This window comes from Crocuta crocuta, unplaced genomic scaffold (genome assembly GCF_008692635.1).
Source record: "Crocuta crocuta isolate KB4526 unplaced genomic scaffold, BGI_CrCroc_1.0 scaffold4, whole genome shotgun sequence".
Taxonomy (NCBI): domain Eukaryota; kingdom Metazoa; phylum Chordata; class Mammalia; order Carnivora; family Hyaenidae; genus Crocuta; species Crocuta crocuta.
The window spans coordinates 916,441-1,038,336 of NW_027529996.1; the positions used below are offsets into that span (position 1 = coordinate 916,441).

Consider the following 121,896-nt stretch of genomic DNA (forward strand, 5'->3'; position numbering starts at 1 on the left):
TTGCATTTTCTCCAAAGTCTCTCTTTCCACTGAGTGGTTAATCCAAATGGGTATTCATTTCTCTCTTTTCTAATGCATGCTTGTGTTACAGAAAATGGTTTTTTCTTTTACCGTATATATCTGTGGACTTTTTTTGAAATAGCATTTCCTTCTGTTTTTATTTTTTAATTAAATTTAAAAAATTGAATCCCTATTTGAACATCATGTGGTGAAATAAACTTCCAGAGGTCATCAGTCAACCATGATTATTTATTGAACACCCGGTTGTGTCTCACCGTGAGCTATGAAAATGTGAATAAAATAGAACAAATTGGTGTAGTTCCTACTCCCAAGGGACTTGGTCTTATTCTCCAGGCAGGAATATATCTAAACCATCAGTGGCAAAGAATTAAGTAAGAATACAGCTTATTTATATGTTTACAGTGAAATTTGGAAGAAGCCAGGTGTACATAATCTTTGCTAAGTTGAATAAATTTAAACTCAATATTATGAACTGGCATTATACCAGAATTAAATCATATACTGTTGGGATTTCAGTGGACTGAGAAAACAAATTGTTGGCTTATCTCCTACACCTAAATCATGTAGTCTTGTGTTACCTGTAGATCACCTTGGCAGGATGATCTGCTCCAGCCCGCAGGGGCTTAAAATGTTGATGAGACTGAGAGAGAGCAGAATGAAAAATGGTGGTTTAGTAGATATTTTTCATTACAAAAATAGACGGGCAAAGTCAGTCTACATAAAACTTCATCTTTTTCTTTTTTCACATAAGTCAGAGTCCACAATGAGGATATAAATGATATTAAGAGCTCAAAATTGGTCAGTATGCCAAAGAAAATGATCAGATGTTTAGTTTATAAAATCAAGGTGTCCAGCTTCCTTTTAAAGGAAATGCTATAAAGCATCTATTGGAAATGATCTGTTTTCCAAAAAATAGAGAGTTTCATTTCATCAAATTATTTCTACAGATGCTCTGTTGTTTAAAAAAAGAAAATGGGTTGTTTGTGAGACACACTTTCTAAATACTCAGAGCCCATATGTCTTTTATTATTTTCCATAGAGTTGAAGATCTATGCACATGTGGGCTGTGATTTTTGACTATTATATGTCTATTGTTTTGTCTATTATTATATATCTGCTCTTGGAACTGGCAGGTCTGAGTGAGCTGTCATTTATTTTAAGCTATATACCAAGCCATACCGATCCTTTTTATTCTGATCATGTCATCCTTTTAGTAGAAAAATGGAAAAGGGGGCATTAGCTCTTGACATTGTGAAGAGCTAATACAGAAACAATTTATAAATAAACTAAAAATATTTAACCTCATCAAAGCCAAATAATTGCCTACTCCTATTTTTAAAACTGCCTTAACCTCTATTAAAACCTTTCTTCTAGTTCTTTGAAACTTATTTAATCCATTTATTCATTCATCTGTTCATTAATTTAACAAAATATTAACTGTTTATTCTTGAAGGCAAAGTGTCAGCTAGGCCCATTTCAATCGCTTCATTCTTGAAGAGCTCAAAAAATCATCTAGATTTCAGTATGCCCCTACTGTGCTTTCCGTGAGGACTGTTACTTAAGAGGGCTCCATGGATATTTGCCAGACTGAATGAAGACATCTGTACCTGGCATTGCCTTGAAAGATCAGTCACAATTAAGCCAAATCACTTACATTTAGCTTTCTTCTTCCACCAGCTCTACCATTTAATATAGACCTGTCCTCATTTTTCTGTGCTTCAAGTCTTCAAGGAATGCTTGTATTGCTCTGTACATTGAACTTGCACCTAGTCAACGTTAAATATTTTAACACTATTACCTCCTTTTTAAAAATAACTTGGAATCTTTTTACTGCCCTTATATCATTTCCATTCTGATTATGAAATTTCTTATAAAATTTGTCATTGGTCATACATCTCTTCATTAATATGTGTCCAGTTAATCCAAAGATGACATTATGTCAACGAAATTGGGAATTGACTAGACTTATCTTGAGCATTTCGAGACTTGTCTGTACTCTGAGTCTCCATTTCGGGTACTCTCAAAGGCATCAGTCTCAGAGCTCAGTGATCCATTCCGAGAGCTTGGTTTTCTGGACCCTTTATCATTTCTCTCTGCTCCTCCTCCACCCCCTTGCTGCTGCCAGTCTTCATGATGCTTAATTTAGGAGCTGTAATGTGCAAGAAGGTTGAGAACTACTGTATGCCCACAATGTAAACAGGAGAGCATTTTCTGTCTCATCGGTTTAGAATGGAGAATAATGAGGAAGCCCTAGGTGAGCTCTATGGCAAGGCTGTTTGTTGCCGACATCATTCAGGTCTGAAAATTCAAAAGAGAAATGTTTATGTCTTGAGGTTTTGTATAATTTGGTCATTTTATTTCTTTCTTTTACCAGGTTTCACCAAAACTCATGCCAATGCAGCAGATCACAACTTGAAATGTGGAATAGAAATTTGTCCCAGGTTGTGTGTTTCTCATTTTAACCACATAGGATTTCATTGAAAGGATATCAGTAATCACAATTGTATATCTAATTAGCAGTTTTGACTAGTTTTCTTCCAGCATCTTATACTGTATGCAGCCATATAGACTCTGTTCTCTCAAGAGTACTATAAGATTTTAATATATAAGTGATTGTCTTATTTGTTTTATAATTGCTTAGAAGGCGTATCTTTACAATTGGTGCTCACATTGGATTTATATTTACCTCCTGTGATATGTACACAAAATTGTACCAAGATGGGCCCTTAGGGAGACTTTCATTGATGTTCTGTCCCTCGTATAAATCATGACAGCTAGAAAAAAAGAATGAGGGAGAAAAAGAACTCCACCCAGAGTACACCCAAGGCAGCATTGCACTAGTCCTGAACAATATTCTGTGTGAATTTTGAGTAGGAGAAATGCTGTCTTACTGATTATGTTTTTCTTTTGGCCTCCTCTGACTTTTCTTTTAGAGCCTCTGATTTTGTGATTGCATCTTGTTTCCCTAAAGCATCCCTTCTCCTCCCATACTTTCCATGACTAAATAGACATTCAGTAAGCAAGCAAGAACATCTCTTTTTGGGATAAGTAATTGGTTCATGGGAGAGACCAAAGGGTGTAAGTTCTGCTGGTGCTGATATCTCACCAAGAAGTTGCCTTTATGAACCTGCCAACCATCTGTGCTTTACCAAAGGCTGAGGTTTATTATGAGAAGAGGGCTATAAGCCTAACTGATCGGGTCAAGTTTCTGATTTTAAAACAGTGCAGTATTTCTGTATTAAGGATCCAGAGGAGTCCTTAAGAGGCTTTCTCTATGTGGTTGAGGTACAGTAGGCTACTCTTACAAGACCTCCTTTTAAGCCATGAAGTGCTATGGGATAATTTATCATGAATCCAGTCACAGTGACAACAGAGTTTAAAATATTTTTTTCTAGTGCTCGCTTCGGCAGCACATATACTAAAATATTTTTTTCTTTCTTTTCAGGCTCTCTTATTTCTGTCCAGAAAAATTCCTTTTTTTAAAAAAATTTTTTTTAATGTTTATTTTTCAGAGAGACAGAGAGACTGAGAGCACAGCAGGGGAGGGGCAGAGAGAGGGAGACACAGAACCCAAAGCAGCTCCAGGCTCTGAGCTGTCAGCACAGAACCCGACACAGGGCTCAAACTCACAAGCCGTGAGATCATGACATGAGCTGAATTCGGATGCCCAATCGACTCAGCTGCCCAGGCGCCCCTGTTCAGAAAAGTTTCTAAATATTGAATGCCTTTTTCTATAATCCACTATTCTTTTTTCTGCTCAGGATACTTCCTTGAACAAACCACTTTTAATTCACCTTTATCCAAATAGAGGAAATACTGATGAGTAAGTCCAGGATTTGAAGGGCAAGGAACTTTTATTTTTAGAAAATAAACATGGTAGGGGTGCCTGGGTGGTTCAGTCAGTTAAGTGTCCGACTCCAGATTTCAGCTCAAGTCTCCATCTCACAGTTCGTAAGATCAAGCCCCGCATTGGGCTTTGCGCTGACAGCATGGAGTCTGCTTAGGAATCTCTCTCTCCTTTTCTCTCTGCCCCTCTCCTGCTCACGTGTGTGTGTGTGTGTGTGTGTGTGTGTGTGTGTCTGTGTGCCCACGCACGCACGTTCTCTCTCTCTCTCAAAATAAATAAATAAACTTAAAGAAGAAGAGAAACATGATAGAGTGAGTTTGTAAGGAACCTGTCCTCAGAAGTATCCTTTCTACCAAATAGTTGCCCTGTGGGCATCCTAAGCATTGTAGGTACAAGTGGGAGAAAAGTCTTGGTACCCTGAAGACAGGTCAGACAGCTGTTCTCCAGACAGAGGTAGGCATAGTACAGTGCACTATATCATTCATCTGGCACCAGGTATATATAGGCATTTATGCATATTTTTAGGTGATAGTTAGCACTGAAACTCTCCATTCTGTTCAGGTACAACTACAGTTGTGTCATGTATGGTATTAGAGGAGAGAGGCATTTTTTGTATCACACTTTCTATCTAAAATAGGCTTGCTGGGTGCAGGATTGAAAGCATACTGTCCCAATACTGGTAAAAAGGACTCTTCTTGGAATTTATGAGTTCCAGAGAATAATACATGTCTGTTGAATTATAATTTGCTAAAATGTATGTTATTGATGGTTGCTATATTTGCATACTTAGTTGCTTATCATTCTAGTTCATTACTTTAAGATAATGTGATTCTAAGAGTGTTCCCAACTTTGACTGGTAAAACCTAAGTAGATGACTTTATATTCTTGATTAAAGGATGCCATGGATAAAAACACATTAAAAAATACAATAAATATTCTGAATTGATATAGATCGGTGTGATTTCCTCTTTCTTGTTTGGGAATGGTGTGACCAATCATGGTAATAATACACTAGAGATTAGTGGAAAGACCAACAATAAATAGTTTATACACTTTATGGCTTCTAATCAAGTGGTTGCTTTTCTTTTTATCTTACCAAAGAACAAACACTTTTTCATGAAAGAACAAATGAAATGCTTACCTAAGTGAATTCTGATTTTACTCCTTGTCAGAGCCAATCACTTATCTATAAATATTATCCCAGGCTTCATGTATTAATATGTATTTTTTTGCTTTTGTCTTATATTCTTTTAGGATACACGTACATTAATTAGCTTTCCAGTGGTGTGTTGAGTCTGCTTGCATTTTGAAGTGGCTCTAGTATAGTCTGCTTAGCATCTGTGTTGTTCCTCTGGTAGCAGACTCATCCCTTGGCCAAGGGGTTGGGTGTGTGCCCAGAATATGCCTCTTTTGATAGCTCTCCTTTGTCCACAGTGTTTATACACAGGGAGGGTTTATGACCCAGGATATACCAGGAAGGTCATTTCCCACATGTTTAAAAACTAGAGATGAAAGGGAAGCTAATTTTCTTAGTCCTTTCTGGTCACTAAACCATAAGGATGTGAGTCTGGCACCAACACCCTTTTTCCCCCTTTATTCGCGTGCGCGCAAACACACACACACACACACACACACACACCCTGCCACCTGAGGTCCAGTTAGACAAAACAAGCTGAAACACAAGCACATTGAGTTGTAAGTAAGGAGCTCTAGTGGTATTTGGGTTCTTGGTTCTCTATGTGCCTAAGGCCACCTTCCCTCCAGCCATGCTTGTATGTGAGCCCATAAGTCTCCCATTTTGCTTGGGCTGGGTCTTTGTGGGTCTTTTCATCCTGAAACCAAAGCGTGAACTCAAACAGCTTTTGTAATTCATGAGTCTTGGGAGGGATCTGGTCTCCTATGTGTGAGTAAAACTGCTACAGCTGTCCCAGGGAACGCATATAAGAGCATTTATAGGTATTACCAGTGGGTAGGAAGGTTGTGGGTAGAGGTTCTTTTTCTTACAATGTCAGTATATTCAAGACAGCTTTGAAAATTATTCCAGTGGAAATAAAAGCAGGGATTTATTCAGTGGATGGGTTCCTTAGCACTAATCTCCTTTTCCAACCAGAGTATGATCTTCATACTTACTTAAACTTACTTTCAAATTTTCCCATCTTTAAAATAGGCAGAATGTACTGCTTTTCAGCATGGCTCTATAAGGCATAGTTAATATATCTGTAAAATGAACACAACAGTGTATAAATCAATACATTGAAAACTGTTGCAAAAATACTGACAGATCATTTTTAAATACCATGTCATAATATTACCTTGGGACAGAATTGTTCCTGTCCTTTTATTTTTTTAATGTCTATACTGCTTTCCCACCTGAGGCCATACTAAATATCAAAGTAGGTTTAAGCATAAATATCACTAAATGTCACATGATCTGAACCCATGTCTATATGGCATACACTTGAATTCTCTTGCTTCCCTTATGTTAGACATGTCTGTGTAAAATCATCCAAAGACACCCCTTATGGACTCTGCAGCAAGTCCTGTGAGAGTGATGCCTGTACTAATCCAAGCAACTGATTGATAAGACAAATCCTTCCCTCAAAACCATAACCAAAAAATATATTTGGCTTTAGAGACCAAATGTGCTTGATTATCATTGTCATTGTTACATTTAATGGGGTGCCACTCTGGATAACCACTTGGAAATGACCTCAGACAACTATCCTGGCCCTTCTGTAGCATGACCCACACTAGGTCCCTAGGAAGCACTCCTTTTTCCCCAAACTGCAGGACCCAACACAGTCATTTTATTCCTTTGGCTCATTCCTAGGCATTCTGTCTCTTACCCTTTAAAATTTCCAAGAAGAAATCAGACACCAGTATGATATATATATATATACTCTGATGGTCCATTTGAAGCCCTTCACTCTTGATCTGGAGACAGGAGGTAGCATCTCCCACCTAGCCGTCTTGGAGTTAGAGTGCCCCAATAGCTCCTTCCAAATTTTCTCCATAAATCCTCCTCTAATCTCCAGTTTCCAACCCTTGTAGGCTCTCAGTGTGGGTAAGAGTATAAGAGTTGTCTAACTGGGTATAAGCCAGATACTGATTCATAATGTGTGTATAGTGGCCTCACTGGAATGTAGTACGTAACCGTGTATGTGTTCAACGTCTTATATATTTGTATAACAACTCGTCCATGGTAGGCTTCCAAATATGATATTGAGTCAGTTTACTGGTTGAAAACATGAGGTGTTAGCAGACCAGGCTTGAGGATTTCCCTCAGCTAAATAATTAGGCAAGTCCTCTAAGGAAGAGTTAAGAAAAGAAAGGGAAAGAAACAAGAGGTAGAATCTAAAAACTGCAACAAAGGAAAACAGATCTGTGATAATCACCTACATTTGTTTAGCATTTCATAATTTATAAAACACCTAGAATATGCTAGCTGGCTTATTTTATTCTCACAGTAATCTTCCAGGGAGACATTATTACCTCCATTAAAATTAACTTCATTAGTCTGAGAGAAGTAATGTCCATCAATTCTTTAATCAAATTAGCCTTTCAAAGCTAATGTTGGGTTTTGCCAAGGTAGTTAATGAGATGTGAATTAAATCCTCTGAATAGAACTAGATTTGTTGCTCTCTGGTAAGCTATAAAACAGAGTCCAAAACCTTTAAACCTAATGGGACAGATCTTGAAGCTTTGTTCTCCCTGTCCACACGGCTCTTGTATACAAACCAGTTTAAAAGGAAATGCGTAGTTGTCAAAATAAAAAGAGTAATGGCACCACCAGGCAAAATGTCCCTGTAGAAGACTTGAAATTACTGAGTTTGCTCATATGATAGGCTTTGTGTAGGCAACCACAGGTAAGAATGCTCAACTGACATCATAAGGAGCGCCTGATGGGCATTGCTTCATTTCTGTGACTAAATACCTTTCTGAAATTTGGTTTCCTTTGTATTAACCTTACTTATGTTCAAAGCCAGAGTTGTGGCTCAGACCTGTACAGTTGAACTTCAAGAATAAGGTTATTATTGGCAACCTGAAAATAAATGTTATTGGTGACATGGAGAGAGCATCACTCAGTGATATCTAGTGCCATTCACTGGGGAAGAAAGGGTCCATGGAAAGAAGAAAGTCACAGTACTGGAGGCTGTGGAGTTTTGGGGGTGTAGGGATGAGAAAGCATTAGGGCCATCAAGACACATACAACATGAGAACATTTGTTGCTATCTTTTTTCTTAGAATATAAGATGCCATCAATTTTTTTTATTATAGTAGGAACATTTAACATGAGACCTACCCTCTTAACAAATTACTGGTAACTATAGATGCAGCATAATACAGCAGATCTCTAGAACTTACTCATCTTACATAATTAACACTTTATACCCATTAAACCCAACTCATTTCCCCCTTACCCCAGTCCCTGGCAGCCACCATTCTACTTCTGTTGCTCTGAGTTTGACTGTTTTAGATACCTCATGTAAATGTAATCGTGCAATATTTGTTCTTCTGTGACTAGCTTATTTCACTTACTATAATGTTCTCTGGATTTATCTATTTTGTTGCATACGGTAGGATTTCCTTCTTTTTAGGGCTGAATAGTATTTCATTGTATGTGTATACTATATTTCTTTTATCAGTTTATCTGACAGTGGACATTTAAGTGGGGTTGCTGGATCATAGGTTATTTTTAATTATTTGAGTAACCTCCATGCCGGGAGCCACACCGGCCTCTCTGGATGGCAGTCACAGCAAGGAAATGGCAATGTTTGCACAGCTTCTGCCATGAGAAATGAAGACTAGTATCTTCTTCTGCTACTACTGGCTCATGCTGGAAATGAGCCTGCTGGTATTGACCAGGCCTCACAATATGCCATATCAGACCCATATTCTGAATACAGATACCTCATAAGGAAAAGCATATTCCTGCCTTTACAAAAGAGACTTTAGATGAAAGCTCTATAGGCGATTGTCAAAAGGCTCTTCCTATGGGCCTTGCAGAGCCAAGACTTAAGGGGTTAAGAACACAAGAGTTACAATTGAGCCTGGCCCCGAGACAAAGAGCTTATTTTGAGGTTAAGACCAGAACATAGCTACTACATATATCTTTGCTAATTGGTAAAGCATAGCAGTCCCTTCCTCAAGGCCTACATTCCACAAACACCCTCCCTTACACTGGCAACAGGGATGAGGATAGATAAGAGTAGCTAAAACATAAACCCAGGTGCAAAGACTGACAATTTAGGGCCCCCATGTTAGTTTCCACAAATAAAACAATTCAGAAACACTTATCTTCTTGAGGGCCAGACAGAATAATTCCTAGCTTATCTATATACAATTTAACTTGTATGTTATGCTGTTTTTCACTATGAACATTCTGTTAATTGATATCACAAAAGGCATCCCATTGTAAGAAATTCCTTTCTATGACTTCATCTTGTTGCTGAACCTTAAAATAAAGATACCAAAACCGACAGGACAGAGATGCCTGCCTGGTATCAGAAAGAATCTTAGGGCTCTCTCATTCTCTTTCGCCAACACCGTACATCCTTCAGGGACCCCTGGACCTGTCGGAGCCGGCGCGGCCTCCGACACCTCCATACTGCTTTTCATAGCAGCTGCGCCACTCTACATTCCCTCCAGCAGTCTACAAGGGTTGTAATATTAACATCCTCATCAACACTTGTTCTTTCTTTTAAACAATAACTATCCTAATAGGTATGAGGTGATGCTCTATTATGACTTTGATTTCCATTTCCTTGAGTAGTGATGATGAGCATCTTTTCATATACCTGTTGGCAATTTGCATGTTTTCTTTGGAAAAATGTCTATTCAAGTCCCTTGCCCATTTTTTAATTGGGTTATTTAAATTTTTATTGTTGAGTTGTGGAATTCCTTATATATATATATATATGCAGCCCCCACTAGTCCATTTTGGCTTTTGTTACTTGTGCTCTTGGTGTCATATCTAAAAAGTCATTGCCAATACCAGTGTTCAGAAGATCTTCTCCTATGTTTTCTTCTAGGAGTTTTATAGATTCATGAAACTAGTTTTATTGATTAATGGATTTAAATCTTTAATGGAGTTGATCTTTGTGTATGGTGTGAGATAAGGGTTCAATTTTTCTTTTGCATATGGATATTGAGTTTTCCCTACACCATTTGTTTAGGACTGTCCTTTCCCCATTGTGTATTCTTGGCATCTTTGTTGAAGATCAGTTGACTATATTTGCATAGATTTATTTCTGGGCTATTATATTCTGTTAGTCTAAATATGTGAAGGCACCATCTATTTTATTTCATTTTATTTTTTTAAATGTTTATGTATTTATTTTTGAGCGAGACAGAGCACGTGCAGGGGAGGGGCAGAGAATCCCAAGCAAGCTCTGCACTGTCCGTGCAGAGCTCAATGCAGGGCTTGAACCCACAAACCTTGAGATCATGACCTGAGCTGAGATGGAGTCAGACGCTTAACCAACTGAGCCACTCAGGCACCCCAGAGAGAGCACGAACATCAATTCTAAAATGCACTATGATGGCATTTGCTTTTTATCATTTATAAATTTTACTGTATACATATTAAGAATTTTAGACTTTCAGTCTCAGATAAGTTTGCCTAGTGTTCCCTTTTTGTATTTAAAACAAAGAAGGGTTGTTAACAGAGGCTTTATTCAGCTGATAGACATGACGAGCAGTTAACGGCCCAAGGAAATCCACCTGTCTTGAAGTTTGTGCATTTAGAGTCTAGGTGTTTCTCACTGATAAGGGTTCAGATTGTTCAGGGGACAAGTTGGGGGTGTTGAATCAGGTCAGGAGAAGGATAAGAGAGAGCTGAGATGCCTGCCTCAGCTTCTTCCAGAGCAATTGTACTACCAAAAGCTGAAGGAGCCAAAGCAATGGTAGGATCCTGTCATTTGTGAAATGCATTCCAATTTCAAAGATGCTAAAGTGTGGGAAATTCTTCATCTTAGAATCAGTGAATTGGAAGGGGTGATCTAAGGCCTTTCTCAATTAGTACAACATCTGAATTAAAAATATTTTAAAGAAACATTTTGTTATAACTTCAAGTATACACAGAACTGATTACATAGGAAAAGATTCTTCGGGACCTGCTTTATGGATAGGAAGGAAGGAGTTGATGATTATATTAGTGCATATGTAAATGATGCTTTAAAACAGTTCTTCCAAGTAGTCTATGTGCTTTCTATCATGATTTGCCTTCCAGGTAACTCTCTCTGTCTTTCTGTCCTTCTCCCCCAACTCTTTCCTTTCCATAAACATAATTTCTATCTTAGGTAATGTTTACTGTAAATGTGAAATGTTTTTGTTATTTTAATTAAAAGCATTTAATATATAATCGGTACCCAGACACACACATAATAGAAGACCAAAATATTTGAGGAGTCACTTATGTTAAGTCCATAGTATCAAACTCTATATGAGATTGTCAAAGAGAGAACAGTGGCATTTCAGATGAAATTGCTATAGAGTAGATGTTTCTTCCTGCCTTGCCCCCAGCCAAAATGCATATGTTGAAACCCCAAATCACATTATAGGGCCTTTTGGAAGTAATTAGGTTTAGAGGAAGTTAAGCACGTGGATCCTTCATGGTGGGAAGGGAGAATCACCAGAGCCCATTCTCCCTCTGCAGTGTGATGATGCAAGAAGTCAGACGTCTTCAAATGATAAGAAGGGCCCTCACCAGACACCAGATCTGCCAGCAACTTGATCTTGGACTTCCCAGCCTCTAGAACTGTGAAAAATAAATGTTTCATGTTTAAGCCACTCAGTCTATGGTATATGTTACAGCAGCCTGAACTAAGACACATGTGATCAACTTGGAGAATGCTCAGAAAGACAGTTTAAAAAGACTCAAACTATGGGGAAAGAAGAAAGTACATGGAATATTTAACTTGAACTAGAGAAGCTGAAGGAGTTACTTAACAACTTAAAGAAGTTAAACTGGTGAAGAATGCCCTAGGTCAAGGAAAGGAGAAGAAAAGGAGTGGCGAGGAATTTCATTTAGACATGAAGCAACGTTTCCTGATGGTGAGATTTTAAAGAACAGAAATTAAATTACGTATTTATTTACCCATTTCTTTATTTATTCATTTATTTATCGATAGGAGTTGGAGGGAGAGGACAGGAGAAATATTATATAGTCTGATTTAAAGGCCGTCCTAAATCTAGTTTCCTGAAATCTTGATTTTCAAGGAAATTTCTATGGGTTTTATAGTCTGGATTCTCTTTGCAGACTTAACAACTCTCTCGTTATCCCAAGAAATGTATTGGCATGTGATCAACAAACTAGTTGCTCAATAAATTTTTAGTGATGGAATCCATAGAGTGGATGAATTATTAGAAAATAATTTTTCTGATGGCATAGGATCTTACGTTTCTAACTCCAAATAATAGCAAATAAATATACAACTGGTTTGATAATAATTGGGGTCTTTTTAATTTCTTCTGATCTCCCTCCCCTTCCTTGTTTTCCTTCTGTTCTTACTTTCTTTCAAAAGGTGTTTTTTGAGCACTTTTTCAGGTAGGGTCCAGTCAGTAGACATGTTACATGGTAAGTAGAATAGAGAAATTTTAATGTGAAGAATTATTAACTGTAACAGGGAATTTGAGAATTAAGAAATTAGCTAGTTAGAAGAAAAGAGAAATCTTAACAACATGTGAATAGTGGATTTAAGGATCAGCCATAACCCTGGGTTTGAGATGAAACATCTAAGGAAGAGGCTTACAGAACTGAAGTCCAGACCTTGTGGGAAAGTGTGTAGCTGTGGCTCACAGAAGGCAGAGAAGTCCTGCCAGCAGAACTTGCTAGAAATCTGCCTCTGAGGAGCCAGAGGAAGCTGTCCCCAAGGGGAATGCCACTCTTCAGAAGTTGCCACAAAGCCACCTGAAGAGATGACAGAGATGTTGTTTACAGGGAACCCCCTGAAGGAGTTCCGGGGAAAACTGCAGACACTGGCCCCAGTGGCCACCCCACGCTGCAGGAGTCAGGAACTAGGTAAGCCAACTGTATTACGGTTTTTGGATTCTGGAGAAACTGTGTTTGCTGCAGGGGCCTGGACAGTGGGAAAAGAGTGAGCTGCAGGACGCTGACAAGACAAGTACATCATACCAAGAGGAAAAACCTCTTCCTCTCCAAGTGTCCCTTCAGAACTTTCTATTGACAAAGCTTAATGTCATGCTAGTTGGCAAAGGAATACTATTTGTAGGGCCCACTCCAGTTGTCTTGGAGAAGACAATGATGGGTGAATTTGGAGCTGAAAGGCAGTAAATTCATAGCTGACATAAGTACCCACTGTGAGTCAGCAGCGGTACTGGCTAGAACCTGTTCTAGGGATATAGCAATGAATGTAGAGGAATAGCTCTTAATCAAATAATCACACTTAAGAGTAAATTATAGTTGTGCTGAATTTCCCCTTTCTGTGAAGGAAAAGTATGTGGACCATGAGAAACTATTTAGAGGGATCTTGAAATTAGATTTCATACTTGCCTGCCTCTGTTCAGCACATCCTTATATATACCACTGATTGCTCAATAAAATGTGTAACCATGCTTAGAAAAAAGAAGCTAAAGTGACTCTTAACAATCAAACAACCCCCCCCAACACACACACACAAAACCCAGAGAGATAAAATAACTCATGAATTGGTATGATCTGTACAACATCAGAAGGAATTCTGCCACAAATATGCAGTACTCCTATTCCTGGTAAGGAACAGCAGGAAGACAAAATCAATCATCACTTATGCGTGGTTTAAGAAAATTTGAGTTGAAAATTTCAGTGGGATAATATTTATATTCTGGTCCAGAGTAAGGGGCATACCACTCAGTGGCTATGGTAGACATTTGGTTATAGATGTTTTACTGTGGAAAGATACGACATAGATACAGCCGGCTCTGGGGAGGGGTCAGTTAAAATACTGTGGTGACTCAGGAAATGCAGCAGTGAGAATGTTGCTGACCAAACTGAGCCAGCTGTGTTTTCCAGAAAAAAAGCAATTGTGAAATGACCTCACTGTCATCTATAGTATGGTAGAGAAGCAGAAATGTTCCAAGAACAGCTGAGCTTGTGGTAGAAGTGAACATCTTTATAAAAGTTAACTCAGGCATAAACTTAAAAGTCATTTCTTTTGGGAGGAAAAAAAATTAGGGATTAAAGTCAGAGTAGATGCATATATTTATCTCATATGACTTTCCATTTAATAAGGAAACATCTTTTTCATTTTATCAAGATCATAGCAAAAAGATTAATCTACCTATATGTATAGAACACGGTTGTATAGTCCAGAAAAAGAGTAACTATATTAAAAATCACTCAATAAAACTTTCCAAGAAATATACCTACCTAATTGATCATGTTCTAAAAGCACAAATTTTTTTTTTCATCAGTATAAGAAGAAAGCATGTGAACCTTTGCCGAATATTCCACTTAGGTTCTCTAGCTTCAACAGTCTTATCACTTGACCTCATCAGGAAAGGTATTAATTCATGGGTGGAGTTACATAGCAAGGATTTGGTATAAAATACTCTGGTAAGGGCACCTCAGTGGCTCAGACAGTTGAGTGTCCAACTCTTTTTTTTTTTAATTTTTATTTATTTTTAAATTTTAAATTTATTTTTATTTACTTTTAAATAATTATTTTGAGAGGGATAGAGACAGGAGAGAGAGAGAGAAAACACTTGCAAGCAGGGGTAGGGACAGTGAGAAAGGGAGAGGGAGAATCCCAAGCAGGGTCTGGGCTCTGAGTACAACATGGGACTCCACGCAGGCCTCAATCTCATGACCGTGAGAGCATAACCCAATCTGAAATCAAGAGACAGACACTCACCTGACTGAGCCACCTAGGCACCCTGCGTTCGACTTTTATTTTGTTTTGGGGCATGATCCAGGGGTCGTGGGGTCAGCTCCACACTGAGCACAGATCCCGCTTGAGAGTCTCTCTCTCCCTCTGCCCCTCCCCTGCTCACATATGCTCACTCTCTCAAATAACAAAAAATTAAAATAAAAAAAATAAAATACTTTGGCAAAAATAATAAAAATTGGAAAAGAGAATAGATGGCAAATTTTTGGTAGTTATTAAAACTGGGGGTGATGGGTACATGAGAATTCATTATACTATTCACTTTATTGTATGAAATTTTTCATATTAAAAAGGTTTTCAAGGGAAGTATATAAGTGAATATCCACTTCAGTATCTTTATAATAACTGCCAGTCTGAATAAGGAGATTTAGTGATGGTCTCTTGGACTTTGGATGAGAAATTCAATCAAACAGAGCTAGAGTTTCAATGGAGGAGAGAATATGAGGATGGATTTTAAAAAATTGTTTTCTTTTATTCTTTCAATCACCAATAATGCAAGTCTCCGTGCTTAATTGAATTAAAACGAGTGCAAGTACCATGAAAAGACAATCAGCATCCTTAGCCATCAGGGGAATGCAAATTGAAACCACAGTGAGACACCACTACACAAGTATCAGAATAACTATAATAAAAACCAGCAACAACACCAAGTGCTGAGGACGTGGACCTACTTAAACAAGTCCTATGTCGTTGCTGGGAATGTAAAATAAGATAGCCACTCTGGAAAACAGTTGGGCAGTTTCTTTTAAAACTAAACGTGCAATTACCATACAGCCTAGCAAATACTAATGGGCATTCATCCCAGAAAATTAAAAACTTACGTTCATATAAAAACCCATACATGAATGTCTATGTTTTATTCATAAGAGCCAAAAACAGGAACCAGCTCGGATGTCCTTCAATGGGTGAATGGTAAAACTGGTAAATCCCAAACATGGAACACTATTTAGCACTAAAAAGGAATGAACACATAACATCTAGGGTGTATCTGCAGGAAATTATGCTGAATGAAAAAAGTCAATACCAAAAAATTATATACTGTATCATTTCCCTTCCATAACATATTTGAAATGATAAAATTTTAGGAATGTAGAATAAAATAGTAGTTACCAAGGGTTAGGGACCTGGGAGGAAGAGTGGAAGGGAAGTGGGTGTCATCACAACAGGATCACTTGAGGGGTCCAGGTGGTGATGGAACTGTATTTTACCGGTGGTGGTGGCTATATGAACTGACATGTATGATAAAATGGCATAGAGCCAAATATACGCAAACACATACACAAATGAGCACAAGTAAAACTGGAGAAAAATGAATAAGATTGGTTGTATTAATGTCATTAGCCTGGATGCGATATTCTAATATAATTTTGCAAAATGATGTTATTGGAGGAAAACATGTAATGGGGATTTGGATGTCTCAATATTATTTCTTCCAACTGAATGAGAAATTAAAATCATCTCAGTAAAAATTTCAATGAAAAAATAAGTGCAAAGATAACTAAAAGTTCAAAAACTGCCTTTTTAATTTTCTCAAAACCTTGTTGAATGTTCTCTATTTTTTCCATTCAGAATAAAGAAAATGTTATCATGCTACTAATTCATAATAGGAAGTGGCCATTTACTTTGTTTTATCTAGGAATGTCACCCATTAGTTGGATGTCTGAACAAGTTTCTTAATTTCATTGGGTCTTGTTTTCTAATACGTAAATGGATATATCTTCCTCACAGGGCTGTTGTTGGTGTTAAAAATATATCTCAAGTGCCTAGTGCATAGTAGCCACTCAAAAATTTTCTTTCACATTGGAAATAATTTTTTAATTTTTTGATTTTTTTTTTATGACCCCTGCTTTTCTCCTTGTGTTCTCTTTTGTCATTGTGTAAGGCCACAAGTAGAAACATATAAACCAAACTGACTCCATGACAGGCTTTAAGTTTCCCCTCTGAACTAGAAGGCCTGAGTTTCGGCTTCCNTGGAAATTTTCTTATGTGTTTGCGTGGCTTCTGGAACATTAAAAACATTTAGGTACAATGAACGCTTTGTTTAAAAAAATTGAGTTTGGAAAGAAAGTTAAAAAAACAGTGGCCAAAAAGAGATATTGGATTATCTGTGGTCTTCAATTATCTATTTTCTTTCGGGCCAAGTGTAGCATGTGAAATCAAGACTTAGTGGCATTGAAATTAAATGGCAATTGAAAATGTTGAACAATTAAGCCATTAAAGTTGGATGTAAATTCTCATCAGTTTGCATTTATCACCAAGGACACCTGTTGATTTAAAAATGTAAAAGTAGTCACTGAGAGAGCTTGTTCTGGCCTTGCAATGAGAAGTTATCAAAAACCAGCATTGCACCATCAGTAATTATGTGCATTCTGAGTTCAGATGCTTTTGTGAAGCAAACAATGAAAAAGCAAATATGAGACCTTTTTTTGAAGGTAAAGTGAAAAAAAATCTCTTGAAAAGCAAGCAAGGAACATTCTTCTTCTAGTAATGATGGTATAGATTGTCATAAATAAAACTGGCCACGGGAAGCACCAGAAAGGCTGAATAAAATACCTTCCATGCCCTCCTACCCCTCCCCCCTACAAAAATGCTGAGGTTATCAAAGTGTATACAATGCACCATAATTTTCTGGAGCAAAAAGCACAGCGCAGTTAGTCTTGACATTCCATGACATTTCCCCCTTGAGGTATTTGCTAATTTATAAGATTTGTGGATCCAAAGCACTGAGAAAGTAAATTTAAAGTGACAGCCCTACAGTCCAAAAAGCTTTGAAGCGCTAATAGTGCCTCATAAAGTTGGGGAACCAAAAATTAGAAATCAAGGCCAGCTGAAGAGAAAAGTCTTCGTGATGTGGTTTTTGAGTGGTAGGGTCCGGAGACAATGGGACAGGCAAGAAAGAATTTTTGAGACACCATTGGTGCAAAAAAGTGATTTTATTAAAGCACAGGGACAGGACCTGTGGGCAGAAAGAGCTGCACTGAGGTTATCTACATATTCTTTTTGCTTTTGTTTCCCACATCATTATGGAGGGGAGGGTGATGTCAGGGCTCCAGAAAATTGGTCCATGGGTTTCCGAAGATTAGGCTATGGATAAGATTGCCTTTTTCTTATAATTTACTAAGACATTTGTAAACTGATGGAGACTTATGTCCTGCTTGACTGTGATTTCGATCAGTTAACCATTGGTTTTTCCATTTCTTTTGCTCTCGGACAGCTGGGGAGTGTCTGAGGAATGTCACACATACCCCACCTGGGGGAAGCATGTTGTTAGTTTGTGCTTGGCCCTCATCTTGCCTTTGCCTCCCTCAGCACCAGTAAATACCTTAAAATTCCAATGAGTTCCCCAGAAGGGTTATAGCTAGGAAGTAAGGATGGATCAGAAATAAACAAGCCTTTGTAAGGACAAAAACCCATCTTCAAAACATTTCAGTCCCTGAGTGAAATAAGGTGATCTATCCATAATATGACTGACTACTCAACAGAAATAAAAAACTCAAGAGGACCTCAGGAAGAGCCTCAAATTATTGTCACAAGTTTTAACAGACAGATGATCCAGATGTTGGGATCACTGGACACAGGCTTAAAAGATTAAAAGTAGATGATGAGACTGAGAATTTAACCAGAGAAATTCTAACATTTATAAATTAATATTAAGAATTCAGTAGATAAGTGTAAGAATGGATGCAAATGATAAGGTTTTTTTTGGGGGGGGCGGTGATAGTGTGGAGGTTTGTGGGGTCTGGAGCCAATGGCCAAGAAAGAATTCTTGAGGATGTCTTTGGTGATTTAATAAAATCACCATTTATGTCCCCATGGGGACAGGACCCATGGGCAGGAAGAGCTGCCCTGGAACCATAAGGAGAGACTGTTTTAAACTATGGAGTTGGGGGGAGGTAAAGTCCAGAGGAAGTTTCCAGTGAGATTTTTCATATGCTAAAGAAGCATTTTCATATGCTAAAGAAGACTCACAGGGTACTGGAGGCGTGGCTATTGTCAAGCTAGGGTTGTTTTTCCCTCTAGCACATCATTAGCATGAAGATAGTAAGGAATTTCAGGAGAAACATTTTACTCTGCCAGCCTCAAGTATTTGTCAATGGGCAGCAGGTTATATGGAAATTTAGTTCTATCTGCCATTTCCTGCTGCCTTTGTTTCCCACATCACAATGGAGGGATGATGGAAATTTAGGTCCTCCAGGACTAAGATCTCTATCACTTAACCATTTGTTTTTCCCCTTTTCATTGTTCTTGGGCAGCCAGGAGTGCCAAAAAATATCACACATATCCCACCTGGTTGTGGGAGGGGGCAGTGTTTGTGGCTTGTCAGCTTGCCTTATGCTCCCTCATCAAGAAGTTGAAAGAGATCAGTAAACTGGAAGATAGAACAAGATAAACCATCCAGAAGCAGAGAAGGAATAAAAGGATCCAAAAAATACTGCAAAGTGTGTAAGAGACCAATGGATCTAATATCTGAAAAATATTGGAGAAGAGAGAGAATGAGGCTAAAATTTAATGGGCAAGATATTGGCCAAGACTATCCTGAGAAGGTCAGAAGTACTTAAACCACAGACTTAAAGAAGCTCCACCAAACCTAAGCAGGATTAAAAATAAAAACAAAAATCCAGGTATATGAGCGGCCAGTCACTAAATGTCAAATACAGAAATTTTACAAGCAACCAGAGGAACAAACAACAAATTACTTTTATTTTTTTAATCATTTATTTAACATTTATTTTCGAGAGACTAAGAGCACAAGTGGGGAAGAAGCAGGGAGAGAGGGAGACACAGAACCCAAAATAGGCTCCATTCTCTGAGCTGTCAGCACAGAGCCTGACGTGGTACTTAAATTCATGGTTGTGAGATCATGACCTGAGCCAGTCATATGCCTAACTGAGCCACCCAGGTGCCCCAAGGACAAATTACTTTTAAAAGAGGAAGAATAAAAGGGGAGTGAATTCTTTAAAAAAAAAAATTAAATTAGATTCCAAGACCCAGTTCCACCATCTGTAATGCATGGGGGGTGGGAGGGGGCAGGGAAAGGATTTAGACAGACTACAAAGAATTCAACTCAATTCTGACACTATCTACCTGGATATAACATCAGACTGTACAGGTTAAGGGTTCCTTCAAAACTGCTCCCTCCACCCTCCTTCATCAGATGCCAGTCACAAACCCAAACTTCTACCAGTACTTCTGACTGGCTGTAAATCAGAGATTCCCAAGAACCCCCTCTTTGGGTTCAATTAATTTGCTAGAGCAGCTCACAGAACTCAGAGAAACTATTTACTAGATTACCAGTTTATTATAAAAGGATATATCTCAAGAGCAGCCAGAAGGAAAAGATGCATGGAATAAGGTTAAAGAGCTTCTATGCCCTTTTTAGGCACACCACTCTCCCAGCATCTCCCAAGTGTTCACCAACCAGAGGCTCTACAAACCCTGTTCTTTTGGGGGTTTTATTGAGGCTTCATTACATAGTCACGATTGATTAACTCATTGACCGTTGGCAATTAATTCAACCACCAGCCTCTTCCCCTCCCCCATGGTCTGCAGAACCAAAAGTTCCAACCCTTTTAATCACATGGTTGGTTCTTCTGGTCCCTATGTAGGATAAAAAAAAAATTGCCTTACTAATATAACAAAAGACACCTTTTATCACTCTCAACACTTGGTAATTCCAAGGGTTTTGGGATCTGTGAGCCAAGAGCTGTGGATGAAGACCAAATACATATGAAAACCCTTGTTTGCATTTCCTCCTCCAACTTTAAGCACAAGTATGGACTGGAAAAGAAGCCAACAGCCTTCACCTTGGAATGACATGCACACCTGGCTCAGGACTTGGAGAAGCTGAAGGAAGACATGGAACAGACACTGCAAAAGCTTCAGTCCTGGCCGTTGATCCATACCAACAACTGAGTCAACAGATGAGTAGCAATGTCTGTAACTTTTGCTTCATTTCTACTTCCAAATTGCATGGAAATTTCTTTTACTGATAATCCTAACCCAGAGTCAGTTTTGACAAACATTGATCAAGTCCCTTGGTAACTTGGTGCTCACGGTCAAGTACTTAGCCTCTACTACTGGGGCCTGTAGAAAACTAGAAACATTTTTCCAAAAGTTTTCTCCTCCTGTGGGATTGTACAGAGATGGGATAGCTTGCTTCAAAATCCTAAAGGTTTCTACTGTTATTGGCTTACAGAAAAGGGGCCTGCAAAAGATAAGTGCAGTATGTTTATCTGTTACCATTACATCAAATGCCATTGAATCTTTGTCATGTGAATCAAGCAGCACAACACTTTGCATAGCTCCCAGGGCACGCTACAAAGCATTTTTATTCTGGCCCCCACTGAAAACTGGCACACTTTTAGGTTACTTGGTAAGCAGGTATGAGGAGCATGCCCAAATGAGTTATATGTTGCTTCAGAAATCCAAAGAGACTTAGTATGTGTGGTGCCCCTTTTCTAGTGGTAGGATGGACCAGATACCACCTTCGCTATCACTTTGGAAGAAATATCTTGACAAATCCCAGATAACTGGAGCTCTATAAATTTCTCCAAGGTGACAGGTGGCTGAATGTTTTGGGGATTTATTCTCTACCCTCTGGCACATATATTTCTTACCAACATACCTGAACTAGTTGCTGCTTCCTGCTCACCAGATTCAATCAGGACATTATCATCAATGCAACGGACCAGTGTGATGTCCTATTCAATGGGAGGTAGTCAAGGTCACTACAGACTATATTATAATATAAGACTGGAGAATTGATAGTTTCTCTGAGGTAAGAAAGTGAAGATCTATTGTGAGCTCTGTGAACTAAAAGCAAAAAACAAAACAACAACAACAAACCCTGCTCTGATGATCTTTATATCCAGAGATACAGAGGAAAAATCATTTGCCAGATCAGTATACCCCACGTGCCAGTGGTTGTATTGATTTCCACATCTGGAACAACAGCTACAATTGGAGTCACCATCTGATTAAGATAATCTGTTGTCTTTTTCCAAGATCTGTCTGTTTGCATACGCCAAATAGATAAGTTGAATGGGAATGTAATGCAAATCACAATCGCTGTATCATTTGGTCACCCCATGCTTTACTTTCTATAAGCGCTCAATTACAGGTGTCTACAAGTGATCATTTGAATGACTGTTGTGCTGTTGCATGCCATGTACCATCAGTGTTCCCTTTTCCTCTGGAAAACACAACCATTAATGTCTTTAAGCCTAATCAAATCAGAAAACCATTTCCAGATAAGCCAGAACTAGGTTAGAAAACCCATCCTTATAGTTCTGTTCTCCTAGAACTACTTCTGGTACCAATTTCTGTGTCAATTAGTGGAGCAGAGCCATATTGAGTGATAAGGAATAAAGAATTTATTACAGAAATTAGAAAGGACACAGTGTGGGAGCTGGTGAGTCCTATGGAAGACTGTTACCTCTGCATCTGGTAATGAGTGTGGAGTCACTGTAGATCAGCAGGGTCAGTAATCAAGACCATCTGGACATTAAACAGCAAAGAGGAAAGACAAACTGGGATCTATAAGGACAAAGTGGAATCTGCACCTGTCTCTTACCATTTCCAATCTGATAATGTCACTGGCCTGTAGAAGAAGCTTGTGCCTGTCACTGTGGAGCCACAAATACACCTGGTCCAGGACTCAAAACCTAAGGGAGGAAACCCAGCAGCCCCTGGAGGCCTGGCTACTTCTCCCCATTGTAACGTGACCCAGCAGACCAGTGACGACTTCACAGGCTACATAGCACATCATCTTCTACACCAGCTTTCACAATGTAGTGTCAGCCGCCTCACTTCCCTTTTCCCAACCTCACACAAATTTCTCCTGTTGCTAACCCAGAAGCATGCAGGCAAGGAAATTATTGAAAACACGCTTCCAGTTTAGCTCAATAGAAACTTGATGCGATGGTCTGGAACCAGAGATAGTTGTTGAAGAAGGGAGACCCAAGGTGGTGAGACTAGTTAACATATTTTAACAATTGAGAATAAAAGTAATGGGAACCTATAATTATTAGTAAATAAAAATATTAAAGTTAGTGCACTCATACAGAATATATTGTAAAGGAAATACCCAAAGGCTTGCTTGAAGAATGTGCATAAAAAGAAGGAGGATCTGTTAATTAGACTGGAAGAATGATATGATGATATGACCAGAGACCAAGATATGGAAGGAAGGAAGAGAGGAGAGCTTCTGAGCTCTTCATTTCACTCACGCCTCATATTCACCTGTTGTTCTCTTCTGTTGGTACATTCTTGGAATAGAGCTTGCTTTCTTTAATTTCCCCATATCTCCACCCACACAAGTAATTTTTGTGTGTAGAGACTAAGCTGAAGTTTGGCATGGGAGAGAAGAGGTGTTTAGCAATATTTCACGGTCATCTGGCTACCCCTGCCCCAGAAGTGTCTCTGTATGTGGTATTGCTCTGGAGATCCCTCCTACCATTATGATGGTCAGCTCCTTCTTCCCTTCATTCCCCTCCCACCCCCATTTTTTGCTCTGTCTTCAAATTCCTTTTTATTTTGTGTTTGTGAAACAGTTTGGTTCTCTCTTTATCTGTATCCTCCCAGACTGTTATCTGGGGACCTCATGTTTTATTCCCAAACTAGTTGATGTGACTAAGCAAAAAGCCATCTTCTCTCTTAAGGGTCAATAAAGTCAGTGTAATCAATTATGATTTAAATAGCAAATATAAGGTAATTCATAGGTAGGTAGGTAGAAGGAAAGAAGGAAGGAAAAAAGACAGAAAGAAAGAGAGGAAGGGAAACAGGGAAAAAGAGCTGGGTATCTACTTATTCCTCTCACCCTTACTCTCCTTCTTAAATATAGAATTTGTTTTTTCTTCCTTCCTGAAAATGTCAGTACTGATAAACATTAAATCATATGCCTTTAAAAATAAACCAAATAAGGAAACTTGACCTAGAAACAAGTCTGCAAGTTGCAGCTGACTTACTTGAAACGGGGTAAAGGTCCATTTCACTGTTGCCCAGTATATAGAGACACACAAAATGTCATGAAAGAATTTAAGAGTGAAATTCAGTTCTCAGGTGAAATCCCTGGATCTTGTACTTCAAAGCCTGGAAAGTAAACAAATTTCTGTAGGAAACAGTTTCTTTTAGGTGAGCACTGCTGAGTCTTTGTAATGACAAATACAACATGTAGCTGGTGGTGGGACGGAGGGAGGGGTTATCCTAGAATGGAATAAGTGTCATTAATAGGGAATGCCATCATTAGACAAGATGAACAAATACTAATTGTTTTAGGTTTTGACTATTTTGTTATTTTATATTTTTAGTTATATGTTAAATGTTTTATTTTATTTATTTTATTTTTGTAATTAAAACTTTTTAAGACTTATTTAAATTGAAATTAGTTAACATACAGTATAGTATTGGTCCCTGGAATAGAACCCAGTGATTCATCACTTACATATAACACCCAGTGCTCATTCCAATGAGTGCCCTTCTTAGTGCCCATCACCCATTTAGCCCATCCCCTATCCACCTCCCCTCCAGCAACCCTTAGTTTGTTCTGTCTTTAAAAGAGTCTCTTCTCATTTGCCTCCCTCTCTGTTTTTTAACTGATTTTTCCTTCCTTTCCCCTGTGTTCATCTGCTGTGTTCCTTAAATTCCATATATGAGTGAAAATCATATATTTGTCTTTCTCTGACTTATTTTGCTTAGCATAATACACTCTAATTCCATCCATGTTGTTGCAAATTGCTAGATTTCATTTCTTTTTGATTGCTGAGAATTATTTCATTGTATATATTTATATACCACGTCTTTTTTATACATTCAGCAGTCAATGGACATTTAGGCTCTTTCCATAATTTATTGTTGATAGCGCTGCTATAAACATTGGGGTACATGTGCCACCATAGACCAGGCTTTTTGTATCCTTTGGATAGATATCTAGTGGTGCAGTTGCTGGGTTGTAGGGTAGTTATATTTTTAATTTTTTGAGGAACCTCCATGCTATTTTCTAGAGTGTACTAGTTTACATTCCCACCAACAGTGCAAGAGGGATCCTCTTTTTCCATATCCCCACCAGCATCTATTGTTTCCTGAGTTGTTAAGTTTAGCCATTCTGACACATGTGAGGTGGTATCTCATTGTGGTTTTGATTTGTATTTCCCTGATGATGAGTGATGTTGGGCATTTTTTCTTGTGTCTGTTAGCCATCTGGATGTCTTCTTTGGAAAAATGTCTGCTCATGTCTTCTGCCTCTTTCTTCACTGGATTATTTTTTTTCTTGGGTGTTGGGTTTGTTACATTCTTTATAGATCTTGGATACCAACTCTTTATCTGATATGTCATTTGCAAATATCTTCTCCTATATTACTTTATTTTTATTTTTGATTTGGTTATTTGTAGATTTAGATACTCAGACACATCCTGGAAAGTCATTCAGTCCTAAACACTGTGTCATGTCCCAACCTACCTACGACTTCTTTCTCTACTACTTTCCCACACATACGCCTATAGTAATTAAGGAGCCACTGTGCAGCCTATAGACATTCTATGCTTGCTCCTGTTTTAGTATAAATTCTCATGCATTTTCACTGCCTCTCTTCCTTTTCACTTACCTGTAATCTACTTCTACTCTAAGACCCAGAGAAAGTCCCATCTCTTCCAAGCAGCCTGCTCAGTTTAATACAGAGCACTCTATTAGTTTCCTTACTGAATTCCTACAGTATTTTCAGTTAGTCTCACATAGATTGGAAAAAATTTTTTCCCTAGTCCTTGTTTTTCTTTTAGAGACCCTATAATGCTCACACACACACACACACACACACACACACACACACACACAATGAGGGTCCATAATTTAGTGATCAATCTTAATTTGTTGGTTAATAGACTGGTAACAGCATGATTAGCTTCTGAGATGATTTGACCATTCTCCAATATAGACTAAAGTTTAGCTTTGGCCAACATTAAAGTGGTGGAATTTTCCAGTGAAATTCCATTTTTAACCAGCGTTTTTTCAAGGAGTGACAGTTCAATTTTTAGATAGGAAGGATTCTAGAGAAATAAACAGAGAGCTATGCAAACTGTGGAATTCCACAAGTGTGTTGACATCTCTGTGCTTGGTAGAATGGGCCCTGATTAAACTTGTTACCACCATTGTTCTGGAAAGTAACAGTTACCGCTGCAGCACTGAAAAGGGAAGAGTGGAGGGGCAGGAAGCATGGTATAATGAAGAAAGAGTTCAAATGGAGGCTAAGGGATATAAGTTCCCCTTCTGGTTTTGTCCCTTACCTGCTCTGTGACCATGAGCATGTGCCCAAATCTTGGAAGGCTGTTTTCCTCTTTTCTTAATAAAAACACAGACATTCACTTCCTCTAAAAGCAGGCTTCCTGTAGGCAATAGAAGATGCCTTTATCAATGGACTAGAAAGCCTCTCAGACTCTTAACAGTGGTCATTCCAAACAAAACAAAAAACAATCTAGGGTCAAGGAGAGGGAAATTATCATTTAATTATTTGTTGCAGAAGGAGCTTCCTTTTGCTTCTCTGTGCTTTTATATCATTATTCCATCTTTTCTTTCTCTTGAAAAAATTTGCAGAACTAAGTTTGTATTAGGCCCTATTCTAGGTAAGCAGAATATTTGGGGAAAGAGAGAAACTATTGCCCTATCCATACCTACTCATATCACAACATGTCCCTCCTTCATAAGAGCAGAGCAAGTATTGCATGAAGAAAGGACAGAACACAGAGCATGGAGGGTGGGGAAGTAAAGTTTTGGAAAGAAGCTGTCAGAATAACACAAAAGAATCATAGGACATATACTCTATTTCTCCTAGGAAAATGTAAAAAATCATATTTTTCAAAAATAGGTGGAAACTAAGATCAAAGAATAATTATGAGCACAATCTTGCAGAGAAACCTAGATTGGTTCCGAGATTAAATTAATACTAGGGAGGAGATGGCCAATATCAATATGTAACTTCACAGGTATATGACAGAATAAAGGACTAATATAAGATCCAAAAAATGAACTTCTAGCACTGGAGAGAACTATGGCATCAGGAACTTCATTTGAAGGGATATCTGGGGTTCCCTGGGAAACTTTAACCATGATGTGCTGTTAGAATCAGACAGAGAACTAGGTTTAAAGACAGAGCCAGTGGAGAGGCCTGGGGTCTGGCACCTAAACACAGCTGCAGACATAGCTGCAGGTTTGGACTGAGATAAAACACAATACACTTCTTCAGGAGAGCTCTAGAACACAGCTAGAATTTCGAGAGGCACTGAGTCTCATTTGAGAGATTGTTGGCCTGATGATCCCTCAGGAACCTTGCATTCTTATCTTAGCTCCTGTTTGCCTGTGATCACAGATGAATCTCTGTTCCCTATGTAAACTCGCTAATGACCTAAATCCAACCTATGTTTTGAAGAAAGTATTTGTAGAAAGAAATGGATTCTATTTTCCCTTCTATAATCTTCCTCTATCCCCCATTCTCATATTCTTCACCTCTGGAGCAACCAAATGTACTCTGGTGTAATAATTATTTCCATTTAGTATTTATTATGCATCAGATAGCTGTGAGATATCTTACCTGTCTTATTTCATATTTTTTCATCAACCCTACAAAGTTGAAAGAGGAGAGGCTCAGAAAAGGTAATGGAATTGCTCAAGACTGGTTAGTAAATGGCAAAGAGAATTTGACCCTAGACATGTTTAGTTCCGAAACCTGCCATAAGCTTGAAAAAGTTAATATAGCAGGAGGTAATATACCCTAAATAATTAAAACTATCACCTTAGTTGGCCAATCCTCAGCTGTACCAATAACAATGTCACAAATAGTGGCCAGGCAGCTGGTTTCTAACCACTGCATGGAAGTTTTAAATGACACACTGTTGTTATGCAGATTGCCTGATTTAGGAACAGAAAGCAAACAAAATCCAAAGCTTTAGCAAGGACTTTGAAGATAAAAAGCTTTTAAAAAGGAGCACATGATTGTTTAAAAATGCTATCGAATGAGTTTCTAGGATAGATACTGTTATTTTTTAAAAGAAAAACTTTGTGTTCTTTTAAGAAGCATGGGACTGATAGCAATTTCAAGAGAGATGATAGGAGTCTGGCTCAACTAACTTTCCCAAAATGTGAGCAGCAATGTCATATGAAGCCCAGGTTAAGAGCTCTCCTAGAAAAGTCAATTACCAATCAACAGCCATTGTTTATTTGTTTGTTCATTTACTCATTCAATGTTCCTTTACAATTTTTAAATTATTTTTTAAATGTTTATTTATTTACTTTGAGAGAGAGGGACGTTGAAATGCACAGAGTAGTGTATAAAACACATGTAATGACTTTTAAGAATGATTATAAATCAAACACCCAAGTAATATAAGGAATATAACATTACCAATTCATACCCTCTGAGTACCTTTTCCCATCAGGTCTCACTGAAAAGGTACCTTTTGAGTAATGACCCATAGCAGGTAAAGGAGAGAGCTGTGTATTTCTGAGGGAAGAGCATTCTAGGCAGGAGAGAACTTTTAAAGGTTCTGAGGCAAGAGTAACTCTGGTGTGTTCAAGGACAGTGGAAATCCAGTTTCACTGGAATAAAGATAATGAGGAAGAGCATTATGAAATAAAGCCAGACACAAAATGGGGGGCCTGTTATCCGAGCCTTGTAGATCTATTAAGACTTTGTGTTATATTCTGACTGACACAGGAGCTATTGGAGACTTTTGAGCAGAGAAGTGTCATGAACTGATTTACATTTTTAAACCAATCAATCTGACTGACGGAAGAAGCAGAAAGACGTTTTAGAAAGATCATTGCAACAATCCGAGCAAAAGATGATGTTGGTTTAGCTTAGGATGGTGGCAACGGAAGTAGTGAGAAGAGGTCAAAATATCTATGTAATCTGGACAGGACATGCTTACGTTTCTGTTATCACTTACGTATGCTTAAATATGTTCACTTTCAGATGCTTATACTTCTCAGTTTCTAAGCCTTCTGTTCCTTGTTGCATCATAGATATGTGATCACTTTCCTTCTTCCTTTAGAATTTCCTTCTGTGAAAGTCGCTGTTGGCAAACATTTTTTTCTGAAAATGAATTTATTTCTCCCTTATCTTGGTTGGTAAGCATTTTCTCTGCATGTTGAAAACATCATTACACTCTCCTATAGCTTCCATGGAATCTGTTCGTCAAAATGTTCCTCCTTTGATGGCATTCATCTTTTTCTCTCTGACTGCCCTAAATCTCTCAGCAGTCTTTGTTGCCAGGCAGTGTCTCTATGGTATGACTAGATATGAATTTCTTTCTATTTATCCTGCTTGGGATTCCTTAAGATCCCTATATCCATGAATCAATGTCATTTTTCAGTTGTAGAAAACACCAGTCATGATCTCTTCAAATATTGCCCCAGTCCCTTCCTTCTTGTCCTCCTTCTGGAACTCCATTTATACATATGTTGCACCTTCTTATTTCATCTTCTCTGCTTCATAGCTGCTCGTGCATACTCTGCCTCTCTTTTGTCTGTGCTGCATATTGAAATGTTTTGTTTAACCTCTTTTTCAGTTTACAGTGACTTTGTTCAGATGTATCTAATCTGCTGATAAATCCATTTATTGTTTATTGCAATTGTTATATTTATCATATCTGAAGGTGCTCTCTCATTGTTCAAATCCCTCACATCATATTATATGTTTCATATTTCCTGAGAATATTTTCAAGCTTGGATTTGATTTATTTGATTATATTTTATTTTTTATTATTTTAGAGAAATAGAGAGCACATGAGCAGGGGAGAGGGGCAGAGGGAGAGGGAAAGAGAGAATCCCAAGCAGGCTTCACACTCTCAGCATGGAACCTGACACAGGGCCCAGTCCCCCCACCCTAGGATCATGACCTGAGCTGAAATCAAGAGTCAGACACTCAACCGACTGAGCTACCCAGATGCCTCTGATTTATTTTAAATCATGAAGTCTTCTTATTTAAACGTTTGAAATTTTAAGAGCTCCATTTCTATTGAATTTTATTAGGAAGAACTATTTCCTTGGGCATGTTTTGGGTTTTGACTGTGTGCATGGCCCTTACAAAAGTATTTGTGGGAATTCTCAGAGAACATTCTTTCAGAGAGGACTTGAAGAGAAGAACATGAAGCATTGAGTCTGGAACCTTTTTCAAATAAAGCCCCAGTTTCAGATTTTTGAAGACTCCCCTAGATAATGTTTTTAGTTAATAGACTTTATTTTTTACAGCATTTTTAAGTTCACAGCAAAACTGAACAAGAACAGAGTTCCCAACATATCCCCTCTCCCACCACACACAGACTCCCTTACCATCCTGCACCTGTGTGGGGTACATTTGTTACCCCTCCTTAGTGAATTTAAATGTAGCCATTGTCATAATGGCCAGCTATTGTTTATAACTTTTTAGGGACATTTTCCTCATCTTTGTTCAGCACCGAAGCAACTTTCCTTGAAGTGCCGTCATGTTGGGGGAAGAGGTGCTTTGCATCTGGTTCATACTGAAACTGTGAATGGAGTTTTATGAGAGGAAGGTCTCCTATTAAAATCCCCATTTGGCAGGCCCTCCATCACCCATCCAGTCCATCCCCCACCTCCTTGTCTCCAGCAACCCATAGTTTTTCTCCATCGTTAAGAATCTTGTAGTTTGTTTCCTAGTAGGAAAAACTCCTACGTTTTCTCCTATAGATAGAATGTGGTCTGAAAAATCCCCACAATCTTGCAAGGTCTTCAGTGCAATTAATAAAGCTTAACAAATATTTTCTTCAGTCTTCTTCAGTTTGGATACCTGACCAAACATTTGATCAGAAACAGAAGTCCGTTGATTTTTTCCTCTCAATCAACAAACAATATTTGAACATCTACTACCATGCTGGATATTTGAGGGAGGCAGTTATGCATTGTATGCTATTCCTGTCCTTGATGAGCTTGCAGTCAAGTACAGGAGGACATGCATAAAGACTACGTTATGTAAAACCTTGCTGAATTGTTGGAGAGTTTGGTATTATTTATAATGCAGTATGCCTGTGTTTTCCTCAAATGCGGTTGGAGTAATTAAGAACTCAGCACTGTAGCAAGAGATCTCTGAATCATTACTCTCTATACCAACCCCTCATTTTTTCCCCTGGAGACAACAGAACTCCAGTAGAAGGGGACTCAGGATCAGAACTGGGATGGACTGAGGAACAGAACTGGGGTAGATGTGGGGGTTCTAAGGATATTACCACTGGCTTACGTTCTATTCTGTTGGGGCCGTTAAAATGCTGATATGTTGTTTTCTCCTGTCACCTGAACCTGCTTCTCTGTTGTGAGCCAGGAGTATAACCTTCTGGGGGAGTCTGCTATCACCAAATTGTCGAGGAGATCTTATAAGTGTCACTTCTAGTACTAATCATAACAATGGGTGTCTATCATTCATGGGGTCATTATTTTACAGATCATGTGATCATAAAATACTTCTGTGGACAGTGAGAAACCTGCGTGGTACCTGAACCTGCATTAAGATTGAGTTCACTTGATACTTTTAGGTATGCTTTTGTCTTCTTTCTTTCTTTCTTTCTTGAGAGCATGCACACATGCATGTGCATGGGGAAGGAGGGCAGAGACAGAGAGAGAGTCTTAAGTCTTACTCAGGCTTCACACCCAGTGTGGAGCACGCTGCTGGGCCCATCTCACGACTGTGAGATCATGACCTGAGCCAAAACTAAGAGTTGGACACTTAACCGACTGAGCTACCCAGGCACCCCTATTTTTTTAATTCCAGGAAAATACTTAATGCATTTTTCATGATTAGGGCACTAGATTTTATTTATATAGCATAGAAAAAATCCAACAAACCAACTTTAAACAGTGACATATTTGATACCATATCTCTATTTACATAGCATTCTGGGAACAGCAGATCTGAAAGGCAAATCAAGGTTAATGTTCTGGCAATCAACTAAAGTTAATTGATGGAGACATTTCAGAGTAAAATAAAATTATCTTGACAGCTTTTCATTAGGATAACAACCTGACAGTCAAGGACTACCTAATTTTTTCTCTAATCACGACAAATTATTATTAATAGCAGCTTACACATGTATTACACCCTGAGAGACAGATCCCTGCAGACTTTAGAGCATCAAGTGGGGAAATATCCTCCTCCCCCTTAGCTAGATCCTGGACATTCCTAAGATAATGATATAAGAGTAGTTTATTCCAAATAAAGTTCAAAAAGTGTAGAACTTCTTAAATTTAGACCACAAGGCAAAGGTCTAAAAATATGAGGAGTGTTAAAAAGTAATGTTCCAGAAACTTTCACCAAATAATTGTAGCCCACATGAGTAATTTTTCTTTTTGAGAGAATGACTCGCTGATCAGAAAATTTTGCTTTATCCACAGAATGTACATTACATACTTGATGGCAATAAATCTTTTATGACTTTGGAGTGGGTCACAAAGTCATAAGATGATAGTGAGGAAGGAAACTCATTTCATTTGGACACATTTCCTGGGATAGATTTGGGAGTAGTTCCCCAAATTTCTGTTGAGAATGTGACGGATTTCATTCCCCTAAGCCTTTGTGTATTGATGAGTGCTGAAAGAAAGAAGAGAACATAGAAGATAAAATCCTGGGGGGCATCTGGAGAGGTGTCATCTGTAGGTTCACCTGAGAATGCAAGAAAACTCCAGAGAGTAGTAGGCAGAGAAGAGCCTGGTGATAGGCCATCCAGGTAAAGTGAAACTGAACACAAAGTTGGGAATTCTTGAGAAAAGGCAAACACTCCTGCCCCCAATACGTGGCCTGGGAACTTGTAAGTTATAAATCAGTTGACAAACTGTTAAACATGTTTTATCTTCACATCTTGAAATTGTACCATGTTCGGGTCAGGTCAGGGCACCTCAAAATAGGCCATTTTGGAAGGCTGATTAATTTGAATGAAAGTTACTTAAGAAATGGCCAGTGCAATAAGTATACTCTGACCCTCCTCTGTCACCCTAAAAGCAGAAAATCAATTTCCCACGTGAAGTCTTCCCTCCCTGTACCTGGAGAGCAAAAGGCATCAGAGGTGGGAATTCAGGGTCAAGAAAGCTGCATAAACAACCCTTGTTACTGCTTCATTAATCTGCTACCCCAAGCCCAAACTTCTTTGTCTTGTCGGTTCTTCACAAGTTTATTGTTTCTTTGTCAAAAAGGTATAAAAGCTGCCTGCTTTGGTCACTTCTTTGAGTCTTATATTTTTATGAGCTCCCATATGTATGAAATTAAATTTCTTTTTCTCCTCTTAATCTCCCTTATATCAATTTAATTCTTAGATCAGCCAAAGAGCCTAGAAGGGAAATTTATATCCATTAAATTTAAAGGCAAAAATATATACTATAGCTAATAAATATCACATTTAAAATTTTTTTTTAATGTTTTTTATTTATTTCTAGGAGAGAGAGAGAGAGAGAGACAGTGTGAGCAGGAGAGGGTCAGAGAGAGAAGGAGTCACAGACTCTGAAACAGGCTCCAGGCTCTGAGCTGGCAGTCAGCACAGAGCCCGACGCGGGGCTCGAACCCACGAACCGCGAGATCATGACCTAAGCGAAAGTCGGACGCTTAACCGACTAAGCCACCCAGGCGCCCCTAAATATCACATTTTAAATAAAGAGAAATGAAGCCAAAATTTTAAAATACTTTAAAATACTCTATTTTACTAAATACTCTTATAAAACTATTTGCAATTATATTGTTCATCCTCCAGCTATTTGCCAATGTAAAGAAACAGCATCCTGCTTCTTGATGTTATGCCTAGATGTACATATCTGAGGGAAAAATGAATTGTTTAATATTACAAAGGATTCCCCAGCCAAGTACGACTGTTGTGAATATTGCTCCAATCTGTGAATATTTCCAGCATCATGAATTGGAAGACAAAGAAGAGGAAAAAAAAATGTTCAGCGCTACTGGGAAATGATGCTTTATTCTGCAGGAATGTATTGCTATCTGAATCTCAGGATACCTGAGTGGAAGGATTTGACAAATTAATTAATTCGTCTTAAAAATTTTTTGACAAAAGAGGTTTAAGGAATTGCAGAATCAGTGAATCTGTTTTTTGAAAAGCCCCTGGGAAAAAGACACACATGCATAAGTAACTTTCACAGATGACCTGTGGAGTACAGGACAAGGGAAATACTAGGCCACCCAGGAAGAAAGCCTTAGGAGGGCTTGTTCCCTAATGGTTTGAGTGGGGAGGGGACTGTAGATGAGAGCAGGGATGGGGGAAAAGAGTTATTTGGAGGTGCAACTCTCTTGTGAGGTTTCCACACCAATAAACTTTGAAATAGAATAGTAATTGTTCCCGTGGCCCTCTACAGATTGGAAGCATATGGTATATTTCATGCAATGTTTTTTTTGTCAATATCTGTCAAGGATTCTTCAAATAACCTGAAACTCTCTTAAAATCTATTAGGAAGGAAAGCTCTCCAGAGCCCATTTCAGCTGCTACAATTAGGTAGGGTAAAAGGAATGGAAACTAACTACCAGGATGATAGGGTCAGCTTTTAAAGTAATTGCTACCTCTGGCTTCTGTTTCCTTGTTGGTTTCTGTTGTTGTCTGTCTGTTTTTGGCAAGAAACAAAGGTTAAAGCTGTGATAAAGAACAGCACAAATCTACATGGCAAGGGCAAACTGAGCTTTTATTGAATATTTTTTCATTTCTAAAGACGTCAGACCACAATGTTATGCCCATTTTTAATGACTTCAATTTTAGGGGAACTGTGATTTTTACATCCAAATTAGCAGATAATTTATACTTAAAAAATGACAATACTAAAAATTTGAAGAATAGGAGAGTTTCTATGGAAATCATTCTGTGTACATATGACAGGTGCATTTCTCTGAAACATGAAGCGGTCTCAGAAGAAATACAAGTTTACACTGCAATAATAGTGTAAAACAATCCAATAAGCTATGTGAGAAGGACATTATTTGTGTTGAAGAAATTTTCTTATTTTATTTATCCAACAATGAAAATATAATCCTTTATATTAGAAGTATAGTCAGAAACTGAATTAAAAAGCTGAAAATTCCCATCCTGTTATTTGCATTTTATCAGCTGACACATAAGCATCAAGTGTGAGAGACAATGAGCACAGGCTCCCTCTCAGGACAGGAATGGGGGCTGGTTCACTGATAAGTATGCAACAGTGTAGTGATGGTGTATATGCCGAAATATCGGGGTCTACTGGACAAGTCCATAGTCTCTGATGGGTTTTTTTTTTTAAATGTTTTTATTTATTTCTAGGACAGAGAGAGACAGCGTGAGCAGGGGAGGGTCAGAGAGAGAGGGAGTCACAGACTGAAACAGGCTCCAGGCTCTGAGCTGGCAGTCAGCACAGAGCCCGACGCGGGGCTTGAACCCACGAACCGCGAGATCATGACCCAAGCGAAAGTCGGAAGCTTAACCGACTAAGCCACCCAGGAGCCCCTCTGACGGGGTTTTCTAGACAAATTGGAATGTCATCTGCTATGTTGAAAGGATTGGACACAATAAAAAATATTTTGTACACAAATGTTCCATGATACAAACTGGGTTTATGTAGATACTGGAATTCCCACAGCACCGAGAAAGAAGTCAGAGGAGGTAAAANNNACAAGGCCAGGTGATCCTGTTGGAAGGACAGGGTGTTGTTTTGATTCTTTGTTTAATAATTTTTCACTGAAACTGATTCCTAGACCCATGGCAGACTTCTTGAAGGCCTTGGACTTCTTTAAAATGTGTTTGCTGGAGGACCGCCTGGGTGGCTCAGTCGGTTAAGTGTCTGGCCTTGGCTCAGGTCATGATCTCGCGGTTTGTGAGTTTGAGCCCAGAATCGAGCCCTGTGCTGACAACTCAGGGCCTGGAGCCTGTGGATTCTGTGTCTCCTTTTATCACTGCCCCTCCCTCACTGTGTGTGTGTGTATGTGTGTGTGTGTGTGTGTGTGTGTCTCAAAAACAATAAAAAACTTTTTTTCAATGTGTTTGCTGGAGTTATCAATTCAAGAGACTCTGACTTATAAGGCCCATGCCTTTATTATTTAGCAACAGTCTGGAATTAAGTATAAAAGAATCAAAGTTCCAGCATGACTATGACTGAACTGTGAAAACTCTTTAGGGGAAATTAAAATCTTAGCTGTACCGAAGAGATGCCCACAAATAACGAGACTATTTTTTTAATTAAAAATTTTTAAGTAACCTCTATACCCAGTGTGGAGCTTGAACTCATAACCCTGAGATCCAGAGTTGCGTGCTCTATCGACTGTGCCAGCTAGGTGTCCCAAGATTATTTTTCACTGTAACTCAATGCACAGATTAGGATCACTATTTATGTTACTGTTTTATGTTGTCATCTGCACCGAGCTTATGGTTTCCTGCCAAACACTGAAAGAGGTAGATTAATTTTTTACTGGGACAATAGGTGTCATTTAGCATGCTATTGTTGCTGTGCCTTTCATGACGCCCTAAAGACTCCAAAAGAGTTAATGTTCCTCCCTTCATATCAGAAAGTAACTTAAGGCTCCACAAAAATTTAGATCATCATTATTATAATTAGAAATAATGAGGATAAATGTGCAGAGATAATTGGTGCACAACGACTGCTAACGGACAACAAGCATGGACAACGCGCTGTTTGGCAGGACCACGCGTTAATACGTGGGGAGCAGCTGACAAGCTCTGAATGCTTTAATTCCTAAATCTATTCTGTTTCAGGTTTCTCCAGTGCCCATCACCTGGGCCCTATCTTTTATGACTATGTGCTTAACATTGGTTGAGTCAAAATTGTTCTGTTAGGAGCTATTCATATCACCTAAGAGAGGCTGGCTCCTATGATGACCCTCAATTTTCCTATAAGCCACTGAACATGAAAACATAGCTTAGACTAAATTAGTTACTAAGAAGAGAGTATGACACCATGAAACTCTCGTTGCTTATTCTTCCCTAAGCGCTTAACTAGGAAGCAGTTTTTTTAGATTTTTTACTCCCTCTGTCAGTACTATCTCAAGGTAAGTGCACTAGCCATACATCAGTAGTTGGGAGGAGGGTAGGGTGATGTGTGGAGGCTGGCGTGGGCTTTCAGCTGAAAAGACCATGACTTAAAAAGGCAGTTGGCTTGAGAGAAAAGAGAAGGTAGCACTAAAAAGGACCTCGAGGTGACAGGGTATCAATTGCCCACACACCCTCTTATCTCCAAGATACAATAATGGAGACTGCTTCCTTCTTTGGTCACATAACATATCTTCCCTTGTCTTTCTATGGTTTTCCTTTAACTGTAGGGCTACCTTTGGTGTTCATGTTACTGTGATTTAACTGGAGTAAATTCATGGAGGAAGAAGAGCACGTATGTGTGATATGCCTATAGCCTGTATCTCCTTGCGATTGTACCTGCCCACTGGTACTGCTTTACTTAAAGACTATGACCCACCAAGCATTTTGCCTTCTCAAAGAGCCAGTCCAGAATGCCATATTACCATTTCTTCTTTAAATATTTTGTCATTCACCATTCAGAGGCCAACATCTAAATTTATGGCATTTCAACAGTTGGTGTGTCCCTTTTACATTCCAACAAATGCAAGTGGTTAAAGCTGTCTTTGATGAAAACCAGAGGAGCAGTATTTAATCCTCCACACTCTATCTTTCTCCAGATGATCTTGAAGAAAATTTCAGTTTCAGTTTTCCCAATTGTCAGCTGAGGACAGTTATATTTGTAATGATTACTTGAGATGATATGGAAAAGTGCTAAGTGCTATGTGAACAGTATTATAAAAATTTAGCTCCAATAGGCATGGGAGAAGGGGATCCCTCTGCACTGGAGAAATATGGTTTGAACTTCATAAAGAGTGAAGTAGAATGTTAGAAATTATTTTATGTATGTATGTATGTATGTATGTATTTTAGTCTTTAAAATGTCTTTAATCAATTTTATGAATAATAGTAAAAGGATAGCTTCTAGATAATGAACATCAGTGATTTAGGGCCCAGGGTCATATTCATTATTGAGTAAAGTAACCCAAACCTTAAGTTAAAATATGCCATGAACAACTCTGTGTGTGTGTGTGTGTGTGTGTGTGTGTGTGTGAGAGAGAGAGAGAGAGAGAGACAGAGAGATTGTCCAAAAAGTGTCAATTTCTTTACACTTTATGTTTTGATTTAAAGCATAAAGCATTTTCCACATGTCAGTTTACAATATCATCTGGCCATGTGAACTTCTTCCTATCCTGAGTGTCATAGTATTTACAGCCCACATCCTTTATGGGCTTGTGGGAAGTCCATCTTGCTGCTTCCTGATACACGCGTACAGGAGGCATAATTGAAGTCTAAACTGTTATTGCTTCTTGTCCTGCTGAACAGCACTTTGCTTTTGTTGTGGTTAACTAGACAATGAGAAATGAAGGTGATGAGTTCTTGAGCTGCCCTTCCTTGGTTTCCATGGAAGAACCACAAGATACTTCATGGCCTTAGACAATTTCACTCCAGATCATGAAAATGGCATCTTTATCATGACTGCTAGGGAACAGAATTTTAATAGTGTTTATCCATAAATCACTTGTGTCCAAAAATTTGGTCTCATTGTCGGTCCTATTACTAGCATGAGGAAACAGTGGGCGCTCCTTGGTAGCAGAGACAGCTACCACGTTGATCACACCAACCATCTGCAATTGGTTGAATATTGTCATGTGATTTGCCATGGGGAGCTCTGGCATCTGTTCTCCCCCAAACCATTAAAGGAGTGGTCCTTAACCAGGGATGATTTTCCCCTCTCACGCCAGGGGATACTTAGAAATATCTGGAGACATTTTTGATTGTTGTGACTGGGGAGGTATTGCAGACACTTGGTAGGTAGAGGCCAGAGATGTGGCTAAACATCCTACAGTACACAAGACACCTCATCCCTCCACATACATACACACATAACAAAGAATTATCGGTACAAAATATGAATAGTGTTGAGATTGAGAAATGCTGTGTTTAAAGGTTTCCACGTAAAGAGTTTAAGAGACAGCTGATAGGGAGCAGGGAGAAAGAATCACAAAACTGGATCTGATCTGCTCCACGTTATTTATGAAAAATAAATACGGGTGGTGATAAAGTTGGGTGGTGATAAAGTATGTTTCGGAGCATTCCTGTTATGAGGAATACATAAGCTCCCAGTTCTCCTCTTGGGACCATATTAATACTGCTTACGGTTCACTGCTGATTCTCTAAAGTAAGGCACTCCATATTTATATTCCCATTTCTTGATAATCTTTCAGGCAGGAAAGAAATCCAGAGAAATTATTGATATACCATATTCCCGTCATTTTCCTATTCACCCCCAATCCATATACACAAGGGATTGTAAATTGTACATAAGTGGCGATTTGTATGTCAGCCTTTAATGAGGAGGCTTTTAGGAGCTGCATATCATCTGCACACAAAAGTATGCAGGTGGTGTGGCAAAACAGCTGCAAATACCTGATCAGCTTCCAAGGATTATGTCAAGATTCATTCCTATTAGGTCAACCTGGGATCTGCAATCTACTATAAACTAAACTAATTTAATAAGAGCATCTGTTATGTTCCCTTCCACTGTGTCTCCAGCAGGCATTTCTTTTTTATAATGAGTGAGGTTTTTGTTTTTGTGTCTCGTGACAGCACCTCTTCCCTCCACGAAGCACTGAGCCTTTGCCAACCTCCCAGCTACCTTCTGAATAAATCAACTGTCTTCCATCAGGTGGCAGAGAGGGCATTTTGAATTTCTATGGCAGATGGTTTGACACACCTAATTGAAGTAATATATCTTCCAGATAGTCTTGATGTGCTATAAGGAAATGTACAGCGTGTCACAACGTGACAAATCTCTGCTGGCTGAAAAAGGAAATTTGGAGTAAATGTGTTGCACTCAGCATAGACATGGCATTTTTCAAGGGAAAAATAACCCACCTCTAGGTATTCAGCTTTATTAAGGCAGCCATTTGTGCCAGTTACATCTAAGAAGGGCATCAAGGGCTCTATTAGCCAATTTGGGAATAGTGTTATAATGAACTGAGTAAAGAAGGCCACCTGTTCAAGGCATAATCCAGGAAAGGAATGGCTTTCAAGAAGCCAAATAGTGGTACATAATTTAAAAAACCAAATTCTCTTACTGGCTTTCAAGAGCCACAAAATGGGACTACATTTTCTTATAATAGAAAAATCACTGGGGCATAATAGGACAGAACCCACTGACTTAGAGTTCTAGCTTCTGAAAGAGTTTTCAGGTATGCTAAAATTAATGGTGGAAAAGCCATTCCATGAAGAAAATTTCAGCTTCCACTAAGCAGAGGCTTTTATGTAGTTAGGTCTGGAAGAATTTTTGCAATGGAGCAAACAGATGTAAAAAGACTGCCCTTTTAACAGAAGCTGGCTCATGCTTTCTTCAACCCTGTAGGTTTTTTGCAGGGTTGGTGGTGCAATGAGGAAGCCATTGCTGAGAGAATTGCTACCACAGTACCGGAGTGGCACTGTGGTTCTGAGAGCCAGCCAGGAGAAAATGGTATAATGATGCATTGTAGGAGAAGAAGAAAGAGAAAGTTTATGAGACCTGGAGCCTGCAGTGTTCCCAAACCCCACAACTGAGCACTGTCTAGACTGAAATGATAGATAGCTTGGCCCCTTCATTCTGCCTGAGCCTCACAGATTTCTCTGGTCTCACCTTGCCTCAGACTTGAATAGAAAGAGCTTCAAGCCACTGTCCTGGGGGCTTGCTACACTTTCTTAAAGGTTTGGTCCTTATTAATTATAAGTAATTATCAATTTGGAAGATACTTCCCCATCTAAGGGCTTGCTGAATAATTTTGAGAATTCCCAGCATTTCCAGAACAATCTGTATAGATCCTATATATAGTGCTTTAAAATAGATCTGGTTGCTATTTATCTGATTTCTCTCTTCAAATGCTCAAATGTCACCATAAAAATTAATTATTTTATCCAAAACACCAGGCCCTATTATTCCTTTCTATATCCTTAACCTGGTCTACTTTGATTTATGGTACTGTTATTATTTGACTTCAATTTGTATATCCATTTGCATACTTTTCTGTTACCCTTCCCTGGACTTCTTTATTTCCTCTCTCTACCCTCATCGTAAGACCACAAAGACAGGAATTAGATAAGTCTCTCTTGTTCACTATTGTATCCTCGGTATCTAGACCAATGCCCAGAAGGTAGTATCTTAATAAATAAATTCTCTCGATCATTCCCAAGTTGATTGTGAGTTTTTGACCTGGACTCTGAGGAATGGGTATGTGTTTCCTGTGTGTTTGACATTGCCATGTATGTTACATGGATTAAGAGAGGTAGATATAGCAACAGGTGTTTAAGACTCTCAAATGATCTTTTCATGGATAGGGATTAGCTCCTCTGACCTCTTCTCTTCCAAATCTTGACCCTGACATGATGGGATTCTCTCTTTCCACCTTAAACCTCTGCTCTTTCTGACCTTAATACATCTTTTTGGCTCAAGCCTTATGCATCTCTGACTTTGATTTCCAGAGGCCTGTTCTGCTTTGTCCAAGATTACAGTCAAATTTATGATTTCATCACTACCATCCATTGGACCTATTCTTTCTCGGTCACAAGGACCTTCTTATTGCCAAATCCACTTGATCCTTGTCTAGCTTATTTGCCATCTCAGCAGCACTGATGCAACTCACAATACTTTTCCTCTTGAAATATTTTCCTCTCTTGGTTTCTGTGCCCCTGCCTGTTCTCAATTTTTCTTTCCTTAATGGCCACACCACCAGTCTCATTTACAGGCTTCTCCACTCTTCAACCATTACAAAGTGTAATCTTTAAGCCAGTGCTTCTCAAATTAATGTGCATACACTCACACAGGGAACTTGCTAAAAGGAAGATTGTGTTTCAGTGTGCCTGGGTTGGAGCCTATGGTTCTGCATCTCTAATGAGCTCCCGGGTGATGGTCATACTGCTAATCCAAGGTCATCTATACCCAGTGATCAGAGGGGGGATGGTTTAGAAAGTAAATTGTGCAATGTCACTCTCCTACTTAGAGCTCTTCAGCACTTCCCACTACACATTTAATTAAATCAAGTTATTTATAATAGTCCTTTCATGAACTGCCCCCCACCTACCCCTCCAAGTTCACCTCATGCCATTCTTCTGGCTCCCTCTACTCCACCATGCTACCATCTTGCAGTTCCATAAATACACGAAGCATTGTGGTTAGGAGTGTGGCTATTACTCTAAGTGTTGTGGTTAGGAGTGTGGGCATGAAAGCCAGACTTTTAGGGAGCCAACCCCACCTCCACCACCACTGTCTTTATGATCATGGGTGAAGAACTTCGTTTCTCTGCCTCTGTTTCTTCTGTAAAATGAGAATAGTAATAACACCTACCTTATAGGAAAATTGTGAGGGGTAGAAGAGCTAATACATGCAAACAATTAGAACAGAACATGTGGAGAGTGTCTAGTAAATATAAACCATTATTAACTCTTCCTCCTCATTTGTCTTCCATTTTGCTAGCATGTTTTCCTTTTAACCTTTAAGATGATATTCTTGGGGCACCTGGGTGGCTCAGTCAGTTAAGCATCTGACTTCAGCTCAAGTTGTGATCTCACAATTCGTGGGTTTGAGTCCCACATCAGGCTCTGTGCTGACAGCTAGCTCAGAGCCTGGAGCCTGTTTCAGATTCTGTATCTCCCTCTCTCTCTGACCCTCCCCTGCTCACGCTCTCTCTCTCTCTCTCTCTCAGAAATAAGTAAAACAATAAAAAAATTTTTTTAAAGATGCTATTCTTTCTACCAAGAAATTTTTTTCCCTTGCTCTTTGTATTGCTGACCTCTTCTTATCCTGATGAATGAATGTCTTTTCCTGACCTCAGTTTATGCCGGTGTGCCCTGACCTGAATTCCTAAAATAAAGGGAATCTAGACTCTAGAATATAGATAGTAGAAGTTGATTTACAGGCCTTTTGGTTCAACTCTCTTATCTTACTGATACAGAATGTCATAATAGTATCCTAACTTTGATGACTGAGCTAACATTCCTGACTGTGTCTGGTGCCCTGATGCTGATTAGGTTTGGTATGCTAGTTTAGCAGAAAGTAGGCAGAACTCCTTGCTTGTTTCTAGAGTCTTCCTTCAGCTCCCCACCCTCTTTCTTCCCCAGGCACCTTGGTCTATTCCACATAAAATTACCTGGGAGTAAAAAAGTGCTTTATGTCTGGGTGTTTTTGGAAAGAGCCAGGAAACAGGAACTTTATAGAAAGACAATTGAATATGAGGTGATAGGAAGACTGGCTCATTTTGATCACTGGCCAATTTTCCATAACTTTTAACAATTTCTAGGTGAGTGAACAATAGGGGATGTTGGGATGCCTTCCTTTTGATATCATTTGCATCTTCCTCCTAATGTAATTATCTACGGTGATGAGAATCTAGGGCTTAAGAATGGACTCAGGGTTTGGTATCCTGTCTTCTTCTTTGTCCTAGCCCAAATAGTGATTTGCTGCCACCTCTTCTTCCTTCCAAATCCACCTCTCTACTCTTCTCTATGCATTATTGCCAAATTAATTTTCCAAAGACTCATTTTTTGAACCTTCCTGTTCAATAATATTCAGTTGACCCCCTTCTGCTTATGTAATATATTCCTAGCTCTTGGCTTGGAGTTTAAGGCCATCCATATTATAGTCCTATTCATCTCTTTCATCCTGAGTCATGCTCCTGTTATGATCCCATCTCTGCTAGAAATTTGCTTCACTTGGTTCTTCACATGTTCTTCCTGACTCCATCCTTTGCTCCAAGTGGTCTTCCTGAATGCAAGATTCTCTATTCATCTCAGGGTGTAATCAGCAATTCCTTCCAACCCTCTGGTGGTGGGTAGTCTACAGGAGGCTACATGGTATGCTATTCTAAGAGCCCCTTCTGAATGTTGAATTTATAAAGATCACCCAAAATGTGATATTACTACTAGCAGACATTAGCTTGAAGGATAGGATCATAGCAGATCTGAGAGGAAAAAGACCTAGGATCAGGCTAAAACTTCTTAGTCTAAAATAATGAAGAAAGAACCTTTTAATGAAAAAGGAGAGGTCTGCATAGAGCAAAGACAAGAAGGAGTTAAAATTAGTAGAGACTATATCTAGTCCAGGAATAGAGAACTTGAATGTGAAGCATGAAAGGAAGCCAGGATTCTCTTGAAGGGAGTGGCCCACAGTGCAGCAATCTCACCTGAGACTATTTAACTCCATCAGCCTATGACTGTGTAACTCATTTCTCTTTGATCCTACCTCACCAACTACACATCTGATTATAAATTCAGGTTCCTCTCTTCCTCTCCCACCCTCTCAGATATCTTGAGTCCTAGAAGAAGTCTGCCTTCCCCAATTCAATTGGGTTTTGTCACAGGAAAATAATATGTTACCATAAATATTTTGATATACTGATTTATACATTACTCTCTTGTAAGTATGGTTACTTGGAGTCAGTTTTCCACTTTCTGATCAGCTCTAGCCACCATAACTAAACTGAACCTCTGAATCTGCCCATATGAAGCCCACACCTTGGAGCAGGGTGACCCTCCCCTTGGGAGTGTATGGCATCCAGGTCGTCTTCTCAGGCTTTTCATTTCTTACCCTCAACAGTCATCATCACTAACCCTCACTGACCTTTAGTAAATGTGCCTGTTTTATGAAGCTGCCCAGGCTCCCCCAAGAAACTGAAATCTCCTATAAAAAAAAAAAATAGGTCTATATGTTCTAACCCCAGGGACTGGCAGAGTACCTTGACTGACTATAGTCAGGGTGATATGTATATAGTTACTGCTGCTGATCTTTCTCCACGAGAATATAATATCCATGTTGTGCCTGTTGCCTGTTTCCTTCACTGCTATATCTACAATGCTTAAAGAATACCTGGGACATATTTGGTGTTCAAAAATATTTGAAGAATGAATTGTCTGAGAGACCATGATATTCTCTTCCTCTTAGGATTAATTTATTTTAAAACAAGCAAGAAGGTCAGGTAATTTAACCCCATCAGGCCCCCACTTCCTGACACCTCCTTCCCTGCATTGTCAAGGTTTGTTTGTTTTACTACACTAGGTGTGTATGTATGTATGTATTTATTTATTTTAGTGATTCATCACTTACATAACACCACTTACATAACATACATACACCCTGTACTCATCCCAACAAGTGCCCTCCGTAATGTTCCTCACCTATTTAGCCCATCTCCTTACCCAATAACCCTCCGGCAACCCTCAGTTTGTTCTCTGTATTTAAGAGTCTCTTATGGTTTTGTCTCGCTCTCTGTTTTTATATTATTTTTACTTCCCTTTCCTTATGTTCATCTATTTTGTATTTCAAAATTCAACATACGGGTGAAAGCATATGATATTTGTCTTTCTCTGACATATCACTTAGCATAATACACTCTAGTTCCATCCATGTTGTTTCAAATGTCAAGATTTCATTGTTTTTGATCACTGAGTAATATTCCATTGTATATATAAACCACATCTTCTTCATCCACTCATCAATCAATGAAAATTTGGATTCTTTCCATTCTTTGGCTATTGTTGATAGTGCTGTTATGTTTGTTAGGGTGCATGTACCCCCTTTGAAACAGCACTCCTGTATCCTTTGGATAAATACCTAGTAGTGCAATTGGTGGGTTATAGGGTAGCTCTATTTTTATTTTTTTGAGGAACTTCCATACTGTTTTCCAGAGTGGCTGCACCAGTGTATAATCCCACAAGCAGTGCAAAAGGATTCCTCTTTCTCTGCATCCTCACCAACATCTGTTGTTGCCTGAGTTGTTAAGGTTAGCCATTCTGACAGGTGTTTGGTGGTATCTCATTGTGGTTTTGATTTGTATTTTCCTGATGATGAGTGATGCTGAACATTTTTTCATGTGTCTGTTAACCATCTGGATGTCTTCTTTGGAAAAATGTCTATTCATGTCTTTTGCCCATTTCTTTACTGGATTATTTGTTTTGGGGGTGTTGGGTTTGATAAGTTCTTTATAGATTTTGGATATTAAACCTTTATCTGATATGTCATTTGCAAATATCTTCTCCCATTCCTTCAGTTGCCTTTTAGTTTTGCTGATTATTTCCTTCACTGTACAAAAGCTTTTTATCTTGATGAGGTCCCTATAGTTCATTTTTGCTTTTGTTTCCATTGCCTCTGGAGAGATGTCAAGTAAGAAGTTGGTGTGGCTGTTTTCTCCTCTAGGATTTTGATGACTTCCTGTCTTACATTTAGGTCTTTCATCCATTTTGAGTATATTTTTGTTCATGGTGTAAGAAAGTGGTCCAGTTTCATTCTTCTACATGTTGCTGTCCAACACCATCTGCTGAAAAAACTGTCTTTTTGCCATTGAATATTCTTTCCTACTTCCTGCAGTCAAGGTTGGGCATATGTTTGAGAGTCCAATTCTGTGCTCTCTATTCTGTTCTATAGATCTATTTGTCTGTTTTTGTGCCAATACTGTATTGTCTTGATGATTATAGCTTTGTAATACATCATGAAATCTGGAATTGTGATGCCTCCAACTCTGGTTTTCTTTTTCAGAATTGTTTTGGCTACTCGTGGTCTTTTCTGGCTCCATAAAATTTTAGGATTGTTTGCCCTAGCCCAGTGAAGAATGCTGGTATTATTTTGATAAGTATTGCATTGAATATGTACATTTCTTTGGGTAGTATTGACATTTTAACAATATTTTTTTCTTTCAATCCATGAGCATGAAATGTTTTTCATTTGTTATGTGTGTGTGTTCTTTTTTTTTTATTTTTTTACAAATAGTTTATTGTCAAATTAGTTTCCACATAACACTCAGTGCTCATCCCCACAAGTGTCCTCCTCCATGCCCATCCCCCCCTCCCCCNAAATCTTTGTGTGTGTTCTTCAATTTCTTCATAAGCTTCATATAGTTGTCACCTTTTTGGTTAGGTTTATTCCTAGGTATTTTATGGGTTTTGGTGCAATAGTAAATGGAATTGATTCCTTGACTTCTCCTTCTGCTGCTTCATTATTGGTGTACAGAAATGCAACTGATTTCTGTTCATTTATTTTATATCCTATTTTATATCCTCACCTTAGAGGGAAAGCTCTCAGTTTTTCCCCATTGAGGATGATATTAGCTGTGGGTCTTTCATATATGGCTTTTATGATCTTGATGTATGATCCTTCTATCCTTACTTTCTTGAGGATTTTTATTAAGAAAGGATGCGGTGGTTTTTCAAATTCTTTCTCTGCAGTTATTGAGAGGATCATGCAGTTCTTATCCTCTCTTTTATTAACGTGAGGTATCACATTGATTGATTTGTGGATGTTGAACCAGCCCTGAATGACAGGAATAAATACCACTTAATCATGGTGAATAATTCTTTTAATGTCTTGTTGGATCCAGTTTGCAGGAGTATCCAGTATCTTGTTGAAAATTTTTGCATCCATGTTTATCAGAGAAATTGGTCTATAGTTCTCCTTTTTAGTGGGGTTTGTCTGGTTTTGAAATCACGGTAATGCTTGCCTTGTAGAACAAGTTTGGAAGTTTTCCTTCCATTTTTATTTTGTGGAACAGCTTCAAAAGAATAGGTGTTAACTCTTCTTTAAATGTTCGGTAGAATTTCCCTGGAAAGCCGTCCGGCCCTGGACTCTTGTTTGTTGGGAGATTTTTGATTACTGATTCAATTTCTTTTCTGGTTATGGATCTGTTCAAATTTTCTATTTCCTCCTGTTTCAGTTTCGGTAGTTTATATGGTGATAGGAATTTGTCTATTTCTTCCAGATTGTGCAATTTGTTGGCATATAATTGCTCATAATATTCTCTTACTATTGTTTGTATTTCTGCAGTATTGGTTGTGATCTCTCCCCTTTCATTCTTGATTTTACTTATTTGGGTCCTTTCCTTTTTCTTTTTGACCAGTCTGGCTAGGGGTTTATCAATTTTGTTAATTTTTTCAAAGAACCAGCTCCTGGTTTTATTGATTTTTTTCTACTGTTTGTTTGTTTGTTTGTTTTTGTTTCGATAGCATTGATTTCTGCTCTAATCTTTATTATTTCCCTTCTTCTGTTGGTTTTGGGCTTTATTTGCTCTTCCTTTTTCAGCTCTTTTAACTGTAAGGTTAGGTTGTGTATATGAGACCTTTTTACCTTCTCTAGGAAGACCTGGATTGCTATAGGTTTCCTCTTATGGCTGTCTTTGCTGCTTCCTAGCAGTTTGGGGCTGTCTTATTTTCATTTTCATTGGCTTCCGTTTACTTTTTAACTTCTTTAGTTTCTTGGTTAACCCATTCATTTTTTAGTAGGATGTCCTTTAATATCAAAGTATTCATGGTCTTTCCAAACTTTTTCTTGTGATTGATTTTGAGTTTCATAGCATTGTGGTCTTAAATTATGCAAGGTATGATCTTGACCTTTTTGTCTTCTTGAGGACTGATTTGTGTCCCAGTCTGTGATCTATTCTGAAGAATGTTCCATATACACTTGAGAAGAATGTATATTCTGCTGCTTTAGGATGAAATGTTATGAATATATCTATTAAGTCCATCTGGTCCAACGTGACATTCAAAGCCATTGTTTCCTTGTTGATTTTCTGCTTAGATGGTCTGTCCATTCCTGTAAGTAGATTGTTGAAGACCCTACTATTATGGTATTATTAATGAGTGTCTTTATGTTTGTGATTAATTGGTTTATATATTTGGGTTCTTCCATGTTGGAGACATATATTTACAATTGTTAGATCTTCTTTCTGGATAGACCCCTTAATTATCACATAATGCCCTTCCTCATCTCTTGTTACAGTCTTTATTTTAAAATCTTATTTGTCTGATATAAGTATGCCTACTCCAGCTTTCTTTTGACAACCATTAGCATGGTTAACAAATCATATTAATAATGGGCATAGCTTATTTATTCACAGCATCATGATTAAACAAGCAGATCCAAAATAGATGAGATTATGTCAGACAAAGAACACAAGTCCTGCCCTGGAGAGCTGATAGCCTAAAGGCATAAAATATACCCTGTAGTCTATGAAGGTAAAACCAACTAGGCTTGGAGAGAGACAAAGAATCTTCACCCTTCTCCACCAGCAAAGGGCTGTCTCTGTCACTCTGTATCATGGAAAGAAAACTGGCCTGCAATATGTTCTTCCCATGGCCGTCTCTTTCCAGACCAGGATTGCCCTTGCCAGTTGCTGCTGAAGGGGTTCAGGTTCCTCCAGTATTCTTGGAAAGTTGCTGTATACATGCCCACCAAAAGGGTGAAGCCACTGCTGGCTTTGTATGTCCTGGCCTCAGGGAGCCACTTAAATTTGTGTTAAGAGCACACATTTTGGAGCTAGATACTTCAAACACTACTTAGTCCTAATTAACCTGGTTAATTATCCACATATAACCACTGTTCTCTCATCTATAAACTATGTACCTCATAGGGGAGTCCTAACCCAACTCAGGCCATTGACCAGCATGTAGTAAGCACTCTATACCATATATATATATATCCTCTATTCTCTGGAACAAGGCATCAGGCTCTGGGAAGGACAAGGAACTTGCACTACTGGCAGATTGTTAAGTTCCAGCCCCAGGCACTTAGCCTTTGCACTATTTTCTCACCTCTACAATAATACCCAACCTTGCATTACTGAGGTGTTACCCTGTGTCAGATGATGTCTGCCCTGTGTTGCGGAGTCCCCAGCAAGACATAGATGGCAAGCTCAGTTAGAATAAATAATGGAAGGTCTAACAAAAGGACATTCACTGAAGTGTGGGCAGGGTGTAGGGAGCCCACAGAGGAATAAGGCAGCACCCCTGGGCCAGTAAGAATGGGGCCATTACCCCTGGAATGAAAGAATGAGAGAAGCCAATCCAAACCTGTAGGAATCCAGCCTGACCTCAGCTGGAGGACATTGGGCCTTTGAAGCAACCTTGATGGGAGGGGCTCAGGAAATACAAGCCATGATCTCATTCTCCTCATCCTATGACCTTGTGTGGGGGCTCCACAGTGACCCAACACAGCCTGAAGCCAGACACCAAGGGAATCTCTTGCTGTAGTTCATACAGGTAAAGGTACAGAAGGGTGGGAGTATATGCAGAAGGGCAAACAGAGACCATTTCCTTTCTACAACACACTTTTAAGATAATTATTATTCCAGTTTTTCATGAAAGGAAACTGATGTGTAAGCAGTGCAACAATTATACATATGTATATATGTATACCTTTATGCACATATATTGCATATTTGAATAATATATTTTTATTTTTGGTTTTGCTCCAAAAATATGTTTATTACAGAAAATTTGGAAATACAGGCCCCTCCCTCCCTAAAGAGAGTATTAATCAAATAACTTTACCATCAGAGATGACCCCGTCAACATATTTGCATATACATTCATTGTCTTTTATGACACATATATTTTGTTGTATTTCTGTTTATTTCATTTTATGTATGAAGGATTTATGTATGAACAAATATGTGGATTTCAATGTGTCACACACTGTTCTACATGTTTATAAATATTAATTCAGTAATTCTCATAACAATTTTATGATGTAGGTACTACTATTATACCCATCATATAAACAAGAGAGGTTAGGTAATTTGTCTAGAGTCACATATCTAGTGAATGGTGGAGTTTATGTTCAAAATCAGGCATTCTGGTTTGAGTTCCATTCTTTCCCATTCTGTTCTACTGACTGATTTTGATTGATAGGTAGATAGATAGATAGATAGATAGATGATAGAGCGAGCAAAATTGGGATAGTGTTACACATTCCTGTTTCCTACTTTGGTTTTGTTTCTGTGTCTTCAGCATTCGTTGGTTTAGCAGTTTTTTTTCTTGATTATTCTAATCCTAAACAGGTATGAAAATAAATATTTCAGTAAGGAATAGAACATGCTGGTAACAGCTAAAAACATCAGGTAGAAAAAATGTACTTACCAGGGTGGTTGGCTGGCTCAGTTGGTTGGTTCAGATCATGATCTTATGGCTCATGGTTCATGAGATTGAGCCCTGCATAGGGCTCTCTGCTGTCAGTGCAGAGCCTGCTTTGGATCCTCTGTCTCCCTCTCTCTCTCTGCCCCTCCCCTACCCATGCTCACTCTTTCTCTCTCTCAAAAATAAATAAACCTTAAAAAAAAATGTACTCCCCAATACACACACACACACACACACACACACACACACACACACACACTGAAGATGCCAAAGAAAGAAGTTTATGTTTGTAGTCAAATATTGAATCATTTGACATGTAGTTAGCCTTACATGGGTTACTTAAATAAGACTCAGTTTATTTAGGGGCACCTGGGTGGCTAAGTCGGTTAAGCGTCTGACTTCAACTCAGGTCATGATCTCACAGTTCGTGGGTTCGAGCCCCGCATCGCGTCGGGCTCTGTGCTGACAGCTCAGAGCCTGGAGCCTGCTTCAGATTCTGTGTCTCCCTCTCTCTCTTCCCCTCCCCTACTCATGCTGTCTCTCTCTCTCTCTCTCATAAATAAATAAATACATTAAAAAAAAGACTCAGTTTATTTAATGGGTTCCATGTGTTTGATTAATTGAATAAGGGCAGGAATAATTCGCTGGCAATCACTTAGCTGCTATAGGCATTTGATATGTACAAGAGGCTTTGGGGATTTAGGCATATGTAGGACAAGTCTATAAAACTCTCTTACTCAGTCTAGTTGTAGAGGTAAGATATATATGCATAGAGGAGTGTTATGAACTGAATGTTTATGCCCCCTTCAAATTCATATGTTGAAGTCCCTAACCCCCATTTTGATGGTATTTTGAGATGGGACCTTCAGGACACAATTAGTGTTGGATGAGGTCATGAAAGTGAGGCTTTCATAGTGGTATTAGTGCTCTTGTAAGAAGAGACATCAGAGAGTTTTCTTGCTCTCACTCTCTTTCCCCTGTGCCCTTAAAGAAGAGGTCAAATAAGCACGCAGCAAGATGGCAGCCACCACAAGCCAAAAGAAGAGACCTCTGAATGAAATCTACCTTGACAGCACTTTGATCTTGGACTTCCCAGCCTCCAGAGCTGTAAGGAGTAAACTGTTTAAGCCACCCAGTCTATGGTGTTTTGTTGTCACAGCCAAGCAGACTGATACAAGTAAGATAATTTTAAAAAGTAGTTTAAGGCAGTACATACTTAGCACTAACTGAAGTCCATGATAAATATTTGAGAGGAGAAAGGCATCTCAGCAGCTGTTGTGGTTGGATAAGGCTCCTACGACTTGGGAGGATTGGGGAGGAGGCAGAGGCTGCAGATTCTCAAGTGAGAGGACTTAAAGACCACGCAGATTCTAAACATGTCTACTTCTGATTCACATGCTTGGTCTGAGCAAAGAGAGCTCTTCTCAGGGCTCTGTATTTGTCCTTCTCTGTGACTGGCATATTCTCCCCCTCTGCACGTGGTTACCATTAGCAGCCACTTAGCCTCAGGACTCCACTTAAATGTCTCATCCTCAGGAAGCCTGTGTTGGCTCCCAGCCTCTGTTATGGTCCCAGGTATAGAATTCCCTGAACTTCTCCTTCAGGGCCCTTTTCACAGTGATATTTAAATTATTAATTTGTATAATATTTTGGTAATACTTGTCTGCCTCGTCAGACTGCAAGCTCTTTAAGTGCCCAGTTTGGATTTATTTTGCTCCCTGTTATGGTCCCAAATCCTGGCACAGTCCTAGTAGGCATTAGGTACTCAATAAATGTTTGTTGATTGACTAAATGGATGAATGATTATCCCCACCCCGATCCCACCCCATGAGAGAGCCCTTTCTTGCTAGAACAGTTACATATTTTAAAGACTGCATCTTTTTTTAGGCCTGAACTAAGAACCATATATAATCAAAAGAAATATGTATGGTCTCTGAGGCCATGTTTTAAAAATAATGTTGGTTAGGGGCTCCTGGGTGGGTCAGTCGGTTAAGTGTCCAACTTTGGCTCAGGTCATGATCTCATGGTTCATGGGTTCGAGCCCCAGGTCAGGCTCTGTACTGACAGCTAGCTCAGAGCCTGGAGATTGCTTTGGACTGGGTATCTCCCTCTTTCTCTGACCCTCCCCTGCTCATGCTGCCTCTCTCTCTATCTCTCTCTCTCAGAAATAAATAAAACATTAAAAAATAATGTTGGTTACATAAACCACATCTTCTTGATCTCTTTGTCAGCTGATGGACACTTAGGCTCTTTCCATGTTTTGGCTATTGTTGAGAGTGCTGCTATGAACATTGGGGTATATGTGCCCCTATGCATCAGCACTCCTGTATCCCTCGGGTAAATTCCTAGCAGTGCTATTGCTGGGTCCTAGGGGAGTTCTATTGTTAATTTTTTGAGGAACTTTCACACTTTTCCAGAGGGGCTGTACCAGTTTACATTCCCACCAACAGTGTAGGAGGGTACCCTTTTCTCTACATCCTCGCCAGCATCTAGAGTCTCTTGACTTATTCCTTTTAGCCACTCTGACCAGCGTGAGGTGGTATCTCAGTGTGGTTTTGATTTATATTTCCCTGATGAGGCGGGACGCTGAGTATTGTGTCATGTGTCTGTCGGCCATCTGGGTGTCGTCTTTGGAGAAGTGGCTGTTCATGTCTTCTGCCCATTTCTTCACTGGATTGTTTGTTTTTCAGGTGTGGAGTCTGGTGAGTTCCTTACAGATTTTGATACTAGCCCTTTATCTGATATGTCATTTGCAACTATCTTTTCCCATTCTGTCGGTTTCCTATAAGTTTTATCGATTATTTCCTTTGCCGTGCAGAAACTTTTAATCTTGATGAGGTCCCAATAGTTCATTTTTGCTCTTGATTCTCTTGCCTTTGGGGATGTGTCAAGTAAGAAATTGCTGCGGTTGAGGTCAAGGAGGTTGTTTCCTGCTTTCTCCTCTAGGGTTTTGATGGTTTCCTGTCTCACATACAGGTCCTTTATCCATTTTGAGTTTATTTTTGTGTATGGTGTGAAAAAATGACCTAGTTTCATTCTTCTGCATGTTGCTGTCCAGTTCTCCCAGCACCACCTGTTAAAGAGGCTGTCTTTTTTCCATTGGATACTCTTTCCCGCTTTGTCAAAGATTAGCTGGCCATATATTTGTGGGTCCAATTCTATTCTAGTCCATTGGTTCTCTATTCTAGTCCAGTTCTCTATTCTAATCCATTGGACTATGTGTCTGTTTTTGTGCCAATACCATACTGTCTTGATGATTACAGCTTTGTATTAGAGGCTAACATCTGAGATGTGATGCCTCCCATTTTGGTTTTCTTTTTCAGTATTACTTTGGCTATTCGGGGTCTTTTGTGGTTTATCTATACAATGGAATGCTACGTAGCAATAAGAATGAGATCTGGCCATTTGTAGCAACATGGATGGCCCTTGAGGGTGTTATGCTGAGTGAAATAAGTCAGGCAGAGAAGGACAGATACCATATGCATAGGTGGAATAGGAGGAACTTAATGGAGGACCATGGGAGAGAAAAAGGGGAAAAGTTGTTGGGGAGTGGAAGGGAGGCAAACCACGAGAGACTCTTGAATGCTGAGAACAANTAAATAAATAAATAAATAAATAAAAATAAAAATAATGTTGGTTGCCTCTAGCCTGTCCTAGACTTCTTTAGAGCTTTAATTTCTGTTTGATTTATAGAAATATGAGAGGATAGAAGTTCATGGTCAGATGACAAAATGGACTTTTGTGGAACTGATGGCCACATAACAGCTAAAGGAGATCTAGGGTGTGGTTCAGATATCCCTTCAAACTTTTGCAACTTATCAACTCATTGTAGGCTGAGAAGAACATTTTTAAAAATTATTACTATATAATTTTTTAGTTTCTGCTTTAAATACAAATACAATGGACTAAACTGCAAACATTTTCGCTAGCACACTTTCCAGGTTCTGGAGATAAAACAAATTAAATTACATGTGCTTTTTGAGGTCTGAGCCCCTTAATTATTTAGTAAGAGAAGTGGGGAGCTAAGCCAAGGACATTTCTTCCTTTTCTGTCAGGTTTCTCTGTGAGAATCCTTTGACTATACTCAGTTTCCCCCGTTTTCAGCTTCCTGTGGTATCAGATGTTTAAGAGGAAAGGCAAAATCTGTTTTTAGAGATATCTATTTAACAGAGAGTTCAGAAATCCCCACTTTAGTGGCTTTGAAATTAGCTTCTTCTGACCTATTTCAGGGCAAATTTCCATCTTTTCGAGGTGACCCTGGGACACCATATGCTCTCCACAGAGCATATGGGCATTCATGGTCATTCCATCTAGATCATGGAGACGAGAAAGCTTGGCATGGCCAAAGCCACTTTCTCCTTTGGACATTTATGGAACTGTAATCCTTCCCTAACCAGGATGGATTGTGTAGGAGATAAACACTGCCAAGTTAATATTGTCAATGGTCAAATGATAAAAAACAAGACTTAGGGGCACCTGGGTGGCTCAGTTGGTTTAGCATCTGACTCTTGATTTCAGCTCAGGTCATGATGTCACAGTTTGTGAGATCGAGCCCTGTGTCAGGCTCTATACTGACAGCATGGAGCCTGCTTGGGATTCTCTCCCCCTCTCTCTGCCCCTCTCCAGCTCATGCATGTGCACGTACATGGGTTCTCTCTCTCTCTCTCAAAATAAACAAAAATTAAAAAAAAAAAAACTTAGCATACTGACTGGTTAATAACATTTAAAGAGACCTTTTCTTTAATACAGAAGTCCCCTCCAATATCAGCCTTACACTCATAATTGCAAGCTGGCCGGTGACCTATGGTTTTACAACAAAATATGCCACGAACAAACATGACCCAGAGTCATCTAACATATCTAAATGCTGGAACATTCCCTTTCCCATAGGTCACTTATTCTGTTATTTAGTAGCCAGAAAGTAATATTTTTGAAAGCCTATAAGCAACCAAATGGATTTCTCAATACCCATATATTAAGTTTATAATAGTTTCTTTATACAGTCCCTCTGATATTCACTTTGTCTCTGTATATTCTTGTTGTATGCAAAATTTTAACAAGCTTAGGAGTATGGTTTTCCAGTCCATAGTATATTACAAACAATATATCAGAAGGGAAATCTCATTAGAATGAGCAAGAAGTCGTGATGACGGTCATATTGTGATGTAGGATGCAGAGAAATGAGAAAAGGCAGTTTCAAAAATTTAAAATAAACAAACATCACAGTAGCCCAGGGCCATTTTGTACAGAAATTTGGTTCTCTCCACTCATTATGGAAAGCATTTCCATATTACAACCCTGCAGGATAAAAGGATGTTCGTGGTGTAGACCCTGAATTGTCAAGCAAAGTAAAGAGAGAAAATCATGACAGGCAACCTCTGTTTGTGAGGCAGATAAGCATTCGATATATGTTAGAAGTATTTTCAAATAAAATAGCTTAAATAAAACACATTAAAAGGCTCCAATGGATAAGTGATGGTTAGCTGGAAAATTCATTTATGTCAGACACCATACTTTGTGATAATATCAAATAAAGTGATGTCGGAAACCGGCTCCGGCCAGAGTCCAGGGGTCCCTGAAGGATGGATGGTGTCAGCGAGGGAGGGGTGAGAGAGGCCCGGGAGTCTTTCTGGTCACTAGGCAGGCATCTCCGCTCTGACTGGGGCTCAACTTTATTTTATAAGTGTTTGGGGGACAGCACAGAAGTGGCATTTGCCTTAGACAATGATTTCTGGTAACAAACTTCTTTGATATGTAAGAATTTTCCAAAACATAGATTTGTAGAAGACTTCTGCATAACCTTTATCAATAGTGAGATAGGTGATTTAGATGCTTATCCTATGGGGAAGAAGGCATCTTTAGCATATCAGACAATGTTTTTAGCATAAAAGGGTGAAGTTACTTCTTTGTGAGCAGGGGTCAAACAGGTCTTTCAGGAGACACCTTTGCTCCCATAATCACAAAAAAAGTTCCTCAATAGGTTCCTTCACAGGGAGCAATCAGCATATCCAAGGCCAGAATAAGTCACTCCAAATACTTGGTAACAAATGCCTTGGGGTGGGGGGCGGCTAGTGCTCCAAGCAGAAACAATTGGGTGGGGGTGGATATCTGCCCTTAACTCTAAATTAGGCTCTTTGTCTCAGGGCTAGACTCAAGCCCCCTTTATTATGTAAGTCTTGGATCTGCAAGGTCCTTAGGAAAAGCCTTTTCACAATCATCCACAGTTTTCATCTGAAATCTCTTTGGAAAAGGCAGGGACATGCCTTTCCTTTTGAGCAATCTGTGTGGGGAATATTGGTCTGATCTGGAATATTGTGAGGCCCGGTCAATACCAGCAGCCTCATTTCCAACATGAGCCACTAGTAGCAGAAGGTGATACCAGTTTTCATTTCTCATGGCAGGAGCTGTGCAAATGCTACCATTTCCTGGCTGTGACTGTCATCTAGTGAGGCCAGTGCGGCTCCCAGCAAAGTGAGGTAAGTTGCCTGGTTAAGAGTTGAAGAGTATAGCCAATACAATCTTCATGTCAGAGACATACTGAAATACTTCTGAGACAAAACTTCCTCAATGAAATTTAATAATAATATATTATTTTTGTTCCTAACATGGCTGGAGTTGGGGTTGGAGGCAGGAAGGCCAAAAAAAAAAAAAAAAAAAAGTAAAGGTCTCTATCCTATATACAAAATGGTTGCACCTGACTGGTTACCTACATTTGGTAAGCTGTGGGGAAGATAAATACTCCAATTTGTGTAAACTTCAGACAGTCTAATTAATAACAGATTCAAATAACTCAGTTAGCAAATATTTTCAGTAGAGGAATTGTAGTTTCATATTTAAACAACCAAAACCAGCGGTGGAAAACCTTAACATCCTAGTGTTCGGCTTACCATATTTCAGTATTGTATTTGGGAAACAGACGGGTACTCAAATGCTGCATGCATTGTTTCACACTCACCTGGTTTCTCTGGAGGAGACACCAAGGATATTTTCTCCTCCTGGTTATTAGATTTGCATTTATCTGGCTTCTTGGATACTGTGGAGATAAGTGCTTTGAAATTACTCAGCGAGAAGTGGATTAATGGTTTTGTTTTTCAAATATCTTAGTAAAAGATTTGAAAATTATTATTTGTAAGGTTGTAAGTAGATACTTAATGAAGCATGGCAAATTGAGTATCCCCTCCAGACACACTGAATTAGCACTGTGGACCAAAAACCTACAAAATAAAAATATTCTAAGCTAAAGTCAGAAGTTCTCAGTGTTCCTCATTTACCTCTGCTTCCCAAAATTCACTCCTGGGAATGACCCATGTTGTCTGTTGAACACATTGTTTTGAATTTGCTCTATTCGCAGCTCCTGATGGGGGCTATGAGGTGCTGGTGGGGCGTAGGCAGTGCCTCATCTATCATCAAGTTAGCACGAGCTTTTCAAAGTCCCAGGGTCTCAGTCATTCCACATCTTTCATGAATCCCTTACCTGTCAAGGGTGATATGTATCTGTAGTGATGCAGGAATGAGAGTTAGCGATGACAGTTTGAGCTCTAAGAAGTCAAGGAAGCCTCTGGAGTTCTGTGACAAAGATTTACCAATGGGAAAAAGTTTTTCCACTCGGAGGCATCCTACTCGACTCCTGTCCATCCCAAGTCAGTATTTCCTTCTTTCCTCACAAATTCAGTGGGCACTCCTTCATTTTAGGTCCAAGTATACTGGTAATACTGGCTTCTCTTTACATCAGTTCTTTTCCTACCTCTGATGCCATCGATGAGAGCTCGTTTCTTTTTCTCTATCTGGTTCACCTGCTTTGGGAGGGAGTAGGCTCTTGGATTCTAATCTCCATGTGATTCTCTGTAATAAGGGAGACCACCTTCTCCCCACTCCAAGTCAGTGATGGCACTGTCCTAGAAGTGAACTTAAATTATTGTGTAGTGTCTCAGAATGTGCTCAGCTGGCTTTTACCCATGATTGACAGAGGGATTGTAGCTCAAAATGGTGAATGGAAATAACTACTGAGTAATTTTTAAAAAGACATTAGTGTTTAAAGCACTTTCAAATGTTTGATCTTTTGTGAATGTCAAAATGGTCCTGTGTGGAAGGTAGTATATATAGGAATTAGTTGTATCATCCTTATTCTACAGAGGAAGAAACTGAGGGAAAGTGACTTATCCAAAGTTATACAATAAGGTATTGGCAGAAGAAAAAATGGACTGAGGACCTCTGGGTCTGCCATACTTTTTACTTCTGGCTGCTGGCTCTCTTGGGCATTGTAATGCTGCAGTATGACACCATAAACAACAGCAAGTCAGTGTTGTCCTGGATGTGAAGGTGATGTATGGATCCTATGAAAGGTAAGTGTGCCACTATTCATCTTCTTGTCCCTCGTGTGACAATGTCAGACATCTCCACGCTGTTTGGGATTCATGAGTAATGAAGCCTTGGAATGAGGTAAAACTAACTGGTCCTTCTGGCAATGAAGTCTTTGACCTGATTAGCATCAGGCTCTGTCTAATCAAGAGAATCATGTGTAATGACTAGATTGATAAGGTTTCATTAAAGGGGGAGAGAAAACCAGAAAATGCCTATAAATATATGATATATCAAAGTAAAACAATGTTATGTGCCCTTCCTTATATGAACTCTGATGAAGTTAATAAGTTTATTTATAGATTTCTTCTTTGGAGCTGAAATTCTAGAATGAAACTGGCAAAGGTAAGGCCCAAACGACTGTGTTGCAGGGACTCCTGCCTTCCCTGCTCTCTCTCATGTTATAAACACATTTCAAAGAAATTTTAACTTCCACACTCCTGTGGTCCTGCCAGCTCAATTAGAGGGGCCAGCCTGGCCTTTTTTACCATGCCCTGTGGGAGTGCCCTTTGATATCGGTGGGGGATCCTAGGGTTGAATGAGAGAATAGAATGAGAAGCTGACTTCAGGGGAATATTTGATCTGAGCTGGGTCATGGTGAGAGCAGACACCGCCTGTGAGGATAGTTTGATGCCAGCTGAGGAGATCAGCCTCTGCCAAGCTGACTGCGCTGGAATGCAGGCGTTTACCTTAGCTAAACCTTGAATGACTGCCTGTGCATCCTCAGTGAGCATACTCAGGGAGTTGAGAGTTCCAGACAATCGTGATGCCAGATCCGCTTTCTGAAGCAGGAGGCTTGTTCAAGTTCCATATTGAAACTTCCTGCTGAAAATGTTACAGAGAACAAGTGAATGGTACAACAAATCCTAGAACCTGATTCAGTGGCTGAGAACTGTAGGGCTGCTTTAACCCCACCCCCGGCTTTATCCTCATCACCTCGACTCACTTAGATCCTGAGAGTACTGGCTGTTTCTCCCACCATCCATGTTGACTGAGAGAAGAAAGGGAAGAAGCAAAGATGGGGAGAAATGAAGAGTACAATGGCGCAGTGGGAGAAGGAGGGATGGAAAATGAGGCCCGTTTCTGAGTGGTTTGCATACTTGCGGCCAAAACAAATATTAAAACAAGGTCCCATGCCAAACAAAAGACTCTTCTTTCCTGTGTATCCTTGACTTCAGACAACAAAATTTCCTTCAGCAAAGATTTTACTGTCATCCACAAACACACAGTCAAGATTCATCTTGCTACCTCTAGCCCTTGGAACACTGTGACTGAGGGCAGTCAGGTTCCTAGGAGTGCTTGATGGAAAAGCCAAGGGCCCATCCCTGAGTGAGCTCAAAGCCTGCTTTCCTCTCCTCCTATGCTAATAAATGACCATTACAGGATACACAGAGTCACTGTCCATCTGATGTCCACAATATATACAGAGCCAGCCTCTCTTTGAAACACTGTATTAGGAGACAATACTGGTACAGAATAAGGAAAAAAGGAAGGAATGAGCTAGATTAGATGAACCTCTCCATATCTGTTTGGTCTAATTTTTCAGAAGCAAGAAGGTGATTGAAATATAAGAGTAAATAGACACTGTGTTTGTCATAAAGAACTAAGGCAACTAACACTGGAACGCTTTCTTCTATGAAACAAGTGCTCAGAGTCCTTATAAATATGGCATATGGTTCAATGATTGACACCAAAAAACGTCATATAAAAAGACACTGGAGGAAAACAACAAATTAAGGTCCATTTCAACTTGAATTTATGAAAAATCATGGCGTCTCACTTCCAAAAAAATAAAGGAACTTCTGAAATATTTTTGGCTCTCCTGGGCTAGGAAGATTAGTTTTGCCTAAATTAAGTGGCATTAGTGTCAATCAAAGCATGTCATTCAGAACCATTATCGGGAGATAATGAAGACCATCTCCAATGTGGTCTGTGAGATTTTTGGGAAACATTTGTTCCTGTAGCAATGCATGCTGCTCCGTATGATCCACATGAGTTGTTTCCATTTTCAAAATGTACTACTCTATTGGGACAGAATTGAAGGAATAAATTATTTTCTCTAGTTAATGCCTCAGGTCAGACACCTTCCTGAGTCAAGTATTGTTACAGGCAGAATTGTCTAAAAGCATAATGCATGACTCATGAGCACATATGGCAATGATATTTAAAATGAGACCTGGGTGTGGAGATCCATTTTTACTTATTGTGCCATTTGCACTAATGAGGGCTTTGCAGTGAAGACCAATACAGCCTGTGTGGTTCTAGCCACTCCTCGGGGAGCAATGGAGAATCTATTATCAGGAAGTCATATTACTTGGTTACTCCTGGTTATAGAAAAGAAAAACACAGTGTTAACTTTAACTTTTTTCAAACAGAGACAAATAGAAAAATATCAACTTATTTTTGTTTACTGACTTGCTAGTTTTCCTCACCATACTCTGTCAGAAAGAGGAGAGCTTGACCACAAGGCGTGTTGGGGATGTGACCAAAGACTGGTTCAGAGAACGACTTGGTGCCATTCAGGTCCAGAATCCATGTGGACACATCAGCTCCAGTGGAGCAGATGCCCCATCCAAAAAGAGTGCACAGTATTGTGAAAATCTCCCAGGCTATACTTGAACACACAGGGGCTAAGTGGACATCATCAAGGCTCTAGAGATGTGGCCATGGGAGGGGAAAGACACTGGTTCTCTGGGGAAGCCTATTAACAAAATCCATGAAGGACCTCAGAGCCTCCATGAGCAGTCAGTGTTCCTCCCAAGGTCTCACCCCAATGGCTGTTGCCATCTCTTTCTGTGCTTCTATTTTGCAACTGCCCAGTCCCACAGGATCAGGGCAGGATCAAATCTGAGCCAAAGAAGACTTTCCAATGTAACATGATGTTGGGGCTGGGGTTAAAATGAAGCAAGTGCAGAGTCAGACTTTGATTTTATGTGAAGTTTTAGATTTTGTTCATCATGCATTTGGGGGAATTGCTTTTCTAAAAAGCATTGCACACACATATTTATTTATGTATTTATATTATTTTGAGTTTTTAAAATGTTATTTATTTCTGAGAGATAGAGAGGAGAGAGAGAATTCTAAGCAGGCCCTGTACTGAGAGCAAAGAGCCTGATGTGGGGCTCTATCTTATGAACTGTGAGATCATGACCTGAGCTGAAATCAAGAGTCAAACGCTTAACCGACTGAGCCACCTAGGTGTCCCCCCCCCCAAATTATTTAAAATTATACTAATTGCTGAATTTTATTGAACACCTTAAATTTTGCACCTGAGTTGAGCACCTCAGTTGCATTACCTTGATTTCGTTCTTTGACCCTTACTGTCATCAATTATGATTTAAACAGCAACAGCTTAAACTGATGTTTCTCCAGTGGGTGCTTATAGAGTTTAAAGAATAGTATTTTTAGGTGTTTTGGGGCAGAAACTTACTGCCAGTATACCTAGATGAGATGGTAAGATGGTAATCAACAATTTTCTGTGGCTTTGATTTCTATTAAGCATTGGCCATCTCCTCAAGGATATTTATATTTATAAAGTTTAGTTAAAATCAACTGAATTTCTTTAAAAGTGGAAACCAAGCCCAGTCATGTTCTATGATCCAGACATGGGTCAATTTAGCATTAAAAAAAGTTAGGAATCCATTGCTCTTGGATTAAAATAAATCCAGTCATTTTTATCATCCTCCATTTGCTTGGCAATAAAAAAGCTTTTTTGAAACATAACCATAATACATGGTTCAAAATTAATTTAAGAGTTATTAAATGAGTTAGCACCTAATAAAATAGAAACATAGCAGCAAGGGGCGCTTTTATGTAGAAAACTGGGGAATCTATCCTACAGGACAAGGCAGCTGAGTGTCTCCTTGCTAGGTAACCTGTCTTCAATCCACACTATGATCAGTGGCCATCAGGCCTTCCAAGGGTTGGGCTGGGTCTGGGACAAATGTGAATACAGTCAAGAATTTAAAAATTTTTTGGTGATAACCTCTTCGCTTTTCCCTTTTCCATTTTTCTTTCCCCCTTTGCACCTTATCTTGATCACCCTATGTGCTCCAGCCCACAACTTATGCTCCAGATGCTTCCCTTTGCTTCCTGTTTCTCCATCAGTCAGGACTGCATTTGATTGCAGGTAATAGAACTTGCACTGCATTAGCTTGGTCAGGTATGGGTTTACTGTCTCATATCCAGAGAAAAGTAGCTCATGGCTGATCAAGATGATTTTAATCTTGGCCTTTTGTCACTCCTTAATTGGATCAATTTTTTAAAAAGAGGAAAATAACTATTGGTTAGGCAAATAAGAGAATCTGCCACACATTTCATTAAATCTGAATGCTCAGATTTAACAGAACGCTGTTAAATCTGAACGCTCAGATTTAACAGAAAAACTGTTCTTAAAACCACTAATTTGATCCTTAAAAGGCATCAGAAAGTCTGTTATAAAAGCTTTAAAACATATAATCTCATTTAATCCTTACAGCATTCTTATGGTAATTATATTTATTTCACAGAAGAAGAATCAGGAGTCTACTGAAGTTGGCTTTCTTCAAGTTACACAGTGAATGGTAGAAGCTTAAATCCAAAGTCTGGTCTTTGGCTCTAAATCTAACACTCTTTCTATTGTATTAGTGTGATAAACTGATCTGTGCCTTATATTAATGGTCTTTAGTGTAATAATTGGAATCATATCTCTTTCTTTAGTGGCCAATATTTGATATCAGAGGAATGATTCTAATCAGGGAATTAAGGAACTAGACAGCTTTTACCAGGCAGGCTATAGGCCTCAGCTGATGCTGGAGGCCTCAAAGAAAACACTAAAATGGGTTTTATAAAAGAGGCTGACAAATATCTCTATATTTTTGGTGGATCAATATGAATCAGGATGAAGTAGTAAAAGTCATTGCTTATTCAATCCTTGGTTAAACCTCAACTTCTGAAAGGTTATAAGATCCAACCATTAGCACAAAGAAAATGCTTTTGCGATTAGCTGATCACAAGCTTACAACCTGGAGGGCATCACACTAAGGGACCTAAGCCAGGCAGAGAAAGACAAATACTGCATGGTATCACTTACATGTGGAATGGAAACAAACAAAAAGTTGAACTCATAGGTACGGAGAGTAAAGAAGTGGTTGTCAGGAGCTTGGGGGATGGCAACATAGGGCAAGGTTGGCAAAAAGAAAAGGACAAACTTTCAGGCATAAGTTGAATAGGTCTGAGGATCTAATGTATAGCATGGTGACTATAGTTAATAACATTGTGTTGTTTAATTAAAGTTAGCTAAGAGAAAGTAGAAGTTAATATTCTCTCTCACTTTCTCTCTCTCTGTCTCTCTGTCTCTCTCTCTCTTTCACACACACACACACCACACACACACACACACACAGGTAAACATGTGAGGGGGTAGATGTGTTAATTAACTCCATAGGGGAAATTTTTGAGGTTGTACGCTTTAGATATCTTACCATTGTATTTGTTAATTATATCTCAATAAAACTAAAGACAAAAGAAAATTGGGGCTCCTGGGTGGCTCAGTCAGTTAAGTATCTGACTCTTGAGTTTGGCTCAGCTTATGATCTCATGGCTCATGAGGTCAAGCCCTGCACTGAGGTCTGAGCTAACTGCGTGGGGCCTACCTGGGATTCCGTCACTCTCCTCTCTCTGCCTCTTCTGCCTTCTCTCAAAATAATTAAAATAAAACTTTAAAAAGAACAGAAAAGAAAACCTTCATTACAATGAGACCAATTATGCAAACATGTATTTTAGGATATTTGTATGCTTTACTATTACTTGTTTTATTTCAGTTTGTGGAATGAATGTACTCATTGCTCCAAAATACAGAACCTATGATTTAAGCATGTGGCCACCAGTTATCATACTGCATTAGAGTCACATTCATGGTAGAACATGAGAAGTCTCAACAAAAAAATATTAAATCCTTCATTAAAACAGTTAAAATAAATAAATATTACATACCCAGTGAAAGTGTAATGTTTTAGAGGAATAAGCATTTGGGAAATAATTATGGAGATGGTCTTTAATTGCTAGAGAATCTCAGGATGGCTTTGCTACATGTCAGGGCATCTCATCTCCTTCCTGGGGTTTACATTTAATTTACATAAAAATCCTTCTAGCTGAGGAAATATGTTTCTCCTCTCTGCAACATGTTTCTGTTTCATGTTTACATGAGGTGTAAAACCTTACCCATGTTTAGATTTGGTTTTTCCAAACATGTCTAAGTATAGCATACATTCTAAAACAGAAATATTTTTGTTAAAAATGTTTTAATATTTATTTTTGAGAGAGACAGAGTGTGAGCAGGGAAGGTACAGAGAGAGAGGGGACAAGGACCCGAAGCAGGTCCCTCTGAGCTGTCAGCACAGAGCCCAACATGGGGCTCGAACTCATGAACTGCAAGATCATGACCCCACGTTGGGACTTAACTAACTGAGCCACCCAGGTACCCTTTTTAAAACAGAAATATATGGTTTTCAACCTATGTTTTTTTTTTGTTGTTTTTTTTTACTGATTTCATTGCCATTGCTGTTTTCAGTTTGGGGTTTATTGATGATTTTTTTTTTTTATTTTAGTGGATAAACATTGCTAAGAGAGTACTATCCCTGAAGGACAGATTTTTTAAAAAAATTACATTTGTTTATGACAAAAAACTAGAATTGGTTTCATATTTGGATGGATTTGATCAAATACTAGATATCTTGACTCAAGTGTTTGAGTAAAGTTTTATTAACAGAGGTGTTCCAGGAGTTAACTGTCACTTTAATTTACCATTCTGAATCTTGTTTTTTCCCCTACTTTGCAACCACTGTGTGTGTGGGGTGTGTGTGTGTGTGTGTGTGTGTGTGTGTTTCCTAGAGTTCATGGTGGTTGTTTTACTTCCTTCTCCTTCCTATAACCTTTGCTCTGCCCCTGCCTTCCTCTTCCACACCATAGACATGTTCTAGCCAATTCATTTGCTGTGCTCGCTCTTCCCATGCCCGCATGTTTACTACACATCTTCACTGCACATGCAGATTTCCACATTATTGTGCAGACTTCCATGTTTTCCTTTTTCTTGCCTGATGCCCAATAACTAAACAGTGTTAAAAGCATCTTGACTTCTATTTCTCTAGCTTTATTGAGAAATAACCAACAAAATGTAATGATTTGATATACATATACATTGTGAAATGATTACCACAATCAGGTTAATGAACACATCCATCCTCTCACATAGTTACCATTTGTGTGTGTGGTGAGAACATTTAAGATTTGCTCTTTTAGCAAATTGCAGGTATCCAATAGTGTATTATCAATTATAGTCACCATGCTATACATTAAATCCCTAGAATTTATTCATCTTATAGCTGAAAATTTGTACTCTTTGACCAAAATTCTCCCTTTTCCCACAAACCCTGTCCCTGGCAACCACTATTTTTCTCTCCATTTTGATGGGATCTACTCTTTTTGCTTCTATGTATAAATAAGATCATACAATATTTATCTTTCTCTGTCTAACGTATTTTACTGAGCATAACGTCCTCCAGATTTATCCATGTTGTTATAAATGGCAGGATTTCCTTCTTTTTACAAACAAAAATATTTCATTGAATAGATAGATAGTTAGACAGATAGATAGATTTTCTTTATCCATTCATCTAAAAACAGATACTTCAGTTGTTTCCATACCTTGGTTATTATGAATAGTGCTGCATTGAACATGAGAGTTAAGATATCTCTTCAAGATTGTGTTTTCATTTCCTTTGGATATTTTCCCAGAAGTGGGATTACTGGATCATATGGTAGTTCTTTTTTTCATATTCTGAGGAAAATATGGAAAACTTGTTTTCCATAGTGACTGTGCCAATTTGCATTCCCACCAACAGTCCACAAAGTTTACCTTTTCTCCATATCCTTGAAAAACATCTTGGCTCCTTAATTCTTTATTTTTTAAGTTATACTCAAAAACAAAAAATTGTATATTGTCAAAGGATGGCCACTTGTCATTTAAATGAGTAAAGAGAAAAGGAAAAAAGTAACCAAAAATAGCTCTCTACCTAAGCAATGAATCTTCATCTTGTCTATAAATACCTAAAACTTGAATCAATAGAGGTAAGCTGCTCTTCTGGATGCTGATGATTCTCAGAGTGGAATCTTATCGACTGATTGTTCTGAAGATAAGCTCCTCAGATCCTCCAAAAGTAGTTTAAGTGTATGGGAGCTGCGGAAGGGGGGTTCTGGGTGTGTGTTATTACATTAAGCAGCAAATGGCATGGTTACTGAGGGTACAAAGAGGCCACAACATGTCCCTCTGAAGGAAATTTATTGCCATTCTTCAGGATAATGTTTTTATTATTAGAGTATTTATTACTAGTGAGGTAATGTTTAAATAAATCAATTTGCCACTTTATTATGCAATTGCAATAGCATCCAGGCCTTTGCATGTCCGTCAAGCTTAAGCTTAGCTCTCAGAGTTGGCTTTAAGCAATTTCACTGCCATCACTGCCTGGGATTCCTCTTCCTCCCCAATGTACTGGCATCCTTGATATACATGCAGGCAAAGTCATCAAGTGACCTAGGCCTTTGTAGGTCCAAGTGGAGACCAGGGAACGCTTGAGTGGCTCCCTCTGTTCATTTTCCCTGGAAGTTGAGATCCATGTGTGTATACTTTTTAGTCATTGAAAATGGATCCTATTTTTTTTTTAAGTTTGCTTAAAGGCTAGATGGTTTTCTCCAAGACTGATATGGAAAAGCTAGTGGTCGAAGAGCTTAAGTGTATTTGTCTTGTTTGCATAGTGAAGGTTGATTGGTTTGGGATCCAGGGATACTGATAAAAATAAAAGCCATAAATTCAGCATGTATGGGGATGCCAACCGTGTTCCCATGAAGATCAATATTCACTATAGAGGACCATTATGAGAATGTTTGGAGGACTTTCACCTACAAAACCACCTATGGGACCACCATATCCTGAGCTGAGGTACACTCCCAGTTTAATATAATCAATTAGGAGCCTTGGAATGTAAGAATTACATGGCTAGATGGGCCAATCACTCCATTCTTTACCCTTGGAGGCTACTGCGCTCTCTGCTGGTTAGAAAGATACCCTAATAGCAAAACTCCTCACGTCCACATACCTCTAGGAAGGAAATAGGCTCATCTTCCCACTTAAAAGATAGTTGGGAACCTTTTACCATTTAACCAATAATCTTCATTCCTAGAAGAATGTCACCCTGGCTATGACCTCTGGATCAGTGGTGTGTCAGGCAACTATTTTTCTTACAATTCCAGTGAACAGAGATCTTCCTGAGATAGGATTTCATACTGATAAAGAGTAAGGTTGTTGTAATCTTCACTAATGGTTCACTTATATTTCCTAAGCTGGTGGGAACAGTGATGGTTAATTTTATGGTCAAATTGACTGGGCCACGGGGTGCCCGGACATTTGGGGAAATATTCTGGGTGTGTCTCTGAGGGTGTTTCTGGATGAGATTAACATTAAAGTGGTAGATTGAGTAAAGCAGATTCCCTTTTCTAGTGTGGGCGAGGCTCATCCAATCAGCTGGAGGACTGCATAGGACAAAAAAGGCTGACTCTCCACTGAGTAAAAGAAATTCTTCCTGCCAGATGGCCCTTGAACTAAGACATTGGCTTGTGCTGCATTCAGACTTAACTGAAACATTAGCTCTTCCTGAGTCTCAAGTCTGCCAGTCTTCAGGCTGGAACTATCCCATCGATTCTTTGGGGTCTCCAACTTGCTGACTTACCCTGCAGATCTGGGGACCTGTCGGCTTTTGTAATTGCATGAGTCAATTTCTTATAATAAATAAAACTCTCTCTCTCTATTATAGGTAAATAATTTCCCCAACAATCCAAAATATTGTAAAGCAAAGAAGCAATTATATGGGAAATTTTTTTAGTGTTCCCAAACCCAAAAAGTAACCTCTCTTAGGCTTTTCTGATACTTTAGGATAAATATTGCTAAAGGTTGCAGAAAATAAATAAAGATAAAGTACAGATGCTCAGAAACACAGTTTAAAGCTCTGGCCCCTTCATGCTGAGATGCTGAGTGTATTTCCTGGGGGAGGAGCTTGGCCGCACCATTCTGGCTGCTCAGGGTCCACGCGGCCTCTGAAGGGCTCCTTCTATAAAGGCTCCCTGCAAAACCCACACTGAAGGCATTTCTGCTTTTAGTCTTTTTTTTTTTTTTTTTTTTTTTGNATTTCTTACAGTTGGCAAAACTAGGTACTAATGTAGGTCTTTTGTAAAAGCGACGTGGTGTAATGTGAACTTTGAAAAGCCGGGGATATACACATCTTAGTGGTTCTGTTTTTCGGGAGAACCTGAATACAAAAATCAATCTGGTTTCTACTGAAGTCTGTCAACATTCTTCTATTCATACTTACATGTTTCTTATATACTTATATGTGTGTGTGTATGTATATAGTATATAGTTATTCATACTTATATGTTTCCATCTGGAGTGTTACACGTAGACATGGTCTAGTATTGTACGGGAATAAAATTCCTAGCATGTGGTGCACGGTTTCCGTCCTGACCCAGGCTCTTCCTTCAGATGTGCTGAAGCTCATGATGGGCATCAGCTATCTGACAAACAGAGTGTGAAGAGAATCAGGGTACCTGACAGTGTCTGGCCCATTGTGCTGGGAAGTAGAAGGAATCTTCTGCTATGTGGGTTCTGTGGAAGGCACAGGAGGAAAGAGGAGAATGAGAAAGGGAAAGAAGAAGACAGTGGTTCTCTGGACAGTTTGTACTTGTTTAGAAATGGCTTACAAATGGGGTTTACGGCCTACAGAAAGATTAGGGCTCTTTCCCCTGATTGTCTCCACACCTCTTTCTCACTAACAGATTCCCTTCTCCTCTTGGCCCTGGGGACATGTAACGCAGTCTGGAAGACAGCAGGAAATAACCAAATTCTGCAGTGGCTGTGCCTCAAACTCTCTCTGCACCAGAGATGTGAAATCGGGGTGTGTGTGGGGTGGAGTGAAGCACCTCTGCAGGAGGAAAGCCTTTGTGGACGGTGACCTTTCCACTGTTAATTTTTGTCCTAGTTCCCCAGGAAGGAGGCCCTAATTTATGGCACCCCCTCCACAGTGCCAGCCTCTCCCATATGCTCAGGTGCTATTTCGGTGGCCCCCTCCCCCCCCCCATCAAAAAGGCAAACCTCCCAGTACAAATTAATGGTTATCGGTCCTGCCTCCACAGTGCAAGAAGCAATCATGAAAACAGGCTTTTTACTTATTTACTTTTCTTTTAAATGGGCCTGCTTTGTGTCTTCATTCTTTCGAACAGGAAGAAGAGAAATGAGTTACAAGGGAATTTGAGTTTATCGGTCTTTGGACACCAGAGTCTGTGGAGGCTGCTGCTCCAGACTTCTATTGTTGGTCAGCAGGGCGGGAAGCTGGCACCCAGGGAGGGAGGCCTCTGCCTGCAGTGGCCTGTGTCAGTGTGGCCAGGGTCATGGGGCACAAGGAGAACAGCAGTAAAGCTCATTTGTAGTCTGGAGATTTGAGTAACAGTTGTTAGTTAGCAATAAACAGTGGGGTCTCCATTGGGCAAGACCTTCCTTATCATCATGTCTGTCTACCCTTTTCCCTCACATGGTCACTTACAGTGGCATTTGCAGATATGAACAAAGCGTCAACCGAGAATGAGTAAGAAGTGGTCCAGACCGAGCTGAAAAGGGCCAGTTTAAGGCCCAGGAATCTGGCTGTCCCGTTGGCTAAGGTCTTTTCTAGAAGTTCTCTATCCAAAGTAATCCTTGGACGGCTTCCCATTGGTTCCTAGTAGCTGTCATCACTGCTGCTCCTCTTCATCCCACTCAGGGTAAGTGAACACAGAGGCATCTTGGGGTTACCCTGGAGGCTACTCATCCTTCCCAGAACATGAGACAGCTCTTTCAAACATCCTGCCTCTGTAGAACAGTAGTAAACACCATAAACCCAGTTGGGCAGAGATAGTAATCCAATGGCATAGTGTTCGAGAACTGTTTTTGAGCAGGCACTGGAACATTTTTTCAAAGCCAACTCGATATCTCCTTTATTTTTTTTTTTTTTACTTTTAAATTTTTTAAAATGTTTATTTATTTTGAGGGAGAGAGAGGCAGAACGTGAGCAGGGGAAGGGCAGAGAGAGAGGGAGACACAGAATCCGAAACAGGCTCCAGGCTCTGAGCTGTCAGCACAGAGCCCGGTGCAGAGCTCGAACTCACAAACCATGAGATCATGACCTGAGCCAAAGTCAGACGCCTAACCAACTGAGCCACCCAGGTACCCCTTGATAGCTCCTTTAAAATGGGCTCAATATAGCATCTCCTGAGTTGTGGCAAAGGGTCCTTCATCTAATTTTTTTTTTGTCTTGTGACAGGAGATTTTCTCTTTTCTTTTCTTTCTCCTTCCTACTTATGTTCTGGCCTTCATTCCAATTTGAAGTCCGATGAGAGTTCTCAATGTGAAGAATCACATTGGGTGTTTGGTAACTATCTTGATTCTCAGAACCTAGTTTCAAGAAATCTGGAGTAAGTCTAGAAATTAGCATTTTTAATAAGAACCAAGAAAATTATTTTGTGAGAAAAGTTTAGCCTTTGTTGCTCAAACTTAAGGAGTTATCAGTGATTGTATAATATCTGAATCCATTTTCAGCTTCATTGCTTTTATGTACTTTATTTTTCCCTTTTAGAATTAAAACAAAACAAAACAAAAACAAACTGAATGCAAAATGCCAGAAAATCTTGCCACTATCTTATCACTATGTTGAATGAATTTTTTTTTTTAATGTTTTATTTATTTCTGAGAGAGAGAGAGACGGCATGAGCAAGGGAGGGTCAGAGAGAGAGGGAGACACAGAATCGGAAACAGGATCCAGACTCTGAGCTAGCTGTCAGCCCAGAGCCCAACACAGGGCTCGAACCTACAAACCATGAGATCATGACCTGAGCCAAAGGCAGACGCTTAACCTACTGAGACATCCAGGCTTAAAAATGAATTTTTAAGATGTAACAATATGTATCTAAACATTGCTTCACACAGTGAACTTTAAACCAGAACTTTCATGGCAACAAAGATTGTATTTAAGCAAAATTTTAAAGAAAAAATTTTTATCATGTTTACCCCTCTGATATTAAAATTCTACAGAATAAAATATATTTGATAATAGTTGAAATGTAAATGGAATTCTAATGAACTAAGTAGGACTTTTCCCTCCAACCTGAGAGGTTTGTCTCTGTCTATCTGTGCCCCTGTCTCTATATCTTTCTCTCTTATTTTTAAAAAATTTTGTTTCTTTACTTATTTATTTGAGAGAGAGAGAGAGCACAAGCTGGGGACATTGGCACAGAGAGAGAGAGAGAGGGACAGAGATAGAGACAGAGACAGAGATTTTCAAGCAGGCTCTACCCTAAGCAACGAGCCTGACATGCGGCTTGATCCCATGACCTTGGGATCATGATCTGAGGTGAAATCAAAAGTTGGATGGTCACCCAGGCACCTCTTTCTCTCCTATTTAATTTAGTGAGAGAAGAAACTATTTTTTCCTATTGAATCAGATTTTCTGCATTCAAAGTGTAAACGAGTCCTATGGTGGAGTTTATCTTCAGGGCACTATAAATACCAAATTATTAGTTGCTCCACCATATCAGAGGGCAAATTTTGCTTTTTAATAATATTATTTTGATTAAGAAATTGAGAGATTCCTGGAACATTAGATATTGATTAGATTTCATTTCCCATGTAAATAAAATTTTGTTAATCAACTGGAATTTTAAGTGCTCTGAGGATTTGAGATTCCTTGAGGAAAGTTGTAGCCAATTTCTTGGTAAAGTGAGCACCAATTTGTCACATGAATAGATATCCGTAACTTAGTCTAAGTATACATTTGGTCATCTGTACACTGTATTCTATTAAAATCAGATACAATGTGCCCTGTTTGAATAACTACGATCAGGTCATGAACAAATGAGACAAATGAGTGTGGCTTCTCTGGAGAACAGGAAGGAAACGGATCTTGCTGAAGTGGGTGGGGAAGGAGGAAGGGAAACGACATATTGAGTGTTAAACCCAGCTAAGTCTTTATGTCTGCTATCTTATTTAATTATCAAAATCTTACCAGGTAAGCATTATTATTATCCTCATTTTATGGATATAAAAAATTTTAGTTTAGTTAACTTGCTTAAAGTCACAGAGATGGTAGGTAGCAGACTGGGATTTCAGTCCAGACCTAATTGAAAACCCCATGGTCTTTGCATTGCCCAGTGGCTGACTCTTGCATGATGGAGGATAAGCTATATGGTCTGGAATGAGTACACCGAGGGTTTTCATCCTGCCATTTATTCGTAGACTCAGCTATTTCCTACTTTAAATAATATATAAGCCTCTTTCAACAACATTCATCAGTCAATCGCATCAGCCCTGAAAATCACCCACTTTTGTCCACCAAAATACATAGGGGACCAGGTCATCTAGGCAAGAAATTGGAAGTGACCTGAAGTGATTATGTGTAGTCCATCTGTTGTTCTGCCTTAAAACTGTCTGATACAACTATCAATGGCATAGTTGCATACTGCATATGGTCTCTGTATTTAGTTTGTAGTAGCTTTTTGAGGTACAATTGATATACAGTAATATTCACATATTTAAATTGTACAAGTTGATAAGTTTTCACACACATGAATCCATAATCAAAATCAAGATAATAAACATGTCTTTCACCCCTTTGTAATTACTTCCTCCCACCCCTAGCCACTTTGACATCCCCAGACAACCAGGAATCTACTTTTTGTTAGTATTGATTAATTTTATATTTTCTAGAATTTAATATAAAGGAATTGCATAGTATGTACTCAATTTTGGCTGCTTTCTTTAACTCAAGATATATATTTTTAAATGTTTATTTCTAAGAGAGAGAGAGCATAAGCAGGGGGAGGGGCAGAGAAAGAGGGAGACATAGAATCTGAGGCAGGATCCAGGTTCTGAGCTGTCAGTACAGAGCCCTACATGGCGCTCAAACTCACGAACCACAAGATCATAACCTGAGCTGAAGTCAGATGCTTAATCGACTGAGCCACCCACGTGCCTTTAACTCAAGATATTTTTGAGATCCATCCGTATTATATTAATCATTCACTTGTATCAGTTGTTCATTTCCTTTTTGTTGCTGAACAATAGTCTGTTGATATAGCACAATTTATCCATTCTCCTGTTTTTTTTGTTTTTTTTTATTATTTTTTTTAATGTTTTATTTATTTCTAGGAGAGAAGAGAGAGAGACAGCGTGAGCAGGGGAGGGTCAGAGAGAGAGAGAGGGGGTCACAGACTGAAACAGGCTCCAGGCTCTGAGCTGGCAGTCAGCACAGAGCCCGACGCGGGGCTCGAACCCACGAACCGCGAGATCATGACCTAAGCGAAAGTCGGACGCTTAACCGACTAAGCCACCCAGGCGCCCCTATCCATTCTCCTGTTGACAGACGTTTGTCTCCAGTTTTTGACCATCACAATAAAGTGGCTATGAACATTTGTGAAGCCTTTGTATAACATGTTATTTTACTTCACTACCACTACATACCTAGAAGTGGAATCATTGCATCATATGGTAGATATATTAAACTTTTAAGACACTTCCAAAGTTTTTCCAAAATAGTAGTACCATTTTACATTCCCATCAAGAGTAGGTGAGAATTCCAGTTGCTACACATCCACAACAAATCTTGATATTATCAGTCTTTTTAAATTTTAGATATTTTCACAGATAGGTAGTAGTATCTCTTTGGGGTTTAAAGTTGCACTTTCCGAATAACTAATGAGTTTGAACAACTTTTCATTCATTTGTTTGTCATTTAAATATACTCTTTGGAAACATGCCTGTTCAAAACTTTTGCTCCCTTTTAAAAATTAGGTTATTTTTTAAATTATTGTAGTAATAAGAAACTATATATTCTGTATATAAGGTCCTTGGATATATTTTCTCCAATATGTGACATGCCTTTTGATGAGCAGAAGTTCTTAATTTTGGTGAAGTTTGATTTACCAAACTCATCCTTTTGGTGTTGTAGCTAAGCTATCTTTTTTCCTCCTATTTTCCAGAAGTTTTATAGGTTCAGATTTTACACTTAGGTCTATGGTCTCTTTTGAGTTAATTTTTGTATGTGCTGTGAATACGGATTCAAGTTCTTTTTTCTTTGCTTACTTCTCTATACCCAGTTGTGTCAATACCATTTGTTGAAAAGAATATTTTTCTCCAATTATCTTTGCACATTAAAAAAAGTCAATTGACCATAAATATAAGGACCTACTTCTGGATACTCTATTCTCTTCCTCTTACATGCTTATCCATTTTGATACCAATACCACATTGTCTTTATTTCTGTAGCTTTATAAGTCTCGGAATCAGGTTGTATAAGTCCTTAAAATTTCCTTTCTTTTACTTTTACTTTTTTTTTTTTAAGTTTTGGCTTTGGTAGATTCTTTTGCATTTCCATACAAGTTTTAGAATCAGCTTGTCAATTTCTACAAAAGGCCTTTTAAAATTTTAATTGTATTTGCATTGTATTTATAGATCATCTTAAGGAGAACTGACATTTTAACAATATTGTCTTGTGATCATGAATATGCTACATCTCTATCGTGTAAGTTGTAAAGACATTTCTCTTAACAGTATTTCATAGTTTTCAGTTTGAAGGATTTGCACATCTTTTGTCAAACGTATCTCTGAGTCTTTGTATTTTTGATGCTATTATAAATCAGATTTTTCATTTTCAATTTTTATTAAATTTTTTAATGTTTATTTTTGAGCGACAGAGAGAGACAGAGTGTGAGTGAGGGAGGGGCAGAGAGAGAGGGGGACACAGAATCTGAAGCGGGCTTCAGGCTCTGAGCTGTCTGCACAGACTCTGACGCAGGGCTTGAACTCACAGACTGTGAGATCATGACCTGAGCCAAAGTCGAACGCTTATGCTTAACAGACTGAGCCACCCAGGCGCCCCCATGTTGTTTTTTATTTTCAATTTTAAGTTGTTTGTTGTTAATACATAGAAATACTGTTGACTTTTGTGTATTGTGAACCTCTCCAGACTCACCGATTAACTCTAGTAGATTTGTTGAGATTTCATAAGTTTTTCTACACAAATGATCATGTTGTCTGTAACTAAAAACAATATTACTTCTTTTATAATCTGAGTAGCTATTTAATTTTATGGTCTCATTGAATTGGCTAGGTTAAAGGAAAAGAAGTTGTTGAATAGAAGTGGTGACAGTAAACATCCTCAATTTGTTCCTAATATTAGAGAGAAGACATTGGTCTTTCACAATTAAGCACAAAATTGGATGTAGACCTCTTTGTGAAAGTCTTTTATCAGGTTGAGAAAGTTTGCTTTTATTGCTAGTGTGCTGGGAATTTTTATCAGTAATTGATGATAGAGTTTTGTCAAATACTTTTCTGTATCTCCTAGAATGATCATGTTGGATTTTTAAAAATATATTAATAATATTTTAAATTATACTGATTTTCCATTTGTTAAAACAAACTTGCATCCCTAGGATAAATTTCACTTGATCATGATATATTATCTTTTGGATATGTTATTGGATTTTAGTTAATAACATTTTGTTAAGAATTTTTTAAATTAGTAAGCCAACATTCAGTGCAATATTGCTTTCAGGAGTAGACTTCAGTGATTCATTACTTACATACAATACCCATTGCTCATCATAACAAGGGCCTCCTTAATACTCATCACCCATGTAGCCCATCCCCACCCACTTCTCTCCATCAACACTCAGTTTGTTCTACATCATTAAGAGTCTCTTGTGGTTTGTTTCCCTCTCTCTTCTTTTTCCCCCTTCCCATACATTTATCTGTTTTATTTCTTTTTTTTCCAGTATATTTTATTTTTCATTATTTATTTTTTTAAGTTTATTTTTGAGAGAGAGAAAGAGAGAGAGAGGACACAAGCCGGGAATGGGCAGAAAGAAAGAGAGGGAGACACAAAATCCAAAGCAGTCTCCAGACTATGAGCTGTCTGCACAGAGCCTGACGTGGGGCTCAAACCCATGAACTGTGAGATCATGACCTGAACCAAAGTCATATACTTAACTAACTGAGCCACCCAGGTGTCCCTCATCTGTTTTGTTTCTTAACTTTCACATATGAGTGAAATTCTATGATACTTATCTTTCTCTGACTGACTTATTTCACTTAGCATAATATATTCTAGTTCCATCCACATCATTGCAAATGGCAAGATTTCATTCATTTTGATGGCTAAATAATATTCCACTGTGTATATATGCCACATCTTCTTTGTCCATTCATTGGTTGATGGACTTTTGGGCTCTCTCCATAGTTTGGCTATTGTTGACAATGCTGCTCTAAACTTTGGGGTGCATGCACCCCTTCAAATCTGTATTTTTGTATCCTTTGGATAAATACCTAATAGTGCAATTACAAAGCAGCAGAAAAAGGAATAAAGGAATTGATTCCATTTATGATCGCACCAAAATCAATAAGACACCTAGGAGTAAACCTAACTAAAGATATAAAACATCTGTACACTGAAAACTACAGAACACTATAGAAAGAAATTCATTCCATGCTCATGGATTGGAAGAACAAACAGTGTTAAAATATTTATACTACCCAAAGCAATCTACACATATCAGAATACGAAGCATTTTTTGCAAAGCCAGAATAAAAAAATCATAAAATTTGTACGGAACCACAAAAGACCCTGAATTGCCAAAGGAACCCTGCAAAAAGGAATTTTTGCATTTGTTTTCTCGAAGGACATTAGTTTCATTTACATTTAATGTGATTATTGATATGGTTGGATTTAAATCTTGTTATTTCTTTTCTATTCATCTCATCTTTATATTTTTCTCAATGCTTTGTGGTTGATTAACAGAATTTTTTAATGATTCTACTTTATCTTCTTTGTTGATATATTAACTGTAACTCTTTGTGTTGGGTATTTTAGTTTTCTTTCAGTTTGTAGTATAGATCTTCAACCTATCACAGTTTAACTTTATGTGATATTTTATATATAGTATGATGATATTATAACAGAATACTTTCATTCCCCACTTCTAGATATTTTCCTATTGTTATCTCTTGTTACCAGGCATTAAACGTACATATATGTTATAAGCTCCACAACACATTGTTATTACCTATGCTTTAAATGGACAATTATTTTTTGTTTAAAAAAATTTTTTTAATGTTTACTTATTTTGAAAGAGAGAGACAGAGCATGAGCAGGGGAGGGTCAAAGAGAGAGGGAGACACAGAATCTGAAGCAGGCTCCAGGCTCTGAGCCGTCAGCACAGAGCCTAATGCGGGGCTTGAACCCACGAACTGCGAGATCATGACTGGAGCTGAAGTCGGATGCTGAACCGACTGAGCCACCCAGACACACCTGGACAATTATTTTTCAAAGAGACTTAAATAATAAGAAAAACATCCTTTTCTCTTTTACTTTCTTTTAAATATGATTTATTGTCAAATTGGTTTCCATACAACACCCAGTGCTCATCCCAACAGGTGCCCTCCTCAATGCCCATCACCCTCCTTTTCTCTTTTTCAATAGAGTTACCATTTCCAGTGTTCTTCACTCATTTCTTAGATCAGATTTACATCTGGAATCATCTTTTTTCTTCTTGAATGACTTCCTTTAACATTTCTTGTAACACAGATGTATTGGTGATAAATTCTTTCAGCTTTTGGATATCCAAAAAAGTCTTCTTTTTGCCTTTATTTGTTTTTTAAGTTTATTTATTTATTTTGAAAAGGAGGGAGAGAGTGTGAGAGCAGGGGAGGGGCAGAGAGAGGGGGACTGAGCTGAGCATGGATCTCAATGTGGGGCTCGATCTCAGGGCTGTGAGATCACCACCTGAGCCAATATCAAGAATAGAACTCCTAACTGAGTGAGCCACCCAGGCACCCCCTCACCTTTATTTCTGTGTTCAAGGTTGATAGTTTTTGTATTCTTTCTGCCTTTAGGATGTTGTTCTACTGCTTTCTGGCTTTTCTTATGGAATATCTAAAGTAATTCTCATTTTTATTCCTATGTATATAATATGTAGTTTTTTCCTCTGGCTGCTTTTTAATATTCTTTATTATTGTTTTTAAGAATTTGATTAAGATATGTCTTGGTGTAGTTTTCTTTATGTTTCTTGTATTTGGGGTTAGCTGAACATTTTTGAGTTGTGCATTTAGTTTGAATTAAATATTAGAATATTCTTTCATTGTTTCTTTTTTGTGACTTCTTATTTTTCCTCTGTCATGGAGACTCTAATTATATACAAACTTTGGGAAGCTTAGGGTCCCTGCAGGGGGCACCTGGGTGGCTCAGTCAAGTGTCCAACTCTTTTTTAATTTTTAATTTTTAATGTTTTATTTATTTCTGAGAGAGAGAGAGACAGAGAGAAAGACAGCATGAACAGGGGAGGGTCGGAAAGAGAGGGAGATACAGAATCCGAAGCAGGCTCCAGGCTCCGAGCTAGCTGTCAGCATAGAGCCCTACGTGGGGCTCGAACCCACGAACCGTGAGATCATGACCTGAGCCAAAGTTGGACGCTTAACCGACTGAGCCACCCAGGCACCCCAGCATTTAACTTTGGACATAAATTTCAGTTGCTTTTTGTGCCTGTTAATGGAAATGTTGAATCAGTACTTGTATATAGGAGATTGCAGCTTAGTGGAGTGTTTGGTCCAAACATACAAGCATGGAGATGGCCTGTGTGTGCTTATTTAAAACCATGGAAGGAGGAGCACCTGGGTGGCTCAGGTGGTTAAGTGTCTGACTCTTGGTTTCGGCTCAGGTCATGATTTCACAGTTTGTGGGTTTGAGCCCTGTATCAGGCTCTGCGCAGCGCAGAGCCTGGTTAGGATTCTCTGTCTCCCTGTTTCTCTGCACCTTCTCTGCTCAACCTCTCTCTCTCTCATAATAAATAAATATACCTGAAAAAAATAAAGCCATGGGACCAAATGGAATCCCCTAGGGAGTATTTACAAAGAGAAGAAAAAAATAAAGATTAAGCCCAACTTATCAACCCAATACTTAGCTTGCTTGGACCTCTGAATGCCACATACCCCTTACTCAACTCTTGGCTTCTTCACTATCTGGAATTGTCTGATAACAATGGTGGTCTTTTCATGCATTTCTGTGTGTTTTGATGCAACTTTAATGCAATGACCACCTGGGTAAGACTGAGCCAGAAGAGAGGACACAGATCACCCTCAAAAAGAAACAAGCATTTGCCTGTTAGACAGAGTAGGAAGCTAAGAACTCCTGAATAAGGTGAACCTAAAGAGAATCCGTGATCTTTAAGGAAGAAGTACTGTCCTGGGCACAGGGACACGGTGTGTGGTTGTGCATACCGTGCATTATGCAAATCTAGGGAGCGCCTTACCCATCATGCACATAGACTTTATATTTATTTTGACAGTTTTCCAGAAGATTGCAGGAAAGAGTCATAAGGAAAGGATACATTTTAAAAAAATTTTTACCCAAAGGCACCACGTTCTCTAAATGTGATGCAGTTCCTGGGCCCCCAGTACTGGAGGATGGCAGCCCTCTTGGAAGGCAAAAACTCAGATGTGGGAAGGAGGTCCTCTGATGAAATCTCTTTCATATCCCAGCCCCAGTCATAGCAAGCAGCATACAGCTGTGATTAAGGGTAATTCCCTCCCAGTACAGAGGAACACAGTCAAACCTGATGATTTTGATATGAATTCTTTGGTAATTTGACAATTTGTAACTGTCTTTTTATAAGCTTCCTGGATCATCTATTCCTCTTTCCTCTCATAAACCACCGGCATACAGGTTGAGAGAGGTGCTATTGGAAAGTAGAATGAAGGAAAGACTGAAAACTCACAGGTTTGATGTTAGGCCTGCCCTGCTCTTAATGGACAATGTCATTAGGCAAATCATTTGACATCGTTTAATCTCATTTTCTGCATTTGCAAGATGAGGGAATTGGACACACTGATTATCAAAATCACTTCTGGCTTGAAGAACTCCAGGATTCTGAAATCTTCCATAAGATTTTATGTAAGGCTGCCTGGATAATAAGATAATATGATTTTTTAATAGTTTTTCCTGAATGTCAAAGTTGAGAATATGAGGACTTAAATCATACCTCAAACATTCTAGATTTAGAATACCACAACCTGAGACCTGACAACATTGTTCTAGGTAAATGTAGGTTTACAAGGAGTTAGGAAATGCTCGCTCCGTTGGGACCGTCTCTCATCCCATGTTATGGAGGAAGAACAGCCGACTTTGAAGATCAGTCAAAAGTTCTAGGAAGAAGTCTCAGCTCTCACTTATCAACCATAACCTTGAGCTCTGACACTTTTTTTATATATAAAATGAGAATGCTAATATCTAGGAAAGCATTATTGAGTAGATTAATCAAGAATATGTTTTTAAGAGCTTTCAGTAAACTGTAATATGTTTTATGTATTCAAGGGACTATTAGTATCCTACTGAGGAGTTTTCCATCACAGAGAAGTATCAACAAGTGAAACATACAAACCACAGGTATTGTTTGATAAAGAGCCTCTTTGCCAGTATAGCAATTTTCTCTGTGTCATGGCATATTATCTTCCCAACTTCCCCAGGAGATGAGTTTCATTTTGCCAGTTTTAAAACAGGTAAGGTACGGGAGCTGAATTAAAGCTAAGTATAGTTCAATTTTATGTTATTTAAAAAAGAATTTTTTAATGTTTATTTATTTTTGAGAGAGAGAGACAAGTGTGAGCAGAGGAGGGGCAGAGAGAGAGGGAGACATTGTATCTGAAGCAGGCTCCAGGCTCCGAGTTGTTAGCACAGAGCCCCAGGCGGGGCTGGAACTCACAAACTGTGAAATCATAACCTGAGCTGAAGTTGGGACGCTTAACCAACTGAGCCACTAGGCTCCCTGGTTTTATGTTTGTTATTTTTCAAAGTGTTTATAAATCTAGGGGAGGGACACTTGATTTTGTTTTTTCTTCCCTATCACATCATGCCAGAGAAAGATTCCATTTTGATAATTTAATTGTATGTTTTTATTTCTTTTCTCCTATTTCTCTCAGGTTCTCAGTGTTACATTTCCATTCACATTTGAAAGGGAAGATTTATATGAGTCACACACATGAAGTGTGTTATGAAAGAAGCAGACACAGAATGTGGCTTATTCTTGATTCCCATGTAAGGGGAAGAAATACAGCCCTTCTGCTTCCTGCCTGACTTTGGCAAAGTTGGTTAGGTTTATTTTAGATATTGCCAAATGTTTGATCTTTTTATTAATATCTTCTATGCCTACATAGCAGCCATCCCCCAGAACCTCAAAAGCGATTTGTAGTCATTATTAGCATGCTTAGTGGCCCTGTGAGACAGACATTGGGCAGGTGGTGCTATCTTCCTTGTTCATGTGAGAACTGGAAGTCAATGTGAGGCCTCCAGGCTGTTCTGAGGATGGTTAGGTGACTTAGGAGCAGGTTTCAGTTGTTTACCCAGAATCAATACTTCCACCAGCACAATTATTAGCCGGGGAAAAAAAATGATCTGGGACCGAGAACAGGAAAAGTGGAACTACATTACTGAAATTCAAATACATTATTTCTTGTTGCCCAATATTAACTCTTCCTTTTACTCAAACAAGGCTTTACATATTTTACATGCATGTATCCATCCATGCATGTCCCCACTCCATCCATCCATGTATCCATTCTCAACATAGGGCTTATTATATACCAGACACCCTTCTAGTTCCTAGAGCTCCAAAGCTGAAATGACTTATTCCTTGCCCTCAAGGGTCTTACAATCTACTGGAGACAGGCATATTAATTAATAAATTCTCCAAAATGAAGCAGATTCTCTGACAGATGCATGTATAAGGAGTAGTGTGGTAGGTAAAAGGGAGAAAGTGATTAATTCTATCTGGGGTCTGCTCTCAAGAGAAGATATTTTGCAAGCAGCAATCCGTGAGGTGTAAAACCCGAAAAGGTGTTTTAAAGTATGCTATTTTACTTTAGAAGCTTTATTATTTTTTTATTTTATGTCTTTATTTTATTTTGAGAGACAGAGAGCGAGTGGGGGAGGGGCAGAGAGAGAGGGAGACACAGAATCGGAAGCAGGCTCCAGGCTCTGAGCTGTCAGCACAGACCCCGACATGGGGCTAGAACCCACAGACTGTGAGATCATGACCTGAGCTGAAGTCGGATGCTTAACTGACTGAGCCACCAAGGCACCCCGACTTTAGAAGCTTGAGAGCCAGGCTTCTCAGATTTCAGTGTGCAAAGTATCACCTGAAGGGCTTGCTGAATCATGAATTCCTTGGCCTTCGTCTCCAGCAACTCTGATTCATAACGTCAGGTGGGAGTGTATTTCTAGCAAGCTCCCAGATCATGCTGCTACTGCCTACCTATGGACCACATTTTGAGAACTGCTCCTTTACAGAGAGACAGACCTTTGAAATCACTGTTTTAACCAGGTGAACCTCATGGATCATTTCTCTCAGACCACAGAATCTAAGAACAACAGAGATCAATGAATAAAAGTTCTCATTGTTTTTTCTTTAAAGAGGCAAATAAATGTGACCCAGAAATTTTCAGTGATTTGTAGGCTACCAAGTTAGTCAAACAGTGGTTTCTGATACATTTGCTTCATAGAGCTGGTGTTCTCAGTCTCCCAGCTATAGATTTTGGTCACTTTTATAGTATGGAAGGGCTGATGGAAAAGTGGCTTGTGTGGGTGGGTGTGGGCATCCCTGCACAGACCAGCTGCAAAATAAATACCAGGATGTAGGCAAAGACCAGCCTCTATGGCAACAACTTTCAGAAGGTCCTGTTTCCTCAGTTGTAGAGACTTTCCGAGAATCCAGTTAGTGCAGCAATTGTACCCAATTCCAGAGCCATTTTCTGCGTACCTCTATTCCAGTTGGGGATGGCTGCTTCTGAACTTTTATGCTTTTTGAAAAGTTTATAGATGTAGCAACTCTTGTTCATTTTGTCCTGGGGTTGGAGAGGTAGGGAAGGCAGCAGAGAAGGACTGAATTAAGTTCTGGATTTCTATTACTTTCAGAGTATAGTGCTGCTTTTATTTGGTCCGTAAATTGCGAAGGAGACCAACCTCATTTCTTAGCTGGGAATGTTGTCCAGCCTGCGATCTAAGGGCTCCTTAAAATCTGGACCTTGTCTTCCTTTTGCATTCTTAGGGCCCCGCACACTGCCTGGCATGTAGCCAAGCCTCAGGAACTGTTTGCTGAGTGGATGAATGAACTGGGAATGTATGAATGTGTCCTTTCAGAGTACTGACTTCTGCCCAGAGCTGCAAAACCAGGCTTAGGGCTGCTTTGAGACAAAACCATGAAATGAGTAAGGTTTCTTCAGCACCCACAAATAACAAGTCATTTAGGGGCCCTTCCAGCCCTCCTTTGTCACCCTTCCCAACCTTTTCAGGCAAACGATGCTTCCGTGTGGCTCACTGGCACGCATGGTGTTTCCAGGGGGGCTTCTACTTAACTTTTTTGTTCTTTTAGGTGTGTATGTGTCTTATTCATTTATTTGTTTAAAAACCCCACATAACAAAATCTACCATCTTAACCATTTTTAAATGTAGAGTTCAGTATACTCCTGTAGTTGCGAAATAGATCTCCAGAGCATTTTCATCTTGCAAATCTGAAACTGTATATCCATTAAACAATTCCCCTTTTCTCCAAGCCCCTGGTAACTACCACTGTACTTTATTTCTATAAATTTGAGGACTTGAGGTATCTCTAAGCAGACTCCTATAATGTTCGTCTTTTTTAACTGGCTTCTTTTACTTAGAATAATGTCCTCAAACTTCACCCATGTTGTACCATGTTACAGAATTCCCTTCCTTTTTATGGCTGAATACTGTGCCATTGTATACGTGTACCACATTGTGTTTATTTCTTCATCCATCAGTGGATATTTGGGTTGCTTCCACCTTTTGGCTATTGTAAATGGTGTTTTCTATGAGCATGGGTGTGCGAATATCTCTTTGAGATCCTGCTTTCATTTTTTTTTTTTTCTTTTGGATATATACCCAGAAGTGGGATTCCTGGATCATATGGTAGTCCTATTTTTTATAGTTTTTGAGGAACCTCCATACTGTTTTCCCATAGTAGCTGCACCAATTTACATTCCTATCAACATTGCATAACTGTTCCCTTTTCTCTAGATCCTTGCTCATACTTGCTATTTTCTGCGTTTTTGTTGTTTGTTTTTGTTTCTGGGGTTTTTTTGTTTTGTTTTGTTTTTTTGGATAGTAGCCATCTTAGTGGGCGTGACGTTATGGTATTATGATGTATAATGAGAAATATATATTTACTCTTCATCCCTTTCAGTCACAGAGTTCCTAAAAACCTTGGAATTTCCAAATTGACAGGAGGAATAAAGGTGTCTTGTTATGTTAATTTGGTGACTTTTGGACCCCACCTAAGAATGGGGGCTGATGGCCAGGAGAACCAGTTCTGTGATTGGAGAACTGGAATTTTCAGTCTCATCCTCCCAACCCCCTCCTCTGGGGAGGGGTGAAGGGCTGGAGGTGGATCCAATTGCCAGCCGGCAATAATTTAATCCATTGTGCCTATGTAATGAAGCCTTCCTAAAAACCCAGAAGGATGGGCTTCAGAGAGACTCCAGGTTGGTGGACATGTCCAAGTGCCAGGAGAGTTGTGCACCTAGGGAGGGCATGAAGCTCTGCACCTTTCCCCCAGGTCTTGCCCTATCCTTCTCTGGCTCTCCCTGAGTTATAGAAAATAACTTACAGTATATATAATATATAATGTATAATAAATCAATGATCTCATAAGTAGATGTGTCTCTGAGTCCTGTGAGCCACTCAAAAAATTTAATTGAACCCAAGGAAGGGGTTATGGGTATTTCTCATTTATGGGCAGTTGGACATAATGGCATCAACTGGCATCTGAAGTCCAAGGCAGAGGTTGTTGGAACCCCCAGTATATAGCCAGTAGGTCAGAAGCCCAGATGACTAGTTTCTGAAGGGGGTGAGGGGCATGGGAGACAGTTAAGGACAAAGCCTTAACCTGTTGAACCTGGTGCTCTGTTAATAACACTGCTAACTTAATCAATATACTATTACTAAATTATAATAGAATACCTATAATATTAGTATTCCTTATTGAGTACTTACTGCATACCAGATGTGGCTCTATATTAATTTCTCTAACAAATACCACAGAATGGATGGTTTAAACAACATAAATTTATTTTTTCACAGTTATGGAGGCTAGAAGTCCACAGTCAAGGGCTTGACAGGGTTTGGATTCTTCAGGGTCTTTTTCCTTGGCTTGGAGATGGCCATCTCCTTCTGGGCTTCTAGGCTTCACATGGCCTTCCCTCTATGTGTGTGTCCTAATCTCTTCTTATAAAGATACCAGTCATATTGGATTCAGGCTCACCCATTTGACCTAATCTTACCTTAATTATGCTTTTTAAAAATGCTTTTTCCAAGTACAGTCACATTCTGAGGTACTGAGAGGTAGAACAAATGTGAATTTTGGGGGAACATAATCTAGTGCCTATATGAAGTCTTACAAAACCCTGTGAAATGTGTGCAGTTATTATTCCTACTTTACCTATGGAGGCATGAAGCAGTCAAGTAACTTGCCAGATCACAACCAGAAATGACTCAACCATATTGAGCAAGGCAGCCTAGTTCAGAGTCTATGATGTTACCCACAAAACTAAACTGCTTCTTTTATTTGATTTGTAAATTCTGTGCATGCTACTTTGATAAAAATAGAAATTAATAAAAATGTGAGCAGGGTTTGTTTTAAAATTTTATCCAGAGCCAGTCTTAGGGTTAGAAAAACACTTGCTCATTTTATGCTCTAAGGAACTATAGACCACTAACATATACGGGTAACTTCTGCCCACTTTCCTCTGGGGTCAACTTTTTCAAAAGATTTCTTTGGCTGTGATTTTGTCCTCAGAACATGGTTTCAATAGCGGCTATTTTTACTTTGATACCTGGGAGAACTGGGCTCTTCGGATGGAACATCTTCAGTGTGTACATCCTGAGTAGATTATGGGCATCTAGTCTTCACATTGCCTCTTGTGCATGGGAATCCTGAGGAGTGGTAACCATAGTTACCAAGTGGCTTTGAAGTGACTTGCTCCAAAGGAAATTCTGACTGAAGCTAGAAGATTACATTTGGGAGAGAATGGAAAAGGAAATTAAAAAGCAGGGTGGGGTGGGGGAGGGGGGAGTCAAGAAGTTGCAGGAGGTGGGAAGGAAAGGAAGTGAGCTAGGCTAAACTGGAAAAGTGGAAAAGATGAGCAGACTAAGTGGGCCTGCCTTCAAGCTGAGAAAAAAAAAATCACCAAATCTATCTTAACTGAATTTGAATTTCTTCCTTGCTTTAGGAGGTTTCATATTGTATAATTGCTATTAAGTTTTGTAGGATTTCTGATTCTAACATTTCTGTTAACAGGCTTTTTATCATCCCCACCCCCCTATAACTTTTGCAAGCTATGATAATGATTATTCTATGTATTGACCCACTAGAATTTGACAAATGATCTATGCCTCATTCTTCATGTCTTGTGCAGAGGACAGGAAAGCAGATAAAAGGACACAAACCTTCTTCCAGCTTTTAATGACTCTGGGAATAGTCCAACCTAATCCTTTAAATCTATGACATAAATAATTAGAGACAGAGAAGAAACAAACACTGACAGGAGCTTAAAGGAACAAGTGCTGGGGTCTGGAACTGTCTAAAATGCCTTTAGACTTCCATCCCTTAGTTAACACCATCTGTTAACATGCAAGGAAATTCAGAGGTCTCTGGGTTATAGCTGCAGGTATAGAGGTGCCAGATGGAACTATCTTAGCAGCCGTGGAAGCTGGGGAATAATCATTTCTCCCTGAATTTTGTGGCCCGAAGAGTTCTCAGTAGATGTGGCAAAAATAATCAAAGCCAGATGGTTCTAGAGAGATGTTGCACATGGCCCTTGAACCCTTTGCCTGTTTTCTGGCCTCTTGTCCCAATGGATGACCAGTAAGCCTCAGATCCGGTTGGTGAATAAGGTCCACTTGGTGAATATAAACTTTAGGGATAAAAAACTTTATTGCAACATTACTGGTACCCTAACTGGGGTGGGGTCTTCCGCACCCAGGACACTATTTCAGAAACTGCCATGCATTTATTTTTTACCATCCACGGACTGGTCTTTACTTGTCATATCCTCAGATATCAGTAGCTTTTGAATGGCTCACAGTATCCTTTATGCCCAAAGCTAGCTCTGGGCTGTTTCTCTGCCCCATGCGGTCAATCTCCTTTCTCGAGTTATGCAAAAATTCCGTAGAACGCTTGTGTATCCTATTTCTAGTATTCTTTCTTTAGATCTTGATGGCTGTCGTATACCTTCAAGAACCCTAAGTAGGCTTGCACCCATCTAGGCCTTCACAGATTAAAGCTGGTTGTCAATCAGGTGTAACCAGCACTGCTCCATTAATATTTCCTTGTTCTTTCTCTTTCTTTTTGGAGCAGGCAGCCATAAATGCCTTCAGACATAAGAATCCTTCTCAGTTGGATCCTCTATCATGATTCAACACCAAACACAACCATCCCAGTAGAGTTTAATCTAATTGACTAGCAAGGCGATGCTATCTATATCCATTTATGTTGCAAACTTTAATTGTATATATATATATATATTTTTCTAACCTGTAGACTGCCTGATGAAGTGCCACAGGATGGAGGGAAGATGCAGTCCCAGCAGCAATTTGAGAGTTGGCTGGAACTGGCTTACGGGAGCTGATTTTAAATATGCAGGAATTTGCAAGCCAATAGTTGAAGCTTGAAATCAGCCACTGTGGGGATATTTATGCCATAAAAACTGGCAAACACTATAAGTCAGGGCTTTCCTACCCCAACCCTGGAGAGATGCTTTACCCATGAGAGACTGGGTAAAGGAGAGGAGAAGTATGGAAGGATGCATATTCTCTAACTTACAGAGGAAAAAGTTTGTAAATAAGGCTTTCAAAAATGCCAGAAAAACCCCAAACCAATAATAAGTAATACAAATGCTGAAACAAGTCACAGTTCAATTGGTTCTCATAAGGAATAAAAATTACAAATATTTAATGAAATTAAAAATTAAAAAAAGATATAAAACACTGCTACAATCCAGCAATCTATGCTTTCTCAGACATCAGAGACAAAAATGCCTCTTAGTCCCTGAACTCCGTTTGTTTGCAGTTGAGTCTGGATAGGACAGCTATTGCTTAGCTAATCATATGTTTTTAAAATTGAGGGACTCTACTGCAAGTCTTCCCGGCAGACAACTTCACTTTCTCTTGCCTACTTATAGACCCCTTTGAGGTTCTCCTTCGTCACATAAAAACAGGGCTTTGTTTTTCAAGGGAGTGACATGGAAGAAGTATTAGTACTAGTAACTCCCAGCTCAAAAATGGGTTCTCCAAAGTTTTTCTCCAGGCCTCAGTCTCAGTGGTTTAATGTTAACTGTTGATATTTTGAGCCTATTGCAAATTTGAGCTTCAGCCTTTTCGCTGCCTTATCACAGTTAAGATACCTTTCAATTCTATTTCTGCCTGTGTTTTTGGTGCATCAGTCCCTTGAGATTTTGTGCTTATGCTTACAGAGTATGTAAGCACTGAGCTTTCTTCAGTAACAGACACCTGTAGAGGGAGGAAGGGGCCACCTCTGTTAGACATTGTAAAGCATCTTAAAGATTTTGTTTGTTTTTTTTCTTTTCTTTTTTAGAGAGAGAGAGCATGAGCAGGAGAGAGGGGCAAAGGGGAAGAGAGAGAGAGAGAATTCCAAGCAGACTTGACGCTCCGCACACAGCCCGATGTGGGGCTCAATCCCGTGAGCCTGTGATCATGACCTGAGCCAAAATCAAGAGTTGGACACTAACCGATTGAGCCACCCAGGTGCCCTAAAGATTTTGGTCTTAAGTGCACTGGGAAATCATTAAAGAATTTTAGGCAGAAGCATGGGAATGATCAGAATTGTGTTTTAGAAAGATCTCTGTTTGCCATGTGGAGAATAGATTGGAGTTGGCAAAGAGAGAATGGAGAGACCAAGTAGAACAAAAGTTGCCACATGGTAGTAACTTAGATGGAGATGAAAGGCCAGAGAAGAAGAGGACAGGTTACTTATTTAAGAGATAGAATTGGTTGAATTGGAGATGGATTGTAGAAGAGAATTGAGAAGAGCGGTGTCCACGATAATTCCCCATTTTCTGACTTTTGTTTCTGGATACAGGATGCTGTGTTCCTTCAGACTGGACACAGGGGTGAAAAACTAGGTTAGAGGGAAAACAGATGAATTCAGTTTGGGATAGGTTGATTCTAAGGTGTCTTTAAGGTGTTCAGGTGGGGGAAAAAAGACAACAAAGTTGAGGAGGCAAGCTAGGAACTCAGAGGAGAGGTTAGGGCTATAGGTACAAATCTGAACGTGGCTGGTTTGTGAGTGGTCATTAAAGCCTTGGGTGGTAGTGAAATTTCCAGAGAAGAAAGCATGGAGTAACAGGAGGCTAGGGCTGAGTCCTGAGGAATACTAATACTTGGAGTAGGCCAGAGGAGGCTGAACTCACAAAGGAAGCCGAGGAGGACTGGCTAAAAGATAAGGGGAAAGTTGGGAGGGTCTGGTAGCAAAGATGCTTAAAGAAGGCGGGATGTAGTTTTTAAAAGGAGCTGTTGATTGTGCAAAATTTGCTGACAATCCACCTAAGATTAGGGCTGAAAAATGCCCATGCCTTTTAGCAATGTGGAAGTCAATGGTAACCTTAGTAAAAGCCATTCTCGTGAAGGGGTGGCTGTATAATCAGATAAGGGTGGACTGAGGAGTGAGTGGGAAGTGAGGAGAGAGCACTTGGGAAGAAAATTACTTTAAAAAAATTTGTCAGTGAAGGGGAGGTGAGAGAGTGGTTGTGGAGGGTCATGTGACTGAAGGGAGTATTTTGATTTTGTATTTTAGGATGGGATAGACTTGAGGCTATTTGAAAATTCAGAAAGGAGTAATTCCTGAAAAGGTAGGAGAAAATAGGTCCACCAAAAAGAGGAGGGACTGACTCAGACAGAAATGAGTACGTCCTTTCTTTAGGAAGGAATTAGAAATGTATGCGTACACATATGGCAAGGTATGTAGGTTTGTAGTGGCACAGAGGAATTTATCTGCGAGCACCTATGTCTCTGTAATGTAGCAAGGGAGATTGCCTGCTGTGAGGGTAGTTGTGGGCTGTGGGCAGTATATATATGAGTGGATGTGTGTGTGTATGGTGAGTATGTGTGTAGGTGTGTGTTGATGACGTATGCTGAAGAAGGGGCCAGAGGTTTTAAGACAGTGGAAGAGTTTTGAAATAATCATTATGGAGACTAGATGAACCAGGGAACTACCAGGTAGTGTTGAGACCCAGTTGAAGTAAGTGACCATGAGCTTATAATGGTACAAATATATGTCCTTCATTTACTTATTCAACAATGAATGTTTATTGTTACAATAAAGTAAATGAATACTTATTGAGTGTTAACACGATTCTAGGTGCTAAGGATATAGCGGCAAACAAAACAAGTTCTATGTCATTAGAGAGCCTGTGTTTCCACAGAGGAAAGTAGGCAAAGATTACATAAAGGAGAGCATCATCTATACTATGGTAGGTGGTGAGAGATGCTATCCGGAAAAATTTTAGACAGCTATAGGAGGATATCTGTTGTACACGGTAGTCAGGGAAGGAGACATGGCAAGAGACCTGAATGAAGTAAAAGAGAGAGACTTGTAGATATCTGGACTCAGAAATTTTAGCCAAGGAATACCTGATAAAGGTAAAGATACATGCAAATGCCCTGAGGCAGGAGGAAGATCAGCAATGAGCTCAGCGCAGCTGGAGTGTTGTGAAGAGGAGATAAGCCCAGAATAGAAACTGTGGGCCAAATCACTGAGTGTTCTAGAAAAGGAAAGGACTTTGGCTTTTAATCAGAGTGAGATGAGAAGTCACTGGAGGGTTCTGAGTGGAGGAGGAGTGACATGATAGGTCTTGCATGTTGGGATTTTTTTCTAGCAAAATGCAGCTGCCTGAGTGCAACCTTGGAGGAAGTCCTGAAGCTGGGAGGGCAAGATAGAGAGGTATTAAACATAGCATTATTGAACTTGTTGACTGTAGAATCTAACTTGGGCAAGCTCCTTGTGAACCGGTATGTTCCTGTACACACCTTGAAACATGCTTCGTTCCCTCCTTGAGCATCTGGGCAAAGCCTGGGGCCTTGGGGATGGGAGAAGCACCATGCAACATGCGTGTCTGCAGGGAGCCATTCATGCATTTGCTTAGAAGATCCTGGAGGAATCTAGAATCTAATTTGGGTAAGGAGGGATATAAAGACACGTAGAGGCTAACGGATAGCGACTTGAGGCTCCTTGAGGACAAAGAATGGTGAAACTAATTAGCGAGAAGGAAAGGAGGTTATGGTTAAAGGGTGGGGGGTGCGATTTTATTATTTTAAAAGGAGCATAACTTCATGCAATACCATGGCCTCTGGTGTAAACACGGGGGAGAGCAGCTAAGTGAGAAGGTCAACTAATGGAGAGGCCAAATGTTTGTCAAATTGGACATATTATTATATTTTAATATTTAGTTTAAGCTGAATTTTCCCATTAACTACATGCTTAAATTTTCTTTCTAAGGAAACCTGGTAACCTTGACAAGCACATTATTGTAAGTAGGGCAGAACTTAGAGTCCTGTTTAGAATTTGTTAAAAAGATTTCTTGAGTGGTATTCTATCGAAACATCAATGGGGGAGGGAGGTGCTAGTGAAGGACTCGTGGGCGAGTAGGTAGGTAGCTGAGCTCTAGTGTTCTTAGCACTGTTAGAGTGGCTCACAGCTGGAAAGTTTGAGAACTGCTAAACTATTTTACCACACTCACCTAAAAAGTGAATAATTGGAAACACTTAGTGACGTAGACCTGGCTGACTTCTGAAACATCGACAGAGCTTTTTCACAATACACACATCCGTTTCCTACCCTGGAGCAAATGTCTCAGAATGTTTGAGGGATAAAGCCCAGGTGTGTTTGTAATCAACGGTTTACGTGCCAAGATTGGAAAACCCCGGAATAATGCTTAGTGGACAGTTACTGCTTTTGCCTGCTTATATCTATGGTTTCTTCTTCTGGTGATGGTGATGGGGTAAGGGGATGACCTTACCCCAGGACACCATCCCTAACCTACTTTTGGTCTATGTGCTTTCATCAGAACAAATGCTACCGTCGCTCCAGAGATAGCAGGCTCTCCACGACTGGTTGATCTGAGAATCACCTCTCCCTTCCTACAGAGATTGGTTTAGGAATGGTACAGGACCCAAGCCAAGGTGATTTTTTTTTTCCCCAATCAGAGATAATTCCAGGACTTTTGCTTCACTTATTGACTCATTCTCTTGACTGTGGGTTTAGAGCTGGAAAGACAAAAGCAGGGAGTTGCCAACAGGCATTTTGCCAACACGAAGAAAGCCTCTCTGAAAAGGGAGCAACACAGAGAAAAGCAGAGGCAGCATGAACACGGAGACTAGTCCTGGTGACAATATTTGTTAGATTAAGCTATTGCTGATTTTTATTTTAATTCCAGTATAATTAACATATAGCATTATTTTTGTTTCAGTGTACAGTATAGGGATTCAACAATTCTTTCCTCAGTGAGCTCTTAATCCCCTTCACATATTTCACCCATCCCCCTAACTGTCTTCCCTCTGGCAACTACCAGTTTGTTCTGTATATTTAAGTCTTTTTTGTTTGTTTGTCTCTTTTTTTCTTTTGTTTATTTTGTTTCTTAAATTCCACATATGAGTGAAATCATATGGTATTTGCCTTTCTCTGAATGACTTATTTTGCTTAGCATGACACCCTCTGGATCCATCCATGTTATTGCAAATGGAAAGGTTTCATTTTTTTTTTTTATGGTTTAGTAATATTCCATTGTATATATACTGCATCTTCTCTATCCATCCATCCATGGACACTTGAGCTGCTTCCATAGAAGCCATTCCTGATTTTTGATTATGTGAGCCTATGGTCCTCATTTGCTCAGGTGATTTGACATGTGTTTTCTGTCTACTTGCAACTGAAGAGTTTGATACCTAGAGGCTGGAGTCTTGTGTACAGTGATGTTGAGGCTTTCCCATTTTCTAGATGCTCTTCTCACTCCAGATCATGTGATTTCATCCTCTCAGGTGGCCTTTTTGCCATTCTGGCTCAGGAAATTTACATTCTCAGATTCTGGCTCCCGTGGCAGGGAGAAAAGAAAACAGAACCAGGTCAAGATGGAAAGAACACTGATTTCCTCTAAGATTATGGTCTCTGGTGACCTCTAGACATGCTTAGATTGTTTAACTCTTCTTTGGTCCTTTGGGAATATACCCAAATAGTTAAGGGGCAAATGGCCTTAGTCAAAAAGAGCAATTTGAGTTTGAGAATAATACTAGAAGTAATTGACTAGAACATTATGTTCTGAACACGTGCTTTGGAATATGACATAAACTAGACATGTTAATCTGAGTATTTTCTCCATGTTGCCATGTTTCTTAAATCGTTCCTCTTTGTGCCTTTTCCCATTGGATGCCCTGCTTCGTCAGATTATTAATGGTTTCTGAAATAGAGTACTAAGTACTCCATGTTGCAAGATGAAGGATCACTTTATTTCCTAAAGTAATTTTGAAGAAATCAAGTTTTCATTGCAAGAAATATTGAGAACTATTATAATATTACCTACCTCATTGAGCTCACTGCTTCTGATTTTATCTTGAATGTTTAGCTCCTGAAATACCAGAAGGACCTAATTAGGAGACACATTTAGTTTTAAGTTAGTCTCATACTATAGATTCCACGAGTCACTGAGGAGAAAAGTAGAATTGTAAATACTAGTTCACCTATTGTCTTGCTATGCATCACATAAATAGCTTTTCATTTCCTTTGGATGTCAGATTCTATGATTTTAGTGTCTGTAGAAGAAATCACTGTAACAATTTCTGTACCTGGACAGAACAATGACCAACATGTCATAGTATAAAGTCTAACTGTCTCATAAATTGAAATGTTAGTCAGTAGATAAAATTTGAAAATACAGTCCAAAAGAGGGCTTGATATAATTAATGTCCTTTTATTTCTTTTGAAAATGGTATAATCTTATGATTCCTGGGGAAGGTCATGTTTAACTGCTTTACTCAAATGTCACAATCATTTCAGAATACTGCATAAATACCATTTTGGTATCAGTTTTCTTCCATGAAACAATTTCCCCAATAACCCGAAACTCCCTCTGAGCCACAATGTCCAACTTTCCTTAATATTAATGTAAAACTCAATTTTAGGGGAAAGAAATAGCAAAGAACAATTGGCACTCAAATCTGGAGAACTTGTCTCAGTTATGTGCTCTTTTTTCTTCTACTTTGTTATCATTTGTAGCTTAAAAATTAAAAGCAAAAAGTACCAAAAAAAACTTGCTAATGTAGAAAAATGGGGACATGTTACTTCCTCACTTTCATAGTACTAGATGTGCCCCAGTTAGAACGGTGCACAGTTGACTGGTATGTGAAGACCACCTTCATCTGTCACTGTCAATGGAGTCACACAGAATTTCAGCAAATTCTGAGTATGTCTCAGCATGATTAAACCATCCTGACTTATCCTTTGTGAAAAACAAAGGTTGCTGAAAGCTCAAGGTTATTTCTTGCATTTAAAAACATAGTTCAAGGAAAGAAAGAAGCTGTAATGTGATACCTGAAATATAAAACCCAGCCAATAAAGTAATATTTTAAAATCCAACCATTTAACATTTAACAAATATAGAAATTATTCTAAAACACACACACCCTATACCTACTTTAGGTTGGTGAAATTCACCGAAATATATGTACACACCTGCATGCATATCTTTGGGGAAGTAAGTAGCTCATGTTGTTTAAACGAATAAGTTAGAAGATATTTTCTTATATACCAGGGGCCCCATCTGGAGCTGTATTAGTGTTCTCGTTGGGTCTTAAGCATGGCTGACCTCTACTAGAATTCTGTAGGAATGGGCTTACCAGGTATCCACTTGCATAAATGATGCTGGGGTTCCCTAGGAAAGCATACATCTTAAGGAAACTGCCAGAGACTCGAAAGATCATGAAAAGGACAATACTCTGAATTGGAGAGGAAAGAGTGATTTGAGTACAATATAGAGTCTCTCATGAAAATTGAATCCTTACCTAAAAATGCCTTCCTTGCCAAGGATTTGGACCTCAGTCTTAGAGTGAAGGTGACTTTGAATTTTCTTGAAAAGCTATGTGTTTATCCAAAGAATACAAAAATACTTATTCAAAGAGAAACATGCACCCCAGTGTTTGTGGCAGCATTATCCACAATAGCCAAATTATCAAAAGAGCCCATGTGTCCATTGACTAATGAATGGATAAAGAAGTGATATGTATATAATATCATTTTATGGCTGCATAATATTCCATTGTACTATATAATAATGAACTATTACTCAGCCATAAGAAAGAATGAAATCTTGCCATTTGCCATGACGTGGATGGAGCTAGAGAGTATTATACTAAGTGAAATAAGTCAGTCAGAGAAAGACAAATACCATATGAATTTCACTCATGTGTGGAATTTAGGAAACAAAACAAATGAACAAAGGGGGAAAAAAGAGAGAGAGGGGCAAACCAAGAAGGAGACTCTTAAAAAAATTTTTTTTAATTTAATGCTTTTTATTTATTTCTGAGAGAGAGAGACAGCATGAGCAGGGGAGGGTCAGAGAGAGAGGGAGACACAGACTCTGAAACAGGCTCCAAGCTCTGAGCTAGCTGTCAGCACAGAGCCCAACGTGGGGCTCGAACCCATAAACCTTGAGATCATGACCTGAGCCGAAGTTGGATGCTTAACTGACTGAGCCACCCAGACGGCCCCAAACAGACTCTTAACTACAGAGAAAACACTGATGGTCACCAGAGGGGACATGGATGGGGGGATGGGTTAAACAGGTGATGGGGATTAAGGAGGGCACTTGTGATGAACACCGGGTGTTGTATGAAGTGTTGAATCACTATATTGTGCACCTGAAACTAATATTACACTGTATGTTAATATGTAACTGGAATTTAAATCTTTTTTAAAAAAAAAAAATTCTACATTGTATTTTAAGAAACACCTAAAAATATTAGTCAGCCTATGAAAAGACTATGAAAATGTTCAATTGTGAATTATCACTGCAAAAGAAAAACTTGATTTTTTACTATGGTTAAGAGATTTTTAAAAGTAATCTTCTAAATAAAAATTAACAATTTCCTGAATATAGAAAGCTTTTTTGTAATGATTTCCGTGAGTTGTGAAGAGGTTATCACCTGAAGGTAGTGTTGCTTTGTAGTTTATGCTAAATTTGAGCTCAGATGGAAGAAGGGGATGTCCTTTATTAGGAATTACTACTGTTGAATAGTCAAATATGGAATAGACACAGTAGCTTGGACTAGTGATCAAAACTACCTCCACCGGGAGCGAAGAAGCAGGCAAGGGCTCACCCTTCAGACGGCATCAGTGAGGTCTCCATAGCATTGGAGGCTTCAGCGGATTGAGGCAGTGCTTTGGCAGCATTCATTTTTGAACCCTCAGCATCCAAAGGTGGCATGGTGCCAATTAGTGGAAAGCTCTCACACAAACATCTGGAGTCTGGGTCTGAGGTAAAAAGAGAAAAATAGGAGGTTCGATATGTGAATGTAAGACTCTGATAATCAAAAGTGCAGAAACCATACAGAGTCTTCATAAATAGACAGCGTGTTACATTGGCACAGTGTGGGGAGAAGAATTACTGTCCTATAACTACACTCAGGTACCTGATTTCTCGCCCAGGTTGAAGCAGTCTGGGTACATATCTACCCTTTCATTTAAAAAAAAAATTCCTCACTTTAATAAAAGACTCATCTCAGTGTCCTTTGGACAATGAGAATGTGATTGTCTTTACCAAAATACTTGAATTAGGGAGAATTGTCCCAGAACATCTCACTTATGAAGACTGAGAACCTTTCATGCTTTTGATCGCCGTGGCAACCACCCCTGGGCAAGGTGATTGGAAAGTAGGGGCTTTTACTTGAAGATTAGAAGGTTGAATCAAAAGTAATTTTGCTGGAAACAGAGATGGACACACACATGCTCCTTCTCTTCATGTATCTAAGAGTATACAGGTAGTGCTTTCTGGACACTAGAGCATTAGTGGAACATTATTCCATAAATTACAGGAGGATATCAACAGCTAATGAAAGAGATTTTTGAAGATGATTCAATAAGAACAGTGTGTGGAAAAAATGGCTTAATCTTTATAATGGTAACATTATAAAATATTAGACATTCCTTTAAGTATTTCTTTTCACAGAAGCCCCAATTTCTATTTGATACAATTTAGTGACTTTTTCACTATAAATTAAAGAGGTTTTAGTAGTTCTTATTAAACTACAGACTGTTACATTCTCTGACTAGAGTTGTTTAAATTATTAGTATGATATTTCTTTCTTTAAAAGGATTTTTTAATAAACAAAACAGATGAACATAGGGAAAAATAGAGGTAAACCAGAAAACAGACTCATAGAGAATAAACTGAGGGTTACGGGAGGGGAGGTAGGTGGGGGGCTGAGTTAAACGGGTGATGGGTGTTAAGGGGAGCACTTGTGATGAGCACTGACTGTGTATGTAAGTGATGAATCACTAAATTCTATACCTGAGATTAATATTACACTGTATGTTAACTAACTGGAATTTAAGTAAAAACTTGAAAAAACTGAAAGGATTTTTGTAATTCTGGTTAGTACCAACCATTTCATGAGAAAAATAAATCAAGATTTCAAATAGCTTAAAAGAGTGAGAAAATACTGCAATAACATGGGAGTGCAGACATCTCGTGATTTCACTCCTCTTGGATGTATACCTTTGATTTGCAACAACACGGATAAATGGAGAGGGGATTATGCTAAGCTAAATAAGCTAAACCGAGAAAGACAAATACTGTACGGTATCACTTATATATGAAGTCTTTAAAAAAATGCAATTTCATAGAAACAGAGGACAGAAAGGTGGTTGCCAGGGATTGCGGAGGAGTGGGAAATGGGGAGATGCAGGTCGGTCAAAGGGTACAAACTTAACAGTTAGAAGCGTAAGCACTAAGCATCTAATTTTAGCAGAGTGACAACAGGTAAAATGCAGTATTGTATACTTGAATGTTGCTGAGAGTAGATTTAAGTGTTATCACATTTTTCTTCTAAGAGGTTATGTTTTTTCCATAGGAGTAAAGGTATATGATATCATTTATATATGGGATCTAAAAAAATAAAAAACTGAACCCAGGGAAACAGAGGGTAGAAAATGGTTGGCAAGGGTGGAGGGTGGGGTAAATGAGGGGGTTTTGCTCAAAACACACAAAGTTTCAGTTTTGTAGGATGAATAAGTTCGGGAGACCTATAGTTAATAGTAGTGTATTATACATGTCATTTGCTAAAAGAGTAGATCTTATGTGTTATTATCACATACATAGCCAAATGGTAACTATGTGAGGTAATGGGTATGTTAATTATCCTGAATATGGTAATCAAAACTATCTTTGTAAAGAAGTTTCACAATTTGTCAAAAAGTCACATAGTATACCTTGAATATATACAATTTTTATTTGTCAATTTTATTTCAATAAAGGTAGGATCAGAGTTTGTTTCTTCTTTTTTATTATGAATATAATTTATTGTCAAATTGGTTCTTACAACCACCCAGTGCTCATCCCAACAAGTGCCCTCCTCAATGCCCATCATCTACTTTCCCCTCTCCCCCTCCCCATTCACCTTCAGTTTGTTCCCTGTATTTAAGAGTCTCTTTTGGTTTGCCTCCCTCCCTCTCTGTTTGTAACTATTTTTCCCCCATCCCTTCCCCCATGGTCTTCTGTTAAGTTTCTCAAGATCCACAGATGAGTGAAAACATAGGATATCTGTCCTTCTCTGACTGACGTATTTCACTCAGCATAATACTTTTCAATTCCATCCACATTGCTGCAAATGGCAGGATTTCATTCTTTCTCATTGGCAAGTAGTATTCTGTTGTATATAAAAACTACATCTTTTTTATCCATTCATCAGTTGATGGACATTTAGGTTCTTTCTATGATTTGGCTATTTTTGAAAGCACTGCTATGAATATTAAGGTACATGTGCCCTATGCATCAGCACTCCTGTATCCCTTGGGTAAACTCCTAGCAGTGCTATTGCTGGGTCATAGGGGAGTTCTATTTTTAATTTTTTGAGGAACCTCCACACTGTTTTCCAGAGCAGCTGCACCAGTTTGCATTGCCACCAACAGTGCAAGAGGGTGCCCGTTTCCCCACATCTGCCCCAGCATCTGCAGTTTCCTGATTTGGAACAAAGTTTCAATTATACTTAAACATGACATTGTTCATGTAGTGCTTGAATAATAGAAATATTAATAAAGAAAAAAGTAATAAGCCTCCCATAGAGTAACTAAAATTTCTGATATTTTAATCAAAGTTCATCTGTCATTTCTGACTGCTGCAAACATTTTACTGGCAAGCAAGTCTGTTCAACCAATAATGATTCAGATATGAAAAGAGTTGGGGATTTATGTGATTTGCTTTTTATTTTTTTATTTTTATTTTTTTTACAAGTAGTTTATTGTCAAATTAGTTTCCAATTTGCTTTTTAAAGAAAATAATGGAACATGGCTTACAATAATAAAAGTCTGGGATTCAAATTGTGTGACATGCTGGTCCCTCTTTTATCTGTGCAGTTTATTCCAGGGTTTGCTGTATTCCATTAACTTCTCATACGAAAACTAAAACATGGTAGTGGCATTGGGCAAACATGTCTCAGTAAAGTGTTAGAGAACCGAAGAATATTTAACATAGAGAAGAAAATACATTTAATAAAAACATATTAATTGCCTATCTCTTCTCCATCTTATTATTATTAATTCTTTGTCCTTCTCTCTTTTCCATCCATCCTAACTCCTTTGGTCATTGCATCGGGTCCCATGGCTTCAAATACCACCTACATGCTGACTGATGAGTAATATATGGCTTTGACCTCTCCCAGAAACATTTCCACATGGATGCAAAACCGATGTTTCAAGTATAACATGGTAAAAATGAAACTCCTACTCTGACTGACCTCATCCCCTTCCTCCTGAAACCTGCTGCTTAGACATTCTTCCTCACGAAGTCAGTGATAATTCCATCCTGCATTTGCCTGAGCAGAACATTGCAGTTATGCTTTCGTCTGGTCATTGCAAAGGGGACATGATGTCTAATGCAGGGGAGGAAGATGGAAGGCGTACACAGATGGAGAAGGAGCCAATCGCATCTTAGGAAATCCACAGGAAGCCTTGGAGAGTATGTATTCCAAGGAGACATTTGACAGTGAGGACTCTGCTGGGTGTGACTTTTTAAAAAAGTTTTAAAATTTTAGTTAGTTACTGAACAGTGCCATCTCGGCTTCAGGAGTAGAATCCTACAAAGAGTACTTTAGTTTTAGACATCTGCTGCTTCCATCAGGTGTGTGGATGAGGGAGACAAAGCCATGATGAAAGTTATGTTCTAAGTGAGTAGCCTCCTCCAGGAGGGGTTGTTTCACAATGTTTCAGAGAGTCTGACTCTCTGAACACACACAAGTATCGGCAGTGGTGAGGCGCATGGCAATGCCTGTTTTTGGTGACACTGAGAACAAAGCTTCTAATGATGGTCTCACCCACAGTGTGCCCTGCAAAACCCAACACCTGTGACTGTTCAGTCTTCTGTTACTGTGGAAATAATTATACTATTCATGGGACACAATAATCTGCAATATTTCTCAGAGGAAAAAGAACACATTCTGCCTCTCAGTTCAATTTCCAGAGCAAAATTCAACAGCTTCACTGTTCTACAGGAAAAAACACACCGAAAGCAAAACACACTGACAACTCACATAAACAGAAAATAGCTATGGATCTCACTGAATATATTTATTTTTAATTTTCCCTCCCACTTGTCTCTTGTATAGATACAGTGTATTTTAAAAGCTGGTATTCAACCTACTATAATTATTCATTGTTCCATGCAGTCTAGGATCATTCATTTCCCATGTACTGACAGTGCTTTTGTATGGATATGCTATAATCAATGGAACAAAATTAGAATTTTCATTTGCCCTGAGATTTAGTAGTTAGGTGCCACTGGAATACAGGATGTATACGAGTTCACTTGTGTCTAATCTAATTGGGACTCTTGCTAAGTATCCAGCAAGGGAACACAGGAGCCAGTTTTTTGTTTTTGGTTACTTATTATACTAAGAGGGCTAAGCACTTCAGGTCTATTATTTCACTAATCCTCAAAAACAACCCTAAATAGATAGTACTTTTGCTTTAGTACTAGTACTGCTGTTACTTTTTAGATAGTACTGTTTTGTAGATGAGGACAGTAGGTTTCATAGAGGTTTAAATGGTTTGCTTGAAAACACACAACTAATCATTGGCAGAGTCAGAATTTGAACCCAAGTCTCTTCTACTTCAAAACCTATGTACTGGCACATACTGCACTGTGGTGCTTCCCCACCCCCACCCCCCAAAAAAGGAAAGAATAAAACAAAGGAGTGACATGAAGAAATTTAAAGAAAGATGAACTGTCTTCCTTTCTAGGGGGACTTGGAGAACACCCAAGGTGAGGATAGACAGCGGAGGGCTAGCGTGACAAAGAGTCAAGACAGCTTTGACTTCTACTTGAATGTTTTGATGGTTTAAAGCCAGGCCTCAATGAAAGTGGTAAAGAGAATATGGGAAGAAATATAGCTACTTAAAAGAAAATGATTCCTAGGCTATTATTTTTCCAGGACAAAAAGAGCTTGCCTGGTCTTCATGTATAGTGTTGTTAATCACTACCATTCTGGCAGAATTATCAGTGGGGCTAGAAGAACAAAGGAGATGATGCTTCAGCAATTTAGCTCATAATATGGGCTGGAAACCAGAGTCCATGGATTTACAGTTGGAAAGAAGTGGTTTGGGAGTCTGAAGTCCTAATGGCCTCAGTATCCTGAATGAAATGTATTCTCATCCTGGTATAATTGAGGATCTGGTTGCAGTTACTGGCTGTTATTTCAAGTTTGGTTTGACTGAAATGGAAGAAAATTTCCAAAGTTTTGCCATTCATTAACAATGCAAAACTACTTTGGGAACATGTTTCTCTCCAACTTCCAAGGTCAAAATTCTTTGTGCCTTTTGTTGCCAAAAGGGCCCATTAGGGGAGAATAACAAAGTTAACAGGATGTCTTTGGCTAATTAATAATAATTTTCTAATAACTCATTAAAAATGAATTGGCAAAATCTAAAAATGGCTATTTTTGTCTGCCTGCCTGTATAAGTAAAACATTGCATTGTCCTTGTAGGTTATGAATAAAGACATAGTTGAGTGCATTTTTAGTATTAATGCTTAAGGAATTACATAAAAGTCTGATGCCAGGATATACAATGTTTAGGCCAAAAAAGTCTATATTATGTGTTATGATTTGGAACCATTCATTCAGAACCAGGAGACAAGCAGGAATTAATATTAGCTTCATTGTCGGGGCGCCTGGGTGGCTTAGTCGGTTGGGCGTCTGACTTTCGCTTAGGTCATGATCTCCCGGTTCGTGGGTTCGAGCCCCACGTCGGGCTCTGTGCTGACTGCCAGCTCAGAGCCTGGANAAGAGTTTATTTGCATAGATATGTTGAAATCACACACATAAGAAACAAATGCTTTTTTGTAAAAAAAAAAAAAGTATTAATTTCCTAGGGCTGATAATAAATTACTACAGACCTGGTAACTTAAAACAACAGAAATAGGGGCACCTGGGTGGCTCAGTTGGTTGAGCATCCAACTCTTGGTTTCTGCTCAGGTCCTGATCTCAGGGTCATGGGGTTGAGGCCCACATCAGGCTCCACACTGAGAGTAGAGCCTGTCTGAGATTTTCTCTTCTCTTTCCCTCTGCCCCCTCCCCTGCTTGCTCTCATGCATGTGCTCTCTCTCAAAAAAAAAAAAAAAAAAAGGAAGGAAGGAAGGAAGGACGAAAGAAAGAAAGAAAACAACAGAAATATATTCTCTCTCAGGTCTGCAAGGCTGCAAGTCCAAAATCAAGAGGTCAGCAAGCCCATGCTGTCTCTGAAGGCTCTAAGCAAGAATTCCTCCTGCCTCTCTCTCAGCTGATGGTGGTTACCAGCAAACTTCAGCATTTCTTGGCTTGCAAATACATCATTCCAGTCTCTGTTATGGCCACTTCTGTGCATGTCTCTCTCTGTGTCCCAATTTCCTTCTTGTTATAAGGATTTGTCATTAGATTATGGCCTGCCCTAATTCAGTATGACCTTGATGACATTTGAAAAAGACCCTATTTCTAAATGATACCACCTTTGCAGGTGCTGGGAGTTGGGACTTAGACATAATTCTGTGGTGTGTCTCAAAGTATGATTCTGTTCTTTTTGTACATTTCCCTTCCCATCAGCTTTCTTTCTCAGGTAGTCTGAGGGCCAATAACCCATCTTCTCTGAGTTTTTACAAAGCAGAAACAAGGAATCCGAGAACTCACAGAACTCATGGACCCAAAGCAACATTTGGAGACCAGAGTCTAGTCACAAAAACAGAAATCCCAACAGTAGTTTTAATATAAAGAATTTCATATAAGGAATTGGAAGATGGGAAAGGCAAAAAAGCAGCAGTGAGGTGACACGGACATAGTAGCTGCAGGAAGATCAAAGGCAAATGGTGCAACTGGTGCCTGGGAAAGGGGGGACAACAGCCAGGTGCTTCCAGACCCTGTTTAAGTGGGAAGGTCAGACAGACACACACATGGAGTGATGGAGGGTAGTGTAACAATACATAACATTGTATGGTTCCTAGGTGCTGGCTGTAGGGCTGTAGAGAAGAGTGTGACTGACCTGGTTGACTGATTATGCAGATTCTGAGTGATGAAGCAGGGCAAGACAGAGATAAAACATAGGATTTGGAATTTAAAGTCATTCATATTGTAAGTTACATTACCTCCTTATAGGCTGCTGTGCTGTAGTGGAATGAGGAGTGGGTGAAAGCAGATAGCTCTTTGGACAACCTTTTCAATAGTTCTCTGTCTTCAGAGATCTGACATTTCCAGGAAAAGCAAGCCCAGAGTTTGTCAGATGTTCTGCTTTCGGATGAATGAGCTTCCTGTTGAGTTTTGTTCTCCTTCTTTTTGGCAGAAAAATCAAACTCTGGCTTATAGATGGAGAGAGCCGGTGAGAAAACTTCATTGCAGATTCCTATGGTTAATGGCCCTGAGCATTTGAGGAAACACATTTGTTAAAAAGTAGTAGAGGACAAAACAGCCTGTTGGGAATAAGAATAACTGAAAGATAATGGATCAAAGCAAAGGAACTATGGACATCTAGAAGGGACGGGGTTAAGGGAGTATAAAATTAAAGAGATAAAATGACAATTGATGTAGATTCACCTTGATGCAGATTCTATAGTTCTTGCTGATTCTCACTTTTTACTCTTAAATTTGTCCCCATCTCTCCATAGTCATTTGCCACTGCCCCTGTTTGTATCACAGTTATCGTTCACCTGGACTATTGCAACACTGTCCCAGCTTGGTTTTCAGCTTCATGCCTTGCCACTCTCAGCCCGACCCCACTTCCTCTTCCACTCTGCTGCCAATGAGTTTTCTGAAATACTCATCCATTCATCCCACAAATATTTGTGAAACGCCTCCTAGGAGCTCAGCACTCTGCTGGGTGCTGGTCAGACATTGATCAGCTAACCATTAATGGCCCCTGCCTTCAAGGAGCGAGAGTCCTTAATGGACAACTGCAAGCATTGAGTAGGGTTTTGAAGACCACGTGCTGGAATGGTGACAGCGCCACCAGGGTCATGGTATGGTTGGGAGGAGGGACGGGGCAGGATCTAAAAGAATCTTAAGAGAGTGATGCCTGCAGGTCATGTTAGAGCTTTTCATTATTAGCTGAAAGCTGTAGAAAGGCTGGCCTTGGCCAGATGAAGGTTGTTGATAAGAGATCTGAGTTTTTCGAAGATCGTTCTGACAGCAGAATTGAGACAAGTTTTGAGGGCGCTAATTGTATCTCTTCCTTCTCTCCTCTCAAACGATCCCTGAGTTTTCAGGTTTAAATCCTGGCCCCTTAGTTTAGTGTCCAAAGGCTTTTAACAGACTGACTCTGTCTCCCTGACCAGTTCCATCAATTGTTGGATCTCTTTTCACAGTTTATTCATCTGGCTCCCAGTCAGAATTACCTGCAGACATGTTAAAAATTCAGGTTCTCAGGACCCATCTCCAGGTATTTTGTTTTATTAGTTATAAGGTTTGACTTATAAGAGAGAGGGAGACACAAAATCTGAAGCAGGCTCTGGGCTCTGAGCTATCAGCACAAAGCCCGATGCTGGGTTTGAACTCACAAACTACAAGATCATGACCAAAGCTGAAGTCGGACACTTAACCACACCCAGGTGCCCCTATTTATTTATTTATTGAGACAGAAAGGGAAAGAGCATGAGCAAGCATGGGAAGGGGAGAGAGTTGACAGAGAATCCCAAATAAGCTCCCGTGCTGTTAGCACAGAGCCCAACTTGGGGCTTTATCTCACAAACCATGAGATCATGACCTGAGCCAAAATCAAGAGTCAAACACTTAACCTACTGAGCCACCCAGGTGCCCTGAAAATTAACATTTGTAAACAGTATCACATGCTGACAGTCTAGACCAGTGTTGTCTAAATATAACTTCTTGTGAAAATGGAAATTTCCCTTATCTGTACTGTCCAATATGGTAGCCATTAGTCACATGGAACTATTGAGCACTTGAAATATGGCTAGTGCAACTGAAAAACTAAATTATAATTGTAATTAATTTAAATGAATTAATTTAAATAGCCACCTGTGGCAGGTGGGTATCAAATCAAACAGTTCAGGTCTAGACTCTAGTGTGAGGTACTTCCTGAATGATGGTTACTCTCAATATGTAGTTCCCTGCCTAAGGGTCTAGGCACAAGCTCCCCATTCCAGGAGTCTGTTCTCCCCTAATCATCCTGTCTTCCCTACATGGTCAGCTTCCATGAAGTTTATAGGTCTCACCTCTGAGAACATCCCCTTCACTCCTTCAGGGCTGGATTAGGTACCCCTCTTCCAATATCACAAATTTATGCCTCTTTGTCTTTCCCAACACCTTAAGGGCTACCTGGATACAGAACTATCTGTACATACTTTTTGTGTGAATAAACAAATGAAAAAGAACACTAAGGCATAGAATCACTTAACTGAGTCAGGCATAGGTAGATACTGGTAATTAGAAGTACTGCAGCTTTGCTATATGGAACTCCACAAAGATGAACTCCAGAGAATTAAACTGTTCATGATCTTTAGTTGCTAATGAGGTCAATGCCATGTCTTCAATCTCTTTGTGGTTCGGTTAGCCCTGCAATATGTAGGTGGTGGCAAGAAAAATTTTGGAGCCAGACTGCCTGTATTGAAACACTGATTCTGTCACTTACTAGCTCTGTGCCCCAAAGGTAGACGTTGTTACTTAACATTTCTTTTACTCAGTTTGGTCATGTACAAAATGGGTTAGCCATAGTACCTACCTCTCAATGTTGTTAATAAATTAATATTTGTAAAGGGCTTAGGACAGTATTTGACACACATTAAAGAATTAAGTGTTTGTTAAGTAAATGAAACGCAAACTTGGCTATTGACTCCATTATTATCCCTAAGTAGTGATCTTGTATCTTGATCAAAAGGGGACTTAGGAGAAACGTAGGCAGTATATATACTTTATTTATTTACTTGTATTGGTTTTGTAGATGTTTTATCTATTATGCCACTTCTCTACTAACATTTTTTATTTCAGGTTTTTAATATAAATTTCAATTAGTTAACATCTAGTGTCATGTTAGTTTCAGTAGAATTTAATGATTCATTATCTATATACAGCACCCAGTGCTCATCACAACAAGTGCCCTCCTTAATATCCATCATGCCTTTAACCCATTCCTCCACCCACCTTCCCTCTAGCAACCCTCAGTTTGTTCTCTGTAGTTAAGAGTGTTTTGTGGTTTGCCTCTCTTTTTCCCTCTATGTTCATGTTTCATTTCTTAAATACCACATGTGAATGAAATCTTTTGATATTGATCTTTCTCTGTTTGACTTATTTCACTGAGCAAAATACATTATTAATAATCAGCAACCACCCATGCCTTTTAGGACTCAGTCGAGATGAGGTGGAGAGATAGCATTATGAACATTGAGACAGGTTCATGGTAAAGAGCACTGCTCTAAGAGTCACTACATAGACTTCAAAGTGTGAGGAATAGGTGAGAAGGAGTTCTGGAAAGGTAAAAATGAAACAATCAAGTTTTACATGAAATTTGATGTGATTTTGATGTAAAGGTAAGCTCTCTGTAAAACACCTCCTTTCAGACATCTTATTACTTTTTCAAGCTAAATCTAAAATAGATTTTGGAAATAGAATGTGAGCTTCCACCTCTTCTTTCTCAAAGGGTTGCCACTGGGCATTTGATGTTTTCTCATTTCCTTTAATTATGATTCTTTTCTACTAGCACCCTTCTTTCTCTTCTGGGAAAATTTCCTCCTTGCTATTGTAGCCAGGAGGGAAGGAAGGTAAGGTGCCCTGTCCACCTCTAGGGGATGGACATGGATCTAACACAGGCTAATCAGACACGTTCCTCTAGGACTTTGAATCTTGAGGGAATGATATGTGAACTGGATTTACCAGTCCAGCCATTCAGTACCTTGATACCTAAACTTCATGGTTAAGAAGTTCCTTAAGGCTTCGGGCTTAAGGCTTTGGGTTTGCCCTTATTCCTGAATTGGTTCTGGAATTCTGGCTTATTCAGAATATTAGCTACTAAATATACCTCCAACAAATTCCATGTTCTTGTTTACATTAGCCAAAGTTCGTTTTTGGTGTAAAGGATCTAAACGGATATGACTCCATATTTATTTAAGTCATGATCTAATGAAATACGTGTTGAACTTCATAATTTTCCCTCAAAGCACTAAGTTTTAGAACATTCTTTTTGTTGACTCTGAAGTAGAAAAGGAAGTTGCAAGGTTGCAGTGATGGGACTTTTTAAAGTGAAAAGCAATGCTAAATATTTAGGGGTATCAAATAAGAAATACAGACTAAGAAGAGAAATTATGTCACCAAATCCATTTCTAGAACGGAAGTCGGCAAACATTTTCTGAAAAGGCCAGACAGTAAATAATTTAGACGTTGAGGGCTGTACAAGCCTTGGTCGAAACTCTTGAACTCTGCCTTGGATCACAAAAGCAGTTATAGACAATGTGTCAACAAATGAACAAGGCTCGGTGCCAATAAAACTTTATTTACAAATATAGGCAGCAGACAGATTTGGCTCATGGGCCATAGTTTGCCGACAATTGCCTTGGAATTGTGCCTGGTATATGTCAGGCATTTAATGAATATTCATCGACTGGATGAATGAAAAAGGGGTCAGTTTCTAGGAATGGCACAGTTCCCATCTGATGGCTTCTATTTTCTCTGAGTATTAGCAGCAAGAGGTCAGATATTGACAGTGAAATAGAGTTGAGGCTTTGAGATCCTTGGAGAAGTTCTGAAAAAGCTGCTGGTTGGGGACAATGTCTGACTGCAAAATCCAGTTCCTATACTTGGCTAGGAAGAGCTTACTGGAAGGCAAAGAAAAGAAATTAACATCCATTAAGAGTTGTTCATGATAAGCTCTTTGAAACACTTGATACAAAATTATCTGAGGTGTTTGTTAATAGATGTGGATTCTCAGGCTCCCCCCCAGACCTTTTGAATCAGAACCTCTGAATGCACTGCTATTTTTATCAAGGTCCTAAAGTGATTCTTATGCAAATTAAGTTTGAGAACCACTGGCTTGGTTGATACTGGCAACTTAAAGTATATTATATAATCTTCACAACAACCTTATTATTAACCCCATTTTATAAATGGAAATACTGGAGCTTAGAGTCACAAAGAGGATTGTGCAGTCACATAGATAGTAAGTGAAAGTACAAGGTTTCACATCTGTGCACTGCCTTAAAGCCCACACTTCCCCACGATGCTTTTCTGCCTCTAGTAACAACAACAAAACAAAAATATGGATTAAATTCTTCTAGGACATTATCTAATTGTCTCCATCTGTGAAAAGATTGAAACTACTACTGAGGTTCAATTTGAAAATGAAATATCGAAGCTAAAATATTTTGCACTGAGATTTGAAGACTTCGTATAAATTAAGGAGAGGCAGTCCTATAAAAATGTTGTAGTCACTGGGATGAGTGGTGGATTTGGAATAAGGAGGACTTTGAAATATGATTGAAAAATCATATTTTGTTTTCGATGTTTTAGCACAACAGAGATATGCTGGAGATATTTTTCTGAGGCTGTTGCTGGAATCAATCTGATGCAAGCTCCTTTTGATGTGTAAAGAGATAAACTAAAATTTACTCATTTTGTGAATATGATCCAGATTGGCTCCTAGAATCATGTCGCATCTCATTTTACCATGCAATTCTCCAACGCAAAACATATTTTGTTTGCCATGTCACCATTTCACAGAACTGTATGTATTACATAGACTACGTTTCAGTTCAAGTGAGGTAAACTTAACTGCCACGTGTTTCCAGCTATGTACTACCACCACACTGAACTGGGACTTCTGTGCTAATTCCTTCATGCAGGCCATCCCTTGGCCAGCAAGCCAGCTGGAAGCAAATAAGCATAACTATGACTTTCCTCCACCCAGTGAGGAGCTCTGAGATGGGGCTTGGTGAGATCCAGAAGGTACACGGCAATACCATGTGAATCTCCTGGAAAGGAGGCATATTTGGGTCCTCTTGCTAATATATGTGTATCTGAAGTTGTACAAGTTTGTTGCCTGGCTAATTTTATTCTAAGACTTAGTGGGCTTTTGTTTTTGTTCAATACCTGGAAATACAAAGCAACAATGAGAATTTGACTGTGGAGGATGTTCCGGAGTACCAGAGGAGTAGCAATCTATATTAACTCTGAAGAAAATGTGCCTGTTCTGAACAGGCAATATCTATTCCATTTACTTATATAAAAGTAAACTCTAATCAGAAATATGGACTTTATTGCACAAAATTTAATAAAATTTAAATATAACTCTGATTATAGGCAAATTTGAGTTTATGGGATACCCTTTTGAAGGTCACCTTCCTGTATGATGTAACTCTGCTCTTCTGAAATATTTGATATGTGCTGAATTACACCTTAATTAAATTTCCACATGTGTTGGATTAAAAGCACAATGAACTTCATAAACTGTATGTAAATTTTTTAACAGAAATTTGAAACATCGTATCCTGGCTTTTATTCAATGCCCTCCCCTCTCTCCACAAAACTGCTGTCAGCGGCTGTGTGCCCATTTAATACCAGCCTAGGCAAAGCATAGATGGAAAAAATCATGTCTATTACAGAAAAAAAATCATCCATTATAATATGTTCCCCAATTATTATCCAAGTAGTATATTGTGCATTATCTATGCCAAGGCTCAGCTTCTTTTAGCATGGAAAATTGAGAAAGGACTAGACAGCCAAAATTATAGTGTTTACAAAGGACAACTTTATGAGCCAGAAAGAAACTGCCCTAAATTCCTGCCAATGGCAGGAAAGAATGCCTTCCTCCTAAGTCCAGCCATAAGGTTCCATCTGCCAGGTGATATTGCAGTATCAAGGAACAGATGATTCCGTGGTCTGCCCTGATTTTCTTACCCCACGAAGAGTCTAATGTATAACATATAACAGGAGGAAATGCTGAGACCTCTCATACTGAATGAAACCTGCCTGACCAAAGATACTGCAGGGTCAATACCTTGCTGATAAATGTCCTCTGGAAGAAGTAAGAATTTTCACAGTATCTTACTTAAAAGAACATCCAAAAGGGCTGCCAGAGTTCTAGCAAGGAGAAAGCTCTTGGCCGAAAACAAGTCTTGACTCCTCTTGAACTCTTATCCTTAAGAATATAGATTCTCAGGGCCCCTGGGTGGCTTAGTCGGTTAAGCGTCCGACTTTTGCTTAGGTCATGATCTCGCGGTTCGTGGGTTCGAGCCCCGCGTCGAGCTCTGTGCTGACTGCCCGCTCAGAGCCTGGAGCCTATTTTTCAGAGTCCGTCACTCCCTCTCTCTCTGACCCTCCCCTGCTCACGCTCTCTCTCTCTCTCCTAGAAATAAATAAAACATTAAAAAAAAAAAGAATATAGATTCTCCATTTTATGAACATCCCATTTGGGATTATTCCATATATAAGGACAAGTGGCTCATGCTGGGCAGGGGCAGTGGAAAGGATAGTTAGGCTTTGCACTCAATTGCAAACAAACTTAACCAGCTTCCAACAGATGCCTGGAAACAACAGACCCCAGTCAAGCAGAAGAAGGAATGTAGGCCATTTTTAGCAGTAAGAAGTCAAGCACCACAGCAAGGATGTTTTGTAAAAAGCAGTAAGAGTTCACATGATGGGTATCATGCCATAAAGACTGGAATCTGGGCCAGAACTCCAGATTGCAGGAGAATTCTGGGGAGAAAGATGCAGATCTCTGCACCAAAGGAGCGAAGGTAGGGAGCAGACACAGGAAATAACACCATAATGTTTCCAAGAAGAGGAAGAATGTCTTAGTAGTTTTGCATCCCATTTTCTAGCTCAATGCCTCGTGAATAGGGAGTGCATTTGAAAATACCGATCACTCTATTCACTCTTGAACAACAGTTCCCTTTGGTTTCTGTGACATTACCCTTTTCTGTTTTTCTTTAACTCCCTTGGCCATGCCTTTTTAAAACCTCCTTTGAAGGGTTTCTTCTCACTACTTACAGGACATCTCAGTGGATATCTCATTGGTACCTCAAATTCAATGCATCCAGAATACACTGACTCTCATCTCTCAACCGGAGACTTCTCCCAGGTTCCCTGTCTCAGGAAATAGCATCATCATCTTCCCAAAAACTTATTTCACAAGCTTGGTGGCAGCCTTTCCTTTTTCATCTCCCTCACTATCTATGTCTAGTCACCAATTCCAATTGATGTGTCCCTCTAAATAGCTTTTAAAACTACTACCCACATTTTTTCCTACACCGACTGCACTACTCTATTCAAGCCACCATGATCTTTCACCTACATTATTGCACAACCAGCCACTCTTCTTGCTTTCACCGTTGCCACCATCCAAAGCATTCCCCCTCCTGTAGCCAGGCAGAGCTTCTAAAACCACAGATCTAATCCTGTCTTTTCTCTGCTTAAATCCTTCAGTTTTCCATTATTCTTGGATTCCCACATTAAGAATAAAGTCCTGATTCCTTAAAATGATTATAAAGCTCTTTTTGATCTGGCTTCTGATTACTTCCCTGGTCTCTTTCAACTCCTTTTTTCCCTTTATATACCGCTCAGGCCTTTTCTACTTTATTCTAGAAGCATATTGACATGAGCTGTCTATAAAAACTTCAGACCTTTGCACACTGCTGTCCCTGCCTCAGAAGCTCTTACCCTCTTTGTCTGGCTAGCTGCTATTCATTTGTAGGTCACCCTTTATTTGTCACCTCTTCTGGAATACGGTCCATGCTCCAAACACCCCATCATAAAACTTATTAGAGAGTACAGTGATTGCTTTTCCTTTCTTATATTCTCTATTAGAATGTAATCTGCATAAGGGCTGAAATGATCCATTTGCTTTGCTTATCATTATATTCCCAAGAGCCTAGCACTGTTTCTGGGACATTATGTTCTTCTAGTGAATTGTGAATAAATGAGGGTTTATTGAACTCACCTGAAGAAATGTATAGAAACGGGGTTTGAAAGTAGAGGTTGAACCTAAAAACAAGGCAAGACCCCAAAGTACTGGCCATTACAAGTGTGTGGTCATTTTATTTTTTTAATGTTTATTTTATTCTTGAGAGAGAGACAGAGTGTGAGCAGAGGAGGGGCAGAGAGAGAGAGAGAGAGAGAGAGAGAGAGAGAATCTGAAGCAGGCTCCAGGCTCCGAGCTATCAGCACAGAGCTCTGCATGGGGCTCGACACGGGGCTTGAAATCATGAACCGTGAGATCATGACCTCAGCCAAACTCAGACGCTAACTGACTGAGCCACCCAGGTGCCCCAGTGTGTGACCTTTTAAGAGTCCTAGAGGAACAGTGTGGTAGATTAAAAATGGCTAAAATTTCTTGACTCTTCTCACGTGGAAAGGCAAAGGTTTATTTCCCCTCCCTTTGAAACTGAGCTAGCCTCTGTCAGTTACGAATAGACTATGAGAAAAATGACTCTGCCAGTCGGGACCTGGCATTTGAGAAGACAGATGGCTTTTACGTTATTCTCATGGAATTCTAAGATGCCTTGTAAGAAGTTCAACTACTCCAGTGAAGGAATCACAGAGAGAGGCTATGAGACTGCATGAAGAAGGAGAGGGACCCAGACGAGCTCAGAGTTGCAGTTATTCTTGCTAAGGTTTTAGGCATGTGAGTGAAGCTCTTGAAGTCTTCCGGGACTTAAGGAGACAGGCTACCAGGCACAAGGATCCCAGTGGACTCCAAGTGAGAAGAAGAATTGCTCAGCAGAGCCTTGACCCAATTCTTGACCCCCAAAATCGTGAGATATAGGAAAATGATTTAGGAGTGGTTTGTTATACAACAGTGGAGAACCAGAACATCCAATGCTTCCTTTTCACTGGCTGTTAGAGATGCAGGTAGGGAAGGGATTTTCTCAGTCCTTCCATGTTCTCCCTGCAGTAGCTGTGGCTTTAGACTTGAAGGTTTTGTAGGGAGGTGTATTCTTGGGGTCACGAGTCTCAGCTTATAGCCCATTTCCCGTAGCAAGAATTTCCTTTGTGGTTGAGTTTCAGACCAGCCCTTAAACACCTGCAAAGCTCACATACATTTTGAAGAATTACTCTTTGAGTTTACATAGCAAATACTTGGAACCTGACCAACTTGGAAACCATAAATTGACTGGCTAGGAAGACCCTCATATCTGTGGCAAAAGATAATATTCAGAGGGTGTGACTTAAAACCAAGTCTTCAAAGAGACGTTGACCTGTCCTTGCAACTTATTCCATTCCATCCCAGATTATGGGAACAATCATACCACTAGGTAGAGTGCATATAACGGCTACAGGAATTTATATCAGTTGGTCGTTTGTTTGGGCCTAGTAGGATTCTGGTGTACCATCTCCTAATTACTCATGGCTCGTTTTCCTGTACCAAGTCATTGCCTGGTAACTTAGTCCTTTAAACAGGTATTTTTTTCTGATAAAAATCTCAGTATCCCAGAGACCAAATCTGTGATGCCTGCTGCCACAGTTCTCTTATGTGTCTCAGACCTTGGTGGTTCCTCTGATATATAGAGCTCTGGAGATTACGTGACCTACCTCTACTTAAAATAACATGCTTAGTTTTGAGATCCATTTGGACTTCCCCTCTCTCATCCTTGTGCTCTATTTCCCTCTCCAGTTACTACCACTACCTTCACATCCCCTAAAATTGTTATGTTTCCAGTTGGTCCCAGTTGACAGTTTGCCTAAGGCTTAGTCTCAACTTCGTTCCCAGATTCCCACCCTTTTTGTAATAGGGTTATTTCAGTTGTAATAGACACACATGCAACTAAGTCTCATTTAATCTAAATGAGAGAATGTATTGTTTTATGTATCCAACTGAAGGAATGGGAGCATCCTCTAGGGCAACTGGATCATGGGAGTGATCCATGGGATTATTTCCTGATCTCGAGCATCTGCTTCTCTCATTCCCTTTTGCTATAAGTGTGTCAGGAAACAAAGCCACAGAGTTCAGGGTTTATATCCTTTTAGTAGGAAACAGGGAAGGAAGAGAGTTTTCATTTTTAGATGATGTTCTGATCATTTTTAGCTCATTATCTCATGTGCCCAAGCTAGAGCAAACATCATAGGGAAAAGTGCTATGGCTGCCTGGGTCTGAGCACTGTTCCCAGCACTGTGACTAGACAGGAGCCTGTTACTGAGTAGGTGCTGGGCATAAGTGAGGTCTCAGAAACAGTGGTGTGACTTAAGGAGGCACTCCAACTTGTATCTGCAACTCTTGCAGCTGGGATCATCTAGGAGTGATCTGAGAAGAGATGGGTGAGAGGGACTGTGGAGTGGTGAGGAATGAACATGGGAGAGCAGGAATAGACAGACAGGCAGGGGTTTGTCCATCTGAATATGTGCCTGAGTTCAGAGCAAAGGGAGTAAAGGGGAAGAGCAATGTGGATTTTTCCTGGAGAGGCCAGATCTTGAGGACCATATATCCATTTATAGAGATTTGTCAAGAATGAGACATCAAAAATAAGCATTGGAGGATTGAACAAACTTGTTCAGCTGTTTATTGCTGGCATTAGAATGGTTATTTCCTGCAGGTAATTCTCTTTTATTTGAATTGTGTTTATTTACTTATACTGTACCCCAAGGATAATGGCTGGACTTTATGAGCTGTTAGCAGACTCAGGAAGGAGGGCCCTGACCTGAAATAGAGTATGAATAAAGATGAATATGTTTTTCTTTTTGCAGGCAAAAGCAGCTAAAGAGATGAGGAGGTATTTTCAGATAACTGTGTAAAATGATGAAAGGAAAGCAAACAGACTTTTAAAAAATTTTTTTATAAGAAGGAAATTAAATATTTTGAATAGATAGCCTAATTACCTTATTTAGTAATATCTTGTTAACTAAGAAAATAAAGTGAACGTGCTTAAATAAATTCCGAGTAGAAAAATTATAAAAATGTCTTTAAAAAACAAAAACAAAGATATTGCATTTCTCAATGAGTTAGAAACCTTCTGTCCAGCTTGTTGGCTAATGTGCATATATTGCATTACTAAATTGATTGCCACTTTATTGATTAAAGCTTAAGCATCTGTATAAGCCTTCACTGGTTGAGACGATTTTAGATCACCTATATTAAATCTTGGAATAGGGCTATGTTTGCACACATTAAAACAAATATTAAGTATTACATACTAAGACAAATCATGCTTTACTAACAAATTATTCTAGAACTATGGTGCTTTTCTCTTTCTCATATTAGTTTTGATTCTAAATCTGGTGGACAAGTTTGAGATTTGAGATGAGAGAATATTCTTTTCATGGAAGTATTTTTGTCTTCACAGAAGGCAAGGGCACTATAGTTGGCTGTTTTTCACAAAATGTGGCTTAGTGTTTCTTGAGTGCTCCTGTAACAAGTTGACTTTCCAGAGAAATTTGGATTTCACATATGTAGTTCCAGTGAGTGCACGCATCCAGGTTAGACCATATGTCTCGCCTTAGTGTTCAGAAAACATGGACTTTATTCTCAGGCAGCAAGGGTGGTGTAGATTTTACCAATTTTTCAATGCTGGAAAGCTTAGTTCATATTGGCTGAAATGGGAAAACTCATAAAATGAAAAGTGGCTCAAAGAATACAAGAGCATGTTTAAAACGGACACAACAGGTAGTACTTGAGTCACATCTAGAATCCAGTTTATTAAAATGCAGATTGGACTAGAGAAAAATCATTGTAGAGAGCAATTCTCAATATGTGAGAAACTCGCAAATCAGTCATCCTGCAGAAGGCACAGGTTGAAAAGTAATTTAAAACATCCATAGGTATGCGGGGTTGTATGGACAGTTCAAAAATTGACTCATGGAAACATGATGAGCGGCAATAAGAAGGTAAAGTGTGTGAACTGCATATTAGGAGGCAGCTTCTTTGCAGACCATCAGAGGGTAACAAATGGCAAGATGCAACTGCCTTGATGCAAAGCCATCTCATGAGGTGGGTAGATAGAAAAACATGGAGCCATGTCTTGACTTCAGAGGGCTCAGGGGGACATTTGCTTTCCTTCAGCCTTCCTTCTCCGCTTGGTTTGATGGTGTTAAGTGTTGAATAGGGTCCCCTGCAGATTCATGTCTAACTGGATCCTCAGAATATGACCTTATTTAGAAACACGGTCTTTGAAGATATAATCAATTAAGGATTTCAAGATGAAATCATCCTGTATTTAAGGTGAGCCCTAAATCCAATGGCTGCTGTCCATCAGAAGAGGAGAAAACACAGACACAGGAAGACAGTCATGTGAAGACAAGGACTGGAGTTATGATGCCACATACCAAGGAATGTCAAGAGCCACCAGAAGCTGAAAGAGGCAAGGATCTTCCCCTAGAGACTTCAGGGCAAGTGTGGCCCTGCTCACACTTCCTTTTTTTTTTTTAAAATAAAAAATATTTTTAAGGTTTATTTATTTTTGAGAGAGAGAGACAGAGAGAGAGACAGGGGGAGGGAGGGAGACAAAATCCAAAGCAGGCTCCAGGCTCGAGCTGTCAGCAGAGAGCCTGACACAGGACTCAAACCCACGGACTGCAAGATCATGGACCTGAGCCAAAGTCAGAAGCTTAACTGACCTAGCCACCCAGGTGCCCCTCCCCCTTTTTTAAATTAAAAAACTGGTTGTTTGTTTATTTATTCATTTATTTATTTAGTCAGAGAGATGGGGAGGTGGGGGAGAGAGAATCCGAAGCAGATTCCTCGCTATCAACACAGAGCCCAAAGTGGGGCTCAATCTCATGAACCATGAGATCATGACCTGGGTTGAAATCAAGACTCACATACAAAACCAACTAAGCCATCCAGGCTCCCCTCACACTTCTGATTTCAGATTTCTGGCCTCTAGAACTAGGAGGAAATAAACTTTGGGGTTGTTGTTTTTTATAAACCACCACGTTTGTAGTAATCTGTTACATCAGCTCTTGGAGACTCATACGAAGAGGAAGCAATTCTGTAAAGCTGTCTGGGACAGTGGCAAGTCCCTGTGAAGCCACTGCATCTGGCTACATATAGGTAGTCGTTCTCCATCTTTGAAAACATCTCATTTGTTAGTAGAGGGGACCAAGAGCAGATAACCACTGCAAGGAAATGAAATGGAAAATCTCATTATGTACAATCACAGTTAAAAGACAATTACATCTGTGTGGGGAGTGGTATATGGGAAAACAGTATGTAAATTGTACATCAGCTCTCTGAGATCTGCCACATAGGTACATTTTTATAGAGATTTAAAAAATATGCGCCGTGTCTCATGACCCAAAAATATTGACTGGAGACTAAGTCTGGCACCGGGAGTCTCACTATACAAACCTGGTGCAGCATGAACAACTAATAGTGGCCAGAGGCTCCCAATAGCGGGAAGCTTTGAAAGAATAAACCCAATATGATTGTAACATGTAGTCATATGTAAAATGTTTAACAAAATGCTTAAAATATGGTAAATATGACAGGTGTTTAACAAATGTAAATTCCCATCCTGGTCCCCTTCCCATATTGCTAAACATGAATTAACCCTACAGAATTATATATCTTATGTATGAAATACTTTTGGAGCTATTCCCTATCTGGGTCAATGTCAGAGCATGGTCATATTGACACAAGTCAAACCCCAACAGAAATTCTAATGTTTACTTGTCCTTTTCTCTCAATGAGAAAGATACAAATATATATTTCATGGCAACTATTTTAAATTCTCCTATCTGCTTCTATTCTCCTTTACCCCCAAACTGGAGGTCTCTTATTGTTCTGGCCCAAAGAACTTTGTCACCCAGGCTATCCAGTCCCTGTCATCTTTGTTCTAAGATCAAATCTTATCTACACCATCTATGACCCCATGGCACATTCCTGATACTTGGATGCAGTCAGGCCTCAGGGACTATAGTGCTTCCTTCTGTGTGATTTTTCCTAAGAAACTACATATAAGAGAAATGTCATATTTTTTCTCCTGGAGGAAGAGGGAAGGAAGAAATAAATCATTAGGCAGAAGGTATCAGGGAAAGACCGCAAACCTTTCCACATCAAATGATTTTATTCAATTATATGCAATCTAATAAAGTTATTTATATTTGACTTTCCTGTGTAGCACATTTTTCTTCCCATCTCATGTCATTTAACTGAATATGGAACCTTCATTTTAAACCTATTAACAAAATTACCTGATGGTGTGTGGTAGGTACCATGTGCTGTGGATGGGGAAACAAAACTAAGATGAAAAACTTGCCTAGAGAAGTATTGCCAAGAAAAAAAATAAGTTGCTACATTTCTCTCTGTCCTAAAATGCCATTGTTTTTGCTATGCCTAACCAACTCCTACTGATTCTTTAAGCTCCCTTCCATATTGTACTTCTGCTGTGAACTCTTTTCTGTCTCTCCCAGGGATGATCTATCATTGTGACCCCACATAAGTTATTACACAGTTACTGCTGTGTGGATGCTTTGTAAACTGTTGGTGTATCTGTCCCCCTGGAAGACCATTGGTCCCTTAGGGATGACGACCTTTATCCTTAGAGTCAAGCACATATGTAGGAAGCATTCTCTAAATATTTAATATAGCTAGTTATTTTTATATTCAGTTTCTCTGTACTTTTCCATGCACTTTCAACAATTTATGATGAAGGTTATTGGGCCTACCTGATTCATTATGAGTGTACTATCTTAAGTCATTGAGTATAGATTTTGTCTTCAGTGGGCTTTGACATGTGACCTTTGATCAAATAATATGATAGAGTAAGGATCCTGTGTGTGGCTGTTTAATTCCATGTTTCAAATGAATGACTTTCATTATTTTAAAAGGGATACTCAAATATTTGCTAGCCATAAGTGAGTGACTTCTCAGGAGACAAGAGGAACTCAGAGATGAGAAGGCTTCAAGGAACATGGATCCAGTAAAAGCTTATCAGAACTAACTTGAAATATGGCTGGAAATATGGGAAAAAGTCCATAGCCGCTGGCTCCTTTACACTTAGGCCTTGCCTCCATCTTTTTCTTCTCAAGGACTGCCCTCATCTAGACTTGGTCCAGTCATTTTGGACCAAGAGCTCATTTTGTTTGGTCCTCCAAAGCTTTTCTTTTCTTCTTCTTCTTTTTTAATCCAGTGGCTGACTCTGTGAAGTACATTCTAAAATTGGCCAAGATTTTTTTGCCCTAGAAGATCACGAGGCACAGGAGAGCTGTACTGAAGAGGAGGGACAGGAATTGAGAAACTTCTTTTTGCGAACTTGATGGAATCGAAAGAAGTAAACTTTGGGTCTAGAAAACCATCCTCTTGATGCACAGAAAACTGGGAAAAAGTGAAAACTGTGTAGAAGAGCATCCTGCTTATTGCTGGCCGAAGTGTCTGTTTGCTATTAATATATACAGTATGGACATGACTTAATCTCTTATTGAAAAAGTTGTAAATTTCCTTCAAACTGTATTTTCTTCTTTAGTAGTTTTTTTTCCTCTTTCTTTCTTTCTTTCTTTCTCTCTCTCTTTTTCTTTCTTTTGTTCTTTCTTTCTTTCTCTTTCTTTCTTTCTTTCTTTCTTTCTCTCTCTCTCTTTTTCTTTCTTTTGTTCTTTCTTTCTCTTTCTTTCTTTCTTTCTTTCTTTCTTTCTTTCTTTCTTTCTTTCTTTCTTTCTTTCAGTTTGTTTTTGAGAGTGGGAGAGGGTGCAAACAGGGGAGGGGCAGAGAGAGAGGGAGACACAGAATCCAAAGCAGGCTCCAGGCTTTGAGCTATCAGCACAGAGCCTGAGGTGGGGCTGGAACTCACAAACTGCGAGATCATCACCTGAGCCCAAGTTTGATGCTTAACTGACTGAGCCACCCAGGTGCCCCAGTAGCTTCTTTTTAAATTGCCTGCCACTGTATTATTAATGTGGTTAAAGGCTACCCATTGGCATGCAAGATTGAGTGGTCCAAAGTACCGGCCTCAGAGGTACACACCTTGGCTATTACCAGAGGAGTTAGTCTACAGATGTATTCTCTCACCTAAAATGATAATAA

General features: G+C 39.2%; 1 protein-coding gene and 1 long non-coding RNA gene across 6 annotated transcripts in view; both read left to right on the top strand.

The window, feature by feature from the left end:
* The window catches only part of OXCT1 (3-oxoacid CoA-transferase 1), a 132,956-nt gene extending 128,138 nt beyond the window's left edge, over positions 1-4,818 (top strand). The window contains exon 17 of the mRNA XM_077763440.1: positions 2,396-4,818. Within this exon, the coding sequence (XP_077619566.1) occupies positions 2,396-2,437 (42 nt within the window). The 3' untranslated portion in view covers positions 2,438-4,818. The remainder of the gene's footprint in view (positions 1-2,395) is intronic.
* Positions 4,819-58,937: 54,119 nt separating this feature from the next.
* On the top strand, positions 58,938-121,204 carry LOC144231035 (uncharacterized). Of its 5 annotated transcripts, none has more exons than XR_013334959.1 (6): positions 58,938-59,027; positions 63,100-63,172; positions 63,552-63,605; positions 70,351-70,442; positions 70,673-70,884; positions 121,010-121,204. It is a non-coding gene; the product is annotated as an uncharacterized LOC144231035 (long non-coding RNA). The 5 variants fall into 5 exon arrangements; XR_013334957.1 differs by lacking the exon at positions 121,010-121,204 and adding an exon at positions 74,303-74,532; XR_013334960.1 differs by lacking the exons at positions 63,552-63,605; positions 121,010-121,204 and adding an exon at positions 74,303-74,532.
* Positions 121,205-121,896: the final 692 nt, after the last annotated feature.